Here is a 144,179-nt window from a genome sequence, read left to right as displayed (position 1 = left end):
AAGGGAAGGCTTTTAAGGAGATAAGGCCTATCCATCATAGTCCATACTTCAGAACCTATACCCAAAAGAATCTTCCAATGCCAAGCCATAATCAAAAATGTGTTGGCACAGACTTCGTACATGCTTCTTCTGTAAGAGCAATTCCATCTCTTGTGTTTCCTTTCTTCCTTCCATCCCTGCCTTTCTTCCTCTTGTTCCTTCCTTTTTTCCTTCTTTCCTTTCTTTCTTCCTACCCCATGTTATTGCCATTCGGGTAATGGAAATGGTCCCTAAAGCGCAACCCAGAAATTTGACAGACAGAATAAAATGTACCCACATGGAATTTGTGTGGGAACAAAATAAACAAGTAAACACAAAATGCAAAAGAAACAAACACATTTTGTATTTTTTTTTGTTTTTACTCTTTCTAATTAAAGATTTTAATTGGAGTGGTGGTGGAGATATGTATCTACCAAAAGAGGTAGACGTATCTACATAGGAGAAGGTGGTGGATAGTTGTATAAGCAGCTGGTGCGTAACACAAGTCCTGGTTATTCGACTACTGTTGCTAGGATAGAACATAGAACATAGAAAATCTACAGTATATTACAAGCCATTTGGCCCACAATGTTGTGCTGACCATGTAACCTACTCTAGAATCTGCCTAGAATTTCCCTACCACATAGCCCTCTGTTTTTCTAAGCTCCATGTACCTATCTAAGAGTCTCTTAAAAGACCCTATTGTATGAAAATCGCCGTAGAGTATTGATACCTATCTTGTAAAGACACTGTCTAGAAGAAGGCAACAGCAAACCACTTCTCTGGAAAAATTTGCCAGGAACAATCCTGGTCAAAAACTATGATCGGCCATATCATATGATCCAACACGTAATGATGATGATGAAGAATTAAGGTTTGGATATGACATGACTGCATCAATTGACAGTCCCTCATCTGCCATGCCCACTCTAGTACAAGGACAAGTGAACTGATATCTTAGTGTGCAGCACTGCCCAGCTCTTCATCCGTGAGACATTTTTTCTGACATGCCTCTCCTCAAAGCAACGCCTCGGCCTTTACTCCACTTGTTTTAAGAGACTGCGCTTTAACCCATTACACCCCACACCAAAACTCCTTCACACTAGCTTTCCTCGTGAAGCTCTATCCTCAAGTCTCATCCATATGGAATTGAATGGAATTGGTTTATTATTGTCACATTTACTGAAGTACAATGAAAAGCTTGCATACCATTCATTCCCATCAATTCACTACACATTGCATTGAGGTAGAACAAGGTAAACCAATCAAAGATGCAGAATACAGTGTAACAGCTACAGAGGAAGTGCAGTGTAGGTAAACAATGAGGTACAAGATCATAACAAGGTAGAGTGTGAAGTCAAGAGTCCATCATTTTGTACTAGGGAAACATTCTATATAACAACAGTATAAAAGTTTTTCTTGAGTTTTCAGACTTCTGTATCTTCTGCCTGATGAGAGGGGCGAAATGTGCGAATGTATGGGGTAGGTGTTGTCTTTGATTATGCTAGGGAATTACTGAAGTAGCAAGAAGTGTAGACAGAATCCATGGAGGAAATACTGGTTTCTGCAATGTACTGAGCTGTGTCCACAACTCTGTACAGTTTCTTGCGGCCATGGGAAGAGCAGTTGACATACAAAGCAATGGCACATCCAGATAGGATGCTTTCTATTGTGTATCACTAAAACTTGGCGAAGGGACATATCAAGTTTCTTTAGCCTCTTGAGGAAATAAAAGTATTGGCCATGGCTCCTACGTGGTTGGTCCAGGACAGGCTATTAATGACACTCGCTCCTTGGAACATGAAGTTCTCAACATTCACAGCCTAAACACCTTTCTTTACCAATTGTGATCCATTGGCCAGAAAGTCAAGGATGCAGTTGCAGGGGAAGGTTCTGATTTAAAGATCTTGAGTTGGTGATTAGTTTACTTGGAATTATAGTATTGAAAGCTGAACTGTAACAGCCTAATGTTGTCATCTTTACTAACATCCCAGCTATCACCACTTTCTGTGTCCTTTCCTAATCCATAGCCTTTCTCCAACCCAGGTTGAATGTTGTCCTCAGCTGTTAAATAATGGTGGTGGATCACTTTGTCATTGCCGATAAAATAGTTTAAAACAAGAGGCAGGTACTTGGAAGGAACACATCTCTGCTTATTATGAGGAGTTACATAGGAAAAGGAAGTTCATTTGACAGTGACACAAACACTTTTATAGGAATTCTTGTCTTAATGCATGGAACATCTGTGTTTATATGGTGTTCCTTCTAACACACCGCTCATGTACTTTTCTACGCATACTACGTACACTAACCATAATACGAGGCAATACAACTTTTAATGGCATTCCACTCCCTTGATTTACAATATCCTGAATTAGCACTAATCATAAATAGAACAGGGAATTAAGCAGTATTTACTCTTAGATATTGTGCGTACTAGGGCTGATATCTAGTCAGAACAGAATAGCAAAAATGCAGATGTTGAAAATTTGGAGGTGTGCCAAGTTCTCAAGAGAACCTAGACATGCAGGTGGTAAATTTCTGACACATGAAGTACTGTACAATGAACAAAATTGTATTTCATTTCAGTAAGATTATATGCTACATAGTACATCTTTCAAAACAAATACAATTTGAGATGAACCTGGATGATGTGCTTAGCACAATTTTGATATAAGTTAGCTCTGCAGTTAATAAAGCATATGGATTCTTGTGATAAGGAATGGAAACCCTGAAAAGCTTTGCAGCACCAGTCAGAAATTGTAGTAAGACACACAGAGTTAATTTTTCAGCATGATGTCCTTTCATTGGAAGTGAGGAAAATTAAAGATAAAACATGTTTTTAAGATGCAGGGAAAGGGTATTGGAGAGCACAGGGGAAAGTCAGTGATAAAATGCTCGAAGTGAATTAGAGTGGATTGCTCAGCTTTAGAAAGAGAGGCTTAGATGACTACAGACAAAAACTTTTATCTAAACCCATATTAAACACTCTTCCCTCACAGGAGTATCATGTCCACTCTGAAGATAATCTTTAGAAAAATTATGAAAGCTTTAGAAACTTACCAGATTGGTTCTAATGATGCAGGAATACGCTTGCCTTAATACTTTGGAGGCAAGCTGGGGGGTATTTCTCCTTAGAGTATAATAGTGAATTAATAGACTCATTTAAGGTATGTACCTGGATAGAAGAAATAAAGGTTAACTATTTCCAGTGGCTGAAATGACTAAACTAGATTTAGAAATAATGATAAAAGAACCAGAGGCAATTTACGAAAATCTTTTTAATGTACTGAGTATTTAGGAATTGGAATACAACCTTAAGGGTTTATGAATATCAATTCTGTAGCTGGCTTCAAAAAATAGTTCAATGAATGTGCAAGGAAAAACATTGCACGGATATGATGAAATGACAGTGGAATAACACTAATATCTAATTTGGTCCTTTTATTTCTTTTATCTGTAAAATTAGTCTTAATCATTTTACAAAACTAAACTCCAATTTTCATTTTTATTTATTATAGTAAAATACTTCACGGAACTTCACAGAACGGGACTACACACAGAAAATCCACAGCCATTTCTGTGGCACGAGGGTCACGTGGCATGTGTGGCAGGGCATCCAAGCCTTAACAGACTATAAGACCACCCTGTGCAACGACGACAGTGACAGCTCTCTTCCTGACAGGCTGAACATTGTTTTGACGCACCAAATGTTGTGCCAGTGAGAAAGACCCCTCTTCCAACCCAGCAGAAGGCACTCTGTCTGGCCACAGCTTCTGTGAGGAAGCCATTAGCCAGGGTCAACCTACACAAAGCTGCAGGACCTGATAACAGACCTAGCCGTGTGCTCACAGACTGTGCAGCCCAGCAAGCAGGTGAGCTCACTGACAACTTCAACATCTTTATGGATCTCACCATTGTCCCCAAAGGCTTCCAGACCAGCACCATCATTGAGTTGCCCAAGAAGCTGACTGTATCCAGCCTCACTGATGACCATCCCGTGGCACTGACCTCACTAATAATAAAGTACTCTGAGTGGCTGGTCATGAACTACATTAAATCCAACCTTCCCACCACCTTGGACCCATTTCTAGTTTGCATGTCACCCAAAGCAATCTAGCAATGATCCCATAAACTCTGACTTTTACACAGTCCTGTCCCACCTGGACAATGGTGTCACCAATGTCAGAATGCTGCTCGTTGACTTCAGTTCATCTTTCAATACAATCACTCCGCAGAAGCTGGTGGGAAAACTGTCCATGATGGGTCTCACCACCTCCCTCTGTAACTGGGTCCTGGACTTCATGCCAATGTGACCACAAAGTCAGTATTGGCAGCAACATCTCTGGCTGATCACCAGCTCTCCCCCAGGGCTGCGTGCCCCACCACTGCTGTTCATATTGCTAAAGTATGATTGGATATATAAATCCAGTACTAACCACATCGTTAAGTGCATTGATGACACGACTGTAGCTGGCCTCATCATTGACAATGATGTAACAGCATACAAGGAGCGGGTAGAACAGCCTATGGAATGGTGCAAACAAACAACCTGAGTTTCAATGTGGACAAGACTAAAGAGAAGATTGTGCACTTCAGGACGCTGCAGTCTGATCACTCCCTGCTGCACATCAATCACTTCTCTGCGAAGGGAGTCAGGAGTTTAAAGTTTCTTGGCGCGCACGTTACTGATGATCTCACTTGGTCCCTCAACACCACCTAATTAGCTAAAAGAGTCAGCAGTGTCTCCACTTCCTAAGGAGACTGAGGCAAGCAAGGACCCACCCCAACCCTCCGCACCCATTCTCACCACAATCTACTGGAGCACCATCGAGAGTGTCCTGGCCACCTGTATCACTGTCCGGTATGGGAATTGCAATGCATCAGATCACAAGTCCCTGCAACAGATAGTGAGGACTGTTGTGAACATGATTGGGGTCTCTCTCCCTCTCCCCCCACCCCATTCAGGACATATGCAGAAGCACTGCACACGTAGTGCCGCCAGCATTGTCAGAGACCCCTCCCGTCTTCCCCACAACAGCTTTGACTTCCTGCTGTCAGGCAGAAGGTATCACAGCATTAGAACCAGAACTGTCAGAACTGTAAGGCAGTCCTTCACCGAGGTTAGACTTTTTAACTCTCTACTGTTTCACCCAGCCAGCTGTAAGCCCTGTTTGAATGCCCCACCACACATTCCCCACACCCCCCGCCCCACCACCCAACTCCCACTCCCAAATCACAGACCACTCTCATCCTGAACTGGTCCCTCTTCATCTTTTATTGCTACAGTTTCACATGTATATGACTGATTGTTTTATTATAATAGCTGTAGCAAGATTATAATCTCTTACATAAACATACACCTTGCACTTTATGTCAATCTGCCAATCTTCAGGCCATGCCACTCAGAGACTTGTGCTAATATTATCTTGTGACTGTGTGTGCTGGATCATAACTGTACGTGCTGTGTCTGACTATATGTACTGAGCTTTGCAGCTTAGCTGGCCCCAGAGGAATGGTGTTTTCCTTAGCTGTGTACATATATACGGTTCAATGACAATAAACTTGAACTTGAAAATCTTATTATAAGAGACAAAACATACAAAATTAAAGTTCCAAGACTCCAAATCATAATAAAAATATTCATATTTTTCCTATCTCTCTCATGTTCTGTAAATATTTTACATGATATTAAAATTCACCAAAAAATAAAACATTAACAGTTGCACAAACAAAAGTTAATTTCTGACAAAATGTTTTAGACCCAAAACTCTATTTTCCTTTCATAGATGCTGCCTGACCTACTAAGTATCTCTAGCAATTATTTTTGTTTTCATTTTAGGATTCCATCATCTGTAGTTTATTTTTATTTTCAAAATGTCATCAAGCCACATAAAGAGATGTTAGCAGAGACAACCTATAACTTGATCAAATATGAACGGAATTAGAGGAGGAGGTACAATCAAGAACAGAGACTGGTCTGGAGCAGTGAATCCAAATTTTAATTCGAGGGAGGTGAAAGATGGCTGTCAAAGTATGAACAAATAAAATCAGGCATATAGTGTTACCAACAGCCAAAGTCCACATATGATGTTGCAGATATAGCAACCATTAATAGAAATAACCATCAGATTTCATTAACCATTTCAAAACTGATTATTGATTGTAGTAAACAACAGGAATTCTGCAGATGCTGGAAATTCAAGCAACATACATCAAAGTTGCTGGTGAACGCAGCAGGCCAGGCAGCATCTGTAGGAAGAGGTGCAGTCGACGTTTCAGGCCGAGACCCTTCGTCAGGACTAACTGAAGGAAGAGTGAGTAAGGGATTTGAAAGTTGGAAGGGGAGGGGAAGATCCAAAATGATAGGAGAAGACAGGAGGGGGAGGGATAGAGCCAAGAGCTGGACAGATGATTGGCAAAAGGGGATATGAGAGGATCATGGGACAGGAGGTCCGGGAAGAAAGACAAGGGGGTGGGACCCAGAGGATGGGCAAGAGGTATATTCAGAGGGACAGAGGGAGAAAAAGGAGAGTGAGAGAAAGAATGTGTGCATAAAAATAAATAACAGATGGGGTACGAGGGGGAGGTGGGGCATTAGCGGAAGTTAGAGAAGTCGATGTTCATGCCATCAGGTTGGAGGCTACCCAGATGGAATATAAGGTGTTCTTCCTCCAACCTGAGTGTGGCTTCATCTTTACAGTAGAGGAGGCCGTGGATAGACATGTCAGAATGGGAATGGGATGTGGAATTAAAACGTGTGGCCACTGGGAGATCCTGCTTTCTCTGGCGGACAGAGCATAGATGTTCAGCAAAGCGGTCTCCCAGTCTGCGTCGGGTCTCCCCAATATATAAAAGGCCACATCGGGAGCACCGGACGCAGTATATCACCCCAGTCTCGCCAATATATAAAAGGCCACATTGGGAGCCTTTCCCTTCTCGCAATTCCTCCGTCTCCGCCGCATCTGCTCTCAGGATGAGGCTTTTCATTCTAGGACGAGGGAGATGTCTTCCTTTTTTAAAGAAAGGGGCTTCCCTTCCTCCACTATCAACTCTGCTCTTAAACGCATCTCCCCCATTTCACGTACATCTGCTCTCACTCCATCCTCCTGCCACCCCACTAGGAATAGGGTTCCCCTGATCCTCACCTACCACCCCACCAACCTCTGGGTCCAACATATTATTCTCCGTAACTTCTGCCACCTCCAATGGGATCCCACCACTAAGCACATCTTTCCCTCTCCCCCCTCTCTCTGCATTCTGCAGGGATCGCTCCCTACGCATCTCCCTTGTCCATTCGTCCCCCCCATCCCGCCCCACTGATCTCCCTCCTGGCACTTATCCGTGTAAGCGGAACAAGTGCTACACATGCCCTTACACTTCCTCCCTTACCACCATTCAGGGCCCCAGACAGTCCTTCCAGGTGAGGCAACACTTCACCTGTGAGTCGACTGGGGTGATATACTGCGTCCAGTGCTCCCGATGTGGCCTTTATATATTGGCGAGACCCGACGCAGACTGGGAGACCGCTTTGCTGAACATCTACGCTCTGTCCGCCAGAGAAAGCAGGATCTCCCAGTGGCCACACATTTTAATTCCACATCCCATTCCCATTCTGACATATCTATCCACGGTCTCCTCTACTGTAAAGATGAAGCCACACTCAGGTTGGAGGAAGAACACCTTATATTCCATCTGGGTAGCCTCCAACCTGACGGCATGAACATCGACTTCTCTAACTTCCGCTAGGCCCCACCTCCCCCTCGTACCCCATCTGTTATTTTTATGCACACATTCTTTCTCTCACTCTCCTTTTTCTCCCTCTGTCCCTCTGAATATACCTCTTGCCCATCCTCTGGGTCCCCCCCCCCTTGTCTTTCTTCCCGGACCTCCTGTCCCATGATCCTCTCATATCCCCTTTTGCCTATCACCTGTCCAGCTCTCGGCTCTATCCCTCCCCCTCCTGTCTTCTCCTATCATTTTGGATCTTCCCCTCTCCCTCCAACTTTCAAATCCCTTACTCACTCTTCCTTCAGTTAGTCCTGACGAAGGGTCTCGGCCTGAAAGGTCGACTGCACCTCTTCCTACAGATGCTGCCTGGCCTGCTGCGTTCACCAGCAACTTTTATGTGTATTGATTGTAGTAAACTCTACAACAAAACCTGAGGGGATGCCTTTGAATTAAGATCCTCAAAGTCATTTAGATATGAACTACCCCAAATCATCCTGCAGAACCTATCAACAAACTTGTGGTTAATCTAACCCAACGATCCCTCTATCAGGGCAAACAGCAGAGATAATTACCTGTGATCCTCAATCTGAATTGAATTAAGTCATCCAGCTGGTGCCTCTTGCCCACACATCAACAACTGACAGCCAGGTCTGTTACTCTAAAGCTACATTGAGTCGAAATGGCCAGATATAAGAATGTGAGATAAGAGTGCAATGTATGTGCAGGGGGCCGCTGAAGAGAAGGGAGTGAAGTGCTGGGAATCACATAGCTGCAACAGGATGAGGGAAAGCCCATTCCCTAACATTTATCCATAGAATGGTGTCTGAAATTACCAAGAAGGTGGAAATGTCCAGGAAGGTCTCTAAGAGGAAGGGGTGAAACACCTGGAGCACCATATTAGCACAATCAATGTTAGAGTCAATTTACTTCTCATATTATTGGAGATGGTTTGGGATATTAGATGATGAAGATTTAAGTCCACAGAGGGGCACATTTTCTAGGAGCCCAGGGGTTTAGTGAGCCATCTGCGGTAAATGGCCTTTGCAGTGCCATTTAACCTAAACCTTCCTGGTGCTTGAGCTGTCAAAACCAGAGTCAGGTTTATTGTCACAGACTTATTGTCTTATGGCAGCAAGACATAAAAAAATACAACAAGATACAATAAGAAGTAAAATAAATAGTGAAAAAGAGGAATACTGAGTTATTGTTCATCGGTTCAAAGATCATTCTGAAGTCTGATGGTGGAGGGAAAAATAATGTTCCTAAAGTTTAAAGTGTTAGATATAGTATTCGTTAATACAACTAAAAATGCAGTCTTCATAAGTTATTTCAAAAGTAAAATCCAAGCAATATTCTGGTTCTTATTTGTATTAAAGGCAATTAATATCAGCATAATTGTTCTCTGTAAGGTGTTTGTACATTCTCCCAGTGATTGGGTGAATTTTCTCTGGGTGCTTCTCCATTTGAAAATCATACAGACTAGGGTTAGTAAGTTGTGTGCATGCTACGTGATGAAAGAAGTATTGAGACATTCGTAGGATGCCTTCAGCACATCCACAGACTCTATTTGCCGTTGATACAAACAACACATTCATTGTACATTTGACAAATAAAACTAATCTTTATCTCTCTTTATCTTACTTTTAACAAACTTAATACCTTCATGACTGCTAATGCTCCTTAACAACAGGACCCAGAAGTAGAGTTGTGCATCTCTCCTGGAATGCCTTTTTTCTATAACTACTTACATGCTAGATCTATTGAAAATAATCTATTCCTACCAATGAACTGGCTAAAAGTGGTTCATACTCCCTCTGTTGACATTATGATACATTGCACTGGAGTTCATTATAATTAATCCTATGTCCCTACTTGGGCTAAAAGACCAATAAATCCAAAACACCAAGAATGCTTCTGGTTATGTGCATTAATGCACATTTGCTCAGTGATGTTTGGTATGACTGTAGAGTTTCCAACATTCTTCCTGAAAAGATTACAATAACTGAGTGAACAGCCCTTCAGAAATTCCCAGCATTGGTATCCTGACCAGGAAAAGGTTACCAAAATCTCTAGCTGCTCATTTCATACTCACATGTCAAGACTCTTTCTCACACCCAATTTCAGAGGGCTAGAAGGACTGAAGGATACTCAAGCAAAGATGTTTCTCCAATCCTTTATGAAGGATCAAATAAATTCTTCGAGACTTCCAGAACCCTAAATTATTATTCGAAATTATCTTCTCCGAACTGCTGATGATCAATTTTGCTTCTGGATCCTTGTTCTAAGCCCCATCGCAACACAGGGCTCCCTAATAAATCTGAGTTTTTGCTTCTTTTGTCTTTATGGTTGGCATCAATTGGTGCTTTATTTTCTGAAATGTATTCCCCAGAAGCCTGAATTCTAAGTGCCCATTTATAGCATCCCTAATGATGTTTTCTATCATGTCCCTCATTTTGATTTGAGTAGATTTTAATGATCTGCTGAACAAAGGGACTGGAAATTTTCTTCAGTCTTCCCGCTCTCTGTGGGCCATGGAAATGGATGCAACTGCAAAAAATGAAACTTTGTTGCAAAGAACCAGTATATCCACCAATAGGAAACAAAGCTTTTCTTATAACTAAGGATTCACTGAGAAACAAGCAGTGTATTTTCATGATAGTTTCAAGCAATTACTGCTTTAAATATGCCTCTGACTTTGCTGTTTTATTACGTACTTGTCTTTTAAATCCAAGACTGTTTCATGTCCTAAATGCTACAGGAAAATCTATATCGTAATCTTCTGTAGCTTTCCAGTGATATAATGGATGGTCACTATCTCAGCTCTTGAACAAAATTGACAAGTCAATGTTATTTTAATTGGAATTGTCATCATAAAGCACATTGTAAAATTAGGTTACCTTTTCTTTAGGTGTGTCAGTTAAATGCATTACCTGGAAACCTCGACGCAATTTTGATCATTTTCTCCTTTGTGACATGCAAACATGTACACAATATTAATCTTGTACCAAAAATGTTGGATTTTAACGGATGAATGAATGGGGGCTAATTTTCCACAGATTGAGAAATAGATAAGTATTAACGAGGAGACCTTATAGTGGATTTTACACATTGGTGTCTATGGACCATTTAATAAGATTTTCAATAAATGGGGAGCTGAAATATATAAATCAAGCTGTTACACATAAACACAAGGTACAAATAGGCCCTTTTTACAGTTCACTCATTTTTATCCAGTGCTGAGTAGCTAGGGCAGCTGCTACATCTGAGCTCCAGTGACCCTGATTGAAAACTGACTCCAGGGCTGTCTGTGTGGAGTTCGCACATTCTCAAGTGAAGTCAAGTTTATTGAAATGTGTACAAGTACATAAAAACTTAATTGCAGCAGCAAGACAGGTGCGTAGGTATAGATAACAACTCAGAATACAAATTATACCTAAGTTAGACATGAAAATTGTACCATAGATTGAACTAAAAGACTGGGTGAAAGCAAGACCTTGGTGCACCAAAAAAAGGCATATTTGAAGTCCTGTCCATTGTCATGAGAAGGTGGTTTATGGTGTTCCATTGCTGATGTAGGGGTTAAGACTGTACAGGTAGGCTTATGAACCTGATGATTATAGGAAAGTAGCTGTTCCTAATCTTTGTGGTTTGGAACTTCCAGCTTCTGTACCTGATGCCCATTGATGGCAATAAGCAAAGGATCTCTGATGATACATATCACATTACAAATGCTTGGATCTCCTCTTCTTGGTTTCTCCCACATTCCATACATGTGCTGGTAGGTTGCTTTATTGAACAATGTATACTCGTGTTAGTATATAGGTGAATAGTAGAACCTAGAGTAAGTTGATGGGAGTAGAGTGAGAATAGGTTATGACGAAAATTTGAGGCTGAATGCATTTTCTCTGTGATTTAAATGAAATAGCATTCTTCTATGTCTCATGGAAATCTGGGTTAGCCTTGAGGCCTTTAAATGCAAATCTTCTTATGTTTTTTTTTATCATTTTGATAAGCTAAGATGGAGCTGACTCTCACGCTCCCAGACCAATGAGTTGCAGTAAGAATTCCATTTAGTATTATGTTGACTGCGCCTGAAAGCAACTTGAGCATTCTAACACACACCAATGGTTGTCAGTGTCCAAATGCTACACCCTCCCTGTTGAGGACTCCAAGTGGGGTATTGTAGTAGGGTTCCTGCTGTAGAAAGGTTCCATTGCTCATTAACAGCACACTTGTCTTTTTTCCAGTAGTCTATTTAAGCTTCAGTCATCACAAACCTATTTCGATCTGTGTTGGATCTGTGGTGTGGATGGGGTGAGTGTGATGAGATATTTCAGTTGTGCCTCTATTTTTGAATTTTGTGTGTGTGTGTGTGTGTGTGTGTGTGTGTGTGTGTGTTGGGTGGAGGAGGGGAGGGCAGGTGCAAGTGGGCCACAATCAGTATTTTACATATTGTTGTTAGGGAAGCAGCGGTATAAATATGACGGGGATAGGGGAAAGTTAGGGAAGAGTAAAATGTACTGGGTGCAAGCACTCAGCCTGGAAGTGTCGGTTCAGGATCTGGGACATGTTTAGTTATGGAGCAGTCTATCAGGATCAAAAATGGATGGAGATGAGTATTTCACTTACCTGCCAGGCAAGCCCAACAATGGGCACTGTGGGGAAAGCATGGTCTAAGGTATCCCATCATGCTCTAAAAGTAATGTTGCATGGGGAATATCATCAACCATGCACTTCCAAAATGGAATTACACAAGGGTGAATCAAGACCAGCAGTGGTTAATGGAACTTCTGGGGTGTCATGAAATGATCAGGAAGTACTTCCAGAAGAAGGTTTCTTAATGGGATAATAATGAAATGAGCCCATTTTACATAATTGACTTTCCAGATAAGCATATTTTAAATTGTTTGAAGTAATGTTGAAAATGGTGATTTCTCGGGGTTGTCAATCATCTCAACATAACATATAAACAAGTCAGTTAATATTTTAGCAATTGCTGCTGCTTCATGGGTCCCTGTATACCCTTCACAAAGCTTTAGGTATTAGAATAAAGGGGGTTTTATTGCTTGAAGTTCAGAGAGCCCTTAGTCAGATAAGTGTTTGGCATAATGAATCCAGCGTGTGAATGGAGATAGAGAAATGTAGGTGAATGTTATTATGTGTTTTAGGTTACTGGAGAGATGTGATTCAATTAGCCTGAGAACCTTTGCTGATCCTATGTTTTAATTGTATTATTGTCCTTATGAGAAGCTTGCAGGATAGCTCTACATGAAGTAATCTTCTCATCATGAAGAATTTGACATTTGGCATCCCAGTTATTCTTCTAAAATAATATCATCAGTCTGGTCTCAGAGCTTCATAATACATATTTCTTCCTTATTTAAATTTGCATTTTTCAATTGGGTTCCTTTTAAATTTTTTTTACCGCATCTGAAGTTCCTTCCTGCCACGTCTTAGAAGTTGAACAGGAATATATGTTCCCTTGTTGTTCATAAACTGAGTAGGCTTTAGAGGTTGGTCAATCACATTAGCGAGTCTAGAGTCACATGTAGACCAGAATGGGTAAGGGTTAAGTTTGCTCCTCCAAAGGACATTAGTAAACTAATTTTTTTTAAATCAGATTAAAAACTGATAGATTAATGCTTACTGTTACTGAAACCAACTATTTTTTAATTACAGATTTAATGAGTTGGTTGATTTTAAATTTCCCATCTGCCTTAGTGGGAATCAAATTCTCTTTGATGGTTCAATTCTCCCAAAAGATGAAACAAATACTGTCAGCAATAATAATTGCTAAAATGGGGTGTAATGAGAATTACTCCAGAAATTTCATGGGCATATGGAAATCGGTCAGGTATAGAATGTTTGAACATCTTCAAGAATATGAAGAGAATTGAGTCAATGTGCTATACAGTATATGCTACAAGGAACGATAATTAGAGGAAACATAGGCCACTGAGCTATTCACTGACATAGCACATCGTGGGATCAGATACCCACAACTAAAACTGTTATCTCATAGTTGTAGACTACCACTCTTGGTTCTCACTCATTAGAAAAATGAAAGACTTGAGAACCACAGCAACACCATTCAATTCTTTGGCGATCTTTTGTTACAAGGTGTAACATGTGATTTTAGAGTCTATCAGTTCTGAGGAAGAGTCCTGGAGCAAAATCTTCAATTGGTTTCTCTTTGCACGGAAGCTGCTTGACTGCCTGAGTTCTTCCTGCACGTCTGATTTTTGTCGCAGATAGCATCTTATAACCATATAACCATATAACAATTACAGCACGGAAACAGACCATCTCGGCCATTCTAGTCCATGCCGAACTCTTACTCTCACCTAGTCCCACTGACCTGCACTTAGCCCATAACCCTCTATTCCTTTCCTGTCCATATAGCTGTCCAATTTAACTTTAAATGACAACATCGAACCTGCCTCAACCACTTCTGCTGGAAGCTCGTTCCACACAGCTACCACTCTCTGAGTAAAGAAGTTCCCTCTCATGTTACCCCTAAACTTTTGCCCTTAAATCTCAACTCATGTCCTCTTGTTTGAATCTCCCTCACTCTCAATGGAAAAAGCCTATCCACGTCAACTCTATCTATCCCTCTCATAATTTTAAATACCTCTATCAAGGCCCCCCTCAAGCTTCAATGTTCCAAAGAACAAAAGGCCCAACTTGTTCAACCTTCCTCTGTAACTTCGGTGATGAAATCCAGGTAGCACTCTAGTAAATCTTCCCGGTACTCTCTCTATTTTGTTGACATCTTTCCTATAATTCTGTGACCAAAACTGTACACAATACTCTGAATTTGGCCTCACCAATGCCTTGTACAATTTCAACATTACATCCCAACTCCTATACTCAATGCTCTGATTTATAAAGGCCAGCATACCAAAAGCTTTCTTCAGCAACCTATCCACATGAGATTCCACCTTCAGGGAACTATACACCATTATTCCTAGATCTCTCTGTTCTACTGCATTCTTCAATGCCCTACCATTTACCATGTTTGTCCTATTTTGATTAGTTTTACCGAAATGTAGCACCTCATATTTATCAGCATTAAACTCCACCTGCCATCTTTCAGCCCACTTTTCTAACTGGCCTAAATCTCTCTGCAAGCTTTGAAAACCTACTTCATTATCCACAACTCCACCTATCTTAGTATCATCTGCATACTTACTCATCCAATTTACCAGCCCATCATCCAGATCATTAATGTATCTGACAAATAACATTGGACCCAGTACAGATCCTTGAGGCACACCACTAGTCACCGGCCTCCAATCTGACAAACAGTTATCCACCACCACTCTCTGGTGTCTCCCATCTAGCGACTGCTGAATCCATTTTACTTCTTCAATGTTAAAACCTAATGATTGAACCTTGCTAACCAACCTTCCGTGTGGAACCTTGTCAAAGGCCTTACAGAAGTCCATATAGACAACATCCACCGCTTTACCCTCATCAACTTTCCTGGTAACCTCTTCAAAAAATTCAATAAGGTTTGTCAAACGTGACCTTCCATGCACAAATCCATGTTGACTATTACTAATCAGACCCGGTCTATCCAGATAATTACTTATACCATCTCTAAGAGTACTTTCTATCAATTTACCCACCACTGACGTCAAACTCACAGGCCAATAATTGCTAGGTTTACTCTTAGAACCCTTTTTAAACAATGGAACAGCATGAGCAATATGCCAATCTTCTGGCACCATCCCCGTTTCTAATGACAAATATCTTGTTTGCAAAATAAAAGATTCCCTGAAAAAAAGGAATCAGTTCATCTGCAACAACTTTAGAGAGATCGAAGAGAGATGTTAATTTACAGTAATGACCTCATCTCCACTCTGTGTAAGAGCATGTAGTTTCAGAGAGAGAGAGATGTCCGAACAGCCAAGTAGACCTTTATCAAATGCTGTGAGCAATGTAAGGCTCCAACCTTGCCTTATTGGTCACGAGGGTGATTGATAAGTTCGTGGCCTAAGGTAGAAGGAGTCAATTTTAGAAAACCTAGCACATTTATTTTTCCTACATTTACACACTTAGTCCAGAGGTTGTGGAGCATACAGATCCCTTCTTTGGAGAAGTTGGTGTCTTGGACCTCCAGAAAGTGGTCCACAGCAGGGGTGATTGATAAGTTTGTGGCCTAAGGTAGAAGGAGAAGAGCTATTAACTTCAAACTTTATGCATTTTCACTCAAAGAGTTGAACTGCACGTGCACTTAAAGAGAGCTGTATAACTGATCTCCTTCTACCTTAGGCCACGAACTTATCAATCACCCCTGCTGTGGTCCACTTCTACAAAAAAGGGATCCGTATGCTCCACAACCACTGGACTAAGTGTGTACATGTAGGAGGGGACTATTTTGAAAAATAAATGTGCTAGGTTTTCTAAAATTGACTCCTTCTACCTTGGGCCATGAACTTATCAATCACCTCTCGTATAGTATATAGGTTTCAGTATGCTATGTTTATTTATCGTCCCGCATCATTCATGTCTTAGCAGCTCATGACTTCTTGTCTGTAAATAAACATAACGTAAGCCACAGGTTTGAGCCTTAAAATATAATGAAGAAAACAAAGTACCAGGAACATGAAGACTTAACATTGTAATCTCTTCCAACCCCACATTACTTTAAAATATTTGCATTCCTCCAGTTGTAGACTCCAGAACAAGGGGTTCACAACCTGGGGTAACCATGGACCCCTCGGTTAATGGTAGGGGTCCATGGCATAAAGAAGGTTGGGAACCCCTGTCTAGAACATCCCGATCTGAAATGTTCCACCATTAGCACACACAAAATTAGCTTTGAAGGACCTATGATCAATAATTCCTTCTCTAAACCTGTTCTCTTTACCTCCACCTCACATCTCCCCTTTTAAAACATAGTAGATCTTCCCCAGTCCAGTGACAATCTTTGTTTGGTAATGCTGCCAGGAAACACTTTTGTACGCTTTACGACATTAAAGATACTAAAGATCTTGTATGATGCCAGTCATTGATGTTGACAGGGGAAATATTTTCTCGATATACACAACGCCTGTCAAGCCTACTTAGTTTAAGAGATGAAGTATAGAGTTTAAACTTGACGAAATGTTAGGTTATAAATAACGACAAGTAGGACAGGACTAAAAATCTATTTAATGCTCCAACCACCATGAGGAGCAGACTGATCTATTATTTAAATCCATTTCAATTGAAATTGAACTGAATAATTCAGTTAGATGCGAAAGTAAATAGTGATTTCTGTTAATATTATTCTTCTGTTTATAGACCTAGAATGGGTTATGCATGAATCATGTTGGAATAAAATTAGAATACAAAAGGTCAATTCTGCCACTCATTTTTAAACTCTTAAACTGCTTTTAAATCTATTGGAGATATGCGAAATGTACTTTGAATTATATTTGAGAAGCTTTCCAACAAATATTACAATAAGGCATGCGGCTGCCTGAAAGATATGTATTGAGAAACTGATAAGGAGCAGAAAGTGTCTGTTATAACAATCAAATGCTAGCTAAAGTTATTCTGTATAGTTTACATTCTGTACAGAAAAGAGCTCAGGATAAGATTCCAGAAGGTAGCCAAAGTATCATTTCGTGTTCTGCAGTGTGCTCTTTAATAGCTGATGAAATTGACACTCTTAATGTTTAGTCATAGAACATGCAGCATATCCTCAAGATATCCTTGAGTGGGAGATCATGGTTTTCAGGAGTAGCTCCTCTGTTGACATCTAAATGCAACAGTCACAATGAAAAGTTGTCACACAATAAGAGATACCTTAATGATTTTTTAAGTTATTTTTCATGTTATGTCCGAGTCATCCTTATGGATATTTATTTATTTTATTCTGTTTCTAAGCTGAGTTTGAAGCAGCCATTTGAATTCTGCAGGAACATAATTACAGTTCTCAGTTCAATTCATAATTCCTCAAACTGAAGATTGTTCCTCAGCAGCAAACAGATTTCAAACTTGTTCTGTTGAGTAGTGAAATGTACATGCATCACACCTACATTTCACTCTTCAACTTAGAATAATACAGCACAGGAACAGACACCTGACCTACAACATCTGCTAAATTAAATTAAATCACTTCTGCCTGTACACAATCCATATTTCTTACATATCCAACTCCCTCTTAAATACAATTATCATATTATAGTCAATGACTATTTTCATCAGGTGATAATCACCTTGTTTTCATATTAGTGCTACCAAATTTTCTACGTTAACATCCAATGGGTCATCAAGACCCAGAACATACTGGGTAAGCTATATAAACTCTATGACTAAGCAGCAAGGAGGCTGCATATGCAGTAGTGAGTGAATCACCTCCTGACCCCCCCATTATCTTTTAAACATCGACAAGGCATAAGTTAAGGAACTGCGTGCTCTCCAGTCTTTTCAATTAATGCAGATCCAACAAGAAGCTCAACAGCATCAAGGACCAAGTAACACATTTTATTGATTATCAGTCCATCTGTTACTGGCTGCAGTTAGTACCAAGTGCCTTATATTGGATCACTGCAACAAGGCTTTTTCACAACAATTTCCAAATCCATGACCTTTATCTTTTAGATGACAAGGCAGCAAGCCCATGGGAACATGTCATCATCAAGCTTCTCCATATCACACATTTTAATTTGGAGATGTATGGTTGTTCCTGCCCCTTTGGTAGATCAAAACCCTGGAACTCCCGCTGTGGGGGATCTTTCACCGTACGGACTACTGAGATTCAAGAAGACCACTAACTACTAGTCAATATCAGTTCAGAGGATGGCAATCTCAGTGAAGGAAACATACCATGAGTAGGTAAATAAAATTAATTCTTGCTATGAAGTCAGCTCCAAGCTATCAAAAGAACATAAAAGCTATCCTCCAGAATTGCAGCTGATTTCTTGTAACTAATATTTTGGCCACAATAGCAATATCTCCATTTCAGACTATCAAAAGTTCAGTGGCTTTTTTTTAAGAATTTTAGCATTAGATGGTTCCATTTTAATATCAGAGAATGTATACAGAATACATTAGAGATCTCATCCTGACCCTCTCTATTTAAATCAGATTACTTCTAGTCCTTGTTGTGGTCTATATACAGTATGTTGAACAAATTTCTCTAATCTAAAGCCAACTGTCGGAAATGGCAACTTCTTCACAGTAAGCTACATGACGAAATTTGTAGCAGAGAGGTAATTTTATTGACTGTCTAAAGCAAGGATAGCTTTGGGAATTCTGCAGGATGCATCTGTATTAAATTTTAAAAAATCTTTAATCTGTATACTGCACAGAATAGCTGAACCTGTGCACAACCTGAAAGATATGCATTATCAGCTATAATGAAGATGATGTGTTAAGTTGCAAAATAGGTGGTATGGAACCTCCCTTGATCTCCATTGTAATGATGCAAAATCTCTTGACTAAAAATATTTGATGGCTGTTTTGACACAGGCCAATTATCTCTAGTGTCTGCAGGTTTGGCTGGTACATACCAGAATGTCTCATGATCACGTCAGTCACTTAAGCGGCATCTTGCTATGAACTGGTGCTTTGTTCTCTTCAAGATACACTATTTGTTTTCAGGGTTCATTCCTGCTTGTTAGATCTGAAGATATGTTGAAGACTGGTTCTCATTTGCATTAAAGATTACTACCCTATACCTTCTAATTATAGCTGTTTTTCCTTAACAGAGCCAAAAATGTTTAGCTGCCAGTAATGCTCTGCGCCAAAAGTGTATTAGAATACAGTAGTCCATCCATCCCAAATATGCTCCACATGGACGTCCTCTTATCTTTCTTCTTCCAAACCACGGAGATATCCTCCATTCTTTTCTCATTCATTTTTTACTTAGCATCTTAAATGCATCAATGCCATTCACATCAACTGGTCCTATTAATAGCTCATTCTAATCACTCTCTGGTAAGAATATTTCTCCTGGTTTTATATTGCATTTTCCATGTTATACTTATAGTCCCTATATTTGCTTTACATTTATCCTATCAAACTCCCTCATTTTCTTATAGTCCTCTCATCACACCATCATTCAATTATCCATTTTCTAGTCCTGTGCAAGCTTTCCTACTTGGTAAAATTTCTCAGTTCTACAATTGTGCAATTAAATCTTTATGCTGCTTTTCAGATGCCTCCATTCTTTTGAACCAAAGCCCACTGAATTTATCCAGAGAGATCTTATCCAACTTCAATACATATTAATGCAAGATCCCTGCTTTCCAGTTCTATTCCTCTTGACATGAACTCTGGTGTTCTGATGTTCTTGTGGCTTTATTAAACTCTGTGTCACCATATGGTGATTTGCATATCTGTATCCCTAAACCCTATGTTTCTCAACCCCATGGAGATGCTTTGCTTCCCAAGAAATACATGGGTTCCTCGTTTTCCTCCCAAAATTTAACACTTCATTTATTCCTAAAGATGAATTGCCAAATAGAAATTTTTTTTTTGCAAGAAAATTCAGGTCTTTTGGCCCAGACCTCTTTAGTATTAGCTAATTTAACCATATAACAATTACAGCACGGAAACAGGCCATCTTGGCCTTTCTAGTCCGTGCCGAACTCTTACCCTCTCCTAGTCCCACAGACCTGCACTCAGCCCATAACCCTCCATTCCGTTCCTGTCCATATATCTATCGAATTTAACTTTAAATGACAACATTGAACTTGCCTCAACCACTTCTGCTGGAAGCTCATTCCACACAGCTACCACTCCCTGAGTAAAGAAGTTCCCCCTCATGTTACCCCTAAACTTTTGTCCTCTAACTCTCAACTTGTATCCTCTTGTTTGAATCTTCCCCGCTCTCAATGGAAAAACCCTATCCACATCAACTCTATCAATCCTCCTCATAATTTTAAACACCTCTATCAAGTCCCCTCTCAACCTTCTACGCTTCAAAGAATAAAGACCTAACTTGTTCAACCTTTCTCTGTAACTTAGGAGTTTAAACCCAGGCAACATTTTAGTAAACCTCCTCTGTACTCTCCCAATTTTATTGACATCTTTCCTATAATTTGGTGACCAGAACTGTACACAATACTCCCGATTTGGCCTTACCAATGCCTTATACAAGTTCAACATTACATCCCAACTCCTATACTCAATGCTCTGATTAATAAAGGCCAGCAAACCAAAAGCTTTCTTCACCACCCTATCCATATGAGATTCCATCTTCAGGGAACTATGCACCATTATTCCTAGATCCCTCTGTTCTACTGCATTCTTCAATGCCCTACCATTTACCATGTATGTCCTATTTTGATTAGTTCTACCAAAATGTAACACCTCACATTTTTCAGCATTAAACTCCATCTGCCATCTTTCAGCCCACTCTTCTAACTTTCCTAAATCTCTCTGCAAGTTTTGAAAACCTACCTCATCATCCACAACACCACCTACCTTAGTATCATCTGCATACTTACTAATCCAATTTACCACCCCATCATCCAGAAGATTAATATATATTACAAACAACATTGGACCCAGTACATTTAATGCCAGCAGAAAGTTAAGATTATACAACTGATTTCTCAACCCAATTTTTTTCTGTTAATGGCGAATAACAGTGGCTCTAGGATCAGTTCTTAGAAACAACAGTCTGAGTAGCTACCATCTTTAACACTCCCTCTTTATTCTGCTTTGGACCCTATGAGTTTCTCCCATGATTTTCTCAGTTTTGAAGTGACTGTGGTATCTTTCTCAAAGACTATTTCATAATCCAAATATATTATATCAGTAGCATTATTCGTTATCTACTCTCATTTTCACTTTGCAGAGATCTCAGAGATTGAACACGGAGCACGGAACTCAGAAATTTACAGCACATTTCAGGCCCTTCGGCCCACAATGTTGTGTCGACTATGCAACCTACTCTAGAGACTGCCTACAATTTCCCTAGTGCATAGCCCTCTATTTTTCTAAGCTTCATGTACCTATCTAGGAGTCTCTTAAAAGACCTTATTGTATCCGCTTCCACCACTACTCTCTGTGTGAAAAACTTACCCCTGACCTCACCTCAATACCTATTTCCAAGCACTTTAAAACTATGCTCCCTCGTGTTAGCCATTTCAGCCCTGGGAAAAAAGCCTTTGGCTATCCACACGATCAATGCCTCTCATCATCTTGTACACCTCTATCAGGTCACCTCTCATCATCTGTCGCTCCAAGGAGAAAAGGCCAAGTACACTCAACCAATTGTCATAAGGTACGCCCCCCAGTCCAGGCAACATCCTTGTAAATCTCCTCTGCACTCTCTCTATAGTATCCACATCCTTCCTGTAGTAGGGTGACCAGTACTGAAGACAGTACTCCAAGTGGGGTCTGACCAAAGTCAGACCATGAGCTGTACATTACCTCATGGCTCTTGAACTCAATCCCTCGGTTGATGAATGCCAACGCACCATACACCTTCTTAACAACACTGCCAACCTGCACAGCAGCTTTGTGTCCTACTAACATAGACTCTAAGACCTCTCAGATCATCCACACTGCCAAGAGTCTTACCATTTATTGCTGTCAATTTTCTATTGAAGTCACAGAGAGCGATCTCAACGATCCCCAAATAGATTCCACTGTTGTGTTTTTTCAAGGAGCGGCCCATAGATTTCAAGACTGATTTCAAAGATTTTCACAACAGCAGCTATAAAACCTGTCTACCTCTAGACTACAGGTACTTGTGCAGACTCTGTCTTAAATAACAAAGGTATGTTGGCCTTTCATAAATCTTTGCAACTCTATTACAAATTTATCATGTGCTCAAAACTAACAAAGCATCCTTGATTATGGTCTTTGCCTTCTGTAGGATTTGATATGCAATTGTAACAAACTGGATCTTGGCCAATTTTTAAGAGCATTATATGCGAAATTACAATGTACACTGACATTTTAAACTGGTTGCATTACCATAAGTTTCAGTTTGATTTTCTGAGCGGTTAAGATAATGTCACACTGTGCAGTGAGAACATGCAAATGCCACACAGATACATCAAGTCTAAACAACAATGGAGAAAGTAGAGTACCTTGGCTGGTTTCTTCAGAATAGGTCAACATTTTCATCTCAATACTACTGAAAATATTGTGTACTTTACAATGATACTTTGTTTATATTTATTTAGTAACCTGCAAACGTCTTTACATTCTTGGAGAGAGCTCAAGTAAAGTTCAGTGATGGCATTTTAATATGACTGCTCTGTATTGATCAGCCTCCATTACCTCTGAATAATGAAAAACATTGTCTTCCCACAAACAAAGCAGAGGGCAAAAGTTCCAAGGAAAAACTTCAGCTACCAAACCTTGCCACAATTCCAGAGGAACTCTGGATAATGCAATGAAATTTTTAAAAAATTGTTGCTGAAATTTTAATGACGAGACATAGAATGCTGTTGGATTTTGCTATCAGTTAGACATGAGATGAAAGGTACTTATAACGAAAGCCTGTAAACCATCTTAAATCTTTTACTTGGAACAAGCTTGCACCTTGGTCATCTCTGAGGCTGAAGTATGCAGGTGTTTCCAACGAGTGGACAGCCGTGAGGCTGCGGGACCGGATGGCATCCCAGGGCGGGTACTCAGAATGTGTGGGCACAACTGTCTGGTGTGTTTGCAGACATTTTTAATCTTTGCCTCTCCCAGTGTAGAGTGCCCTCCTGCTTCAAAACATCCACCATTGTCCCTGTATCTAAAAAGACCAAGATAACATGTCTAAACAACTGGCGTTCTGTCGCACTCACCTCAATAAAAAGCAAATGGTTTGAGAGGCTGGTCAAGGGCAACACGTGCAGCATGCTACCACCCATATTGGACCCCCTACAATTCACCTACCGACACAACTCATCGACAGATGACGCAATAGTCGCAGCTCTACACACAGTCCTTACACATCTGGAGAAGAAGGATGCTTACGTGAGAATGCCGTTCTTGGACTATAGTTCAGCATTCAACACCATAATTCCCTTCAGGCTTGACAAGAAGCTCAGAGACCTCGACCTTCACCCTGCCTTGTGCAGCTGGATCCAGTACTTCCTGTCAGATCACTGGCAGGTGATAAGAGTGAGCCTTCATCTCTGCCCCTCTGACTCTCAACACAGGAGCCCCCCAAGGCTGTGTCCTAAGCCCCCTCTGTTACTTTATGTACACCCATGACTGTGTTGCCACTCATAGCTCCAATCTGCTCATTAATTTTGTGGATGATTCTACACTGATTGGCCTTAACTCAAATAACAACGAGGTAGCCTACAGAGAAGAAGTCATCACCCTGACACACTGGTGTCAAGAAAACAACCTCTCCCTCAATGTTGCAAAAACAATGGAGCTAGTTGTGGATTACAGGAGGAACGGAGACAGGCTCACTCCTATTGACATCAATTGATCTGGGGTTGAGAGAGTGAACAGCTATAGGTTCCTTGATATACACATCACCGAGGGTCTCACTTGGTCTGTACATACTGGCTATGTGGTGAAAAAGGCACAACAGCACCTCCTTCACCTCAGACAGTTGAAGTTGGGCATGAGTCCCCAAACCCTAAGGACTTTCTTCTTCTTCTTCTTCTACCCTTAACTCCTGGTGGAGTAGTTGGGGCGCCATCCTGACAAACTTTGTACCAGCTTTTTGGTGTGCTCATCATGCGGCGTGTCTTAGGCATCTGAAACCTGGCGGAGCCCATCCCTCTCCAGGTTTGACCACAGCCGATTTCCTACAACTAGGTGGCTTGCCTTGGTCGTGAACACGTGGCCGTTATAGTTCATCTGAGAACCTTTCCGTCCCGGCCGGTGACTTCATCATGGAAGTCATTCGCCCAGTGGTGCCGTGTTAACACCACCCTCTCACATGGTTTAGCCCCCCAGCTGAAGCGGTTTACCAGGGTATGGCGCTTGGAGCCAACACGTGAGAGATTTAGGAGATGGATGAGGACTGGTGATGCCCGTCCTCCCTGTCTAGTAGAGAGCAACATGCCAGACATCAAAGGTATTACCTCTATCCAGAGCCCCCTATACCCCAAGGACTTTCTACAGGGGCACAATTGAGAGGATCCTGACTGGATCTATCACTGCCTGGTATGGGAACTGTACTCCCCTCAGTCGCAGGTCTCAGCAGAGAGTGGTGTGGACAGCCCAGCGCATCTGTGGATATGAACATCCCACTATTCAGGACATTTACAGCAGCAGGTGTGTAAAAAGAGCCTGAAGAATCATTAGGGACCCGAGTCACCACAGCCAAAATTTGTTCCAGCTGCTACCAGCTGGGAAATGGTACTGCAGCATTAAATCGGGACTAACAGACTCTGGGACAGCTTCTTCCATCAGGCCATCAGGCTGATTAATTCTCACTGACACAATTGTATTTCTAAGCTATATTGACTGTTATGTTATATATCATAATGTACATACTATTTATGATAAATTACTATAATTCGCACATTGCACATTCAGAGGGAAACATAACGTTAAGATTTTTCCTCCTCAAGTATGTGAAGGGTGTAAGAAATAAAGTCAATTCAATTCAATTCAAGGTATATTAATGTACTAATGTATATAATTTTTCCCACTGGGTGGGTTAGCTCAAAATAAGACTCTGAGAGTGTTAATCTGACCTAACATAATGATAGATGATGGAAAAAATTGATCTTCTTTGCAGGATTTGCAGCCCAGATTTTGCACTAAATATTTGTCCTGGATTTCCTTGAAGTACTTAGCACTATTTTGATACTTCCCAAGCATCTGCAAATCCAATAGAGGGAATAGTAAGAAAACTTTCTATCTCCAATGATATGATAATGGTTATTATTTTGGCACTATAATTATATAGCATATCCTGCAACAATGCCATTAATGAGAAAGGCACTGGGAGACAGAAAGAAGAAGCAACTGATATTCTTACTAAATCTCGTTTGATTCACTCAGACTATAAGTTGCTAATTTAATTAGAATTTACTTTTCACAGATTGGTTATTCATTCTACAGAGGAAGGGAAGTATTCCCTCAACAGGAAATTAAGAAAATAAAAGACATAATTCCCAACCATGAGGAGATTCAAAATTAAACAAAAGTTAATACAGAACTCTCAATTATCCTGTATTACTGTACATGGAATTTTCATGCAACCAGCCACGATTTCTAATATTAAGCAATTTCATAAACATTTTTTCAAAAATGTAAATTTGAATTTTGCATAACAGGTTCTGATGTAATACATTTCACATGGTCCTGCTACCAGCAATCCCCTTCCCTCAATATCACATTTGTTAATGTGGTGTTTAACTTCATCTGATTCATAAACTGTCTACTCTGTTGGGTAAAAATGCTCTTATCAAATAGGTACAAAGTAGAAATGTGTTCTCTTATATTAAAATAGAATTGAAATAGAGAATGAAATTATGTAAAAGATTAGTAAAGGTGAAAATCATAATGCTGTTGTGAAGAAATTCAACATTACTGGCTCAATGATTTATGATATTAAATCACAAAATGTAAAGCTTAAAGAGCTCTTCGTGAACTTAGAAAGTGACAGAAGCATTTAAAATGCTGTACATTTGAGATATACATAATTCAAACATATATTTAAAGGCTAATGCATAGGACAAGGGTGTGTGATGCACTCTAACGTTTTCTTTGGAGAAATTCTAGTGCAACTGTCATATCCATGCCACCAGGAACCCCAATCCCAGCTAAATAACCAGGAGTACACTGTAGATGTTATTTTCCGAAGTATGGTACTTTGATACTTAAGGGGTCAACGTTCACTAAGTCTAAATTATATTTTGTAATATGATTTATAGCAATTATAACAGCCTGAAGGTATGAATATATTCCCAAATATTACAGTTTATCTCATATTAAACAACCATTCCAGAAGATTTAGATGTTTAATGTCAAAGCATTATCACGAAAGTTAAAATAAATAACCCCAGGGCCAGAAGAGCACTTTCCTTTTCCTTTATGTATTGGGAAAATCAAGGAGTAATACCTGCAAATATAACTGAGTTAATTCAATTTGCAACAACCATAAAGAATAGATCAATGAACAAGTCTTAACAGCCCTCATTTGTGTAATTTCATGCAAAAATGCTGGCCTGGGGGAATGTTCGGATCAGAAATATTAATAATGCATTTTATTTATTGAATGACTTAGCTCACTGAAGACAGGTTGCGAACTCTGACAATGAGAAATGCTAGACTCCCTTATAAATAGTTGGATTATGCTGCAATATTTTCATTTATCACACATCCCAGTCATATTTAGCAGCAGTATTTAAAATGAATGATAGAAAATATTGCTTTGAAAGACCTTCACACAATAGTAGACCCTATAGTCATCAGAGAAATAAGGTGCTGGGTGCATTTATCTGCTAGTTTTAATAAGTGCAGTACCTTGATAGATTGCGTATGAAAGCAGGAAACCCGCTCTGAGAGTTGGTGGCATTGGCACGACGGGAAAGACGCCTTGCTAGTGAAACACAATGACCTTGACAATGAGGGTAAGATGGTGTAAACAACCAATGAAGACAACCCACAGCAAAGAGTTCCATCAGTAGTGGATATCTTGCAATAAGTATTGGGAATGTTGACCTTGACGAAGGCCATTATCATTTATACAATGATTCAGACTATCATTTTGGTCTATCATTCCGATTTTCAGTGGGCAAGATGACAGTGACAAGGTAATACTTATCTGAAAATAATATACAAGTTTCAGCTTCATCTGAATATTTCCAGTGTCACTATGTCAAGCTGTATAAATGAGCATGTCTACCAGATACAATAAAATCTGTTGAAACTGTACTGGACATCGTCACAAAATGATCTCTATGACTAAAAAGTTGTTGAAACTCAGAAAGTGAATTTTGAGTTGTGTTCATTCTGGATTTATTCATGGTGAAAAGCATGTCAACATGTACTTATTCAATGCCCTGTCATTGATATTTGCAAACAATAGAATTAGGCTGATAAATAAAATGATTATTTAATTTTCACTAAAATTGAATAATGAGCTTAATAAGAGTCAAAAGATTTGTGCTAAACAGTTCTATTTTCTCATTAACACACACCAAATGTTTCCTACCAAAGAGTTTCAGCCCGAAACATCAATTGCACTTTTTCCCATAGATGTTGCCTGGCCTGCTGAGTTCCTCCAGAGTTTTGTGTGTGTTGTTTTGGATTACCATCATCTGCAGATTTCCTCTTGTTTCTATTTTCTCATCTTATACTTTCAAGTCTTAGTACCCCCTTTCAACACAAATGTTCTTTTTCCATTCTATACAGTTCTGTATTAATACTGTCATGGTCATACATTCATGCTAGTTATTTCTGTTAAAATAATCGAATGACTTAACTTTAATAATAAATGTTTCCATTTCTATTCTATCCATATATTCAAGACAGTTGATTCTTAGATGTAAGTGCAGGAAAATAGCTCTGAGGTAGGTTAGCCATGATCTTACTGAATGATGAAGCAAGCAAGAGGGGTTACACAGTTTATTCCTGTTTCTGATTCATCAATCCTTGCTTTTATAGTTTTTCTAATGCATTTTAAAATAGCAGAGAAGAAGAAAGAAATGTTTCTGTGCCATAGTGCTCTATGACTCAATATCATGACTCTAATGAAGATCCCTTTGACCTATTTAAGACAACACTAAGATACATCCTGGATACTGGGAGGAAATGGACTCCATCAGAAAGAACCAAGCAAGCACAGGCAGCACTCAAGCACAGGGATATCGTGGGCCGAGTGCAGCAAGGGAGGAGCGGTCTTGGCCTTGGGGACAGTACACCAGCCTGGAACAAGGATGCTCCATCTCAGAGACCCAGGCTTGTGACGCAGGAGATAGGTCGGCAGGAGGAGGCGGCAAGGTGCGCAAAGGCCGTTGCTCAGGCAAGGCAAGGGCAATGGATGAGATGGGAGGGACTGGAGAAAAGAAAGATCTCCTGGAAAGAGCAGAGCGAGCTTCACCATCAGGGCTGCCTTCGATATCTTGCCATCTCCCATGAATCTGAGCCAGTGGTATGGAGAGGACCTCACATGCTCTCTCTGCCCGACTTCAGCAACACGAAAACACATTCTGGTGGGCTGAGAGACCAGCCTTACTCAAGGCCAATACATCTGGCGGCAGGTGCTATGGTGTTTTGCAGCAGTGCTGGAAAGTTGGCAGATGAGCGTCAATGCTCTCCTTCCCCCTTCATCCCGCTGGCCGTTAACAGCATTTGTCCGGGAAGGTGAGGGTCAAGCCAGACTCGACACATCCAGATCAGACACCGAGTGGCTAGGTGGGGCACGTGATTGGAAGATGGTGGCAGACTTAGGCCAGAGGCTCTGCTTCCCAACTGAAATTGCGGAAACCAACCTCAGACCAGACCTTGTACTATGGTCGGCCTCACTGCATCTCGTTTACATCACTGAGCTTACAGTTCCCTGGGAGGATGCAGTGGAGGAGGCCTACGAGCGCAAGAAGCTGAGGTATGCTGAGCTTTCAGCTGATGTGCAACAACGTGGCTGGAAAGCAAGGGTCCGACCGGTCGAAGTAGGCAACAGAGGATTTGTAGCCACATCAACAGCAAGGTTGTTAGAGTGAATTTTTGGGTAGATGATTCATTTACACTTAAATGGCTCTGGCCACCAGTCTTCTGTTTGACAAAGTACTACGGATTGATTTCACAACAATGCATTTCCTAAAAGCTATGAATATCGGAAAACTAGCCAGATGCTGCGGATGGAAGTTTGAAGTTTACAGGTACAAACCCCATTTCCAGAAAAGTTGGGATATTTTCCAAAATGCAATAAAAACAAAAATCTGTGATATGTTAATTCACATGAACCTTTATTTAACTGACAAAAGTACAAAGAAAAGATTTTCAATAGTTTTACTGACCAATTTAATTGTATTTTGTAAACATACACAAATTTAGAATTTGATGGCTGCAACACACTCAACAAAAGTTGGAACAGAGGCATGTCTACCACTGTGTTACTTCATCTTTCCTTTTAATAACACTTTTTAATCATTTTGGAACTGAGGATACCAATTCTAGAAGATTTGCAATTGGAAATTTTGTCCATTCTTGCTTGATATAAGACTTCAGCTGCTCAACAGTCCGTGGTCTCCGTTGCCTGATTCTCCTCTTCATGATGCGCCATACATTTTCAATAGGAGACAGATCTGGACTGGCAGCAGGCCAGTCAAGCACACGCACTCTGTGTCTACAAAGCCACGCTGTTGTAGCCCGTGCAGAATGTGGTCTGGCATTGTCCTGCTGAAATAAGCATGGACGTCCCGGGAAGAGACGTTGCCGTGATGGCAACATATGTCTCTTTAAAATCGTAATATATGCCTCAGAGTCAATGGTACCTTCACATACATGCAACTCACCCATGCCGTGGGCACTGATGCACCCCCATACCACACAGATGTTGGCTTTTGCACCTTTCGCTGAAGACAATCTGGATGGTCGTTTTCATCTTTGGCACGGAGAACTCGACGCCCGTTTTTTCCGAAAACTAGCTGAAATGTGGACTCATCTGACCACAGCACACGGTTCCACAGTCTTTCGGTCCATCTGAGATGAGCTCGGGCCCAGAGAACTCACCGGTGTTTCTGCATAGTGTTGATGTATGGCTTCCTCATTGTGTAATACAGTTTCAAGTTGCATTTCTGGATGCAGCGACGGACTGTGTTGAGTGACAATGGTTTTCCGAAGTACTCCCGAGCCCAGGTGGCTATAATTGTCACAGTAGCATGACTTTTCTGTGCACTTTTCAATCTTATTTTAACTCTGTTCCAACTTTTGTTGAGTGTGTTGCAGCCATCAAATTCTAAATTTGTGTGTATTTACAAAATACAATTAAGTTGGTCAGTAAAATTATTGAAAATCTTTTCTTTGTACTTTGTCAGTTAAATAAAGGTTCATGTGAATTAACATATCACAGATTTTTGTTGTTATTGCATTTTGGAAAATATCTCAACTTTTCTCGTAATGTGGTTTGTAGTTTCGAAGATAGCGTATCTATACTATATAAATATTAATTGTCCTCGATGTTAGCACGTAAAATACCAAATAAATGCATTGGGGATTTGACTTGCGCTCCTAAAGACTGTGAGTACCAACCCAGACATGTTGGCGTCGGGAGGAAAAGATGAAGTCAGAAGGTGTGATGCTTTGTATGTAGCTTCAAAAGGAAGCATTGTCTATGCATTGTCTATAATTTTGTAAATAGCGATTGCCCTTTGTATTTAGCATATAAATATTGAGCCCACATTGGGCTAGCAGACCTTTCCACCGAAAGCGTCTCTGTCCGTATGATGCCTGCTGTACCTTGTTGTGTTGAATAAAGAAGCTGCTTTGTATCTACCAGTAACTCTGTCTTTCTGGTGATTTCATCCACCACACAACATTTGGTGTCAGGAATGGGATACTTTGTGACCCGTCGTGTGACCAGCGTTCCTAGCAGTCTAAGTTTGTGAGTATTTTTCTAAAATAACACTCATACTTGGATCTGTTCGGTCGGTGGTACACAGGAACAGGAGGTATCACGAACGCGGAGAGCTGAGCTGGTAGATATAAAAGTAGTGTTTGCGTGTGCATGTGTGTTTATGTAAGTGAGGAATCTTTGCATGTTAACTTGGTTAACTTGGAGCACCAGTTGCAAAAGGTGGTAACCAACGGTACTGTTCGAGATGCCAGAGTAGGGGCGTGTATACTCGTTCGGGAAGCTGCATTTTAGTGTATGTGTTTGCAAGTGCGATGCAAAGGAATACAGTAGGCATCATGAGTTCAGGTACTCAAAAGTGGCAGATTGCGGAATACATACTCTGCGGTTTTAAGTATGTACTGTTTAACTGCTACCCGTCTTTGATATTTTACGTAGTGTGGGAATTAGTATGGAGATATCTCAGGGAGAGGTTTTACCCAGATAGATCTACCAGGATGGCACCTATTGAGGTCAGGCAACGTCAGGCTGAGAACCCTGATGATCCGAGCCAGCCCTTGACAATGATTATGACCATTCATAAGCCCTTCACCCCCGGGGAGAAACAGAGTATTTTGTCTGAGTTGCTCTCACTTAAATTTGCCTGTGGGAATTCAGAATTCTGGCACAAGCTCGAGGAAGTGGTTGAAATTCACCAGATGCACCCTAAAGATATACACGTGTTAGTGAAAGCGAAATGCCCGAGGAATACGTGGGACAGGATGGCCCAGACGGTGCGGGATGGTGCATGGGCAACAACCAGGAGTGCCAGTATGAAGAAAGATAACACTCTTTTAAAGGGGAAGTGAGGCAGCGGCTGGGGGCAGGCAAGAGTAGCTGGGGAACGATAATGGCAGTGATTAAAAAGTAGATGAGACAGCCTTGGATTATGCAGAACATAAATATCGAGTGTTCACCGGACAGTTCGGAAGCGGGTGCCACTGAGGACAGTCCCTCCTCTTGGCCCCCCTGGACAAAAAGTAAATTTGTACCAGCAAAGGCCAACCTAGGAGGATCTGCTCAAATAGGGCAGCAAAAATGCCCTGTCTTGAAATTCCCCCCAATTTTATGTACCTCGATATCTATCCTAGCATTCCCTAATCGCTACCTACCAAATGTTAAGCAGAGAGGCTTTTCCAAGCCTTTAGGGAAATGCAGCTCCTTTTGTGTGCCTGTCAGCTCTTTCCCTGCAGGCTGACTGCAGCTTAATCACATTCCTTTGTCTTCAGCCCTTTATCCTCTGGTCGCTGAAACTCACCTTCCAGGAGCACCTATCTTGGCCATAGACTTGATTTACTTTATCCATTGATTCACATTGAAAATTAAATCCACCATGGATAGTCCCAAGCCTAACTGCAAAAAGAAGAGGGTTGGGCATGGGGCTAGCAACCTCATCCCATAAAATCGCAGAGCTACAGAAATGCCAACAGAAACTCCAAAGACCTTATCCCTGGGTGAGGAAGGATCTTTGAAGATGGGCTACACCTGGGAACCTGCAAAGACTGGCCCAGGACAGAAGGCTCCAGCGAGCTGCTGTCAGAGGCCTATGTCTAAGTAGGGGGTGATGGGCTTAAGTAAGTAACTAAATTACACTCCAAAGTAGCAATTGTGTAAAATTGTTGTAAGCAAAAGGCTCATTTCACCTTTGATCTGTTTTACTGTAAGTACTGGAATGCATGCACCATTCTTCATGTAAAACAACTACATTAGATCATAAGATGATAAGACAAAGGAACAAAATTAGGTCATTCAGCCCAGATTATTCTCTCTCAACTCCATTCTCCTACCTTCTTTCCATGACTTATGATACCACTATTAATCAAGAACCCATCATTCACTGCTTGAATGTACCTAATGACTTGGCCTTCACCACCATTGTAATTGAACTTGCACATTTAAATTTACTTTTGGATTCTGGATCCATGCCATTTATTTCCATGACATGTAATGAGATTTCCAGTTGAGTGGTGCTCTCCTTACTAGTTATTAATGACTCATCACATGCAGCTAACAGGTAAGATTGGTACTCAAAAACAGAATCATGTAGTAAATGCAGTATTATTTTCATAACATACCACACTGTAGGTGCCACTGTGTTTGGATAGGGCCCAAGTGCGGTGCGAGAGACGCTGAAGCGGGTAATTAGTTCACAGACTTTAACGCGAACAGAGTTAGAGGGAAAAGAAAACAATAAACATTAGGCCAAACAGGGCCATGAGCTAAAAACTCTCAAATGGAAAACAAGGCCAACACTGCATTTAGCCAACATAACTAAATATAAAACGAATACCGCTAGTCTTCAGAGTCAGTTGACTCAACAGTCCAATTTCTCAGGCAAGGATGAATGCACACAGGCAGTGAAATGATGCTGTGCTTTTCTCAAGTCTCGACAACCACTAAGATGAAAAGAATGGAGTTAGGTTTCATCACAGTGAAGTAATAATAGGCTGACATGTTCATATTCACAAGCGCAATTTCCATATCTGTTGCGCTGCCAAATCCGTGGTTGTGACAGTGGGCACATGTCAGGCACAGGTATGGCACATTATTTTGCAGTGCAGAGAAAGGGTAAGTTTGTTCTTTTTTGCCAGATATTCCACACTAACCAAATTCCTCTTTAACTTACACTAGTATAAGAATAGTCCAATTGTATAAACTCTTCTCAGGCTTCCAGGTATCAATTTTAACTAACGTTTCAGTGACAAACTCTGCCAGATTCATCAGGGATGATGCTTGGGCGTGTCTGGTCCGGTGGTATAAATCCTCCCCTCCTGATTGGTTAGTCCTCATCCATTCAGATCTCTGCTGTCCCGACTTGTTTACAATCAAATTCTAGTTCTTACTAGCAAGATCTTAGTCTTTCCAGTAAGAACTGAAATGTGATTGTAAACACGGTGGGACAGTGGAAAACTAACTGGAGAGGACTGTCCAATCAGGAGGAATGGATGTCAGGGTATAAATACCAGCAGACTAGTCATGCCCAGGCATCATCCCTGATGAAGATGATGGTGTTTGTCATCAAAACATTAAAATCTATACCTGTACTCAGCTGGAAGCCTGAGAAGAGTTCATTTGTCATATACATCAGAAAAGCACTAGATCCTTTCTCAGTCCATTTGTAGTCTCGAAGCTCATCTCGTAGAACAAAAGGAAAGATAACCAAAAGTAGGAGGAAAAGTTACTACAACTCTTAGAATTTTTTTTATGTTATATTGGTCTTGACAATTGCATAGGTTCTGCTCTTTAGTCCTGAGAATAAAGGGCAGAAAAGGGAAAACTAAAGTAGTGCAGTAAAGTCAAAAATTGAAAAAAAAAATGACAATTTGTACATCAACCTAAAACTTTTACATATTCATCTTTACAATCACCAATTTGCAATAAATGTGAGCATGCAAGTTAGGAGTTGCCAGTGGATTAGGGCTCCTCTGAAGGCTTTTCTTATCACAGCTGGCACTCCGGGAACATACCGCATAACACCGGTAACACTTCTGTGAATGAATGCTCATGGGCAATGTAACAGATCATAAAATTAACTGCTAATTGGCAGCAGATTGGAACTGTGTTCAATTACTATGTAGTCAGCTAAACCTTAATAGTACATTTCGCTAGCCCTTATTCTCCAAGTTAAATTAATTAAGATGCATAAATTATTGTCATTTCTAAGTGCTCGCATGTAATGCACTCCATTAAGTTTATTTATAATGTAAAAAAATCACTCAGGCACATTGCCAGTTCTGGAAGGAAGTACTCCTGCCTACGTAATGTTTTATGTAATTTGGTCAAGGACCAAATTTCCAGTAAAGGTAGGTACAGGAAATGTCACAGCAGTAGCTTCAATTGTACTTCCATTATTTTATGGATGCCCTTTTGCTGCTCTTGCTCTCTGAGGCAATATACAATTACTGCTTTTCTCTTCTAACTAATCCCCATCTTGCATTTTGAGACAGTTCACGATCTCCTATTAGTTCTATCATCGCCACTACCCAAACTACACTGAGGCTGAAAACAAGATACTTAAATTGGGACATTCATTTCTTTTCTTTCTTTTACAACCATTGAGTTTCTGAACCACCGACTTGACATCAGTTCATAATCCTTCCCAGGATCAAGATCCAGGATGTTTCTGATCGGGTCCACGATATCCTGAAGTGGGAAGGAGAACAGCCAGAGGTTGTGGTACATATTGGTACCAACGACATAGGGAGGAAAAAGGGGGAGGTCCTGAAAACAGACTACAGGGAGTTAGGAAAGAAGCTGAGAAGCAGAACCTCTAAGGTAGTAATCTTGGGATTGCTGCTTGTACAATGTGACAGTGAGTATAGGAATAGAGTGAGGTGGAGGATAAATGCGTGGCTGAAGGATTGGAGTAGGGGGCAGGGATTCAGATTTCTGGATCATTGGGACCTCTTTTGGGGCAGGCGTGACCTGTACAATAAGGTAGGTTGCACTTGAATCTGAGGAGGACCAATATCCTGGCAGGGAGGTTTGCTAAGGCTATAGGGCAGAGTTTAAACTAGAATTGCTGAGGGGTGGGGCCGAACTGAAAAGAGGGAGGAAGGGGAGGTTGGCTCACAAATAGAGAAAGCTTGTAGGCAGTGTGAGAGGGAGGATAGGCAGGTGATAGAGAAGGGATGCACTCAGACTGATGGTTTGACATGCATCTATTTTAATGCAAGGAGTTTCCTAAAAAAAGTGGATGAGCTTAGAGCGTGGATCAGTATTTGGAGCTATGATGCTGTGGCCAATACAGAGACTTGGATGACTCAGGGGTAGGAATGGCTACTTGGAGTACCAAGCTTTAGATGTTTCAGAAAGGACAGGGAGGGAGGCCAGAGAGGTGGGGGCGTGGCACTGCTGATCAGAGATAGTGTCATGGCTGCAGAAAAGTGGGAAGTAATGGAAGGATTGTCTACTGAATCTCTGTGGGTGAAGTTAGAAACAGGAAGGATTTAATAACTCTACCAGGTGTTTTTTATGGACCACCCAATAGTAAAAGGGACATCGAGGAGCAGATAGGGAGACAGATTCTGGAACTGTGCAATAATAAGAGGGTTGTCTTCTTGGGAGATTTTAATTTCCCCAACATTGATTGTCTTCTCCCAAGAGCAAGGATTTTAGATGGGGTGGAGTTTGTTAGGTGTGTTCAGGAGGGTTTTCTGACACAATATGTAGATAAGCCTACAAGAGGAGAGGCTGTACTTCATCTGGTATTGGAAATGAACCTGGTCAGGTGTCAGGTCTCTCAGTGGGAGAGCATTTTGGAGACAATGATCACAATTCTATCTCATTTACCATAGCATAGGAGAGGGATAGGAACAGACAAGTCAGGAAAACATTTAATTAGAGTAAAGGGAAATATGAAGCTATCAGGCAGGTACTTGGAAGCATATACTGGGAGCAAATGTTCTCAGGGAAATGTACAGCAGAAATGTGGCAAATATTCAGGAGATACTTACGTGACGTTCTGCGTGGGTACATTGCAATGAGGCAGGGAAAGGATGGTACGGTACAAGAACCATGGTGTACAAAGGCTGCAGAAAACCTAGTCAAGAAGAAAAGAAGAGCTTACAAAAGGTTCAAAAAACTAGGTAATGATATAAATCAAGAAAATTATAAGGCTAGCAGGAAGGAGTATAAGAATGAAATTAGGAGAGGCAAAAGGGGCCATGAGAGGGCCTTGGTGAGCAAGATTAAGGAAAACCTCAAGGCATTCTTCAAGTATGTGAAGAGCATGAGAATGGGACCAAACAAGTGTGACAGTGGAAAAGTGTGTATGGAACTGGAAGAGGTAGCAGGGGTAGTGAGAGAATACTTTGCTTCAGTATTCACTACAGAAAAGGACCTTGGCGATTGTAGGGATGACTTACAGCAGACTAACAAGCTTGAACATAAAGACATTAAGAAAGAGGATGAGCTGGAGCTTTTGGAAAGCATAAGTCAGTGGGACTGGACAAGATACACCCCAGGCTACCGTGGGAGGCATGGGAGGAAATTGCTGAGCCTCTGGCAATGATCTTTGCATCATCAATGGGGATGGGAGAAGTTCTGGAGGATTGGAGGGTTGCAGATGTTGTTCCCTTATTCAAGAAAGGGAGTAGAGATAGCCCAGGAAATTATAGACCAGTGAGTCCTACTTCATTGGTTGGTAAGTTGATGGAGAAGATCCTGAGAGGCAGGATTTATGAACATTTGGAGAGGCATAATATGATTGGGAATAGTCAGCATGGCTTTGTCAAGAGCAGGTTGTGCCTTACCAGCCTGATTGAATTTTTTTAGGATGTGACTAAACACATTGATGAAGGCAGAGCAGTAGATGTAGTGTGAATGGATTTCAGCAAGGCATTTGATAAGGTACCCCTTGCAAGGCTTGTTGAAAAAGTAAGGAGGCATGGTATCCAAGGGGACCTTGCTTTGTGGATCCAGAACTGGTTTGCCCACAGAAGACAAAGAGTGGTTGTAGACGGGTCATATTCTCTATGGACGTCGGTGACTTGTGGTGTGCCCCAGGGATCTGTTCTGGGACCCTTACTCTTCGTGATTTTTATAAATGACCTTGATGAGGAAGTGGAGGGATGGGTTAGTAAATTTGCTGATGACACAAAGGTTGTGGGGTGTTGTGGATAGTGTAGAGGGCTGTCAGAAGTTATAGCAGGATATCGATAGGATGCAAAATTGGGCTGAGAAGTGGCAGATGGAGTTCAACCTAGATAAATGTGAGGTGGTTTATTTTGGTAGGTCAAATATGATGGCAGAATATAGCATTAATGCTAAAACTCTTGGCAGTGTACAGGATCAGAGGGATCTTGGAGTCCAAGTCCATAGGACACTCAAAGCCGCTGTGCAGGTTGACTGTGTGATGAAGAAGGCATACGGTGTATTGGCCTTCATCAACCGTGGAATTGAGTTCAAGAGTCGAGAGGTAATGTTACATCTACATAGGACCCTGGTCAGATCCCACTAGGAGTACTGTGATCAGTTCTGGTCACCTCACTACAGGAAGGATGTGGAAACTATAGAAAGAGTGCAGAGGAGATTTATAAGGATGTTGCCTGGATTGGGGAGCATGCCTTATGAGAATAGGTTGAGTGGACTTGGCCTTTTCTCCTTGGAGCAATGGAGGATGAGAGGTAACCAGATAGAGGTGTATAAGGTGATGAGAGGCATTGATTGCGTAGATAGTCAGCGGCTTTTTCCTCAAGGCTAAAATGGCTAAAATGAGAGGGCACAGTTTTAAGGTGCTTGGAAGTAGGTACAGAGGAGATGGTCAAGGGTAAGTTCTTTTAAGCAGAGAGTGGTGAGTCCATGGAATGGGCTGCCAGAGACGGAGGTGGAGGCAGTACGATTGGGTCTTTTAAGAAACTCCTGGATAAGTACTTGGAGCTTAGAAAAATACAGGGCTATGGGTAACCTAGGTAATTTCTAAAGTAAGTACGTGTTCAGCAAAACATTGTGAGCCGAAGGGCCTCTATTGTGCTCTAGATTTTCTATGTTTCTATATTTCCATTACTATACTTTTCCATTTTTTTATTTTTTATAAACTCTGTAGTCCTACTTCACAAGTGGTAGTCAAAAATAGTCATTCCCTGAGCACAGCTATGATTATTAATCTTTTGCTTAAGGATGCTTACATATTTGCTGGCATGCCACTAAAGTATATTCAAAATACTGAAGAATGAATCGGGGTAAAAATCTGTCCATAGTGGTATTAATTTGATTACCCTGTTCTGCTTATAATCCAAAAACTGGAGTTGGCTTATCACAACGATGGCTCTAGAGTTTAAATTCAGTTAATACTCTGGAATTTGAAATAACCACAACTTTTAGTAACAATGACGATAAAAAGATTCAAAGATTCATTTTATTATCAAGGTACGTATGCAGAATACAACTTTGCGATTTGTCTTCTCCAGATACCCATGAGATATAGAACAACGATGGAAGTCATTGAAAGAAGAGACGTCAACTCACCCTCCCAAAAAAGAAACAAAAACTTGCAAATTCCAAACCCCCCAAACCCTCCCACACACAAAAACTAACAGATCACACACCTGGAAAACAGCAGCTAGAACATCAAACCCCAAACCCCCAAATGCCTCCCTCACAAAAAAACAAAAATATTGCCCACAAGGAATGAAAAAAAAAGTGACAATAACATTAAACACCCAACCCTCTCTCTTACATACAAAAAACTAACAGATTCCCCCACCAAGAAAAACACCAAGAACATCAGACCCCAGATTCCCAACCCCTCCCTCGCACAAAAACTAACATATCTCCCACAAGGACATCAAACCCCAAAACCCCAAATTCCCAACCTACCAATCGGCAGCAGGAAAGAAAACACAGAAAACTGAGGACCAGTATAAACTACAGTCCACACAAATAATCACATAAATCCCAGAATTTCGTAAACATTCTCTGTCAGCACCAAGGAGAGCGACCGCTTGAACTCAGTCCTTCCATGTAGAGTGACAGCTGACTCGTAACCTCTCAACCACCATCCTGCAGAAAGCTAGATGATACAATTGCACTTGAAACTGTAAGACAATAATTCCAACAGGTTGTTATTAAAAAACTCACTTGGTTCACTTTTGTTCTCATTGCAGGAAACCTGCTGTCCTTAGCAGACTGGCCTACATGTGACTCCAATTCCATCACATTTGGTTGGCTCTGAAATATCTAACAAGCCACTCAGCTGCAGGTGAGTCATGAGGAATGAGCAACGTTATGAACGTCCTAGCGATGTTCAGATCCTGAAAAGGCATCACCTGAGTAGCCATCTAGTCAGGCTAGATCCGATATGATTTAGAACTCATCCCATTTTCATGCACAGAATCTATTCCTTTCCAAATATTATGAAAAGAAATACACTTACAGCATTGTTCACCCTTTGGATGTTATGTAAATCTGTACATCTCTCCTGGTATTACAACTGAGTGACACTGAAACTTGCAATGTACATTGAATGGTCAGCATACTTACACATTTAGGAGCACTGTAGTATTTTTTTGGCTTTACTCCTTTGAAGAGTTATCATGTGTTCAGTCTGAAAGCTTGCAACATAAATAATTCCTTATTCATTTAGGGAACATATGCCTAAACAAGGCTAGTTTATTTTACTGGCTTTGTACCATATGTTATAAGATATATGTATGATTAAAACATCACTTGCAACATGGAGAAATACTAACTACAGATTCAGGTGCTTAAATGTATTGGTACATCAAACATTAATATAATATTAATACCCATTTTGATTTGAAGCTTATCAGGATGCAGACTGATATGACCTTTGGTACTGAAGATGAATTCAATGGTATGTGATTATTAATAGGAGGAGTCAGTGATTCAGTTTTATGGAGGGGAAGTATTTGATTCAAAATTAAAAACTAAAGATAAGCTTTATTTGTCACGTGTACAGTGCATCAAAACATATAGTGAAATGTGTTCTTAGTGTTAGCAATCAACACAGTCCAAGTATGTTCTGGGAGCAGCCGACAAGAGTTACCATGCCAACACAGCATGTCCATAACTTGCTAACCCTAACTCATATGTGAGAGAAACCCAGCACACCTACATGGTACTGTACCACCAGTGAACAATACTTAGGAATCAAAGGATGATATTATCAAGCTTCTGTCGGTGTTTAGCAGTCAGTATTTTGTTAGAAGTGCTTTTGGTGGCAATATAGAATGGATTCTTTCCAGCACACAGGAAATATTATTTCTTCTGGACAATGCTTAATGAGTACTCCAAGTCAATTTTATATTTTTATACTTCATTTGTCTTAATGGCACAGCAGGAGGTTGTTTTGCTCTTCAAAGTTACGCCAGCTTACAGAACAAGCCTATTCCATACTAATTTTCTCCATAACTTATTCACCACACAGTCGTACAACTTCTTCCCATGGCTTCCACTCATTTACATACCAATAGCCATTTGCCATGGCCCAGTAGCCTACTAATGTGCTCACCTTTAGAATATGGTGATAAACTGGAACACTTCAAGGAACCTCTGGACCTTTAATCTGGTAAGATATCAGTATTTCTGAATTTCTGTTCTGTTTGAGAACACCTGTATTCAATAAGGTCAATAAGTCTATCGCTGCTTTAAGCTATCTAGGCCCAAAGCTCTTGAATTCCCTCCCAAAATAAAACTTCTTTATTTGTCTACTTCTATTTTGTCCCTGAAGATGTTTTTTTATTTGCCTCAGTATTCACTCAAGTAAATTAGTGGCATATTTTTTATTTGATAACATTCCTGTTAAAAGCCATTGGTGTTGCTGTTATATTGTAGTTACTATATTAATGGGAAAATAAAAACAAAAATTCTGGAAAGATTCAGTGGAGGAGGCCCTATCTTTGCCAAAGTTATAACAGTTAACTTTTCAGGTTGATTTGCAGTATTTATACTTTGATTTCATTTTCTACATTAATTGTAGTTGTTCTTATAATTTATTTCTAATTGAACCAATATATTCTAAGGTAGTTACACCGGGGCCTTGGGAGACAAATAACTGGGTAACGGTCAGAAGAGGGAAGGGCAAGAAGCAAGTGCTAGACAGTACCCCAGTTGTTGTCCCCCTGAACAATAAGTACTCCTGTTTGAGTACTGTTGGGGGTGACGGCCTCCCTGGGGGAAGCAATAGTGGCCATACCTCTGGCACAGAGTCTGGCCCTGTGGCTCAAAAAGGTAGGGAAAGGAAGAGGATGGCAGCAGTGATAGGGGACTCTGTAGTTAGGGGGTTAGACAGGCAATTCTGTGGGTGCAGGAAAGAAATACAGATGGTAGTTTACCTCCCAGGTGCCAGGGTCCGAGATGTTTCTGATCACGTCCACGATACCCTGAAGTGGGAATAAGAACAGCCAGAGGTCATGGTAAATATTAGTACGAATGACATAGGTAGGAAAAAGGAGGAGGTACTGAAAACAGACTACAGGGAGTTAGGAAGGAATTTGAGAAGCAGGACCAGAAAGGTAGTAATCTCGGGATTACTGCCTGTGCCACGTGACAGTGAGTATAGGAATAGAAGAAGGTGGAGGATAAATGCGTAGCTGAGGGATTGGGACAGGGGGCAGGGGTTCATATTTCTGGATCATTGGGACCTCTTTTGGGGCAGGAGTGACCTGTACAAAAAGGATGGGTTGCATTTGAATCTTAGGGGGACCGATATCTTGGTGGGGAAGTTTGCTAAGGCTATTGGGAGAGTTTAAACAAGAATTGCTGGGCGGTGGGAACCGAACTGAAGAGATGGAGGAAGAGGCAGTTGGCTCACAAATAGAGAAAGCTTGGAGGCAGTGCGTGAGGGAGGATAGGCAGGTGATATAGAAGGGACGTGCTCAGACCGATGGTTTCAGGTGTGTTTATTTTAATGCAAGAAGTATTAGGAACAACAGTCCTGGGTATGACTCTAAACTGCAACCGGTGATGAGGCTGTGATTGGGGACTTTCAGAGCTTTGGAGAAAATGGAGTTACCCCTTAGTCATTCATTGCTCCCAGGGCCGCTCTGACCTGGAACGGTAGCACCTGCAAGGGTTCCTGCTCAGGATACCAGCGAAGGCCACAGCAGCCACGGCAGATCCGACAGGTTCAGTAACTGAACTTATGACGGAGAAGGCGGATGAGCCAAGACCTCAAATGTCAACGGCTATAGTACAGGTGGATGAACAGGTAGATGAAGCTTTGGGAAGAGAAATGGTGATTTCTTTAGTTCGCCCAATGGAAGGCAATAGCAAACCACTGTTGCTAGATACTAGGTTTCCTAGAATTTATTTGCTAAGAAAACCATGGTCAAACTCAAAAAATGTATCACACAACAACAGGGTTAAGAGGATCTTCAAGACAATTCTGAAGATGCTTCGCTTGGTAGGGCTGATTCTGAGCAGCAGGGGATCCCCCACCATCATCTTGCTACTGCTCATAAAATTCAAGTAACACAAAAGAAAATTATTGCCACTTGGAATGTAAGAACCCTATATCAAGCATGAAGATTGGACAATGTGATAAATGAAATGGAAAGACTAAAGATTAACATCATAGGAGTTAGTGAAGTTCATTGGATAGGTGCTGGAACATGTCAGGATAGAAATAAAACACTAATTTATTCTTGTGGAACATCCCATACTAATGGAGTAGGAATGCTTATGGATGAAAACATGGCAAAAAATGTTTTAGGACATTGGGCAATATCAGAAAGAGTGCTCCTTCTTAGATTCAGAGGACAACCATTTGATTTAGCAATTATACAGGTATAAGCACCAACAACAGATGGAACAAATGAGGATATAGATAAATTCTATAAAGAGCTTGAACAAGCTAAGAATGGATGCAAATCTCAAGATATTGTTTTTGTCATGGGAGATCTAAATGCTAAAGTAGGACAAGGTGCTGATGGAAATACTATAGGAAAATTTGGAGGAGGGGGAAGAAATGAAAGAGTTGAGAAATGGGTAGAATGGTGCAAGATGAATAATTAGGTTATTATGAATACCTACTTTAAAAACCATCCAAGACGCTTGTGGACCTGGAAAAGTCCAGGTGATAACACCAGAAATCAAGTTGACTTTATTACTATAAACCACAGATTTAGAAACTCAGTGACTCAATGCAAAACTTATCCAGCTGCAGTCTGTAATAGTGACCATAACCCAGTAGTATGTCATGTCAAAGTAAATTTTAAAAAACTAAAGAAGCAAAAACATAAACAATCCCTTGACTACTTGCAATTAACTGAAGAAGAAAACTTAAGACAAAACTTTACAATTGAAATAAGGAATAGATTTCAAAGTCTAGATATAGAATCTGTTGAAGATGATAGCAATCATGTAGAAATGAAATTTACCTCTCTAAAGGATGCCTTGGTGGAATCAGCAAAGTCAGTGATTCCTAAAAAGGAAAATAAGCACAAAGAATAAATGGATGACAGATGAAATCAAAAATCTAATGGAAGAAAGGATACAGAAAAAAGCAAATCCTATAGAATATAAATCCTTAGATAAAAAAAGTTAAAAGTTTATGTCAAAAAGCCAAAGAAGAATGGTTAAACCAGGAATGTGAGCAAATAGAAAGAATCCCTATTACTGATCCAAAAAGGTTACATCAACAAATCAAGAAGATCACTGGTAAAAAGCCCCTCTGTTCTTCAGGTGGATGTTTGAAAGCAAAGGACGGTACTATTATCATGGAAAAAGATGAGATTATGAACAGATGGACTGAGTATATTCAGGAATTGTTTGAAGACGATCGAGGCAAAAAACCAGAAATTAAGAAAAACATTGAAGGTCCAAGTATTTTAAAATCTGAAGTTCGTAATGCAATAAATAAGATGAAGAAAGGAAAGGCAGCAGGTCCTGAAGAATTAGTAATAGAACAAATTATCGCCCTTGAAGATTATGGAATTGAAAAAATTACTGATTTAATCAATGATATTTATGAGACTGGTATAATACCAGAAGAGATGAAAAAATCAGTATTTATCACTCTTCCTAAGAAACCTGGAGCAATAGAATGTGAATTAGATAGGACCATAAGTTTAATGAGTCATATCACCAAGATACTTCGAGGAATTTTGATGATAAGAGCTAAAAGTAAGATACAAGCTGAATTAAGGTAAAGAACAATGTGGTTTTGTGAAAGACAAAGGTACAAGAAACGCAATATTGATGTTAAGGATGCTATCAGAACGATCTACTCAAGTGAAGAAAGATCTGTTTGTTTGTTTTATCGACTACACAAAAGCAGTTGATAAAGTGAAGCACAATAAGTTATTTGAAATATTACAGAAAATTCTAGATCTAGATTTGAAAGACCTCCACCTAATCAGAAATCTGTACTGGGAACAAACTGCCGCTGTAAGAATAGATGGAGAAGTGAGTCAGTTTATGAAAATCAAGAGAGGCATTCGACAAGGGTGTGTTTTTTCCCCTGATTTATTTAATGTGTACAGTGAAACAATATTACAAAAAGTAAGCGACATCTTGGGAATCAAAGTTGGCGATGAAAAATCAATAATTTCAGATATGTGGATGATACTGTGTTAATTGCAAGTATGGAGGAAGAACTACAAAACTTAATTGATATAACTGTTGAAAAAAGTGCAAAAAAAGGGTCTATCTATCAATTGCAAAAAGACAGAATGTATGGTGATATCCAAAAGAAGGAGAATCCTATCTGCAGGCTGAGAATAAATGGGGAAGACATAAAACGGGTACAGAAATTTTGCTACTTAGGAAACTGGGTGACATCAGATGGCAGGTGCGACAAGGACATCAAAAGAAGAATAGGGATGGCAAAGAACACCTTTATGAGAATGAAGAGTATACTGACCAATACTAAGCTAGGCATGACAATCTGCCTCAGTGTACTGAAATGTTACGTTTATCCAGTTATGTTATATGGCTCAGAATGTTGGACAATATCTAGTAACATGAAGAAATGAATTGAAGCAGCAGAAATGTGGTTTTTGAGGAGGATGTAAAGAATATCATGGATGAAACGAATATCTGACAAGGATGTCATGAACAGAGCAAACACAAAAAGAGAAATAACGTATGAGATCATGAAAAGGCAACATAACTTCATTGGACATGTGATTAGGAAAGAGGAGTTAGAATGAACGGTAATTATGGGAAAGGTTGAAGGGAAGAAAGCAAGAGGAAGACAAAGACAAATGGTGATGGAGACAGCAGCCAGAGAACTGGAAAGGAATACCAATGAATTGATCCACTTGACCTGAAACAGGAGTGTGTGGGCCATGGCAGTCAAAGCTCAAACTGGGCACGGTACCTGATGATGATGATGATGATTATTATGAACAAAGTGGATGAGCTTAGAGTGTGGATCAGTACTTGGAGCTATGATGTTGTGGCCATTACAGAGACATGGATGGCTCAGGGCAGGAGTGGTTACTTTGAATGCCAGGCTTTAGATGTTTCAGAAAGGAGAGGGAGGGAGGCAAAAGAGGTGGGGGCGTGACACTGTTGATCAGAGATAGTGTCACGGCTGCAGAAAAGGAGGAAGTCATAGAAGGATTGTCTACTGAGTCTCTCTGGGAGGAAGTTAGAAACAGGAAGGGGTCAATAACTCCACTGGGTGTTATTTATAGACCACCCAATAGTAACAGGGACATCAAGGAGCAGACAGGGGACAGATTCTGGAAAGGTGTAATAATTACAGGGTCGTTGTGGTGGGAGATGTTAATTTTCCAAATATCGATTGGCATCTCCCTAGTTTGTTAGTATTTTGGTTTAAGAGATTTTAACATGTAATTTTTTAGGTGTGTTCAGGAAGGTTTCTTGACAGAGTATGTAGATAAGCCTTCAAGAGGAGAAGCTGTACTTGATCTGGTATTGGGAAATGAACCTTGTCAGGTGTCAGGTCTCTCAGTGGGAGAGCATTTTGGAAACAGTGATCACAGTTCTATTTCCTTTACCATAGCTTTGGAGAGGGAAAGGAACAGACAAGTTAGGAAAGCGTTTAATTGGAGTAAGGGGAAATATGAAGCTATCAGGCAGGAACTTGGAAGCATAAATTGGGAACAGACGTTCTCAGGGAAATGTACGGCAGAAATGTGGCAAATATTCAGGAGATATTTGTGTGGGGTTCTGCATAGGTACGTTCCAATAAGACAGGGAAAGGATGGTAGGGTACAGGAGTCATGGTGTACAAAGGCTGTTGAAAATCTAGTCAAGAAGAAAAGCAAAGCTTACAAAATGTTCAAAAAATTAGATAATGACAGAGATCTAGAGAACTCTAAGGCTAGCAGGAAGGAGCTTAAGAATGAAATTAGGAGAGCCAGAAGAGGCCATGAGAAGGCCTTGGCGGTCAAGATTAAGGAAAACCCCAAGGCATTCTCCAAGTGTGTGAAGAGTAAGAGGATAACATGTAACTCCAGCATGTAACTCCTGGTCATTGTCTTTAAAAGAAGACTGAAAATGGAAAATAGAGATATTAACGATGGAAATAGAGCTCTTTTCGAGGATGCAAGCAAAGGAGTTGCCGTTGGAAGTGCTATTAACCCTCCTAAGCTCCGCCTTCACTTTGTGTGCGTTCACCAAGATTTCCAGTATCCGAAGAAGCTTTTGTGTTTATAAACTCCCAAATTCTTTATTTAATTCCTGACAGATGAAGGCTGTGTGATAGAAGCCTTTTTCATTCTGCTGTCCACCATGGAGTCCACTTCCGTGTGAAATCAAAAAATAATAGTTCAAAGCACTGGATTTGGTAAAGAATAAAGAACCAGATAACACTTTGGCAGTTTTTTTTTGCATTCTAGAACAACCTATATAAATCACCATGACCTTACCATTTAGTTGCAGGATTGCTATCTACTTGACAATATAGAAAAATTCTCACTAAAGCCTGTTCACAAAAAAATCAATTTTATCTTGTTGAAGTGAATTAATTCTGCTTAAAACATGATATAACGAGAAAAAAGGATTCTAAACTTAATGTGAAATTATTTTAATTAATTGTGTTTTAAATGCTTTTCATTTTTTTTAAAAAAAGGAAACCACCAAGATGGGTAGAAGATTTGTTTTTAAATTGTGTGATAGTAACAATAAACCAACAAATAAAATTACATGTTAAAATTTCTTAAACCAAAATACTCAGGGGAAATGTTTTGTTGGTGGCAAAAATTGATTGATTAAAGCAGTCAATTTTCTGAGAAATTATTCTTTAGATGTTAGTCTCAAATGCAGTGCATGTTTCTTTGTTTTGTGGCTGTCTGTGAGAAGAAGAATCTCAGGGATGTCTACAGCATACATATCTTGATAATAAATATAATTTGAAATTTGAACTTAATCAACTCACAGGTGATGGGATAGAATTTTCACCTGAGTTACTGAATTTTCTGCCATAATTTTGAGGAGTTTCAGTGAAAATAGTGATGGACATTCTGCAAATCTTTTACTCGTCTTCATGCTGAAACTCACTCTACCTCAGACACGGTTCAGGACCTCCTCTTGATGACTGGTGCATTTCCATTTGGGAATGTAGGCTGTGAAACACCTGAGAAATGGGTGTACAGAATATTTTGTGAAAGAGCAAGAATCACTGTCAACGACTTTTAGCTTTCCATTTCTAGTGATTGGAATGCAGAACCAGGATGCTAACTGTTATTGTATCTTTGAAATTTTAGTCCATTATGAAAGATGCTGGAAACTATAAATTATGATCTTTGAAAATGTTATGATAAATTTGATCTATGGAAAGCTATGCTTATCAAACAGTTTGATATGCATTTGAACTGTTCAATGGTAAAAGGAAAGTTTGCCATTGTGTTATGCCTCTCACAACTTCAGATCATTCTAAAGCACAATTACTGTAATACTGTTTGGTTTACATTTATCTTGGAGGTGTAGGAAATTATAAATTTATAAAACTAGCCATGGTGAGCCATGAGCTTATTTTAAATCCCTTTTAGCTTTGTTTATTTTTATGCCATCTTCGGCAAAAGGTCTGCCTGCACATGGACCAGGTTGTTCCATGTTCTTCATGCTCACATGTCAGTCTAAAACCCTCTTGAATGTTGCTATCTTATCTGCAACTATTGTTTCTCCTGGCAGTGCAATGTAGACCTATACTATTTTCTCTGTGGAAAAAAAAATTGCCTTATAAATGTCCTTTAACATTTTCCCTACCATCCATCCCCATCTAAGAACTGTTTTCTTAATTTTGTTTCTCTTAACATGGGTGCTGTAATCCCTGCTGAGCACTTACAGCATTTTATGACAATTTTCAGCATTTGAGCTGTAGTTCATTTCTATCCTATGAAAAAGTTCAAATTGGTCCATTGCCCATTATTAGCATAATTGCTAAATATAGGTAACAAAGTAAATTGGTGTGGAGAAGAAAAGTATTGTCAGTTTCCTTTTCTGGTCCAAGACTATCAGCAAAGTTAGAAGGCATAAGACAAATTTTAACCTTCCTGCCGTATATACTTCTATAAATTTTCTTAAAGTTACAACTTTTCAAGTGTTCACCGATCACAATATCTTACCATGATTGCAGCATCCATTCTCAATGCTCTGCCAGTGCCATTTGTAATTTCCACTAGGACCCAGGCAAACTGATTTTATAATGAAACATCTATTGAAACCAAAAGCAACCAGCAAATGGTTTGAGTTAAAATGATGAGGGTGTAAGGATTGCCAGTAAATTCTCTTGATTTAACATGGCATTCTTCCTGTAATCCTGTAATCTAAAGCAAGAAAAATCCACTGTTTTTAGGATTTTGCTTCAGACATGAGGTGACACAAGAGACGGCAAATGCTGGAATCTGGAGCAATTGTGGATTGAGCACCATTTGGGTGGGCGGGGAGCAGGGAGGAGGAGCTGCCGACGTCTAGAAAAATGGTTTTGACCCAAAATATGGTCAATTCCTTTCCTCTCGACAGACGCTGCTCAGCTGATGAGTTCTTCCAGCAAATTATCTGTTTCTCTAAAATCTGAACGATGCGATTTCATCAAATGACCTCACTGCCTGCCTGGAATAATACACAGTTAAAACCAGGAGCCATTTTAATTTTGCTGACATCGAAGTATGTCGAGATTTTCATTGCTTGTTCATATTATGAACAAGCGCCGGTCGTGCATGCAGCCTGGTACAGCCGTTCCGATCAATTCTTACTTTCTTCTTCTTACTTTTTAATTTATGTTATTTTTTGTATTTTTTTTTCTCTCACGGTAACACGTCGAAGCTGCACCCTCTCTAACATGCTGGTAGAGAGAGTTTTATTTGGGTTTTCTTTAGCACTGGAAATGGTTACATCCTGACACGCAGGACAGAAGCAAGATCACATTGTGTATTCCATGGACCAGCAAATACAGGCCGGTTTAGCGAGCAGAGCGGCGGACACCCCTGCTGAAAGCCGGAGGAAAACACGCAGAAGATGCAGAGAGGGATCACAAAGCCGAGGAAAGAGGACCAGGACAAGACAACAGAGACTTCTGGAGAAAAGGAGTTCGGTGGGTAATACCGTTCCGGCTGACCGGAAGTGCACTGAGAGCAGTAAACGTAAAGGAGTTGGGTACTTACTGATCTGGTTAACAACAGATGGCGCAATCCAGGGCATATTATGATCGAGGAACATGTTTGCAGACTGGATATTGAACTTTTAACTGTTGGACTTCGGACACATTCCACCGTGATACAACACTTGGCGGCACGGGAGGTTGTTCCTGTCTGTGGCCATCGAACGTGCAGCTCCTCCCATGGATGGTCAGACACCCTGAGCTAATAGACTGGCCCTGGACTTACTTTCCATCTGGCATAGTTTGCATTTTGTTGTTTGATTGTTGGGGTTTTTGTATTGCTATACTTACGCTCTATTCTTGGTTGGTGCAGCTGTAACTAAACCAAATTTTCCTCGCTATTAATAAAGTATATCTATCTATCTATTTATATTAAGAATTATTAAGAACTGGGTAGATTTTGCCGAAGTTCATACATCTATTGTTGACAAATTATAGTGTACACTCAAATATCTAATCAACCAATCATGTGTCAGCAACTCAAAACATAAATGCATGCAGACATAGTCAAAAGGACAGTTATTTTACGGACCAAATATCAGAATGTGGGAGAAATGTGATCTAAGTGACTTTGACCGTGGATTGATTGTTGGTGCCAGACGGTATGATTTGATTATCTTAGAAATTACTGATCTCCTGGGATTTTCACACACTAGAGTCTCTAGAGTTTACAGAAAACGGTGCAAAAAGATGAAAAAAAATAACATCCAGTGAGTGTTACTTCTGTGGACGAAAATGCCTTGTTAATGAGAGAGGTCAGAAGAAAATGGCAGATTGGATCAAGCTGAAGTAACTCAAATAAACACGTTACAACAGTGGTGTGCAGAAGAGCATCTCTGAATGCACAGCATATTGAGCCTTGAAGTGGATAGGCTACAGACCACAAACATACACTCAGTGCCTACTTTATTAGGTACAGGAGGTAAATAACATAGCCGCTGAGTGAATTGTTCACATTCTTTCTCATTGGAGCTTGTTGTGTACAAATTTGGGACAATACTTTCTTCATTGCAATAGTGAATGCACCTCATTGACAGTAGAGCTCTTTGGGATGCTTGAAAGAGGTATTAAAAAATCTTCTGTTCTCTTCAATGAGTCCCTGTGTTTTAGAAACCAGATATTAATTGAAGCCATTGGTGAATAAGCATTTTTTCAGCTATTTGAGGCTTTTAAAGATCCAACTACTGTACCTATGGGAGAGTCAGAATTCCCTATGTAAAGGAATCCAGAAGGGAAGAAAAATATATTAAATTTGGCACCTGACTCCGTGGTTTTCTCCCATATTGTGTCTTCTAAACCACTCATTAAAGAGAAATATCACTGATCATTTTAGTTTCTTAGTTGTGTCTTACAGAGCAAAGGTGCCGATCTATTGAACATGAAGTTGTAGACAAAGGGTTACACATCAAAATCCCTAAATCACAGAATAATGCCACAGTTCATTCCTTCAAATGTTCAATTTATGGTAGCAAGAAAACAACAAATTCAGCCTCCTTGCACTGCTATTCTGTTACAGTACTTCAGATTATTTTTGAACACTAACAGCATGTCGATCTTCACTTGAACTACTCAAGAATGAGTTTCCAATTGCGAAAGTGCCCACAGATGCATTTGATATTTTCTCAGGGATGAGCACTGATAAACTCCAATGGAAAGAGCACAGAAGTCCACAGGCCCATCACATCCAGAAACGGATGTAATCAGTTCTAAATCAAAAGCACACATTGACTTGTACCAACCTCAGGCTGCACTTAATTGGCCTGGATACAGAAAAGATACAAAACAGGCAATGTAACATACCTAATAAGCAGTTTGAACAATTCACCTTCCAAATCAATGTTGCTTAACCTTTTTGTAAAATTTCACATTTTCATGTTCTTACCCCATTTGAATCTTGAATTGCCAACCATGCCAATCAAATCAGACACACTGGCAGTGAGGTTTTGAAGGTATGATATCCTTCAAGATATTTTCATAATTGGGTAAAAAGTCAAGTTAGATTCAGGTACTGATGTTATATGCCATGGCAGTGTGAATGAGAGAGCACAAGAAATAGGTACCTGTAGAAACCTCAGCTTCTATATTTAGACTTCAATCAAACAAATTGTTAATTGGCTTATTAATGTCACATGTACTGAGACGTAGTGAAAAAATTCTGTTTGCATGCCTACTAAACAAATCAGAATCAGAATCAGTCTCAGGTTTATTATCACCGGCAAGTGACGTGAAATTTGTTAACTTAGCAGCAGCAGTTCAATGCAATACATAATATAGAAGAGAAAGCAATAATAATAAATAAAATAAAATAATAATAATAAATAAGTAAATCAATTACAGTATACTGTATAGATTTCAAAACGTGCAAATACAGAAATACCGTATATTAAAAAAGTGAGGTAGTGTCCAAGTGTTCAATGTCCATTTAGGATTCCGATGGCAGAGGGAAAGAATCTGTTCCTGAATCACTGAGTGTGTGCCTTCAGGCTTCTGTACCTCCTACTTGATGGAAACAGTGAGAAAAGGGCATGCCCTGGGGTGCTGGAGGTCCTTAATATCTGACACTGCCTTTCTGAGACACCACTCCCTGAAGATGTCCTGGGTACATAGCAGACTAGTACCTAAGATGGAGCTGACTAGATTTACAACCCTCTGCAGCTTCTCTCTGTCCTGGGCAGTGGCCGGCCCATACCAGACAGTGATGCAGCCTGTCAGAGTGCTCTTCATGGTACAACTATGGAAATTTTTGAATGTATTTATTTACATGCCAAATCTCTTCAAACTCCGAATGAAATAAAGCCACTGGTGTCTCTCCTTTATAGCTGCATCAATATGTTGGAACTAGGTTAGATCCTCAGAGATCTTGACACCCAGGAACTTGAAACTGCTCACTCTCTCCACTCCTGATCCCTCTATGAGGATTGGTATGTGTTCCTTCGTCTTACCCTTCCTGAAGTCCACAATCAGCTCTTTCGTCTTACTGACAGTGAGTGCCAGGTTGTTGCTGTGACATCACTTCATTAGTTGGCATATCTCACTCCTGTACGCCCTCTTGTCACCACCTGAGATTCTACCAACGATGGTTGTATCATTAGCAAACTTATAGCTGGTATTTGAGCTATGCCTAGTAACACAGTCATGTGTATATAGAGAGTAGAACAGTGGGCTAAGCACACACCCCTGAGGTGTGCCAGTGTTGATCGTCATTGAGGAGGATATGTTATCACCGATACACTCAGATTGTGGTCTTCTGATTAGGAAGTCAAGGATCCAATTGCAGAGGGAGCTCCAGAGGCCCAGGTTCTACAACTTCTCAGTCAGAATTGTGGGAATGACGGTATTAAATGCTGAGCTATAGTTGATGAACAGCGTCCTGACATAGGTGTTTGTGTTGTCCAGCTGGTCTAAAGCTGTGTGGAGAGCCATTGAGATTGCGTCTGCCATTGACCTATTGTGGCGATAGGCAAATTGCAATGCGTCCAGATCCTTGCTGAGACAGGAATTCAGTCTAGTCATGACCAACCTCTCAAAGCATTTCATCACTGTCAATGTGAGTGCTACCAGGCGATAGTCATTAAGGCAGCTCACGTTATCCTTCTCAGGCACTGGTATAATTGTTACCTTTTTGAAGCAATTAGGAACTCCCTCCTGTAGTAGTGAGAAGTTGAAAATGACCTTGAATACTCCCGCTAGTTGGTTGACACAGGTTTTCAGAGCCTTATCAGGTATTGCCCTCCATCGGGATCTTCCACCTTGCAAGGGTTCACTCTCTTTAAAGACAGTCTAACATCAGCCTCTGAGACAGAGATCACAGGGTCATCAGGTGCTGCAGGGATCTTCACAGCTGTAGTTCTATTCTCCCTTTCAAAATGGCATTGAATGAGTTGAGTTCATAAATAAATTGATATAAATAAATAAAATATATAAATTGATACAAAACAATGGGGAAATAAGAACAGATTGCAGAATCTGTGTTATTGTTATCAAGAAAGTGGAGTGCATGTGGGCAGATCAGGTGCAAGGATCACGTTGAGCTCGACAGTGAGATGAAGAGCTCGTCGTCATCATCATTATTTATGGACTCCATAAATCCATTCAGGGATCTTATGATAGTAGGAAACAAGCTGTCCTTAAGCCCAGTGACATGAGTTCTACAAAGTGGTCACTTCAGTACCTCACTGAGGCAGAACTGCATTGTCAGAGTTGAGACAATTGGATTAAGATACTAAACCACCTTCCTGTTTGGTCTCTTGTGGTGGATGAGGAAGATCCCAAGGCAAATTTTCAAAAAAAAAATCAATGAATTTACCTTCAGTCCAGGACACATTTTACAGTGGCTCATTTCTTCATCGCCACTGTGGCTTCCTTTGCAATAAATTAAGTCTCTGTTGGCTCTATATTCTGTCATTCCTTCTGATGTGATTCCCTTCTTCACATCCTCCAGTCTAAGAAGCATTAACATAGGCCTACCTGCACAAATCAATCCAGTAATCAACTGTCAGGACACAGACAGATAACATGCACACTCAGACAGATAGGTCTGTCACTTTGGAGGAGGACATCTTTCTTGTTCTTTGTAACTGTGGAGATTAGCTATTTACCTTTAACCATTTTGATAACCAAAGATAAACTCCTTGATTATTTTCTGCCATAGATTCCTGAAATTCCTGGGCCAACCCTTCCCTGTATCACTAGCAACAAAAGTGAGGATTTCATGATTTCCTCACCCCCAAAGATAAAGGATATACATTCAGGTGCCTCCACTCACTTTCCCTTTTACCAGTCACCAAACAATTAGAGTCATAGAGCCATGGAGTAATACGAGCTACAAGAGACAGAAACAGGCCTTTTGATCCACTTTGTTCACCTCAAACAAGGCCAGCTCATATCCTTCTAAGCCTTTACAATCTATGTAATGTACTTGTCAATATGTCTTTTAAATGTTCTAATTATATCCATCTCCACATGTTCCATATTCTCACCGCCCTCTATATGCAAAACTTGCCCCTCAAATCCCATTTAATTCTTTCCCTTCTCACCTTAAACTTACACTCTTTAGATTTAGATACCCTTACCCTGGGAAAAAGACTGTAATTATTCAACGCAAATACAAGGAAATCTGCAGATGCTGGAATTTCAAGCAACAGACATAAAAGTTGCTGGTGAACACAGCAGGCCAGGCAGCATCTCTAGGAAGAGGTACAGTCGATGTTTCGGGCTGAGACCCTTCATCAGGAATAACTAAAAGTAGAGCTAGTAAGAGATTTGAAAGTGGGAGGGGGAGGGGGAGATCTGAAATGATAGGAGAAGACAGGAGGGGGAGGAATGGAGCCAAGAGCTGGACAGGTGATTGGCAAAAGGGACATGAGAGGATCATGGGACAGGAGACCTAGGGAGAAAGAAAAGAGGGAGGGGGGAAAAACCCAGAGGATGGGCAAGGGGTATAGTGAGAGGGACAGAAGGAGAAAAAGGAGAGAGAGAAACAGAATGTGTGTATATAAATAAATAAATAATGGATGGGGTACGAGGGGGAGGTGGGGCATTAGCGGAAGTTTGAGAAGTCAATGTTCATGCCATCAGGTTGGAGGCTACCCAGACAGAATATAAGGTATTGTTCCTCCAACCTGAGTGTGGCTTCATCTTTACAGTAGAGCAGGCCATGGATAGACATACCAGAATGGGAATGGGACGTGGAATTAAAATGTGTGGCCACTGGGAGATCCTGCTTTCTCTGGTGGACAGAGCGTAGGTGTTCAGCGAAACGATCTCCCAGTCTGCATTGGGTCTTGCCAATATATAGAAGGCTGCATCGGGAGCGCCAGACGCAGTATATCAACCCAGCCAACTCACAGGTGAAGTGTCGCCTCACCTGGAAGGACTGTCTAGGGCCCTGAATGGTGGTGAGGGAGAAAGTGTAAGGGCACGTGTAGCACTTGTTCCGCTTACAAGGATAAATGCCAGGAGGGAGATCGGTGGGGAGGGATGGAGGGGGACGAATGGACAAGGGAGTTGCGTAGAGAGCGATCTCTGCGGAAAGCGGGGGGGGGGAGGGAAAGATGTGCTTAGTGGTGGGATCCTGTTGGAGGTGGTGGAAGTTACGGAGAATAATATGTTGGACCCAGAGGCTGGTGGGGTGGTAGGTGAGGACAAGGGGAACCCTATTCCTAGTGGGGTGGCGGGAGGATGGAGTGAGAGCAGAAGTGCATGAAATGGGGGAGATGCATTTGAGAGCAGAGTTGATGGTGGAGGAAGGGAAGCCCCTTTCTTTAAAAAAGGAGGACATCTCCCTCGTCCTGGAATGAAAAGCCTCATCCTGAGAGCAGATGCGGAGGAGACGAAGGAATTGCAAGAAGGGGATGGCATTTTTGCAAGAGACAGGGTGAAAAGAAGAATAGTCCAGATAGCTGTGAGAGTCAGTAGGCTTACAATAGACATCAGTAGATAAGCTGTCTCCAGAGATAGAGACAGAAAGATCTAGAAAGGGGAGGGAGGTGTCGGAGTTGGACCAGGTAAACTTGAGGGCAGGGTGAAAGTTGGAGGCAAAGTTAATGAAGTCAACGAGCTCAGCATGCGTGCAGGAAGCAGCGCCAATGCAGTCATCGATGTAGCGAAGGAAAAGTGGGGGACAGATACCAGAATAGGTTTGGAAAATAGATTGTTCCACAAAGCCAACAAAAAGGCAGGTATAGCTAGGACCCATACGAGTGCCCATAGCTACACCTTCAGTTTGGAGGAAGTGGGAGGAGCCAAAGGAGAAATTATTAAGAGTAAGGTCTAATTCCGCTAGATGGAGCAGAGTGGTGGTAGAGGGGAACTGGTTAGGTCTGGAATCCAAAAAGAAGCGGAAAGCTTTGAGACCTTCCTGATGGGGAGATGGAAGTATATAGGGACTGGACATCCATGGTGAAAATAAAGCAGTGGGGGCCAGGGAACTTAAAATCATCAAAAAGTTTCAGAGCGTGAAACTTTTCCCATTCCCATTCTGATAGGTCTATTCACGGCCTCCTCTACTGTAAAGATGAAGCCACACTCGGGTTGGAGGAACAACACCTTATATTCCGTCTAGGTAGCATCCAACCTGATGGCATGAACATTGACTTCTCAAACTTCCGCTAATGCCTCACCTCCCCCTCGTACCCCATCTTTTATTTATTTATATACACACATTCTTTCTCTCTCTCTCCTTTTTCTCCTTCTGTCCCTCTGACTATACCTCTTGCCCATCCTCTGGGTTTTCTCTCCCCACCTTTTCTTTCTCCCCAGGCCTCCTGTCCCATGATCCTCCCATATCCCTTTAGCCAATCACCTGTCCAGCTCTTGGCTCCATCCCGCCCCCTCCTGTCTTCTCCTATCATTTTGGATCTCCCCCTCCCCCTCCCACTTTCAAATCTCTTACTAGCTCTTCTTTCAGTTAGTCCTGATGAAGGGTCTTGGCCCGAAACTTTGACTGTACTTTTTCCTAGAGATGCTGCCTGGCCTGTTGCGTTCACCAGCAACTTTTATGTGTGTTGCCTGTAATTATTCAACTTATCCAAAGCCCTCATGATTTTACAGACCTGTGGAAAGCCAACGGTCAACCTCCTAGCTCGAGAAGAAACAGACCCAGCCTGTCCAGCCTCTCTTTATAACTCAAACCATGTTGTCCCAACTAGATCTTTGTGAATTTATTCTGTACCCTTTTCAGCTTAATGACATCCACTGTAATGGATGGAATACAATGGAAACCACTGACAAGAAACATAGCTAGATACAATGAACTACATGCAATACACTAAATGTCAGAATGCGAATCAGGTTTAATATCACAGGCATATGTCAAGAAATTTGATGTCTTTGAGGCAGCAGTACAATGCAATACATAATAATAGAGAAAAAACTGTGAATTACATTAATAATATATATATTAAATAGTTAAATTAAATAAGCAGTGCAAAAATTAAAATTAAAATGTAGTGAGGTCATGTTCATGGGTTCAATGTCCATTCAGAAATCAGATGACAGAGGGAAAAAGCTGTTCCTGAATCATTAAATGCGTGCCTTCAGGCTCCAGTATCTACTTCTTGATGCAGCAATTACAACAGGGCATGTCCTGGGTGACAAGGGTACTTAATGATAGATGCCGCCTTTTTGACACATTGCTCCTTGAAGATGTCCTGAATTCCACAGAATCTAGTGCCCGTGATGGAGCTGACGAAGTTTACAACTCTCTGTAGCTCATTTTTCATCCTGTGTAGTACCCACCCGCCCCCCATTCCAGATTGTAATGCAGCCAGTTAGAATGTCCTCCACGGTATATCTGTAGAAATTTGTGAGTGTCTTTGGTGACATACCAAATCTCTTCAAACTCTTAAGGAAATATAACTGCTGTCATGGCTTCTTTGTAGCTGCAATAATATGCTGGCCCAGGACAGCTCCTCAGAGATAATGTGGTCTCACCAATATCTTAAACAGCTGTATCGCAATGTTCTAAAGCTTGTACTCATATACATGAGGTCCCAAATCTTGAAATCTTGATGATGATTTCTCATCTTTCTGAAAGCTTTGCTCTCCAATAATCTTTTTGATCAATCATCCAAACTCTTCCTAAACTTAGCATTTACATTATTTCCTTGAAGTGACATTTTCTGCATTGCAGATGCTGTTTCAGCTGTATATAATTTTTCATTTTTAAATAGATGAAGAGCTTAGGAAATGGGAATGGATCCATCAATTCTTGTCCATTGTGCTACCCTAGAAGGTCCCAGCTGATATACTGCCTTGACTTCATCTCACACACCATCATCAATTCATCTGCTATCCTTAGAATCCAAAAATCCGTCCATCCTTGTTTTGAGAGAGTGATCGAGTGCACTGACCTTAGATAATGCATAACCTTAATGAGTAGTTAAATTCCTCCTTCTTTCAGCAGTAAATGGGCAAATACTTTAGGAGTATGACTGACTCTTTATTTAGTTGAATATTGTCCCAGCACCTAACCCATCAATCCCTTTGAAGACACTATATGTGCCAGTGGAGTTATTTTGCCTTTTATATTAGGAACTAAAGGCCCAGACTCCTCAATATCTCTTCCTGATATGTGTATGCTAGAAATCAATGTAGTGAGGCTTTTTTGAATTCCTTCAAGAGTTTCTTATATATAGAAGGACAAACCCACTGACTGTGTTCCAGCATAATCTTACAGAAACAATTATTTCTGCTCATGCTGTGATATCGTTGCAATAAAGTCTAAGAGACCATTGGCTTTTCTAAATGGTCATTAAACCTTCATACAGTCCTTTTAGAGATCATTAACAATAACATCCAGGTCCCTCCGAAATCAATTATTTTTCTCACTTTTTGAAGCATTATCATGCTTTTAATTTTTTTCTTCTTAAATTGAATAATTTTACATTGCTATACATTAGATTTAATTTCACATAGTCTTCTTTACTCCGACTTTCCAATAATTGGTATCATCTATCTGGTCTACAATCACTTACTTTTCTTCTCCATCCTTTCTTGAACAGCGTGAATATAGAGTCATGGAGTTATACAGCACAGAAAAGGACCACTTAATTCCATATCGATGCCAAACTTTTAGCCCATCTACACTAATTGCCTTTGCCCATATTAGAACCATATTATTCTATGCATTTCCTACTTAAGTGACTGTCCAAATACATCTAGTAATTGCATCAAATTCCACCAGTTTCTTAAAACCATGATACCTTGTTCTTAGTAACAGTGGACAAAGATATCTCAGAATCTTATATACTTCTATCAGGTCACCTCTCCACCTCCGTCATTCCATGGAAACCAAGCCAGCCTTACCAATATCTCCCCATAACTTATGTTTTCTAATCTAAACAACATTCTGTTGAAACTTCTCTACGCTTATTTCTTGGCAAGATGAAATGCTTCATTCTTTAACTTCATATTATTTTTAACTTCCCTTGCTAGTTACTGATGGATCACTTTTCACATGAAGTATTTGTTTTGTTTAAAGGAATATACAGTACATTTATTGTGTATGTTCCTTAAGAAAAGAAGCATTACTGGCTGAGCAACACACATCAAAGTTGCTGGCGAATGCAGCAGGCCAGGCAGCATCTCTAGGAAGAGGTACAGTCAACGTTTCAGGCCGAGACCCTTCGTCAGGACTAACTGAAGGAAGAGCTAGTAAGAGATTTGAAAGTGGGAGGGGGAGGGGGAGGTCCAAAATGGTAGGAGAAGACAGGAGGGGGAGGGATGGAGCCAAGAGCTGGACAGGTGATTGGCAAAAGGGATATGAGAGGATCATGAGGATCCCAGGGAGAAGGAAAACGGGGAGGGGAGAAAAACCCAGAGGATGGGCAAGGGGTATAGTCAGTGGGACAGAGGGAGAAAAAGGAGAGAGAGAGAGAGAGAAAGAATGTGTGTATATAAATAAATAACGGATGGGGTATGAGGTGGAGGTGGGGCATTAGCGGAAGTTAGAGAAGTCAATGTTCATGCCATCAGGTTGGATGCTACCCAGACAGAATATAAGGCGTTGTTCCTCCAACCTGAGTGTGGCTTCATCTTTACAGTAGAGGAGGCCGTGGACAGGCATATCAGAATGGGAATGGGACATAGGTGTACGCTCTGTCCGCCAGAGAAAGCAGGATCTCCCAGTGGCCACACAGTTTAATTGCACGTCCCATTCCCATTCTGTTAATCTACATAATCATCAGAAAGCAAAATATGAACATGATGGAAATATTGAAACAGAATCAGAAAATACTAGAAAAGTTCACTAAGCCAAACAATGTATGTAGAGAGAGAAACAAACTTAATACTTCAGGTGATGACCTATCATCATGACCAGACAATGAGCGTGATTCTGATCACAGATACTCTTTAATCTTCCTGGATGAAGTTTCAAAATGGACTTGCGGTGATTTCATTCAGTTTGGGCTGCAGAAATTATGAAAAGAAAATGATTCTGAATCTTAGCTCTGGGCAAACTGAGTTGCATTGTGCACTAAATCTGACCAGAAGGGTCCACCGACATTCTTGATGCCCAGAATCAATTAAAGTCATAACACCTGATATTTATACATCCAATTACTCCAATCTGTCCAGTACTGAGGACTATAGGTTATCGAGATACTGGTAGATTTCAAAGATAAGGAAATTAACTTCACATTATTTTTTGCTGTAACTTTAAATGGCTGTGAGCATTACAGCAATTTTTATCACTTACTGCATTACTTTGGTTTAGAAGCTTCCTGTTTTGCTGTCTTACTTGCTAATACTGCCTCTAATATCACACAAGGAAGACCAGGACCATTATGCATAAATATGTATACGTTGGGGAAGAAAGTGTGATTAAGAATCAACGATGCAAAGGGAACTTGCTTAATAGGTAGGAAAGGGGACAGGGGCACATGACCCCACTTTCAAGTAGCTTTGTAAATTGCATTGCCACTCTAAGACAAAGCTGCCTTCACGTGAACAACAAACACTGGGTCTGAATGATACAGGGTGTGAGGAGAGTCAAAATAAAAGTAAAATTTATTATCAAAGTACATATTCCTGACATGGCCTCGGGCTTGAGTTCAGCGGGGGCGGCGGCGAGCAATGCCAAGGCGGCCAGCGAGAACAAACTGGAAGAGAGGCTGTACTCGGTTCTGTCGCAAGATCGAAGAAGATGGAGGTGCATAGCCGCCAACCCCGGATTTGGGACGGCACCCACTGACCGACTGACTGACGTATTCTCTATCTTACCATATACTACCTTGAGATGCATTTTCTTGTAGGCATTTACTGAAAAATAAAGAAATACAGTAGAATTTATGAAAAAATGACACATAAAAAAGACTGACAATCAATGTGCAAAAGAAAAACTAACAAAAAAACAAAATGCAACAAAAGGGGAATCACATTGGGAATTCCTTAATTTCTTCTGCTCATCCTTATTAGTGAATGGAATTTCAATATGTCATCATGGAAATCTACTTCTGCCTATCCATGAGCACTTGGTTTTAGTGATGATAGAGTACACTCAGTGTATGGTCATGGTCTTCTGTTGCTGCAGCTCATCCACTTCAAGGTTCAACATGTTGTGTACTGACAGATGCTCTTCTGCACACCACTGTTGTGATGTGTGGCTGCTGAGTTACCGATACCTTCCTGTCAGCTTGAACCAGTCAGGTCATTCTCCTCTGACCTCTCTTATTAACAAGGCATTTTCACTCACGTAGCTTCTACTCACCGGATTTATTTTTGCTTTTAGCACCATTTTCTGCAAACTCTGGAGAATGTGCATGAAAATCCTGAGAGACTGGCAGCTTCTGAGATACTCAAACTACCCTGTTTGACACCAACAATCATTCCATTGTCAAAGTCACTTAGATCACATTTCTTCCCCATTCTGATATATGGTCTAAAAAAAAACAACTAAACCTCTTGACATTCGCCTCATAGAATATAGACGAATACAGCAAAGTACAGGCCCTTCAGCCCATGATGTTATGCCAACTTATATAAACCTACTACACAATCACTCTAACCCTTCCCTTCTATACAGCCCATAATTCTCCATTCTTCTTACATATTGTACATTTGCCTATCTTAGAGTATCCTAAATGTTCCAATTATATCAGACTCTAGCACCATCCCAGGCAGTGCATTACAGGCATTCGCCATTTTCTGTGTAAAAAAACCATTCTCGGTCATTTCCCCTAAACTTTCCTCCACTCACCTTAAACAGATGTCCACTGGTATTAGCCATTGCTGGGAAAAAGTTGCTTGCTGTCCACTCGGTCTATGTCCCTTATTATTTTCCTCTGTCAAGTTTTTCCTTTTTAACAGATATCAGTTAAGAAATATATATAATGACTAAAACGCTAGTGGGAACATCAATTCTTTGAATTATGTCGTGCATTTTTAAATTTCATGTTAAGGCAGACAGGGCTTGGTCAAAAGAATGTCATTTTTTTAAATTTAAAAGAGGTACCAGTGGTGAATCACAACTTTGGTGCTGTACTGTCAGCGTTAGATTACCTGCATTACTCCCTGGTGTGAAACTCAAATCCACTACCCTCTGGCACAGAAGCAGATGTTACAGAGTGGACAGTGGCTGTCAATAATTATACAAAATCGAACACTGTGAAAAAATGCTAAGATGTAATCTGGTAAAGTGTCGGTAATCATGCTTTCTGAGATTCATCCATGGATTATAAAGTCACTTCCATTATCTGTAACTAAAATGATATACAAAAGTGTACATTGAATGAACTGAAATACAACTGGTACTTCCAGCAGTTTTTAAAAACTTGGATAGAGCTGAATATGATGAAGAAAATTAATAATACAACCAGCAAAAAGAGTAATTTAAGGTAATTAAATAAATTGAAAGTAGTTAATTGAACTAAGATCTGAAGGATATGATCATTAACACCTAATGACAAGAAAATATTATCATGGAAAGTAATGACTCATTTAAAGTAATGAATTCTATCACTTGTTAACAAAGTGGAAGATTGTTGTCCAGCCTTTCATTTGTTATATCTTAAACCTGCCTTTAAATTAAGGAAGTGTTGAAACTTCTGCACGTGAGACAAATTATTCCCTACAGTCCTTATCACTCTACAGAAACTAGCTGCCTTTGTCATTCTTTCTGCTTGTCTTAATGAGTTGGTTCTTCTTCCTCTAAAAAATATTTTAGGAACTGCAATCTTTCAGTTTACAGACAGCACTCATTCATCAAGTAGGCGCCAAACTATCAGATATGCAGATGCCAATTTTTGTAAGAAAAATCAGCTATAAATTTCTACACTCTAGAAACATTAAGATGAACAAACTAGGCTCAGCAAGTTCATCTGAATGATTCACTGAGCCATTGTAACAGCAGGCCCTTCAAAGGTAATGCATTTTATGAAGTATGCTCAGACATTTCAGCAAGAAAAGCCATGTATATAATATTAATCAGACTGGGAAGATTGCCTGTTCAAAACCAGGTCAGTTTTGATCTAGCAAAATAGCTAAGCATGGAGAGAGAGAGTTTGAGAGTGAAGTTTGAGACTATTTCAATTAAAATACATCACCTTTAAAGCTGAGCATCAGTCTCTGGACTGCAATTCACAACTTTAATGTGCCCTTTTGTTTTCTCCTTTTAGTTGCCCCCATTGATTGATAAACCAGAGAGCTTCATGAACACTGGAGTCACTAATGTAACCCTGGTGTCTTCCTATCAGAGATATTCCCTGCATCATATCCATTGTTCCCCTACCCAGTAATTTAAACAGGTCTATGGAGTTAGAGTTATAGAAAAGTCCCATTGACCTGCACCCAGACCATAGCTATCCATACCCCTGCCATCCATTGATCTATCCAAATGTCTCAGACATTGAAATCGGAGCTCACATACTCCATTTGTGCTGGTAGCATGTTCCACACCCCCATGATCCTCTGAGTGAAGAAGCTTTCCCTCATGTTTTCCTTAAACTTTTCATCTTTCACCTGTAGCCTATGACTTCTAGTTGTAGTTCCACCCAACATCAGTGGTAAAAACCTGCTTGCATTTACCTGAGCTATACCCCTCATAATTGCGTATAACTCTATCAAATCTCCCCTCAGTCTTCTGCATTTCAAGAAGTAGAATCCTAACCTATCCAATCTTTCCCTATTACTCAGTTCCTCCAGTCCTAGTGAAATCTTTCTACATTTTCTCTGTCCTCTTTCAAACTTACTTACATACTTCCTGCAGATAGGCAACCTAAACTGCACATTATACTCCAATTTAGGCATCACCAGAGTTTTAAGCAACTACTGCATAACATCTCATCTCCTGTATTCAATACTTGATTGGATACTAATGTGCCAAGAGCTTGCATTATGACCCTATATACCTGTGCTGCCACTCTCGATGAATTATGGACCTATACTCCCAGATCCCATTGTTCTACTGTACTCCTTAGTGCCCTACAATTCACTGTGCAAGACCTACCCTGGTTGGTCCTACCAAAGAACAATACCTCCTACTTGTCTGCATTAAGTTTCATCTGCCATTTTTCAGCTAATTTTTCCAGCTGCTCCAGATCCCATGATAACCTTCCCCACTATCCACTACAGTCCCATTCCTGTTGTCATCTCTAAAATTGTTGTTCCAGTTAACCACATTATCATCTGGATCATTGACATAGATGATAAACAACAGCAGACCCAGCACCAATCCCAGTGGCACTCCACTAGTCACAGGCCTCCAGTCAGAGAGGCAGGCATCTACTACCACTCTCTTGCTTCTCCCACAAAGCCAATATCTAATCCAATCAATTACCTCATCCTGAATGCTGAGTTTTGAACCTTCCTGACCAACCTACCATGCAGGACCTCACCAAATACCTTGCTAGAGACCACCTAGACAACATCTGCTATCTTACATTCATCAACTTTCCTGGTAACTTCCTTGAAAAACTCTAAGATTGGTTAGACATGACCTACCATGAACAAAGCCATGCTGACTATCCCTAATTAGTCCCCGTCTATCCAAATACTCATATATCCTGTCCTCCAAAATACATTCCAATAATTTTCCCACTGCTGATGTCAGGTATATCCCTTTATAATTTCCTGGTTTATTTTTAAGAGCCTTCCTTAAACAATGGAACAATATCAGCTATCTTCCAATCCTCTGTTACCATACCTGTAGCTAAGGATGATTTAGATATCTCTGCTAGGGTCTCGCAATTTTTGCAAACACAAAATAATCTGCAGATACTGGGGTCAAAGCAACACTCACAACATGCAGGAGAAACTCAGCAGGTCGGGCAGCATCCGTGGAAAAGATCGGTCGACGTTTCGGGCTGGAACCCTTCGTCAGGACTGAAGAGCGAAGGGGCAGAGGCCCTATAAAGAAGGTGGGGGGAGGGTGGGAAGGAGAAAGCTGGTAGGTTCCAGGTGAAGAACCAGTAAGGGGAAAGATAAAGGGGTGGGGGAAGGGAGGCAGGGAGGTGATAGGCAGGAAAGGTGAAGAAAGAATAGGGGAAAACACAATGGGTAGTAGAAGGAGGCGGAACCAAGAGGGAGGTGATAGGCAGCTAGGGGAGGGGCAGAGTGACATAGGGATAGGGGAAGGGAGGGGGAGGGAATTACCAGAAGTTGGAGAATTCTATGTTCATACCAAGGGGCTGGAGACTACCTAGACGGTATATGAGGTGCTGCGCCTCCAGCCTGAGTTTAGCCTCATCATGGCAGTAGAGGAGGCCATGTATGGACATATCTGAATGGGAGTGGGAAGCAGAGTAGAAGTGGGTGGCTACTGGGAGATCCTGTCTGTATTGGCGGACTGAGCGGAGATGCTCGACGAAGCGGTCCCCTAATCTGCGTCGGGTTTCACCGATGTAGAGGAGGCTGCATCGGGAGCACCGGATGCAATAGATGACCCCAACAGACTCACAAGTGAAGTGTTGCCTCTCTTGGAAGGACTGTTTGGGGCCCTGAATGGTGGCAAGAGAGGAGGTGTAGGGACAGGTGTAGCACTTGCGCTTACAGAGATCAGTGCCAGGTGGGAGATCCGTGGGGAGGGACGTGTGGACCAGGGAGTCGCGGAGGGACCGATCCCTGCGGAAGGCGGAGAGGGGTGGAGAGGGAAAGATGTGTTTAGTGGTGGGGTCCTGTTGAAGGTGGCGGAAGTTGCGGAGGGTAATGTGTTGGATCCGGAGGCTAGTAGGGTGATAGGTGAGGACAAGGGGAACTCTGTCCCTGTTGTGGTGACGGAGGATGGGGTGAGGGCCGAAGTGCGGGAAATGGACGAGATGCGGGTGAGGGCATCGTTGATGACAGCAGAAGGGAAACCACGATCCTTAAAGAAAGAGGACATTTGAGATGACCTGGAATGGAAAACCCCATCCTCAGTTGCACTTGCCTCCCAAAGAGTCTGAGGGAACACCTTGTCAGGTCTAAGGATTTATCCACCCTAATTTGCCTCAAGACTGTAAGAAGCTCCTCCTCTGTAATCTGTATAGGGTCCATGACCTCACTAGTGCCTTGCCTCACTTCTATAAACTGAATGTCCATCTCCTGTGTAAATAGAAATGCAAAAAATTCAAATTAAGATCTCCCCATCTCTTTTGGTTATATGCATAGATTAGCATTCTGAACTTGCAAAGGACGAATTTTGACCATTGCTCTTAACATATCTGTAAAATCCCTTAGGCTTCTTCTTCACCTTTTCTACTAAGGCAGCCTCATGCCTTCCTTTTACCCTTGTGATTTCTTTCTGAAGTGTTCTCTTGCATTTCTTAGAAAAAAGAAATGATATTTGTCTTCAAGAAAGGAAGAAATCCCTACTATTCATAAATGATGAAGTAGTGGGAAAGGTCTCCAGTTTCAGGTTTTTGGAGATGAATATCACTGAAGAGCTCTCTTGGGCCATCAACAAAACCTCGATAGTAAGAAAGGTCCAACAGTGACAATACTACCTGAGGTGCTTAAGGAGAGCTAACCTGTCTCAAAAAAAGATGGCCAACTTTTATCAATGTGTGATAGATAGCATATTTTAATAAGGAATGTCATTTGGTACTCTAGCTGCAGTAAAGCAGATCTCAAAGCATTCCAGTGGGTGATTAGGACAGCTCAGCACATCATTGGGACTCAACTACTTGACTTGGAGACAATCTACAACTTTCAATGCCTACAACATGCTCACAACATCATTAAAGACCAATCCCATCCTGGACACTGTCTGTTCAACCTCCCGCCATCTGGTAGGAGATACAGAAACATCTTAGCCAAGACAGAAAGACTGATCAACAGGTTCTTTCCGAGGGCTATTGGGGAGCTGTATAATGTCGCACCCAGCCCTTTGAGCGTAATGGACTATTGAAGTCATTTGTTGCATATAAATATGGGATTATTTATTCATTTATTTTAATTAAGCCATACTGTATCCATCGTAAATATCTGTTTTGCACAGACTGGAGTAGCATCACAATCTCTACGTCTTGAACAATGACCATGAAGTTCTATTCTATTCCAAAAGTAACTCATTTGTCCCTACCTGCCTATACCTATGATGCACCTCTTTTTTTCTCAACCAGGGCCTCGACATCTCTCGAAAACCAATCTTCCCTAAACCCTTTATTTTTACCTTTTATTCTGACAAACAAGCTTTGCACCCTCAAAATTTCACTTTTGAAGGCCTCCCACTTACCAAGTACACTTCTGCCAGTAAACAGCCTGTCCCATTTCACACCTGCCAGATCCTTTCTGATACCATCAAAATTGATCTTTCTCCCACTTAAGAACACCAAGATCTCAATTTGAGATGGCCTAGATCCTGGCACCCAGGTGGCAACGTACCATCCAGGATTCTCATTCTTGTCCACAGAACTTCCTTTCTGTTCCCCTACCTAACTAATCCCTTATCACCACAACTCGCCTCTTCTCACCCCTTCCCTTCTGAGCCACAGAGACCTGGTTGCTGTGACTTTGTCTGCTAGGTCATCCTCGCCTCAACAGTATCTACAGTGGTACCTGTTGTTGAGGGTGATGGACACAGTGGTGATCTGCACAGGCTATTTACCTGTTTCACCCTCCTGACTGTCACTCAGTTTCCTGTGTCCTGGACCTTGAGTGTAACTACCACTCTATCACCCCGTCAGCCTCCCAAATGATCCAAGTTTCATCCACTTCCAGCTCCAACTCCTTAATTTGGAGTGCTAGAAGCTGCAGCTTGATGCACTTCTCACAGGAGCAGACATCAGAGACACTGGAGGTCTTCTAGCCTTTCCACATCCTCCAAAAGGTGCTTTCAACTATCCTGCCTAGTATCCCTAACTGTTCTAACTGTGCAAATATAAGGAAGGAAGCAATAAATGAACTCAGAAAAAATTGACCTTCAGCTTTTTCTCCTTCTCTCACTCAATCATTTTTGCTTTCTTTCACTCAAGCCTCTGTTCGCTAAAGCCGCAAAGAGCTAGAGCATCAAATAACAGCTCTACTCCAACAAAGGCTTCTCACTGTCCCAATTAGGATGAAGGATGCAAAACACTTACTCTGCTGCACCTTCCACTAATGCTGTCTGACTTGCCAGGCATTTCTAGTTAGACTTCTGGCATCTGGAAATTTTGACCTCAAAATATACTGACTAATGAGGTCCCCACCTATTTCATGTAGGTAATAGAAGGTCCAAATTAAACAAAAATGGATTGGAGGCTGTTTGGCGACTTAGAACATACAACATAAGTATTAATATAGGACTCAATCAAAGTCAATATTTATCCACGTGAATATTCTCTATGAGAAAGTTATACTTAACTTTTGCCAGTGATATGAAAGAGAATCATCATTGAAATGGTATTCTCCTCCAAAGCAACACACACAAAATACTGGAGGAACACAGCAGGTCAGGCAGCATCCATGAAAATGAACAGTCAATGTTTTGGATTGAGATCTTTCTCTTCTCCTGAAGAATGGCCTCAGCTGACATGTTAACTGTTTGTTTATTTCCATGGATGCTGCCTGACCTGCTGTGTTCCTCCTGCGTTTTGTGTGTGTTGTGTTGGATTTCTAGTATCTGCAGAATCTCTTGTGTCTTTGTATATTCTTTCTCTGTATTTTGAACTAGAACAAGTAATGGCACTCTAAAACAGGCTTCAAATTATTTAATGTATGTTTTTGAAAAAGGGTTTAAATCCTTCATTCCCTCCTCATAAAAGAATTTCAGAAATTATCTCTATCTCTCTGTAGTTCACAGGTTGGCTATATTGCAAGAAAACATGGGTTTGGAAGGACATAAGTTCTAAAACAAAAGTTTATCTCTTAGTAGCTGTTAGTCAGAGAGAAAACTACATGAAAAAATTAATTTGGTTCATTATTGTCACATGTACAGTGAAAGACTTTTTATGCATAATTTCCATACAAATCATTTCATCACGTCAGTACAATGAGATAGCATAAAGGTAAAACAACAGCAAAATGCAGAATATAGTGTTAGAGTTATAGAGAAAGTGCAGTGCAAGTATTTAACAGGTATATGGCCACAAAGAGGTAGATTGTGAGGACGAAAGTCTTATAACAGCCTTACAAAAGCTGTCCTTGAACCCAGTGGTACTTGCTTTCAGGCTTTTGTACCTTTTGCCCAATGGGAGAGAGGAGAAGGGAGAATATCTGGCATGGGTGAGGTATTTGATTATGCTGGCTACTTTACTTAGGCAGCAAGAAGTATAGACAGAGGAGGGGAGCATAGCTTCCACGATGTGCTGAGCTGCATCCACACCTCTCTGCAGTTTTTTGTTGCAGTCTTGGGCAGAGTAGTTGCCAAACCAAGCTGTAATGCATCCAGGTGGAATGCATTCTATGGTATTGGTCCAAGTATTGTCTTATTATTGTCACATGTACAAGATACAGTGAAAAGCTGGTCTCGCATGTCATTCATACAGATCAAATTATTACATGATACATTGAGCTAGAATAAGGTAAAAGAATAACAATGCAGAATACAGTGCAAAAGTTTCGAAAGGAATTCAGTACAGGTAAACAATAAAGTGCAAGATCATGACAAGGTAGATTGTGAGGCCAAAAATCTTATTGTACAAGCTCTTGTATCTCCTGCTCAAAGGAAGAGGGGAAGAGGGAGAATATCCAGGGTGGATGGGGTCTATGATTATGCTGACTGCTTTACTAAAGTTGCAAGAAGTGTAGACAGAGTCCATAGAGCAGAGAGCTGTGTTCACAATTTGCAGCAGTATTTTTTTTTGCAGTTATGTGCAAAGCAGTTGCCATACCAATCTGTCAAGCATCCAAATGGTAGGCTTTCTATGATGCCTATTAATAAAAATTAATAGGAGTCAGTGCTGGCACGTTGCCAAGTGGTTAAAGCATTTGTCTAGTGATTCGAAGGTCGCTAGTTCTAGCCTTGGCTCAGGCAGTGTGTGTGTCCTTGAGCAAGGCACTTAACCATACATTGCTCTGCGACGACACCCGTGCCAAGCTGTATGGGTCCTAATGCCCTTCCCTTGGACAACATCGGTGGCGTGGAGAAGGGAGACTTGCTGCATGGGCAACTGCTGGTCTTCCATACAACCTTGCCCAGGCCTGTGCCCTGGAAACCTTCCAAGGCGCAAATCTATGGTCTCACGAGACTAACGGATGCCTAGAAAATAGGAGTCAATAGGGATATGATAAATTCCTTTAGTCTCTTGAGAAAATAAAGGGGCTTGTACATTTCCTTGGCTGTGGCGTTCATATATTTGGGCCAACACAGGCTACTGGAGATGTCTACTTCTAGTAACTCGAAGCTCTCACCCATCTGGACTTTAGCATCACTGATGTATACAGGAGTGTGTGGACTACCCATTTCTTAAAGTCAATGACCAGCAATTTTGTTTTGCTGACATTGAGAGAGAGGTTATTGTCGTGACACCATGTCACCAGGCTCTCTATTTCCTTCCCGCATTCTACCTCATTGTTATTTGAGATATAGCCCACTGACATGGATACTATCTGGCCTGTTGAGTGTTTTCATCACTTCGTTTTTATTTCAGATTTCTAACATATCCAATTTTAGCAACAGTCATTTCTTGTTTTAATGAACAAGTGCTAATTTTGACAATATACAGATACACTCAGCAGGCACTTTACTTGGTGCACCTGTACACCTACTTTTTAAATGCAAATATGTCATCAGCCAATCCTGTGAAAACAAAGTGCATAAGAGTATACAGACATGTCAAGAGCTTCAGTTGTTGTTCAGACCAAATATCAGAATGGGGAAGACATGTAACCTAAATGACTTTGACTGTGGAATGATTGTTGGTAACATTTGGGGTGGTTTAAGTATGTCAGAAACTCTGATCTCCTGGATTTTTTTTAGGCACAATAGTCTTTAACAAAATGCTTGTTAATGAAAGGGGTCAGAGGAAACTGGGTGGAATGGTTCAGGTTGACAGGAAGGTATGAGTAATTCAAGTAACTACATGTTACAACATAAGTGTGCAGAATGCACAACCCATTGAACCTTGAAGTGGATGGACTACAGCAGCAGATGATAACGATATTATGCTCAGTGGCCACCTTTTTAATGTATAGGAGCAACCTAATAAAATGGCCACTGAGTGTACGATGATTTTACATCCAACAGTTGCTTTTGTTACAAAAGGCATATCATGTATGGTAATTCTTAGCAAAGGGCTAAAGCAGGGGTTTCTAACCTGGGGTCCACAGACCCCTTGGCTAATGGTAAGGTTCCATGGCATAAACAAGTTTGGGAACCTCTGGGCTAGCGAATAAAATTTCAAGAGATTGCACTGTCTATTTCCTCCGTGAAATCAGTTTATCTAATCATTGGGAGGAAATAATGAAAAGTGATTTTTAAAAATTCAATCAAGAAAATTGACAGAGACCTATAATCAAACTGAATAATTCCAGCATTGCGCTGTGTGCTGATTCGTGTAGGTAAAGGGGAGAAAAATCTAACTTTTATCAAACCGGTCACATTCAAGTGTGTTATTCGCAGACAGATACAGTAGTGACTTTTTTAATAGAATTCATATTTCTGAGCTTTGTTTGTTTCTTCAATTTCAAGAACTCTCACTGTTTATGAGATGCATATGTGTCTTTATTTATAGTGGAGTAGATTTTATGACAGAATTTTTGCAATAATGTATAAAATAGAAGTTCAGCCATGGATTCCTGCTATATTAATTTGGTGACCACTTAAATTTTCATGCATTCAAGTAAGTGATCATGCAAATTACAAATCAGGAAAAATTATCCTTATGCTGACCTACGAAGTTACTATCTTAGGTTTATCTAATTTAAGTATTTAAGTGCTTATGTATGCTGATGGGCTCATATCCCTCCAAGGAAGATTAACAATAGAACACAAATTTAAGATGATTTGCAGTTAAAATAAAGCAGGGATGGATGGTCAGAGGAAACACTTCTTTGTGTAGTAAGTATGTAAGATCTGAACTTACTGTCTGAAAGGGAAGGACTACAGTATACAGTTCTTCTGCTACTGGAGACGGAGGGAGCTCCTCAATTACTACAGTAGTGTATAACCAGAGGGGGCCACTTGAGTAGGAACAGTCCTAATGGTTTTACAGTATGTAGCAGAATAGTATTGAAAGCATTGTCTATGAATCTCTGAATGAAAAGTTATTGCATGGTTGATTTTTGTAAATATTTTCAATTATGAATAAAATTTATTTGAATACAAATATACCATTTCAATGGGTGATGAAAGCAGATACAGTTGCAGCTTTCATGAGGGAAGTGGATCAGCAATGGAAAAAGAATAAAGTTGCCAGGCAATGGGAAAAGTAGTGAGGGATAAAAATGTCTCGGTTGTTGATCCAAGAACTTTGCAGGTTCGGTGCTCTAAGTAGTCTTTGTATTTTTATGATTCTTTGAATAGCATTCAGCCATTCCAAATTGTGAAGAATCATTCCCATTTAGCTGAAAATTAATTAATAATATGCAGGAAACACTGTACATGCACTGCACTTGGCAACAAAGCAGGTACGGCACCTATAAGCAGATGAAGGTTCATCGCCATTGTTGGAAGCGAGGCAGGAGGGGCAACTCCAAGCCAGTCTGAAACACAGGGAGATGAAGCCTCCTCTACTCAGCATCTTGTTCACATACGTGCAGTCGCTGGAGAACAAAACTGAGGACCTGGGGGCAAGATTGCTGCATCAGAGGGAAATGAGAGATTTTTATGTTCAATGAGCAAAACATGGCTTTCTCCTAAAACGTCCGATACAGCAGTCAGACTTCTTGATCTACTGAATGGACCAAACTGCTGATTCAGAAAAGGCAATAAGTGGAGGTGAGTGCTTCATGATATACTCGCTGTGGTGCTGCAATGTGGTAGTTTTGTTAAACTCATGCTCTCCCAACCTTGAACACCAAACTGTCAAATGCTATCAATCCTATTTACCCGGGGAGTTCCCACCTATAATCCTGTTTACATACCACCACCAGCTGACTATAATCAAGTGCTTGAGATACTGCATGATATCATCTTGAAACGGGAAACAGTTCATCCTGATGCATTTTAAATCATAATTGGGGACTTCAGTCAGGCTTGTTTGGAGAAAACCCTGCCCAATTACCATCAGCATATAACCTGTAGCACCAGAAGTCCCAACATTAGATTAGATTAGATTATGAGGACATGCAGTCCTTGTTTATTGTCATGAGTAATGCATGCATTAAGAAATGATATGATGTTCCTCCTGTATGATAGCACAGAAACACAAGACAGACCGAGACTAAAAAACTGACAAAAAACACATAATTATAACATATAGTTACAACAGTGCAAAGCAATACCGTAATTTGATAAAGAACAGACCATGGGCATGGTAAAAAAGTCTCAAAGTCTTGAAAGTCCCATCATCTCACGCAGACGGTAGAAGGAAGAAAACTCTCCCTGCCATGAACCTCCAGCGCCGCAAACTTGCCGATGCAGCACCCTGGAAGCACCCGACCACAGCCGACTCTGAGTCCGACCAAAAACTTCGAGCCTCCGACCAGCCATCCGACACCGAGCACCGAGCACCATCTCTGCCGAGCGCTTTGACCCTGCCCCAGCTGCTAAGCAACAGGCAAACCCGAGGATTCGGGGCCTTCCCCTCCGGAGATTCTCGATCGCACAGTAGCAGCAGCAACGAAGCGGGCATTTCAGAAGTTTCTCCAGGTGTTCCTCCGTGCTTCTCATGTCTGTCTCCATCAAATCAGGATTGTGCACGGCGTCCTACTTGACAAATACAGATATCATTCACCGGAGAGGCCATGCGCGCTGCGTCGCGCTGCCATCTTCTCCTCTCCAGATCACTGTTATACTAAGATAAGGAATGCTTATGGTTCTATGCCCAAACTGCATTTCAGTAAATCTGATCACTTGGCTGTCCTTCTCCTAACTGCATACAGACAGAGGCTAAAGAGCAAAGCTCCAGAGTTTAGGACAACACAGGTGGTTGTTGGAGGTAGAGGAATGGATCAGAGGCATTCAAGTCTCGTGATCAAGAAAGTTACAAAAGGTCCAGGTACGATCCCTGGAAAGCCATCTCGCGGACAAAGTGGCAATTCTGGACTAAAGTTGGATCAACGATAAATGTTTGACAGTTGTGGCAGGGCTTGAATACTATCACCTCTTACGTTATATCAAGTGACACAGGCAGATGGGCTCAATGACTTCTATCCTCACTTTGACTGTCAAATCATGGAGGAGCTATCACAAACTTGCACAGCCCCAATGATCCCGTGATTTCATTCTCTGAGGCTGATATGCGAGCAGCCTTCAGGAGGGCAAAACTATGAAAAGCATCCATCCCAGACAAGCTACCTAGGCAAGTACTAAAAACTTGTGCTGATCATCTGGCTGGAGTGTTCACTGATATCTTTAACCTCTCACTTTGGTAATCTAAAGTACCCATCAGCTTCAGGCAGGCTTCAATTATACCAGTGCCTAAGAAGAATGTGGTGATCTGCCTCAGTGATTATCATCCAATAGCACTTACATCCACAGCGATGATGTGTTTTCTAAGGTTGCTGATGAAATATATTTCATATTATGACACAACTGTTGTAGGGCAAATTCAGAGTTGTGATGAATTGGCATATAGGAGGGAGATTAAAAATCTGGCTGAGTGGTGCCAAAGCAACAATTTCTTACTCAATGTCAGCAAACCAAGAAACTGGTTATTGACTTTGGGAGAAGGAAACCAGACGTCCATGAGCCAGTCTTCATTGGCAGATCAAAAGTAGATTAGATCAGCAATTTTACATTTCTCAGTGTTACTATTTTGGAGGCCTTGCCCTGGGCCCAGCACGCAAGCGCAATCACGAAGAAAGCATTGCAGTGCCTTTACTCCATGGGGTTTTGCAGTTTCAGCATGACATCCAAAACTTCGACAAACTTCTATAGATGTGTAGTGGAGAGTATACTGACTGGCTGCATCACAGCCTGGTAAGGAAACACCAATGCCCTTGAATGGGAACTCCCACAAAAAGTGGTGGATATAGCCCAGTCCATCACAGGTAAAGCCCTCCCAACCACTGACCTTATCTACACAAACTGCCATCACCAGAAAGTAGCATCTATCATCAGGAACCCCCGCCGCTTTGAACATGCTCTCTTCTCACTGCTGCCATCAGGAGAAGGTACAGGAGCCTCAGGACTCACACCATCAGGTTCAGGAACTGTTATATTCCTCAACCGCCAGGCACTTCAACCAAATGAGATAAGTTCACTCAACTTCACTTACCCCATCATTGAAATGTTCCCACAAATTATGGACTCACTTTCAACAACTCCTCATCTCATATTCTTGATATTTATTTATTATTATTATTTCTTTTCTTTGTGTTGGCACAGTTTGTTTTCTTTTGAACAGTGGTTGAACATCCAAGAAGTCTATCATTGATTCTATTATGGTTATTATTCTAGTCTGAATTTATTGAGTATGCCCACAAGAAAATGAATCTCAGCATTTTATATGGTGACATACACGTGCTTTGATAATAAATTCACTTTGAACTTTCAACATGTAATAGTACAGAGTGAACCACACTAACTATAAACTGCTATTTATTAATGGAGTCATAACATCAAATTGTATTCTGAGGCCCATATTTTCTTTGAAAATATCTTGAATCATGACTTCAAAATTCAGCAAGAAAGTCCCAAATCACCTGTCTGATTCTTTATCCATTAATGGTGCAGGAAATTGCATACAGTTTTGATTTATGAATAATATCACTTTTTTAAATAAGACACGAAGAAAGTTTCTGATACAAAAGATATATAGTAATAAAAAGAGGTAGAATAAGAGAAAAGTGAGAGCAGTGAGATAGGAAGGAAGAGAGAAATTTTAATTCTGGTTAACATAAAATTAGACTGTAAACATATCACATAATACCAAACTTCACTGACCTCCCTGGGGTTTGAAGATAAGGTAATGCCTTGAAATAACCTGAGGCAAAAGAAAAACTATTGATTCCTGTCTCCTACTCTTACATAACAATGCAGAATCGTACAGAACAAGAGGCTGTTTTATTGGCTAGGTTCAAGGTTTATTGAAATAACTCAAAATAACTAAAGGAAAAAATTCTGACATGCTTCCTAATTAATGTGACTAGCACAGAGACATAAAATATTGTCGTGAATATGAATTTTAAACTGTTAACATACCATTATAGCAAAAACATATATTAATTTACTTATCCTAAAGCAGTCATCATTTAAAAAAATAAATCCAAGCTCCAAGATGTATGGCCAAAAATGCAGGGAACATAATGAGTCATGGTGAGACAGATATGACAAAGAGCCATTGATTGGATTCCACTCTACCCCTGAAGGTACACATTGAAACTCTAGTCTACAACACACTGGTGAGGTCAGGTTCAGAGGGGTAACAGATAAAATGGTCAGGTATTAGGACCAGCATGCATATTACATAAAGATATCAGATATATGAAGTGTAAAAGTGTAAAAGACAGGCAAGAGTGGATATCAGATCACTGGAAAATGATGCTGGAGAAGTAGCAATGGGGTACAACAAAATGGTGAATGAACTGAATAAGTATTTTGTATCAGTGTTCACATGTGCTGTATGGTGAAGGTTCCGGGTGTCAATGACATCAAGTGTGTGAAGTTTCCATAACTGAAGAGAAGGTTCTTGGGAAACTGAAAGGTTTGAAGGTAGATAAGTTACCTGGACCAGATGCTGTACACTCAGAGTTCTGAAAGATGTGGCTGAGGAGATTGTGGAGGGATTAATAATGATCTTTCAAGAATCACTAGATTCTGGAACGGTTCCAGAGGACTGGAAAATTGCAAATGTCACTCCACTCTTCAAGCAGGGAGAGTGGAAGAAGAAAAGAAACTATAGGCCAGTTCCTCTAAACTCAGTGGTTGGGAAGATGTTGAAGTTGATTATCAAGAATGAGGGCTCAGGGTACTTGGAGGGTCATGGTAAAATAGGTCATAGCCAACATGGTTTCCTCAAGGGAAAACCTTGCCTGACAAAAATGTTGGAATTCTTTGAAGAAATAAAATGAAGGAAACACAAAGGATAATTGGTTGATGTTGTGTACTTGGATTTTCGGAAGGCCCTTGACAAGGTGCCACATGTGCGGCTGCTTAACAAGTTGAGAGCCCATGATATTACAGGAAAAATTCTAGCATGGATAAAGCAATGGCTGATTGGCAGGAGACAAAAAAGTGGGACTAAAGGGAAACTTTCCTGGTTGGCTGCCAGTGACTATAGGTGTTCCACAGGGGTCTGTGTTGGGACCGATACTTTTTACATTACATCTCAATGATTTGGATGATGGAATTCATGGCATTATTTCAACGTTTGCAGAAGATGTGAAGATAGGTGGAGGGACAGGTAGTTCTGAGGAAGTAGAAAGGCGACAGAATGACTTAGACAGATTAAGAGAATGGACAAAGAAATGGCAGATGAAATACAGTGTATGGTCATGCATTTTGGTAGAAGAAATTAAAGGGTTGACTATTTTCTAAAAGGAGAGAAAATATAAAAAAAAACTGAGATTGTGCAAAGGGACTTCGAGTCCTTGTGCAGGATTTCCTAAAGGTTAATTTGCAGGTTGAGTCTGTGGTGAGGAAGCCAAATGCAATGTTAGCATTCATTTCAAGGGGACTAGAATATAAAAGCAAGGATGATACAAAGCACTGGTGAGGCCTTACATCCAGTATTATGAACAGGTTTGGGCCCCTTATCTTAGAAAGAACGTGCTGAAATTGGAGAGGGTTCAAAGAAAGTTCACGAAAATGATTCCAGAATTTAACGGCTTGTCATATGAAGAATATTTGATGGCTTTGGGCCTGTATTTACTATAATTCAGAAGAATGAGGGGTGATCTCATTAAAGCCTATTGAATAATGAATGGTCTTGATGAGTGGATATGGAGAGGATGATTCCTAAACTGTCATGTGGTGGAAAAGTATAGTGATTATACTCACATTTATACGGATGGTGCGAAGGAACCTGAAACAGGAGTGACAGGGTTTGGGGTGGTAATACCAGCAAAAGAAATTGGAATCAGCAGAAGAACATTTACTAAGTTAGGGGTGTTTACAGTGGAGATGCTGGCAGTGTTGGTTGCGTTGCAATGGGTGCAGAAAGCCAGACAAGCCAAAGCATTGATATGTTCAGATTCATCCTCAGTTCTAGCAAGTTTAAGGTCTTTTCACACAAACAGTCAGCAAGATGTACTTTATGAAGTCCTTCAGTTAGTTACAAGAATTGCAAATCAGGGAGATCAGGTAAAATTTCTATGGGTTCCAGCACATGTAGGGGTGAAGGGGAATGAGAGGGTGGATGAGTTGGCAAAGAGGGCGTTAAAGAAAGAAAATGTGGAAATGCACATTAGTATCAGTAAAGCAGAGGTTAAGTGTGTAATCTGGGAAAAGTCAAGAAAGATGGGACAGGGAGGGGAAAGGGATGCATTTATATCAAATACAAAAGAGTGTTGCAGTTACTAGGGTAGGTAATGGAAACAGAAGAGAGGAAATTGTGTGGACTAGGTTAAGGCTGGGGCATTGTGCATTAAACAAAACATTGAAAATGATAGGGAAACACCGGACAGGATTGTGTGAGGAATGTCAGGAAGAGGAGTCAGTAGAACATGTAGTTCTGAGTTGCAGGAAGTATGGGATACAGAGAGAGATGATGAGAAATAAATTAAGGGAGTTGAGGATGCAGGAATTCACACTAAAAGGGTTGCTGGGCATGGGTGAGAGAGCACAAGTCCGGGTATTTTTAGCGTTTTTAAGGGGTACAGGGGTTTTTTATAGAATATGACGAATAAACAGGAATAGGATACTAGGATGGTCAAAGATGGGAGGGTGAAGTGTAGGTTTGTGTGTGTGTGTGTGTGTGATTGGGTGAAGGGATTTAGAATGTATGTCTAGTGCACATTCTGGAGCAGAGGGTGGAGGTAATGCACTATTAAGCTGGATGCCAACCGCCGTAAAACAAGATACAGACAGGCAGGATGATTCCTATGGTGGGAGAGTCTAAGACCAGAGGACACAGCCTCTGAATAGAAGTGTGTCCTTTTAGAACGGAGATGAGGAGGAATTTCTTTAGCCAGGGAATGGTGAACCTGTGGAATTATTTCCCACAAGTAGCTGCGGAGGCCAATTCTTTATATATATTTAAGGCAGAGGTTGACAGATTCTTGATTGGTCAGGGCCTGAAGGAATGCAAGGATAAGGCAGGAGAGGGCTGAGAGGAAAATTGGATCAGCCATGATGAAATGGCAGAGCAGATTTGATGAGCGAAATGACCTAATTCTACTCCCATATCCTTTGGTCGGATAGTCTTAATGAAACACAAGAATACAAGAGCAGAGCATACCTAAGTACATGAAATGTCTGGATGAGCACTTGACCCATGAAGACATAGAAAGCAATGAACCAAGTACTGGAAAATAGAATTAGTACAGACAGATACCCAATGGATAGCTTGGATATGATGAACTGCACAGCCTGATTCTGTGACTCCATGGGAAGAAAATAGGAGCAGGAGTAGGCCAGCTGGCCCATCAACTCTGTCCTATCATTCAATACATTTATCATAGGCCTGAACTCTTCTGTGCAACTTCCCCTGGACCTTAGGTCCCTGGTTGTTTAAAAAATTACATATAACCCCTATAGATATTCTATTGATGTAACCTCCACAGTCCCCTGTGGTACAGAATTTCAGAGGTTCACCAGAATTTGCAAAAGAAATTTCCATAGACCTTAGTTTTAAAGAATTACTTCCTTATCTTGTAACTATTGTATGCCCCTCATTCAGCTCCTCATATGCCCTGCCTTGCCCTTTAGGGCCTTATATAGTCAGAAAGTTCCCCTCAATTTTCTAAACTCTAATATAAATTAATTCTGTCACAACTTTATATCTCAGATCATGGGAGTCCTCAAAAAAAAATCTGCCCATCAACCACACCAAGAATAAACAGACATGTATTATCTTGTCACACTAACTTTGTGCTTGAGGGATTTGCTTGTGTTCAATCTAACTTCCGCTTTTTCTACTCTGCTGCTGTCAGCACAGATTGTAGATTTTCCTTCGCCATAAAGTTCCTCTGAGGATTCTGAGGTCAGAAAGGGTAACAAATAGCTCATAGCCATTTTCCTTGCATTGAACAAGGGTTTAAGAACTTTATCATTCATCACCCCTGCCACATCCAAGCCTCTAAATGGCAGAAGAAATTGAATTACACGCATCCACAATGCATTCCTTCTTAGAACTTTGCAATCAGTGATAATCAAAAAAAGCTGCAACAAGTGTGTGATCCCTCATGGTGAAACTAATCACTCCTTGCCTGTGTTGCAAAGGTACAATTAAAACTCAAAGCCACCAGCACTGTAATCATGGAGATATCTTGGATACTGTAACATTGTGTGAATCACATTGACTTGAACATAGAACATAAAACAGTACAGCACAGTACAGGCCCTTCTGCCCACAGTGTTGCGCCGACCCTCAAACCCTGCATCCCATATAAACCCCCGCCTTAAATTCCTCAATATACCTGTCTAGTAGTCTCTTAAATTTCACTAGTGTATCTGCCTCCACCACTGACTCAGGCAGTGCATTCCACGCACCAACCACTCTCTGAGTAAAAAACGTTCCTCTAATATCCCCCTTGAACTTCCCACCCCTTACCTTAAAGCCATGTCCTCTTGTATTGAGCAGTGGTGCCCTGGGGAAGAGGCGCTGGCTCTATCTATTCCTCTTAATATCCTGTACACTTCCATCATGTCTCCTCGTATCCTCCTTCTCTCCAAAGAGTAAAGCCCTAGCTCCCTTAATACTTGTTAATACTGATCTCCACCCCTGGGAAAGTCTATGCAGTGGGCAATTTGGTATCTACTAGTCAGGTCTGAGCTAGATTAATTTATAGCTAGAAACAAAAGATGGAGACAAACACACTACAGACACAAGATGGAGCGACACCCCAGATGTAGGAGGAACTCAGAAGGTCAGTCAGATTCTAAGGAGTGAACTAGACAGATGATGTTTCAAGTCCCAAAATGTCAACTATCCATTTCTTGTCATAGATGCTGCCTGACCTGCTGAGTTTCTCTAGCATTTTTTGTGTTACTCTAGAACCACAATGTGCTCATTTAAGGGTCTAACTGAATTTCATTCAGGTAGCAAATATTTAACTTTATAATTCTTTTTCAGGTAAGGAATGAAGGCTTGAAGTTCTATGTCATTTTTTCTTTCAACTTTCATATGATCAAAGCAATTGAATATCGTATTTTTTGGATAGTACCAGGATTCTTAGGTTAGGTCAAAGCTGGCCCAAGTAAGGACTTAAACTATGAGAATACATCTCATCAAATGTCTTAAGAATTATCATCCACCATTCCTCAGAGACGTTCTTACACTTCCCATTTCAACCATCCATCCATTATTTAATTATAAATGATATTGTTAAAGAGGGACAGGCTATAGAGAATTAAAGACAATATAGTGATACTGAACTGAGTCCACTGGGACCATGTTATAACTGATTTTGTTCTTGTCCCTTGTGCTGGTAAAATTCAATGAGAGAAGAATTATCAAGGTGTAGAATTTGAATATTTAGTTCAATACCTTTATCCGATCCAATCAAGTTTTAGTTCAGTGAATTTGTTACATTAAAGTTAATGCAGTTTTACTAATTCACTTTAATGGATGAAGAAATGTTGATTAAAAATTAAATATCCTTTCAAAAATTGATACTCTGTAATGAGTATTATACAAGTTAAGAGAACACTGCACCTAAAGGGCTATCTTAGAAAATTGCAAAGGTTTATTGCCTTTATAATGAGTATACAGAGAACTGGAAGGTGGATCAATGAGGCAACAAAGTGAAGGCCACAAGTCAAGTAAGCAAATTTGTAATTTGTAATCTTCTATTTAACTGAATCCTTTTTAACAACCAACCACTGAGTTGGACCATGGAATTTATCACAGATAATTGTCCAGATAGCCTGGCATAGCTTTTGGCTTGTTGTGTTACCACTAAATTAAAAAAAAGGAAACCTCATTTGCATATCTTTATGAAATCTATATTAAAAATTTGAGCAGCACAGTTCCAGAGATTATAAAGTGCATTGATCATTTACAGTCCCAATTGCATGTCTAATGCAGCAATTATTTGATTATGGAAATAAAACAAAGGACCAAACTCTGAATGCAGCAGGCAATCAATTTGAAATGTGAAAAAGTAAGGAGGAGGCAATGAAAGTAATTGAAGCATTTTCTACAGAGATTCTTCATTTTGTTTTGTTGTTTCTCCTACTTTAAGTGGTTGCACAGTGATCTCCATGGAAAAGCATTCTGGCCAAAGGCAAAGAGGGTTAAATTGGATTGTCTCTTTTTCTTAAGCCGCCCTCAGAATTGAGGATGACTTGTTTCCCTATGGGTTCTGAGGCTGCTTATCAGGTCAATTGAATATTTTGGCTGTTGTACCTGCAAATTCATGACTTTTTTCCCCTCCCTATTACAAGTTTACAATTTCCTTCAGCTTGTTTCAGATTTCAGAGAAGTGCATCAGGCTGATTCTCTCAATTAGTCGTAACTTACATTAACTAAATCCAGATTATAATCATAAATTGTTTCTGGATTAATTTCAATATTCTGCTTTAAATGGTTACTGCATAAGTAGCAAATAAACATGTGGTTTGCAACTGAATATAATAGTTTTCTCTTAAACCTATCACAAGGTTCTCTGGCATCAATACGATTGCAATCAAGAAATGTCTCTGAACATACTTCCCCCTGCAATCCTCATAAAGCAGTCTTTCACCAATTCTATTCATTCCATGGTAAAACAAGAAGTGGCAAAAAGTACTAGACATAGTAATGACTATGGCACGAGGCAATACTACAGCTGTAATACTGAAGATATGTACTCCAGAACTAGCTACAACTCTATCCAAGTTATTCCTGTACATTGCTGGTATCCTCAAAGTTCAATACATCATATCAGCTTTAGTTTTAGATTAGATTATGAGGATACTCAGTCCTCGTTCATTGTCATTTAGAAATGCATGCATTACAAAATGATACGATGTTCCTCCAGAAAGATATCACAGAAACACAGGACAAACAAAGACTAAAACTGACAAAACCACATAATTATAACATATAGTTACAACAGTGCAAAGCAATACTGTAATTTGATATAGAGCAGACCATGGGCATGGTAAAAAAAAAGTCTCAAAGTCCCGATAGCCCCATCATCTCACGCAGATGGTAGAAGGGAGAAACTCTCCCTGTCATGAACCTCCAAGCGCCGCGAACTTGCCGATGCATTGGAAGCATTGGAGGGAACTAAACAGGTCACAGAGCATCTATGGAGGGAAATGAAGGGTCAACATTTCAAGCCAAAACCCTTCATCGGGACCTGAAAAGAAGTGGGCAGAAGCAAGAATTTAAGGAGTGGAGGAGGAGAAGGGCAAAAGCTGGTGGGTGATAGATAAATCCAGGTTGAGGGGAAGGAAAGTAGGTGGGTGAAGGGTGGATTATGGAAATAATTTGAGAAGCAGTAAACAAGAGGAAGGCAAGGGAAATCCTTCATGGACTCTGTGTACACTTCTTGCTGCCACAGTGAAGCTGCCAGTATAATCAAAGATCTCAAGAAGACATTCTCTCTTTTCACCACTCCCATTAAGCATCAGATACAAAAGCCTGAGAGTACCTACCACCAAGTTCAAGGACAGCTTCTATCCCACTGTTGTAAGACTATTGAGCGATTACCTAGAAAGATAAGATGAACTCTTGACATCACAATCTATCGCATTAGGTGTTGTTCCCCTCCGTGCCTTGTGGCACATCCGATGTTGCTGTTTTTATAGCATTTGTCTGTTTTTTGTTTACAAGGCTGAGCTGCTAGCTCAGCACTCAATGAAGCCCAGATGGAAAGCATGCGAGCACTCAGCCAGATTCGAACCCAGGACCATTCGCCTTGAAGTCTGGTGCTGATGCTGAATCACCATTATGAACTCGCACCTTATTATCTGCTTGCACTGCACTTTCTCCTTAACTGTAGCATTTCAATTCTTATTGTTTTACCTTGTACTACCTCAATGCACTGTTGTAATCAGTTGTTCTGTATGGATAGTATGCAAGACATTTTTTTCACTGTACCTCGATACATGGGACAATAATAAACCAATATACTAGTCTCACATTTCTAATGTATTTTCTCTTGTCTTTGTTCTTATTCATCTCTTCTATTTACATCTCCAGATTAGCTGTGATTATTAGTGCTTTACCAGCCCCTCTCAGCCAGCATCACTGATTTAAACATTAATCTTTTTGCATTATAGTTAGCTAAGTTATTTATTAATAAAATAGCACATAAACAAATAGACACTAACTGAGGAAAATAACTTTATTTCTACTCCTTTAAATTGTCTTCATTGATTATCCTGTCTGTATTTCCAATAAGCATGTTATTAATTTGGACAAACTCATTTTACTCACACAAAATAATCACTTGTCAACAATTCTACCCAAATAATGAAATACTGTCTGAAAGCAAAATTTAATGTTTTTGAGTTTTAATTTTGCCATTAAAAATTTGCTGCAAATAATATTGGCCTATATTCAAAAGCGCACTGAGTCTTGTAGTGTAATATTTCATTGTCAATTAGTTCCACTATGGGTTCAATACCGGATCTAATCCATATTAACGCCAGAGATGGAACATGAGGAAATAGCAGATCGATACAGAAGTGCTACTTAATAGCTGCAATTTATAGACGTTGGTTGTTTAAGTATATATTGTATTACTTCATTTTGTTTTACTTTACATTGCTTTGCTCAGAGTTCATATTACAACTGCCTTTAGCACATCCTTATTTGATGCAATTAAACTAAATATTGTGCTGTAGGTCTTCTATGTTTCTATGTATTCTCTAGAGTTCAGGAGAATGGGGGGCAAGGGAGAATCTCATAGAAACATTCTGAATGTCAAAAGTTAAATGTTAAACATTCTGAACAGATTAGATACGGCAAAGTTATTTCCCATGTAGGGGAGTCTAGGACAAGAGGGCATGACTTCAGGATTGAAGGATGTCCATTTAGAACAGAGATACAAAGAAATTATTTTAGTCAGAGGGTGGTAAGCTGTAGAATTTGTTGCCACGAGCAGCTGTGGAGGCCATGTCATTGGGTGCATTTAAGGCAGAAATAGTTCAGAGATAGTTTGTGTGAGCACGTGGTCAAGTGGTTAAGGCATTGGACTAGCTACCTGAAGGTCGTGAGTTTGAGCCCCAGCCGAGGGAATGTGTTGTGTCCGTGAGCAAGGCACTTAATCACACATTGCTCTGTGACTACACTGGTGCCAAGCTGTATGGGTCCTAATGCCCTTCCCTTGGACAACATTGGTTTTGTGGAGAAGGGAGACTTGCAACATGGGCAACTGCTGGTCTTCCATACAACCTTGCCCAGGCCTGCGTCTTGGAGAGTGAAGACTTTCCAGGTGCAGATCCATGGTCTCACAAGACTAATGGATGCCTTTGTTTAGTTCGGTTCTTGATTAGCCAGGGCATCAAAGGGTATGGGGAGAAGGTAGGGGAGTGGGGCTGACTGGAAGAATTGGATCAGCCCATAATTGAATGGCGGAGCAGACTCGATGGGCCGAAAGGCCTACTCCTGCTCATGTCTCTTATGGTTTTATGGATCCTAAATTGCCTCGGCAATAAGAGACAGAGAGTGAAAGTGCTTTTGTAATTGGATACCTGTAACTAGCAGGGTCCCACCATGAACAGGACTGGAACCCTTGCTGTTTGTATTAAATGTAGATGGCTGGTTGCAGATGAGGGAGACATGATCAGAAAGTTTGCAGATGACATAAATATTGATGAAGTTGTTGGTCTAGTGGAAGGCAATTTTTAGGTTGAAGAAACCTATTGATGCTTTGGTGAAATAACTGAAAATGTCAAATGAAGTTTAATCCCGACAAATATGAGGTGATGAATTTTGGAAGTATTTATAAAGCCTTGGCAGGAATACTTCATACCCTTCCTGTCACCACACTATAGGAAGAACACTATAGACCCTTTTAATAAAGGCATCAACAATATTTCTTTACGTAAACTGTTTAACAAGGTATCTTATAGCTATCAAGTATCTACAAGATGCACTGCAACAACACACCAAAGTTCCCAAGGCAGCACCTTCCAGACCCACACCCACTACCATCTAGAAGGACGAGAACAGCAGATACCTAGGAACACCACCACTTGGAAATCCCCCTCCAAGTCACTCACCATCCTGACTTGGAAACATATCAACATTCCTTCATTATTGCTGGGTCAAAATCATGGAGTTCCCTCCCCAAGAGTACTGTGGGTGTACCTGCCTCTCAGGGACTGCAGTGGTTCAAGAAGGCAGCTCATCACGACCTTCTCAAGGGCAACTAGGGATGGCAATAAATAATGGCTTAGCTGGCGACACCCACATCTTATACATGAATAATTTGAAATAATAAATAAATAAATACAATTCATTACTGACCCACTAAACTGAGGAGACTTAACTGGTGGTAAAAAATGATGTTCTTAAAGAATAAGGGAGGGCATGCTAGGAAGATTGGCAAGTATTGTGAGGAAATTCTAGGAGGTACAGCTGGAGCGTGTTCAGAGGAGATTCACCAGGATTTTTCTGAGGTTCAGTTATGAGGGGAGGATAGAGAAGTTAGGTCTGCTCTTCATGGAGTAGAAGCAGTTAAGAGGGAACATGACTGAGATATATAAAATTATGTGGTTTATAGCATATTAGAGGTGGATAAAACCAGAGGACATGGATTTAGAATAAGCAGTAAGAAACATAAAGGGGAAAGAGGAAACTTTTCTTCATGCAGCAAGTGGGAAGTACCTGGAATGCACTTCCTGAGAGAGTGGTTGAATATGGGTCATTGACAATATTTAAGAAGTTTCTAAATGAGCACTTTAGACAGAAGAAGCTCAGTGATCACTGAGGATGTTAGGTCAAATAACTTATTTCCATGCTGTTCAATTGTATGACTCAATGACTTTATAACTAACAGAAAAGGCCACAGGAAAAGAAGAACTAAAATAGACAAACATAAACTCTCTAATCTATTCTGCTCTGACTGTTCCGCCTCAGGCTTTAGCTACTGAGCATTCCCATTATAAATCTCTGAGAGAAACTCTTAAAGCTACTCTGCACTTGTTTACGTCAGATTCCTAGTTTTAGGGGCACAAAATGCTGAACTACCTGTTGAACCTTTCTAAACAGCCGTGAATAACATTTATTTTTGTAAACTATTTTTTTTTAAATTACTGAAGTCATTCTATTCAGCAGTTATCAAAAAAATTATCATTGAGCCAGCAAAGGAAATACTGGATCTGGTGATTAAAGGCAACTTTCAAAGTATGTCTATAGAACAAGAGATGGTGTGCTGAGGAGGGTGGCGAGTATCAGGAGGTACAGCTGGAGGGAAGATCATGATTCGTGGAATAATTAAAAATGGTGACAATTCTGTTCCTTTCTGGTTTCTGTACCCAAGATCAGCACCTGCAGATTGTAGTCATTGCTTTTAACTTCATTTTAAAACCATAAGCATAACTCAGTCCTTCAGACTCTATGTGAAGAAATGAATCCTAATGTGTAACATACTTCCATCTGCTCTGAAGTGTCTTTCACCAGTATTATCCAGAGTCTCTACAAGTTAAAGATTGTTTCCTGAAAGCTGCTGAAAAGTCTGGGGGAATATTCACATGGGTCCTAAAAGAGGATTTTTTTCATTATTTTTAATACTTTTCTTAATTCCATACAAATGTTGGAGATTGAAAAACAAATGATTTGACTGGACACTTGGTGCTCATGCTATGAAGGGTTTGGAAACACATTCAAACAAGCAATCTTACTTACATTGGATAGGTCCCTTGCTTATGAAATTTATTCCATTTACATGGCTGGAACTTCTGATGCCCTCACTTACTAGTAAATGTATATGTTTTAATTTCAAAACGCCATTTAGATTTCTTCAGCAGCATTTAATTGTCCATCATACATCAAGCATCACATCAAGCCTGGAGCAGTTCACTAGTGCAGGTTCTCGTGGGTACCCAGAGATGGACAATAAGAACAGCTTAGACCATAAGACTATAAGATATAGAAGCAGAATTAGGACACATGGCCTATTGAGTATGCTCCACCATTCCATCGTTACTAATTTATTATCCTTCTCAACTACATTCTTCTGCCTTCCTCCCTGTAACCTTTGATGACCTGAATAATCAAAAACCTATCAAACTCCATAGAAAACCATAGAAACTACAGCACAGAAACAGGCCTTTTGGCCCTTCTTGGCTGTGCCGAACCATTTTCTGCCTAGTCCCACTGACCTGCACACGGACCATATCCCTCCATACACCTCCCATCCATGTATCTGTCCAATTTATTCTTAAATGTTAAAAAAGAACCCACATTTACCACCTCGTCTGGCAGCTCATTCCATACTCCCACCACTCTCTGTGTGAAGAAGCCCCCCATAATGTTCCCTTTAATCTTTTCCCCCCCTCACCCTAAACCCATGTCCTCTGGTTTTTTTCTCCCCTTGCCTCAGTGGAAAAAGCCTGCTTGCATTCACTCTATCTATACCCATCATAATTTTATATACCTCTATCAAATCTCTCCTCATTCTTCTACACTCCAGGAAATAAAGTCCCAACCTATTCAACCTTTCTCTGTAACTGAGTTTCTCAAGTCCCGGCAACATCCTTGTAAACCTTCTCTGCACTCTTTCAACCTTATTTATATCCTTCCTGTAATTTGGTGACCACAACTGAACACAATACTCCAGATTTGGCCTCACCAATGCCATATACAACCTCATCATAACATTCCAGCTCTTATACTCAATACTTTGATTAATAAAGGCCAATGTACCAAAAGCTCTCTTTACAACCCTATCTACCTGTGACGCCACTTTTAGGGAATTTTGTATCTGTATTCCCAGATCCCTCTGTTCCACTGCACTCCTCAGTGCCTTACCATTAACCCTGTATGTTCTACGTTGGTTTGTCCTTCCAACGTGCAATACCTCACACTTGTCAGTATTAAACTCCATCTGCCATTTTTTAGCCCATTTTTCCAGCTGGTTCAAGTCCCTCTGCAGGCTCTGAAAACCTTCCTCACTGTCTACTACACCTCCAATCTTTGTATCATCAGCAAACTTGCTGATCCAATTTACCACATTATCATCCAGATCATTGATATAGATAACAAATAACAATGGACCCAGCACTGATCCCTGTGGCACACCACTAGTCACAGGCCTCCACTCAGAGAAGCAATTCTCTACCACCACTCTCTGGCTTCTTCCATCGAGCCAATGTCTAATCCAATTTACCACCTCTCCATGTATACCTAGTGACTGAATTTTCCTAACTAACCTCCCATGCGGGACCTTGTCAAAGGCCTTACTGAAGTCCGTGTAGACAATATCCACTGCCTTCCCTTCATCCACTTTCCTGGTAACCTCCTCAAAAAACTCCAATAGCTTGGTCAAACATGACCTACCACGCACAAAGCCATGTTGACTCTCCCTAATAAGTCCCAGTCTATCCAAATGCTTGTAGATTCTGTCTCTTAGTACTCCCTCCAATAACTTACCTACTACCGACGTTAAACTTACTGGCCTATAATTTCCCGGATTACTTTTCGATCCTTTTTTAAACAATGAAACAACATGAGCCACTCTCCAATCCTCCGGCACCTCACCTGTAGACAGCGACATTTTAAATATTTCTGCAGGGCCCCTGCAATTTCAACGCTAGTCTCCTTCAAGGTCCGAGGGAACACCCTGTCAGGTCCCGGGGATTTATCCACTTTAATTTTCCTCAAGACAGCAAGGACCTCCTCCTTTTCGATCTGTACAGTTTCCATGATCTCACTACTTGTTTCCCTTAATTCCATAGACTTCATGTGAGTTTCCTTAGTAAACACAGACGCAAAAAACCTATTTAAGATCTCCCCCATTCCCTTTGGTTCCACACATAGCCAACCACTCCGATCTTCAAGAGGACCAATTTTATCCCTTACAATCCTTTTGCTCTTAATGTACCTGTAAAAGCTCTTTGGATTATCCTTCACTTTGACTGCCAAGGCAACCTCATGTCTTCTTTTAGCCCTCCTGATTTCTTTCTTCAGTATTTTCTTGCACTTCTTATACTCCTCAAGTACCTTATTTACTCCCTGCTTCCTATACACGTCATACAACTCCCTCTTCTTCTTTATCGGAGTTGCAATATCCCTTGAGAACCAAGGTTCCTTATTCCTATTCACCTTGCCTTTAATCCTGACAGGAACATACAAATTCTGCACTCTCAAAATTTCTGCTTTGAAGGCTTCCCACCTACCAATCACATCCATGCCAGAGAACAACCTGTCCCAATCCACGCTTTTTAGATTCTTTCTCATTTCTTCAAATTTGGCCTTCTTCCAGTTAAGAACCTCAACCCTAGGACCAGATCTATCCTTGTCCATGATCAAGTTGAACTAATGGTGTTATGATCACTGGAACCAAAGTGCTCCCCTACACAGACTTCTGTCACTTGTCCTAACTCGTTTCCTAACAGGAGATCCAATATTGCATCCCCTCTAGTTGGTCCCTCTATATATTGATTTAGAAAACTTTCCTGAACACATTTTACAAACTCTAAAGCATCTAGACCACTAACAGTATGGGAGACCCAATCAATATATGGAAAATTAAAATCCCCTACCACCACAACTTTATGTTTCCTGCAGTTGTCTGCTATCTCTCTGCAGATTTGCACTTCCAGTTCTCTTTGACTATTGGGTGGTCTGTAATACAATCCCACTAATGTGGCCATACCTTTCCTGTTTCTCAGCTCCACCCACAAGGACTCAGTAGACAAGCCCTCTAGTCTGTCCTGCCTGAGCACTGCTGTAATATTTTCCCTAACAAGCAATGCCACTCCCCCACCTTTCATTCCTCTGCCTCGATCACATCTGAAACATCGGAACCCTGGAATATTAAGCTGCCAGTCCTGCCCCTCCTGTAGCCAAGTTTCACTAATTGCTACAACGTCATAATTCCATGTGTCAATCCACGCCCTCAACTAATCCGCCTTCCCCGCAATACTCCTAGCATTGAGATATATACACCTCAGAAGATTTTTACCACTTCGAATATACTCAATGACTTGGCTTCCACAGCAATCTGTCATGCCCTGATGAAGGGTTTCGGCCTGAAATATCAACTGTTTACTCTTTTTCCTAGATGCTGCCTGGCCTGCTGAGTCCCTCCAGAATTTTGTGTGTGATCCTTGCTCTTACATTCTAGTCCTCTTGAAATAAATCCTAACATTGCATTTGTTTTCTTTACTACTGACTGAACCTGTAACTCAACCTGCACGAGGACTTCTTAGTTTGTTTGCACCTCTGATTTTTGAATTTTCTCCCTATTTAGAAAACTTACACCTTTATTCCTTCTACTAAAGTGCATGAACATACATTACCTTACACTATATTTCATCTGCCACTTCTTTAATGTTCTCCCATTCTGTCTAAGTCCTTCTGCAAGCTCCCTGCTTCCTTAACACTACCAGCCCCTCCACCGATCTTCGTATCATCTGCAAACTTGGCCACAATGCCTTCAATTCTGTCATCAAAATCATTGATATACAACATGAAAAGAAACGATCACAATTTAGACTTTTGTGGAACACCACTACTTACCAGCAGCCTACCAGAAAAGGCCTCCTTTATTCCCGCAACAACACATGGATATAAAAACTGTAAAGTCACGTATTCAAATATTAATTTCAATACATGACTTTACAGTTATAAAACATAAGCATTTTGATACTGACTGACCGTCTGAATGTTTCCAGCTCTTCCTCACTGGAATTCGGAAGGATGACAGGGGAATCTCATTGAAACCTTTTGACTGTTGAAAGGTCTAGACAGAGTACATGTGGATAGGATGTTTCCCATGGTGGTAGAACAAGAGGGCGTAGCCTCAGGATAGAGAGGTGCCCTTTCAAAAAAGAGATGCAGAGAAATTTTGTTAGCCAAACGGTGGTGAATTTGTGGAATTTTTGCCACACGTAGCTGTGGAGGCAGGTCATTTGGTGTATTTAAAGCAGACGTTGATAGGGTCTTGATTGGACATGGCATCAAAGGTTACAGGAAGAAGGCCAGAAACTGGGGTTGAGGAGGAGATGGAAAGAAAGGATCAGCCATGATTGAATGGCGGAGCAGACTCGACAGGTCAGATAGCCTAATTCTGCTCCTATGTCTTATGATCTTATGGCCTCATTTTAACTGATTTTGAGTATCCAATGTCATTTGTTCTTGAAATCCAATTTTTAGTTTAAGATGCTACAGTTCAGCCCCACATTAATACGCTATACCATATTCTTTTTACCCAATTAATTTGATAAAATATATGGTGGTGAACATCATCACACCCACCATTATTTATGAATGTTCCCAGTCTCGAACAACATGTGTAAAATATATTTTGAATGAACAAGGGAATCATGGAAGGGATGATCCCTGCAGAAAATGGAGAGTGGGGAGGGGGAAAAAGATACATTTTGTTGTCGGAGACATAGAAGATAGCAGAAGTTATGGAGAATGATGTGCTAGATGTGGAGGCTTGCAGAGTGGTAGGTAAGGACAAGGGGAACTCTATCCCTGTCATGATGGCAGGAAGGTGGGCTGAGGATGGATGTCCAGCAAATGGAGGAGATGCAGGTGAAGGCAGTATCTATGGTAGAGAAAAAGAAACCCCATTCTTTGAAGAAGAAATGCATGTCAAGTGTTCTGGAATGAAAGCTGAGAACAGTACTGACCATACTTTTTCCCACCTTATGATGTAAAAATGCTCAGTCCCTCCACCTCTGTCACATTGTACGTGGCTTGAGCTACTGAGAGAGGAACTGCACATGAATCTCTGGGCCTCAAAGCAATCCCGAGGAAGATCAGGTTATAGAGAAAATGGGAACACTTGTTGGTCAAAGGTTTGAACTTTATGTTATGAGGAAGCATTGATGTAGGAAAGAGTCTCTCTTAGTTATTCCCTACAACCTTCTTATCTCTCTTCTTGATCATTTCCACTTCTTCCCATCCTCTGCAATGAGCAATGATTTTGCTTCATGTTGGAGAAGACGGAGTAATTGACAACAAAGCATATGTTCATCACTGCTTTCAACTGCAGGGTGCTTCTGAAATGCTCCAGACAGTGCAATCACAGTTTGAAAATTTCAAAGGGAGTTTCCATAAATTTCCTTATGACCTCGGCCGCAGAACATTTATGATTTATTTTATTTAGAGATACAGCATGGAAGTAGGACATTCAGGCTCAATGAGCCCTCACCACCCAGTTGCATCCATGTGGGAAATTAAACTACCAACCCGCACATCTTTGGTATGTACGAGGAAACCGGAGCACTCAGAGGAAACCCTTGTGGTCACAAGGAGAACATACAGACTCCTTACAGACGGATTTGGAATTGAACCCTGGTCACTGGCGCTATGATAATGTTATGCTTACCGCTATGCTACTGCTTGGTTGTATGCGGGGAAAGAGATCCCAGTATATTTTGAGGAGAAAGGTCATCCTCATCAGAACCCCTCTTCTCTTCCTCCTTCTCTGCTCTTTAAGAGGGTTCTTAAATCAAGGAACCATTAGAAAGGGTCAAAAATTAACAGATGTCCAACAAGACTGAGTAAAGCATCTGTACTTTAAATAAGACAAATAACGCTTCATTTCTGCAAAATATTCCCAAATTTTGTCTTAATTTGTAACCTTGCCTAACCTTAAAGCAGAATGGTGATGAAATAATAACCAATCAGCAGCGAGAAAAAGTCTGTTTGATAAGCTACGATGAAACAAAGGCCTGAGGTAGTTACAAAGAACAATTAAATACATAACCTGCTCCAATAAGTAGGACATTAGCTGCAGTACCTCAAGGGCAGGAATATTGTTTCACTGTTTTGTGCAGTTGTGCATAGAAAATTAAAGAAAATATCATTGTGTAAAGAATGAATTGTAAAGTACTGATCCAGTGGTTGTGCCAATGCACATTATTATCAAAAGAAGGGATAATTTGTTGTGTATTTGATATTTCAATTGCATTTGAGTAATCTTGTAATTATATTGTTTGATTAAACATTCACATTTATTTAAATAACTAATTACGGAGTATATTAAAAATATGTTATTGCCTATATCATCAGCTTACTATGTGATATGTGCGCACCTCGCTTAAAGTAAAACTGAAGTTACACCCGCATCCCAGGCTCCCAATCTTACTTGAATTAGTTTAATGTTTTGAAGTTACAAACATAACGTGATTTTCGTGGGGGTCCTTCATTGAGCTCAGATGACACTATTTGCAAAACCCAGACCTTCAGAAATGTTTTTCTACTACTATCAATGATTTGGTACTTTTGTGTAAAAGCTCTTATAACAAATGATAGAGAAGGCTTTTCAATCTAATTTGACCCCAAATATGAGGAAACCGTCTCACAATGAAAACAAGTTGTCAGTGCTATTTGTGCCTGGTGTTACGTACCCCGTAACTGGGTTGCCAAACCAGCAGAAATGGACCACTTAGTTGGAGTCTGGATTACTGGAACTAAGGAAGTTTTATTAAAGAAATAAGCAACACAGTACTCTAATCATAAGGATATAAATGCAACAGGTTAGCAATGATAAAACACACATGTACACAGAACTAGGATAATAGGATCAATCAAGCTCTATCGCAGTCTAGGGGTAAAATGATCAGTCTCAAGTGACGCAGAGTTCAGTTCAGTTTAGTTCAGTTCGCAGTAATCGCTGTTGTGCCGTTGGGGGGAGAGAGAGAGCGTGTGATGATATTCAAATCGGATTCAAACAGACCTTTTGATATTCCTCGCAGTTAGCTTTCGGGCGAACCCTTAGTAATGACTTCCGAGGTCACCGACTGTGACCCCTCCGTTCCGGATACGATCGTTCTTCTGTGGTGAACCCGGCACCCAGGCAAGGGCAGACACACACACCAGGTTCCCGCCGATCATACCTTTCCACCTTGTGCGTCCCGCGACCAGACCTCCAAAACCTCCACCAACATGTGGGGGGGCACAACGCACTTCAAGGGTCTCGTTATCTCGTGGTGTCGTGGTGTGTCGCTTGCCTTAGTGAACCTGTTCCTTTTATCCCCCTGCTGGGGTATCGCCTGTCCATCAAACTTCAAACAGTTCAGGTTCAAAGCAACCGGTCTGACAATACTCGGAACTGTGTCTCTTTTCGTTAATCTCGCTCGTCTCTCATATTAGCATTTTAAATTTTTCCCCATTGTCTCTCTCTCTTATCTCTCTTATCGGCATCAATCTTCTGATAACTTGGTCTTTTGTCACACTGGGAAGTCACAGAGTGGCTACGGAGCATCCCGAAGAGGATGGGTGAGCAGCTAATGGTTTTGGTGCATATCAGTACTATCAACATACAGTAGGCAATAAAGAGATAGCAAGATGTATTTGAGGAATTAGCATATACTCTGAAAGACAGGAACTTACAGATAGCAATCCTAGAATTACACCCAGTAGCACATCCTATTGGTATAAGAACAAGACAACAGATCAAATTAATGCATGGCTAGAGAGATATTGCAGAAGGGAAGGATTTAGGTTACTGGATCATTGGAACCAGTTCCAGAGAAGGTACAATCTGTGCATATGGGATGGTTATATGCATACATGCATATGGTTGTATTCAAAGGATTGGGAATGTGTTTGTTAGATTTATGGGGAAGAATTTAAGCTATAATAACAAAGTGCTGGGAACAAACTGGTGATCACTTTCCAATATCCGTTGGACTCTGGATCAGTTCCTATATACTGAAAGGTAGCAACAGTAATTCCACTGCTTAAAAAGGAAAGAGAGAGAATTGTGTACATACTGGGAGTCTGAACAAAGGAACAAAATAACAAGCTTTGAACTTTCAGGGGAATAAAATACATTATCTCTGAATAAACTAGTAACATTAAAGACTGAAAACTGACATCAGATTTCAAAAGATAATCATTATCTAGTTGGGAACAAAGTGTCTTTCTTCCAGTCCCAATAAATAGAAGCAACCAATACTTCAGTTTAATTATTTATTTAAGAAGATGTTCAGTGATGCATGACATTTTTCTTTTACAATTATTATTTTGAAATACATTTCATTCCTGCTAATTTCCTTTGGGTAGAGGCACAAAGCAATTAGACAGGAGTTGAGAATCTGAATTGTAAGAAAAGGAAGTAGGAAGCTAATGCTTATAGACAGTTAAGTGAGAAACCCTTTTGCAATGTCTTCATGGTCTTCAGTGCAATTAAGTATGGAACCATGAAAGGGCAAATGCTTTCATTAATGGTTCAAGTAATGTCCTTAGTTCATTAGAAATGGATAGTGTATACAGTGTGTGTGTGAGAGTGAGAGAGAGAGAGAGTGAGTGAGAGTGAGAGAGAGAGTGTGTGTGTGTGTGTGTGTGTGTGCTATTGTGGAGGGGAATGGAAGTGGAAAAGCTGAGCAAAGGGAGAGTAGCAGAGATCAGATAAGGAATCAGGAAAATCTTTATTAAGAGCAAACATAACATGGTGTCAGAAGTTAACACGGAGGAGAAATGAATACTGTTCTGTGGCTAAGAAAGAGACAAAAGTGATGGAGAAAAGCTGGCCAACGAGGCCAGAAACCATGTTGCTCCCACATACACCAAGAGAAATTTAGGTGAGGGGCCAAGAGGTCCCAGCACGGATAAGCTAACCCTCCCACACCTATGCAGTTTACTGGTGATCTAATGGATAACGGAAAATCCTTCAAACAGCAATTCAACATAGATTTTGCGGTTAGCAGAATGGGAGGGGCAGATGAAAAATTAAAAGTGTCTATTTTTCTACGTGTAATTGCTGAAAATGCTTTGGACGCCTACAACAGCTTTTATATTGGACACCCTGATGACAAAATTTGAGGAGTATTTTACCCCAAGTAAAAACATGAGGTTTGAGAGATACAAATGCTCTTCCTGAGATCAGAAACCAGGAGTTAGCTTTGACCAATATTTGTTGAACTTCACGTACTGAATAATGCCTGTATGTTTGGAGATTTGAGAGACTCAGTATTAGAGACAAACGACCTTGCAGAATCCCAAATGATGGGAGTTAAAGCTATCTCGAGCATGTGTGCTTTTAATTTAATTTAAATTATTTATTTTAAGTAATTTAATTTATTTTATTTCATTTTATCGATATATAGTTATGCACAGATGAATATGAATCTGAATGTCAGAAAATATTACGGACTACATTGACAGTTATGACATGATTAAGGGATGAAACAGCAAGAGTTAAACAGCACGAGGAAGCTGAAGAACCCATGAGTAACAATGAAAGACGTGCTGAATTTAAAGTGACAATAATGTGGTGATAGCTTTAGTCAGGAAAGTTGAAGAATTTCATAGTACTAATGAAGGCTGGGAGCCTTGAATCAAGAAAGTTGAACTGTATTGTAATGCTAACAACATGGAGAAGCAAATAAAAAGCCCCTATGCTTCATAGCTTAATGGGCCCAAGAACGCACAGTCTCTTACAAATCTTAGTAACTCCTGAAAAGCCAGCAAGCAAGACATTAGATGAAATTGTTGGAATTCTACAGATCATTTGAGATTTAAACCACTGGTAATAGCTGAGAGATTTAGATTTTACAAAATGAACCAGTCAAAAGATGAAAACCTTTCTGAATACTTTGCAGAACTGTGCAAACTTTCCCAGTATTGTGGCTCTAGAGATCAATTGACTTTCTGATACATTAAGGGGGCAGGTTTGTATGTGGCATGCATAGTCAAAGTACTAAAATGAGGCTACTAGCAGAAAGAGATCCAAGTTTAGAATGGGCATCGACCAATGCAATATCATTAGAGACTGTAGCAAAGGATGCAGCAGAACTATAGAAAAGGAGGTTAGAATGTGAAATGCACAAAATGTCCCTGAATGGTGCAAAAAGCCAAAGATGTTATCAGTGTGTCAAAACCTCCCATGATGTAAATGACTGTTGGTTCAAAGAAAAAGTCTGCAGAGTGTCACAGACAAGGTCACAGACAGAATGTGCAAGGCAGATAAAAACACAGCTGAGTGAAAAGCCTGAAATACAAAACTAAGAAAATGCATAAAGTTACCTAATGTAAAATAGAATCAGACAGCTTAGAGTCTGACAAAGGTGAACTGTCATGCCTAGGACTGCATAGTATTACTGAAACAGATTGCAATATAATATGAATCACAATAGATGTGTCTGGTGTAAAACTGAAAATGGAGCTGGATACAAGGTTAGCTTTGTCTATAATTCCAGATGCTGACTACAACAGTGTTTTCTAAGATTCCATTCCAAGAAGACCTCAGAAATGCTAAAGACCTACACGGGTGAAAAAGTGTCTCAGATGAAAAAAGGCAAACTGTAAATAAATGTGATGTGTGGAGACCAATCACAACAGTTAGAGCTTTATGTGTTGAAACGTGGAGGGCCAGCACTTTTTGGAAGTGAATGTTTGGGAATAATCCAGCTAGACTGGTACTCAATCAAACCTCTCAATGTGAAATCAACAGACAGACAGTGGCAGCCCAAATGGTAGCGCTAACTTGAGACTGGTACTGCTGCTTAATGCTACTGAGAAGGTGTTTGAGAACAGGATTGGTAAACTCAAAGGCAGGAAGGCCAGAATTGAACTGAATGGAAGAGGAACAACAAGATTCCATAAAGTGCATCCAGCACCTCATTCACCATGTTCTAAAATGGATGCTGAGCTCCAGAGCTTGGAGGCATCTGGAATCCTCTCCAAGGTTGGGTGGAGCGACTGGGCCATGCCCATTGTCTCGGTGAGCAAGAAGGGGAAGGCCAGAGCCGTTCACATATGTGGGGATCTCAAGGTGAACATCAACCCAGTGCTGAGTACTGTGCAGTATCCCCTGCCATGAAGGGAAGATATTTTTGGGAGAGGTTTTCAAAGAGTGACTTGTCACAAACCCTATCTGCAAATGGAAATTGAGGAGTAAAGCAAGACGTTTTTCACAAGGGACTGTTTCAATATAATCATTTCATCTTTGGCGTTGCATCAACTCTGGCAATTTCACAAAGAGAAATGGGCCGCGTGCTCCAAGATATCCCAGGAACTCAATGTTATCTTGATGACATCATTGTGACTGGCAACAATTATGAAGAGCAACTCCAGAACCTTCGTAAAATGCTTACCAGACTGAGTGAGTATGGTCTGTGCGCAAAGAGAGAGAAATGTGAGAATTTCAGGAATAAAATCTCATATTGTGGACAGGACATTGACAAGCGTGGCTTACGTAAGTCACAAGAGAAGAATGAAGCAATGCTACAGGCACCCAAACCGGAAAATATGTCACAACTCAGGTCATACTTGGGTCTTGTAAAGCACCAGTTTCTCCCAAACATTGATACAGTGTTGCATCCATTGAATGCACTGTTATAGACAGGAGCAAAGTGGGAATGGTCAGAAAGATAGGAATAAGCATTCAAGGAAACAAAGAGACTAATAACCTCAGATGAACTGCTCACCCATTATGACCCATCCCTGCCCATAAGACTGGCATGCGATGCATCCCCTTATGGCATTGGAGCTATTTTGTCACATGTTATGAAAGATGGATCTGAATGCCCGCTTGCATTTGCTTCAAGATCTCTGACAAACACAGAACACAACTACGCACAGATGAACTGAGAGGCCTTTAGTCTAGTATGGGGAATAAAGAAGTTTCATCATTACCCCTATGAACAAAGTTTACTTAAGTGACAGATCAACAGCCCCTTGTGTCCATTTTCAATCCCAGGGCGGAATTCCAGTAATGACTGCTACCCGGTTACAACGTTGGGCACTATTCCCAGGAGCCCACTCTTATGACATTGAGTTCATGGGCACCAAACAACACAGCAATGCTGATGGCTTGTCACGTCTTCCACTACTGGCAACTGAAGAAGAGAGGTCTTCATACTGTGACCCAGCAGAAGTGTTCCACACCACATTGTGGACCAGTTGCCGGTAACAAATTCCAAAATACAAGGGGGAAACGAGGAATGACCTGACATTTTCAGAAGTCTATGACATCACCATGCAAGGATGGCCAGCTCAAGGTAACCCTATGTTTCCAGAGTTCTCAGTGAGACAAGATGAACTGTCAGTAAGTTAACGAACGCTGAGGTATGGATCTTGTGTTGTGATTCCCTCTAAACTACCCACCAGAGTGTTAGAAAATCTGTATGAAAAACAGCAAGATGCAGGCAAGATGAAGGATCTCGCCCAGAGCTACATGTGGTAGCCGGGAATAGATGAACAGATTGAAAACTTGGCCAAAAAAGCTGTTTAAGATGCCAAGAAGTTCCAAATGCACCCCCACACGCACTGTTACACCTGTGGGATTGGCTGTTGTCACCATGGCAAAGAGTACATATTGACTTTGCTGGGCTGTTCATGAACTCCATGATTGTGATTGCTGTGGATGTTCATTCAAAGTCGACAGGGGTTATAACAATGAAGTCAACCAGCTCAGCAAATACTGCCTCCAATCTGAGGACTACCTTTGACCTTTGCCAGGAATGGCTTACCAGAACAAATTGTGAGAGACAACAGACCCCAATACACGTCAGCAGAACTTTGACCGTTAATGAAGAAAAATGGCATCAGACATTTCAAGTCAGCTCCTCACAACCCGGCAATGAATGGGTTAGCTGAATGGCTTATCCAAACCTTCAAGAAATCCATGAAAGCAATGAGCAAGGAGGACATTTCTATACAGCACAAGATAGACAACTTCCTTTTTGTGTATAGGAAATCTGTTCATGCGACAACAAATCAAACTCCTACAATGCTGTTCATGAACGGGAATCTGAGATCTTGCATAGACCTCCTGAAACCAGACCTCTGGAGGGAAGTGCAGAGTAAACAGGTCAGCCTGTTGTCAAGTGAAGCAGCAAGGAGTTTCGAGGTTGAACAGGAAATCCTACCATGTGATTACTGAGAAGGCAAGTGGACACCCGGTCAGATAGCTAAAGAACTGGACCACTGATGTACACAGTGGATGTTGGAGATCAAACATTGAGACGTCATGTGGACCAGGTACTGGATGTTCAACTGAAGAACAACACTGAGTCAACTGCATACAACAGAATGGACACATTACAGTCACCAGACTTGCCTCTTTGTGATGATCATGTCACTGACAGCAACATGACATGGGAAACTGAAATTGTTCTCTTAGACAAGACGCCTAGCAAAATCAATGCCACTCTACAGGTCTAGAGGAGCTATCCTAAAGGAAACAGAGCACCACCCAAAAGACTGAATCTGAATTGTAAAGTTAGTTATGTAGTTATGTAGTTATGGACTGTTATTGTAAAAGTGTGTTTATTTGGCATAAGGGGTTATGAAAGGGAAATTGAATGTTTTGTACATACACAGCTTATGTTGCATTAACCTAAAGGGGGAGGAAGTGTAATGTATAGATCTATTTCTTTTAGATCAATGACCTTTCCCACCTCTCAGTAGTACATATTGATCTGTTGTCTGTGCATGTGTTGTTATCTATGCATGTGCATTGTTCTCTCTCTCTCTCACTGCAATGTGAATATACCAGTTAAAGCCATCTCCTGCATACAGTATATATGTAGTTATGCACAGACACAACAATGAGCTCAGAGAAAGATTGCTCCATGAAAAAGATCTGATGCTGGAAAAGGCTGTGAATATGTGTAGGGAAGTGGAGACCACACAAGCACAAGTTAAAGAGCTGCACAGGGCTGATACAACAGAGCATGCTATGAAAACAGAGGGTCAGAGCAAAAGGTGTTTCCCAGAACAACAGCAAAGCAGAAAGGATAGCTCAAACATCAAATGCAGCAAATGTGGAGGCAGGCACATTCCAAAAATGTGTCCTGTTGATGGAAAGTTCTGCAGTAATTTTGGGAAGAAGAATCATTTTGCGAAGTGCTGCAAAGCTGGGGCAACCAAGAGAAAAGTGTACATAGTAGCTGAGGAAATGGAGGAAGTCTTTATAGATTCCTTACAGACTGCTGACACTGGTAAAACAGAATGGATTGTTCCAGTGACTGTGACTGAGACAGTAATCTCATTCAAGTTTTTGTAGTGGCTTCACAGACCAGAGATGACCATGCAACACTCATGGAAGAGTACACGGTCCCCAAAGTCAGAACAATAACACCACCTCAACACAAACCAACATGGGGAATTGTTATCTATGAAACACAGTCAGAGGGATCTCTGTGAATTAAGACAGATCACTTGGAACTTATGAAATGAGTCACTGATCACATGAATGCAGTCCAGGGCTCCATTATGGAGAACATGGAGTGAACTATGGTCACACAACAAGGACAAGAAAAGAGACAAACAGATAGGATCTTGGCAAAAATATGTGGAAGAAATGAACATGCTGATCAGAGTTCTCAGAAAGACACTAATAATATTTTAGCAAATGAAAACAATAAATCTGTGGAAACAAATAGCAGACTGAAAAGGATCATCAAACCACATCAGAGACTGATCAAAAGTTGGTGAGTAAATAGGGGACTGTATTTGCTTATTACAAATTTAGTTAATATGAAACCAGGTGAGGAGAAAGGTGGGTAGGTGGGGGAGGGAGGTGTGGATGAAGGAAGAAGCTGCGAGGTGGAGGTGAAAGAGATAAAGGACTGCAGAAGAAAGAAACTGATGAGAGAGAATAGTGAGTCATAGGAGAGAGGGAAGGAGAAGAGTCACTAGAGGGAAGAACTGGTTAGGTGAAAAGAAGAGAAGAGTAATAGGGGAGCCATAATGAGGAATGGAAAAGAGAGAAGGGTTGAATCAGAATTCCAGAAGTTGAGGCTCTTTGACTGGATCCCCAGGATTATGAATCTTTGCTAGTCCACTGGAGTAGTCGAAGACACAATGCCTGCATTTCTACCACCAAATCTGTGTCCCAATCCAAGTGTGCTGGAGCCTGGTGAATGAAGAAAACAAATTATCTTGGGGTGAGAATACTGTGTATGTGTGGGGTTGGTTGGGAGGGTTGCTTGCTTTGCAGTTTTTGTTTGTTTGTTTGTTGTTTCCTGCCAAGCTTTGTAGGCATACTATGTTGGCATCAGAATATGTGGCGATGTTTGCGGGCTGCCCCCAGCACACCTCTGGTTGTGTTGGCTGTTAGGGTAAATGACACATTTCACAGTATGTTTTGACATACACGTGATAAATAAACTTGAAACTTAAATTGTGAGTGTTGAATCAGGGTAGCTCATTGCTACTGGCAGTGCTGACTCTGCTGCCATAGCGACCAGATGCCAGGTTTGTTTCAATGGCAGCTCACACCTTTGGATCAGGAAAACAGTGAACTGGAAGTGCAGCCCAGAGCCTAAGGCAGTAATTTAATGTGACAAAACTAAGGGAATATCATAAGATAAAGGCCATTTTTCAGCTGATACGGTAAACCATCTGTTTGGGTTGTATGTAAAGAATACAGTAAACAAACTTAATACATTTGGCTAACTTTATGCCCCAAATAATACACTAAAGCAGATTTCTTTATTATTATCTCATTGCCATCTTATGGAATTTGCATTCAGTAAATTAGCTACAGCACCTCACTATTATAGCCTAACAAGGCCATTCAGTTGTTTTGAGATTTTTTTTAATACAACAACAGAATTTTTCCTCTTCCTCTTTCAATAATCTTCCATGGATGATTCTGGATTAGAAGAAATGTAGATTTGGATGTGTGACAAGCTATCTCGATGTGGATATCAATAAAGTTCAAGTGGTGAGAGGAGAGATTGTATAGTGTATCAGAACATCAGATAAAGAAAAAGTGACTGTGAACATAAGCACATTGAAGGTGCAATGATCCTCATTTTCCCATGGCTATTGAGTCACTTTTGAACCATGTGACAGCCATCAGTGCATATCTACTGACAAAGTGTAGAAAGAATTTGTTGCAGTTCCACCGCTAAATTAGAATCTCAGACCAGGCCTGATCTTAAAGTTATTTCAGTAGAGTCTATTTGAATTGATCTGCATGAATCCCCTTGAATGTAACAAAATTAATTAGGGATTAGCTTCAGTTGTTTTACAAAAATGTAGCAAAGTCAAGGTGTTTTATCAGGAGTGATTTGTATTGCTTTTCTGTTGCATGCTTTGATGCTGGTTAAAGCTTATTAGCTGCCCACAGGGTGTAGATGTCAACATAATCAGCCATTCTTTTTGTCACAATACAAACTTCAAATATTCATTCAATTCCTGTAGAGAGGTTTGACAAAGATATTCCCTGGAAACTTATTGCAGTTCATGTTAAAAATTCCTGTGATAAAAGAGCTATAATCTGTTTCTGCACAGTATGCAGCTCTTCTATCTTGGGCATCAGATATTCATGACTATCCTCCCTTTGGATATTTTGAATTTTAGGTAACATTAGCCACATTCTTCAGTCAGCAGCACAAAGGAAAATGTTAGCAACTGCTTAGTAGTCCCTATAAGATACTGCACAAACTAGAATCAATGCATTCACTTTAATACTTCAAATAATGCTTCCAGGGAATTATCTCTGTCAAACCTCTCTACAGGGACTGAATTTCATCAGCTGGTTCTTTATTTAATAATGGATGTCACTGAGTAAAGAACACAGAAACAAGCCCTTTGACCCAACTGTTTCATGCCGACCAAGATACCCATCTAAGCTAGTCCCATTAGCACTAGTTTAGTCCATAAACGTCCCTACTCCATCTACTAGATGTTCTTCCTTAACCTCCACCTGATCCTCTCCCCCACCCACCCACCCGGCATCTCCTCCACTCCCTACCACACTCTGCCCTGCCCAGCCCACCCATCCTCCTGCCTTTCTGAACATTAAATACCGAGGGATATTCATCCCTCAGCCCTGGTCTCCCATTTGGGGAAAAGCAGCTGCATCCCTTTCCTGACACTGCAGAAAGAGAGTAGAGCAGGACACCGTGATCCATGGGTGGCACCAGGGTGAACACTGTTTTTGATTTCTTTATCCTGGGAAAAAGACTGCATGTTTTCTTCCCATCTATACCCCTCGTGATTTTATACTCCTTTATAAGTCAGAATCAGAATCAGGTTTTATTATCACCAGCATGTGTCGTAGAATTTGTTAGCTTATCAGCAGCAGTTCAATACAATACATAATACAGAAGAAGAAGAACATAAAATAATAATAATAAATAAGTAAATCAATTCACAGTATACGTATGTTGAATAGATTAAAATCATGCAAAAACAGAAATAATGTATCTTAAAATGGTGGTTCAATATCCATTTAGGAAATGGATGGCAGAGGGGAAGAAGCTGTTCCTGAATCACTGAGTGTGTGCCTTCAGGCTTCTGTACCTCCTACCTGACGACGACAGTGAGAAAAGGGCATGCCCTGGGTGCCGAAGGTCCTTAGTAATGGACACTGCCTTTCTGAGACACCGTTCCTTGAAGATGTCCTGGATACTTTGTAGGCTAGTGCCCAAGATGGAGTCGACTAAATTTACAACCCTCTGCAACTTCTTTCGGTCCAGTGCAGTAGCCCCCCACCCCCACCCCGCCATACCAGACAGTGATGTAGCCTGTCAGAATGCTCTCCACAGTACATCTATAAAAGTTCTTGAGTGTATTTGTTGACATACCAGATCTCTTCAGACTCCTAATGAAGTATAGTCACTGTCATGCCTTCTTTATAACTGTATTGATATTTTGGGACCAGGTTAGAGATCTTGACACCCAGGAACTTGAACCATCTTACTCTCTCCACTTCTGATCCCTCTGTGAGCATTGGTGTGTGTTCCTTTGTCTTACCCTTCCTGAAGTCCACAATCAGTTCTCTCGTCTTACTGACGTTGAGTGCAAGCTTATTGCTGTAAAACCACTCCACTTGTTGGCATATCTTGCTCCTGTAAGCCCTCTCATCTCCATCTGAGATTCGACCAACAATGATTGTATCATCAGCAAGTTTGTAGATGGTATTTGAGCTATGCCTAGCCACACAGGCATGGATATAGAGAGAGTAGAGCAGTGGGCTAAACACACACCCCTGAGGTATGCGAGTGTTAATTGTCAGTGAGGAGGATGTGTTATCACCAATCCGCACAGATTGTGGTCTTCCAGTTAGAAAGTCAAGGATCCAATTGCAGAGGGAGGTACATAGGCCCAGGTTCTCCAACTTCTCAGTCAGGATTGTGGGAATGATGATGTTAAACGATGGGCTCAAAGTTCAGCCCCGTGTCCAATTTTCCAAGGAATAAAGTCATAGCTTCTCCAAACTTTTTTTTTAAACGCATGACTTGGGACAATTTCGTAATCTTCTTTGCACTCTTACCAGTTTATTCATGCCTTTCCAATAACTGGATAAACAAAACTGTACATAATGCTCCTGGCGTGGCCTCACATAAACATCACTATTCTTTACAATTCATTCAAAATGTCTTCAAAAATACTGCAAAAAATCCAAAATACACCATTCTGAATTGTTTTGTGCACAACGGCACACTACGAGACATAGTGGTATGGCAGAGTTTCAGCAACCCAGGTTCAATCCTGACCTTCAGTTCTAGCTGCACAGAGTTTACATGTTGACTTGTATTTGAGTACGTTTCCACAAGGGGTTCCAGCTTGTTCCTACATCCAAAGATATGGTGACAGATGAATTTGTTCTTGTAAGTAGGTGGCAAGAGAATCCGGGAGGAATAGGTGGGGACATAAGAGAGAAAGGGTTTACATGTAAATAAAAGTGGAAGAATGAGACTTGTGGAATTACTCTGAGAACTGAGACAGACTTCATTTGCCAAATTGTCTTCTTCTGTGTCATAGGATTTCCAATGTTCTATTCATCATTCTAATACAAATGACATGTGCATTTAAATGATGGCATATGCATCTTCTCTATATTTAGAAAAGATGGCGCCGGTAACTGGCGACTTTGCGCGTGCTCTCCCGAGCAAACTGCCCTCTCCACTATCCTACACCCGAGAAAACCTTCTAAACCTCAAATCTAGCAAGATCAAGATCAACAACACCCTGGCGAAGCTACTGACCCAGCTGGAGACCACCGCGCCAGAACTGCTTCTTAAACTCCGGACCACACCTGGACCCGACCAACGAGGCCAAACACGTTCCTGGAGACCCGCGGTCTGCGACCGTGCCGGAGCGCTTGGAGACGCGGCCCATTTCGACCAGCACCTCGCCAGAGCAGACGACCACACAGAAGTGATGGTGGAGATTTCAAGGTGCCCCAGACGCTTCCCTGGAGCAACCACCGTAAAGCCCCATTGGTGGCCATCCACAGCTACCGGAAGTGAGGCCTCGGCCACCGACCTCGGAAATCGAGCCCGAGGCTCTGCTGGAGCGGAGGCTTCCGCAACCATGACTCGGCTTAAGGACTTGATTAAACCAGGAGTCCGGCCCTCCGGGATTAAGTCGGCTTCGGGGCCTGACCCAATCGACAGCCCGGGCCTCTGGCAGCAGAGCCTCCCCTGTTACTTGGCCCGACCCGGAGCATCCAACGACGCGACCAGCCGATCGATCACCGCGGGACGCATCCACCAACCTCAAAGAGCTGCCAACACACTGCATTGATGGAAACCTGGAAAGATGCACTATTTACCGAGGAAGCGTGGGAAAAGAGCTGGGCTGCTGGTCAGATTGAAGCTGAGGGGCTTCATGGTCCCTATGCCCACCATCCTACTAGCTAGTGTGCAAGCCATAGAGAACAAGGTGGATGATCTTAAAGGGAGACTCACATACTGCAGGGAGATGCAGAACTGCTTTGTATTCTGTTTCACCGAGACCTGGCTCTCCCCTGCCACCTCTGACTGTGCCATCCGAACGGAGGGATTTACAATCCATCAGATGGACCACACGGCGTCTTCAGGCAAGACGAGGGGAGGTGGTGTCTGTCTACTAATCAACACTGTGTGGTGCTCGGACACAGTGGCACTGACAAGCTCCTGCAGCCTGGACCTGGAACACCTGTCAGTGAAGTGCCGGCCCTACTATCTGCCACAGGAATTTACCTCGGTCATACCGACAGCGGTCTACATTCACACCCAGGCGGACGTGGAGTGTGCTCTGAACATACTGTATGCCAACATCAGTGAACTTGAGACCAGGTACCCGAAGGCTTTGCTCATTACAGCTGGGGACATTAACCAGACCAACCTCAGAAAGGCGCAGCCAAAGTTATACCAACATGTCTCCTGCCCCACTAGAGGCCCGAGTATACTTGACCACTGCTACACAGCAGTCAAAGATGCCTACCGTTCCGTCCCACGACCTCACTTCAGAAAATCAGACCATCAGGCCGTACTCCTCCTCCCGGCTTACAAACAGAAACTGAAGTGGGAGTTCATGGTGTCAAAAGTAGTGTCTCGTTGGATGGAGGAAAGGGATGAGGTCCTCCATGACTGCTTTGAGTCGGTGGACTGGTTAGTATTCAAGGACTTGACAACTAACCTCGGTGAGTATGCCTCAGCTGTCACGGACTTTATTTGGAAATGCACGGAGGACTGTGTGTCTCGCAAGACAATTCGGATATTCCCTAACCAGAAACCTTGGATGAATTATGAGGTCAAGTCCCTTTTAATGGCTAGAGCTGTGGTTTTTAGGTCCAGGAATACCAGTTGCTACATGGAATCCCAGTGTGAACTCCAGAAAACCATTAATGGTGCCAAGAAGCAATATTGAGCCAAGTTGGAAGGCCAGGCTAACGAGAGGGATGCCAGTAGACTATGGCAGGGTCTAAACGAGATCACTGGGTGCAAAGAAAAGGCTGGGAATATCAATAACTGTTGTGCTTCCGTTCCTGACGAACATAACGTATTCTACGCAAGATTTGAAAAGAAGAGGAGCATCTCGCTCCCTCTGGATGAACCAGACCTGGTGGCAGCGAGATTCATCGTCACCGAGGAGGACGTTAGAGGGGCCTTCCTGAAGATAAATCCAAGGAAGGCGACGGGCCCAGATGGCATCCCGGGATGGGTTCTTCAGGCTTGTGCAAGCGAGATAGCTGGAGTGTTTGCTGACATCAACTGCTCCTTGCTTCAGTCTAAGATCCCCTCGTGTTTTAAGAAGGCAACGATAATCCCAGTGCTGAAGAAGAGCAAGGTGGCATGCCTGAATGACTATTGACCTGTGCCTCTGACATCAATTCTATGAAGTGCTTCCAGAGATTGTTTATGGCACACATCAACCACAGTCTACCGGTCAACCTCAATGCTTTGCAATTCGCCTACCGGAGCAATAGGTCAACAGCAGATGCCATCTCTCTGGCCCTACATTCCTCCTTAGAACACCAGGAGAATAAAGACACATACGTAAGGCTATTTTTCATTGGCTACAACTCTGCCTTTAATACCATCATTCCAAATAAACTGATCCCTAAGCTCCGGAACCTGGGCCTTAGCACTCAGATCTGCAGCTGGATCTTCAACTTCCTCACAGACAGGACTCAGGCTGTAAAAATAGGGGAAAAGCTCTCCTCTACAATCACTCTGAGCACCGGTGCTCCACAAGGCTGTGTACTCAGTCCCCTGTTTTACTCACTGTACAACCATGATTGTGTAGCCAAGTTTCCATCAAACTCAATATATAAGTTTGCTGATGACACAACAATTGTAGGCCGTATCTCGGGTAATGATGAGTTTGAGTACAGAGAGGAAATTAAGAACCTGGTGGCATGGTGCGAAGACAATAACCTATCCCTCAACGTCAGCAAGACGAAGGAATTGGTTGTTGACTTCAGAAGGAGTAGCAGACCGCACGACCCAATTTACATCAGTGGTGCGCAAGTGGAACAGGTCAAAAGCTTTAAGTTCCTTGGGGTCAATATCACAAATGACCTGACTTGGTCCAACCAAGCAGAGTTCACTGCCAATAAAGCCCACCAGCGCATTTACTTCCTGAGAAAACTAAAGAAATTTGGCCTGTCCCCTAAAACCCTCACTAATTTTTATAGATGCACCGTAGAAAGCATTCTTCTAGGGTGCATCACAACCTGGTATGGAAGTTGTCCTGTCCAAGACTGAAAGAAGCTGCAGAAGATCGTGAACATGGCGAAGCACATCACACAAACCAATCTTCCATCCTTGGACTCACTTTACAACGCATGCTGTCGGAGCAGTGCTGCCAGGATAATTAAGGACACGACCCACCCAGCAAATGCACTTTTCATCCCTCTTCCCTTCGGGAGAAGGTTCAGGAGCTTGAAGGCTCGTACGGCCAGATTTTGGAACAGCTTCTTTCCAACTGTGATAAGACTGCTGAACGGATCCTGACCCGGATCTGCGCTGTACCCTCCAAACATTCGGACCTGCCTCTTGGTTTTTTTTTGCTGTACCTTACTTTCCATTTTTCTATTTTCTATTTATGATTTATAATTTAAATTTTTAATATTTACTAATTTTTACTACTTTTAATATTTAATATTTGTAATCCAGGGAGCAGGAAGCGCAGAATCAAATATCGCTGTGATGATTGTACGTTCTAGTATGAATTGTTTGGTGACAATACAGTATAAAGTATAAAGTATGATGGTTCTGCAAGACTGGAAAATTGCAAATATCACTCCACTGCTCAATAAGGGAGAGAGGAAATTATAGGGCAGTTAGTCTGACATTGGTGGTTGGGAACATTGTTAAGGATGTTGTTTTGGGGTAGTTGGAGATAAATAATAGAACAGGCCCAAGTCAGCATGATTTCCTTAAGGAAAAATATTGTCTGACAGATCTGTTGGATCATGCAGGATGTATCTGATGACAAGCAGGATAGACAAAGAAGAATTGGTGAATGTTTTGTACTTGGATTTTCAGAAGGCCTTTGATAAGATGCCGTAAATGATGCTGCTTAGCAAGTTAAGCATCCATGGTATTACAGGAAGGGTATTAGCATGGATAGAACATTGGCTGATTAACAGGAGGCAAAGAGTTAGAATAAAGAGGTCTGTGTTGGGACTTCTTCTTTTTATGCTATATGTCAGTGATCTGGGTGATAGAATTAATGGGTTTGTGGCCATGTTTGTGGACAATACGAAGATAGGTGGAGGGGTAGGCAGTGTTGAGGAAGTAGAAAGGCTACAGATTGAATTAGACAGATTAAGAGAATAGGCAAAGAGGTGGCAGGTGGAATGGTGGCAGTGTCTATATGGTCATGCATTTTGGTGAAAGAAATAAAGGTGTAGAATATTTTTTAAATGGGGAGAAAATTTGCAAGTCTGAGGTCCTAATGCATTTGGGAGTCCTCATGCAGGAATCCCTAAAGGTTCACTTTCAGGTTGAGTTGCTAGTGAGGAAGGCAAATGCAATGTTAGCATTCATTTCAAAAGGACTGGAATATAAAAGCAAGGATGTAATGTCAAACTTTTTAGGGCACAGGTAAGGCCTCACTTGGAGTCTTGTGAGGAGTGTTGGTCTCCTTATCTAAGAACGGATGTGTTGACATTAGAATGGTTTCAAAGAAGCTTCATGAAAAGGATTCCAGGATTGAAACACTTATCCTAAGAGGATCATCTGAAGGGTTCTTGGCCTGTACTCACTGGAATTCAGAAGAATGAGGGGGGTTGATTTTGAAACCTATCAGATGTTGAAAGGCCTCGATAGAATGGATGTGGAGAAGATGTTTCCTATGCAGGTGGAGTCTAAGATCAGAGGACACAGCTTCGGAATGGAGGGACATCCAATTAGAATAATGATGAGAAGCAATTTCTTTAGCAAGAGGGTGGTAAATCTGTGGAATTCATTGCCACAAGCAGCTGTGGAGGCCAAGTCATTGGATATATTTAAGGCAGAGGTTGATAGATTCTTGATTAGTCAGGCCACAAAGAGATACAGGGAGAAGGCAGGAGATTGGGGCAGAGAGGGAAGTGGATCAGAAATGGCGGAGCACCCTCGATGGGCCAAATGGCTTAATTCTGCTCCAAAATCTTATCGTCTTAGGGAATAACTTTAGTAGAAAATAAAATGAATGTTAACTTGTGCATTTAGCCAAAATTGTGTCAAAATTTGCATTTGTACCAAGAGGGAGGTCTTTCCAGCCTCTTCTCCACTGGAACAATCCAATATTCTGCATGAGCAGGAAAGGAAAATTACTGTAAATATAAAAGAATTATTCATTTGACATTTAAAACTAAACCTTGCAAGTGCTAGCAGTCTGAAAGAAAACAGAAAATACAGAAATCAGCAATTCAGTCAGGATCTGAGGAGAGAGAGAGTTAATGTTTCAGATCAATGACATTTCATTGGGAGGGATTTCACCAAGGTTAATTTCATATTTCCTTGGCTGACGTGATGAATCAAATGGACTCCTTCTGTGTGGTGAATTTTGAAGGATATTTACAATGATGTTTTTGCCCCCAGGAGTACAGCTAGTCTATAATTATGAGCTTGAATTCCAGTGGTGGAGTTTCAGAACCAATCTGCTGTTGCAAAAACAACTCCTAAATGCTTCTCTTGAAACAAGCTGATGCTAAAATTGAACGAGAAGACACATTTAAAATTTTCACTCATGAGCAGAAAACATGAAACAAACAAAGTATTGAATAATAATATAAAGATAGTCAACTACAATTTGGAGTCTGTTTATCTACTCTGTACAGATGTCAGTCAGATGAGGACTGCATCCAGTTTGGTTATCAACATGCTATGACACCTTCTAGCTTTAATGTGCTGTTTAAAAGGAAAGCCATTTATATGAAAATTGGTTGCAGAAGCTAGGTTGAAAGCAACTTACATCTTACAAAAAAAATAGAAGAGATAAAGTTTGACCTAGAAATATAGGAACTGAGACGGCCATGCATCCCCTTTAGTGTGTGCTGGTTAGACTGTAGATGTTCAATATTTCAGCACTATTTAACCATCTTTGATCAGATGTTACAATTGTGATTACATTTCTAAAAAGTTCTTTTTAGGAACATCATAATATCAAGCATCCTGAAACCATAAAAGTTGTTATACTAGTGCAGTCCTTTTCTTTTCACCCCCCTCTGATGATCTGAATCAGTTATACTTAGAGCAGAATTTTATTTACTTTATTTTATTGATATACAGAATGGAATAGGTCCTTCTAGCTTTTTGAACCATGCCACCCAGCAACCCCTGATTTAACCCTAGCCTAATCATGGGACAATTTATTATGACCAAGCAGTGAATCTTTGGACTGTGGGAGAAAACCAGAGCACCCGGAGAAAACCTACACGTTCCACAGGGAGAACATACAATACTCCTTACAGATGATGTCGAAGTTGAACTCTGAACTCTGACACCCCAAGAATTCACAGCTTGGAAAGACTGTTAAAATGCTTCCACTATCTGCTCTGTAGTGGACTTCATTGCATGCCCCCAGATCCCTGCTTCAATAAGAGGTCATCTGATATTATAGACAAAGAGTACAGTAAACTAAAACTTAGTCCAGGTGTGGCTTATTCAAACTCTATTTAATCATTCACTCATTGTAAGCCACGATATTACTGTTTCATTTCTCTTCTGGTTCATGTAAAGTTGGCATTCTCACATCAGGATTTGTAGAGATTTAGCTGCTAATCTGATTTTATTTCATGCATAACCTCTGTGGTTCTAGGTTCTCCATCAAGTGAAGTATCTTCTCCTCATATATCGTATTGACAAGCAATTAAGGCAGATTGGTAAACACAATTTATAAGGCTTGTAAGGATCTTAACAAGGACCCACCAGATGGGCCAGAAAGTTAAGGCACAAGATATCAAGAATTGACAGACTGGATCTAAATTGGGCTTTGTGTGAAAGGAGGCAAAAGATTGTGGTGGATGATTCATTAAGGTTCAAAGTACATTTATTATCTATACATTATACAGCCTTGAGATTCATCTCCTAACAGGCAGTCACGAAACAAAGAAACGCAAAGAACCCATTAAAAAAGAAAGAAGACCGTAGAACACCCAATGTGCAGAGAGAAAACAAAAACATGCAAACAATAACTGCAAGCAAATAGCGTACTGAACTGAAGTCCAAAAAGACAGTTTGAGACCCAAAGTTCAGCACAGAGCTGAGTAAATGATGTGGAGCAGCAAACTGAATCTGTCTGTCCATCACCTCGGACCCTGACACCCTGAACTTTTCATTGTGGCCCGGCGTCTAAATCAACATCCAAACATCAGGTTTAATAAGCACGATACTCTGGGAACTAGACCCTGCGACCTCAATTCAGCCTGTTCCCAACTACTCCGATTTGGCAAGGCACTTTAATTGATCGAACCTCGGGTCCTCCTTACTCTCGGTGACTGGCTCGCTGCCTCACCTCGCTTCAGTTCCACCATATCAAGTTGCTTCCAAGCCCAAAGGAAAGTTAGTCTATCTCTTGCAGCGATCGTTTGCCAGAAAAAGTGTGATTTACAAATTATTTAGTTGATTTCCTTGTTTAGTTAGTAGTGAGCCAGAAGTCGCTGAGATTCACTAGCACCATCTTAAAGCGGAATCTGTAGTAAGTGGAATTACTGCTGGGAAATTTATTATTTATATAATATATGACTTGGATGAGAATGTTGATGATTTGTTTAGTAAGTTTCCAGATGACACCAAAATAGTGGAGTCAAAGATGACAAAGAAGTTGAACTCAAAGTAGAGTAAGACCTAGATAATTTAAAACATTCGATGGAGTGGCCATAGATGTAATTTAATCCAGGCAAGTGTGAGGTAACACACATCAAAGTTGCTGGTGAACGCAGCAGGCCAGGCAGCATCTATAGGAAGAGGCGCAGTCGACGTTTCAGGCCGAGACCCTTCGTCAGGACTAACTGAAGGAAGAGTGAGTAAGGGATTTGAAAGCTGGAGGGGGAGGGGGAGATGCAAAATGATAGGAGAAGACAGGAGGGGGAGGGATAGAGCCGAGAGCTGGACAGGTGATAGGGAAAAGGGGATACGAGAGGATCATGGGACAGGAGGTCCGGGAAGAAAGACGGGGGAGGGGTGACCCAGAGGATGGGCAAGAGGTATATTCAGAGGGACAGAGGGAGAAAAAGGAGAGTGAGAGAAAGAATGTGTGCATAAAAATGAGTAACAGCTGGGGTACGAGGGGGAGGTGGGGCCTAGCGGAAGTTAGAGAAGTCAATGTTCATGCCATCAGGTTGGAGGCTACCCAGACGGAATATAAGGTGTTGTTCCTCCAACCTGATGGCATGAACATTGACTTCTCTAACTTCCACTAGGCCCCACCTCCCCCTCGTACCCCAGCTATTACTCATTTTTATGCACACATTCTTTCTCTCACTCTCCTTTTTCTCCCTCTGTCCCTCTGAATATACCTCTTGCCCATACTCTGGGTCACCCCCCCCCCCACCTGTCTTTCTTCCCGGACCTCCTGTCCCATGATCCTCTCGTATCCCCTTTTGCCTATCACCTGTCCAGCTCTCGGCTCTATCCCTCCCCCTCCTGTCTTCTCCTATCATTTTGCATCTCCCCCTCCCCCTCCAGCTTTCAAATCCCTTACTCACTCTTCCTTCAGTTAGTCCTGACGAAGGGTCTCGGCCTGAAACGTCGACTGCGCCTCTTCCTATAGATGCTGCCTGGCCTGCTGCGTTCACCAGCAACTTTGATGTGTGTTGCTTGAATTTCCAGCATCTGCAGAATTCCTGAAGTGTGAGGTAATGTACTTTGTGTTATACTATACATTCATTCATATTTTGACCCTTACAGTTTGTTGTCAAACTTCCCTATGTGTTATGTACTGAACATAATGAGAGAGAGCATTCTGGGTAGATGACTTACAAATAAAATTAAAAGCAGCACCGTTTTGTTCCTCTCTTCTCTGTCTCTTGTGTGTATTATTCATGGCCACCCGGCTTCCCAGTACCACAAACATAACAAGGTGTCAAGTTTTCATGCAACATTTTTGTTTTGTTAATATTGGCAAGAAAAGTTCATGTGCAATGCTGTTGGTATATCACAGTGCAACGTGGCTGCAGGAAGCAAGGTGACAGAAAGATCCTAGGGGACAAATGAGAACAGGACAATTAAATAAAAGAAATAAGAGAGGGGGAGAGAGATGGATGTAATGAGAGAAACAGAGATGGTAGAGGAACTGAATGCATATTTTGCATCAGTCTTCACAGTGGAAGACATCTGTAGTATACCAGACATTCAAGAGGGTCAGGGAAGTGAAGTATGTGCAGTGAAAATTATGACTGAGTTGGTGCTCGGAAAGCTTAATGGTCTGAGGGTGGATAAACCTCCTGGACCCGATGGAATACACCCTTGGATTCTGAAAGAAGTAGCTGGAGAGATTGCAGAGACATTAACAATGATCTTCCAAGAATCTGACATTGTACCGGATGACTGGAAAATTGCAAATGTTATTCCGCTATTTAAGAAGGGTGGGAGACAGCAGAAAGGAAACTATAGACCTGTTAGCCTGACATCAGTGGTTGGGAAGTTGTTGGAATCAATTGTTAGGGATGAGATTATGCAGTACCTGGAGGCACATGACAAGATAGGCCAAAGCCAGCATGGTTTTCTGAAAGGAAATTCCTGCCTGACTAACCTACTAAAATTTTTTGAGGAAATTACAGGCAGGATAGACAAATGAGATGCAGTAGATGTGCTGTACTTGGATTTTCAGAAGGCCTCTGACAAGGTGCCTCACGTGAGGCTGCTTAGCAAGATAACAGCCCATGGAACTACCTAAAGATTAACCTCCAGGCTGAGTCAGTGGTGAAGAAGGCGAATGCAATGTTGGCACTATAAGGCACATGTGAGACCACACTTGGAGTATTGTGTGCAGTTTTGGGGTTCTTATTTTCGAAAGGACGTATTGACATTGGAGAGGGTTCAGAGAAGATTCACGAGAATGATTCCAGGAATGAAAAGATTACCCTATGTGGAACGTCTGGCAGCTTATGGGCTATATTCCCTGCAGTTCAGGAGAATGAGGGGGGATCTCATAGAAACATTCCGAATGTTAAAAGGCCTGAACAGATTAGATATGGCAAAGTTATTTCCCATGGTAGGAGAGTCTTGGACAAGAGGGCACGACTTCAGGATTGAAGGACGTCCATTTGGAACAGAGATACGGAGAAATTACTTTAGTCAGATAGTGGTAAATCTGTGGACTTTGTTGCTACGAGTTGCTGTGGAGACCAAGTCATTGGGTGCATTTAAGGCAGAGATAGATAATTTCTTGATTAGCCAGGGCATCAAAGGGTATGGGGAGAAGGCAGGGGATTGGGGATGATTGGAAGAATTGGATCAGCCCATGATTGAATGGCGGAGCAGACTTGATTGGCCGAATGGCCTACTACTGCTCCTGTATCTTATGGTCATATGGATAAGACTAGTTAACTTTTCTGGAACGTGATTGTGTTTGAAAATGGTGACAGTTTTCTGAAGTATGGGGCCATATGTCAAAACAACAGAACAATGGATTTCAAATGCTGCAAAGTTTGAATATTTTGCACTAGCAAATCAAATTTCTGATTATGCCTATGTTCCAACTTTTCTGACTCTGATAGGTGCAAGAATGTTTAATTTATTATGCAATATAATAGAACCTGCTAAGAAAAAAATTAGTTTTGGAAAAACACAAAGAAACATGTAAACAAGATGGAGCATACTGAGGATGAACTGAGTGACTCTCACTCTGAGGTTGAAGATGCTTTGCATAGTTAATTTGATTCAGGATGTAACAACGGATATTCAATGATCCTATGGTTGGATGGCACCACAGTGAGGACTCAGGACTACAGTATCCCTGGTGTCAGAAATGGTTTTAGGAGAAATTGCAGCTTCTTACCCCAGAAGGAGCAAGGTTGGCTTTAAAGACTTACACTGGCGAGGTTGTTTCAATGAGGGGAGCGGTACACGTTACAGTGGGACTAACAAACAGAGATAGAAACTTCCAATGTTATAGCTTGTTATCCAGCACTTCTGGGCTGCTCGTGGTTGGAGCAGCTCAAAATCAATTCGGACATGGTGCACTTGATTGATGAGAGCACCGGTCTACAAGAGGTATTGAAGAAACATGTAGAAGTATTCAGCGGAGAACTGGACAGTATAAAAGGGATGACTGTTAAACTGGCTGTTAAGCCTGACACAATACCCAAATGCTTGAAGACAAAACTGATTCCATATGACCCCAAACCAAAGGTAGATGCTGAATTGGAAAGACTTGTTCAGGAGTAAGGTATTGGAACCATTGTGTGTAAGTAAATGGGCAATTCCAATGGTTCTTTTCCTAGAAAGGGATGGGTCTTTAAGGCTTTATGGAGACTTCAAAGTAACCACTAATACAGTTCTTACATCTGAACAATACTCTCTTACCCTCATTGATGACGTTTTTGCAGGATTGGCCAGAGGACAGATATTTAGCAAGGTTGACTTGTGTCAAACGTACTTGCAGATGCATGTGGAGCCAGAGTCACAGGAACTACTGAACATAGTGACTCACAATGGAATGTTGAGATACCAGAGGCTTCTGTTCAGCATCACCTCAGATCCTGCTCTTTTTCAGCAATTGATGGAGCAGATCCTGAGCAGATTGACGGGGTGCAAGTCTATTTGAATGACTAACTCATGACTTGGAAAAGACCATCAGGCACAGGAGCAGCATGAGGGCCACTTAGCCCATTGAGTCTGCTTCGCCATTGACTCATGGCTGATCCCTTTTTTCTCATCCTCAGCCTCACTCCCCAGCTTTCTCCCTGTAACCTTTGATGCCATGTCCAATCAAGAATCTATTAAGCTTGTCTTAAATACACCCAGAGTCCTGACCTCCATAGCTGCCTGTGGTAATAAATTCAACAAATTCAACACCCTCTGGGTAAAGAAATTTCTCCAGATCTCTGTTGTAAATGGATGCCACTATCTTGAGGCTGTGCCCTCTTGTCCTAGACTCACCCACATGGGAAACATCCTTTCCACATCTACTCTGTCTAGGCCTTTAAACATTTGAAAGGTTTCAATGAGATCCCCCACCCACCACCCATCCTTCTAAATTCCAGCGGGTGGAGACTCAGAGCCAACAAACATTCCCTATGTGATAACCCTTTCATTCCCGGGATCATCCCTGTGAACCTCCTCTGAACCCTCTCTAATGCCAATACATATTTTCTTCAATGAGGAGCCCAAAACTGCTCACAATACTCAGGGTGAGTCCTCACCAGTACCTTATAAAGCCTCAGCATCATATCCTTGCTCTTGTATACTGTGAATGAGCATGACCACCTACAAAACTTGCATGCCACACTGCAATGACTCAAGCAATACATGGACAAAGACTCCCGAAGGATAAATGTGAGCTCCTTTGACCTTTGATTGAATATTTGGGTTATGTGATTGATAAAACGGGGATTCACAAGGCACCAAAGGTGAAGGCAGGTGAGGAGGCTCCATCACCACAGAATGCAATTCAAATAAGATCTTTCTTAGGACTAAAATAAACACATTACGCAAAATTTGTTCCTGATCTAGTGTGACAGAGGTACTCAATAAATGCACTCCTTACACACACATACATTTACGTACACAAACATTGCCTTGTCATTCTGCTGTTGCTGTGCTGAGTGTATGGACTTAATGTCTCCCCCAATATATTCTCATAATGGGTCCGAAACCAAGCTGATGCACTCGGATCCACTTCCTGCTGCCTTTCTTGCCACAAACGGCAGAATATTCCATTGTTTAGTAATGGGGATGTGTAAATGTGTATATGTTGTTTCTATACTGTACAGGTAACATTTTTTGTAATATAATTGTAACTACATTGTAGGATGTGTTATATTGTAATTCAGGTGTGATCTTAAGTTAACTCTGTGGGTAATTAAAGACAGTATGTCCTGGTGCCTAATGAACAGGCTTCTTCACTGTCAGTGGGAGAGAGAGATAGTGGCTGCCAGGAGTTTACACTGATTAACTCCTTCCACACTGGATGCAGCGATTCAGATTGATGGGTTTACTATACACCATCAGGTATATCAGTTGAGTCTCTCAGAAGCAGAGGAGGTAGTGTATGCCTCATGATCAACAAATGTATCAGTGTTGTCCCAATTCTGCTCTCTAGACCTGGAATATCTCACAGTGAAGTATCATCCATTTTACCTGTTGCGGGAGATTTCAGCAACTATTTTGGTATTGGTGAAAATTCCACCTCAGGCCAATGTCAAACAGGCTCTGGACGATCTGAGCAATGTAATCAAGAGGCATGAAACAGCACACTCTAATACCTTCCCCATTATTCTGCGGGATTTTAACCAGGCAAGCTTGATAAAGTCACCAAATAACTACCATCAACAAATTCCTTATAGTACCAGAGGAAACAACACACTGGACCACTGTTACACCAAGATCAAGAGTGCTTACCGCACAATTCCACGTCCTCACTTCAGGAAGTCTAATCACCTGGCTGTACTTCTACTCCTTGAGTACAGGCAGAGACTGAAGACTGCAGCACCAGTAATGAGGAGCAAGAGGGTATGGACAAGGGAAGCACAGGAGCGCTTACAGGACTACTTTGAATGGTGGACTGGACTGTGTTCAGGGAGTCATCTGCGAGTCTGGATGAGTATGAAGCAGTTGTTACCGACTTCCTTAAAACCTGTGTGGATGAGTGTGTACCTACAAAGACTTGTACATTCCCAAACCAAAAGCCATGGATGAACCAAGAAGCGCATCGTCTGCTGAGGGCTGGTGTTACAATGGGGTGTAGGGAGCGGACCCAAGGGCAGGGCACAGACAGGTAAGTAGCATTAACAGAAGTGTGTTTAATAATAGTTGCCAGGAAATCTGGGGAGCGAGGATAGAATGCTTACATGGACGAGGATGCGGGACAACAACCAGGAGGAGCTTGGACACAGAGCCTGTACTTGGACTTGGACCCAGCACCTGGACTTGGACTTGAACTTGGACCCGGAGCCTGGACTTGGACTCGAGACTGGACTTGGACACAGAGAAACAGAATACCCAACTCGGAGTAGCGGCAAGCAGCCAGACCTACTCTGCTGGAAATGAGGCGACCAAACCAAACAACAGACAATCCATATCTTGACACTGGGTAGCTCATGAAGCAGCAAACAGCCGGCAATCACTCAGCTGGACACGAAGAGACAGATTTCCCAACTTGGAGCAGTGGCAAATGGCCGGGCCTACTCAACTGGAAATGTGACGGCTAAACCAACCAATGACTGACAATACAAATGTTGACACGGACTAGCTCATGAAGTGGCAAACGGCCAGCAATCACTTAGTTGGACACAAAGAGACAGAATTCCCAACTCGGAGTAGCAGCAAATGGCCAGACCTACTCAGCTGGAAACGAGATAACAAAAACCGAACAATGACAGTCCATTTGTATCTTGGCTCAGAGTGGTGGCAATCAGACAGCAAAACTCAGCCGGACATGAAAATGACAGAATTCGCATCTTTACTCGGAGTAATGGCAAAACAGCCAGCAACTCAGCTGGACACGGAAAGGACTGAATTCACTAAGCAGCCACGGGCATTGAAGCAACTTAGAGTCCACGATTCTCGGCAGCTCTGGGACGAGTATAACCACACTGGCTATGGTGACGAAGCAGCAGCGAGTAGATGTAAGCCAGAGTTTTTATACTGCCCTAATCAAGAAGCCCAGTGGAACACGGGGAAAAGGAAATTAACTGAAATGAGGAGTCAACGGATCGGACTGTGACAACTAAATCTGCAACACTTCATTAACTTCGGTGACCCAGGTCTGTACAAGAAAACCAGGTATGACTTGCAAAGGGCTATTTTAAGAGTGAAGAAACAATTCCGAATGAGGTTGGAGGCAACATCGGATGCACTTCAACTCTGGCAGGGTTTGCAGGCTGTTACTTCCTTCAAAGCGAAACCCAACATCATGAACTGCAGTAATGCTTCACTACCGGATGAACTCAACACCCGCTATGCCTGCTTTGTGAGGGAGAACATAACCACAGCTGTGATGATCCCTGCTAAATCTGGTGACTCTGTGACTTCTGTCTCAAAGGCCGATGTTAGCCTATCTTTCAAGTGGGTGAACACTCACAAGGCAGCAAGACCCAATGGAATATCTGGTAAGGCTCTAAAAATTGTGTCAACCAACTGGCAAGAGTATTCAAAGACATTTTTAGCCTCTCACTGCTACATTTGGAAGTTCCCCCCTGTTTCAAAGGGGCAACAATTATACTAGTGCCCAAGAAGAGTATTGTGATCCTCCTTCATGACTGTCATCCAGTAGCACTCACATCTATGGTAATGAAATACTTTGAGAGGTTGGTCATGGCTAAAATTGACTCCTGTCTCAGCAGGGAGCTAGACCCACTGCAATAGGTCTATGGCAGATGCAATCTCAATGGCTCTTCAAGTAGCCTTAGGTCACCTGGACAATACAAACACCTCTGACAGGATACTGTTCATTGACTATAGCTCAGCATTTAACACCATCATTCCTATAGTCCTGATCAAAAAGATACAGAAGCCGGGCCTCTGTACCTCTCTCTGCAACTGGACTGTCAACTTCCTGACCAGAAGGCCACAATCTGTGCGGATTGGTGATAACATCTCCTTCTCACTGACAATCAACACTGGTGCACCTCAGGGGTGTGTGCTTAGGCCACTGCTCTACTCTCTCTGTACCCATGACTTTATGGCTAGACATCACTTAAGTGACATCTATAAATTTGCTGGTGATACGACCATTGTTGGCAGATTCTCAGGTGGAGATGAAAGGGCGTATTGGAGTGAGATATAGCAGCTAGTTGAGTGGTGTGGTAGTAACAACTTTGCCCTCAACTTCAGGAAGAATAAAGAGCTGATTATGGAATTCAGAAAGGGCAAGATGAGAAAACACAAACCTATAATCATAGAGGGATTAGAAGTGGAGACAGCGAACAGCTTCAAGTTCCTAGATGTCAACATCTCTGAGGATCTAACCTGGTCCCAACACACCAATGCAGCTATAAAGAAGGCAAGACAGTGGCTATATTTTGTCAGGAGTTTGAGGACATTTGGTTTGTCACCTAAGACACTCGATAACATCTACACATGTACCATGGGCAGCATTTTGACAGGCTGCATCAGGCTGGTATGGTGGGGGGGGGGGGCGGGGGAGGGGGGGAATGCTACATTACAGGATCAAAAGAAGCTGCAGAAAAGTGTAAAATTAGTCAGTGTAAAATTGTTTACTTGCCTCAATAGTATCCAAGACATCTTCAAGCAACAGAGGCTCAGAAAGGTGGTGTCCATTATTAAGGACCTCCATCACCCAGGACATGCCCTCTTCTCATTGTTACCATCAGGGAGGTGGTACAGAAGCCTGAAGGCACACATTTAGCGGTTCAGGAACAGCTTCCTCCCGTCTGCCATCCAATTTCTGCATGGAGATTGAACCCTTGGACACTAGCTCATTTTATTTTTAATTTCTGATTTTCCACCACTATTCTTAATTTAATTATTTAATATACACACATATATATATAATTTACTGCAATTCATGTATTTATTTTTCTATTTATCATGTATATTGAACTGCTGCTGCTAAGTTAACAAATTTCATGATATATGCCAGTGATATTAACCCTGATTCTGATCCTGGACAAAAATAGTAGAAAGTTATTACTGTGTTTTCTGATAGATATCCTTTTTGTAAATATTGGAAGTTTTCTTTTGCTATTTTTGCAAATTTTCATAAGTTTGATTTTTGATGTATGTAGTAAACACCTTTGCACTAAAGTGCTAAGCTCCACTAGACATTTCTTTTCTTTGGTCATAACCCACGTACCTAACACTTAGCTAGCATGCTGAAACCACTTCATGAGCTTTTAAATAAATCAACACCCTGGCAGTGGACAGATCACTGTGAAGAGGCTTTTAAAAAGGCCATTAAAGCTTTGTCACAATCTGAAGCACTCACACATTTCAACCTGCCATTGCGCATATAGTTAGCCCACGATGCATCAATCTGTGGTGCGGGGGCAATTATCTGACACATAATGCGGTCGGGTGAACGGTAACCAACCACATCAAGGATATTAAGCATGGCAGAAAGTCGCTATGCCTAGTTCGAGCGGGAAGCACTCGCAATTGTCTTTGGAGTTAAAAATTCCATCAATTCCTCTTTGGTCGACGATTTATACTCTTGACAAATCATCAACCCTTAACATCAATGTTTGGTCCACATATGAGCATTCATTCCCTGTCTGCATCGTTGGGATCTGTTACTATTGCACATAAAGTACAGGAGGTCCGAGCACCATTCGGATATTGATGCACTATCCGGACTTCCCATAGCTGTTACAGCTCTAGAACCATCCCAAAAGAGACCTTTTACTTCAAGGAAACACCTGAAGCTCTAACAACTGCGGCACAACTCTGGAAGCACACATGTACTGACCCTGTTCTATGTAAAGTAGTGGACATGGTAACTCATGAATGGAAAGGAGAGCCAACTATAGAATTAAAACCATACCAGGCCCGATGGGAGGAGCTCACAGTCCTAGCAGGATGTTTACTATGGGGCTACTGTGTAAGAAAGCACGTGCTTAACAAGCTACATGCAAGACACTAGTGTGGTGTTCATGAAGGAAATCGCATGGAGCTACTTGTTGGGGCCAGGACTGGATGTAGCCATTGAAGAGAAGGCCAAAGCATGCCCACATTGTCAGCAAGTGAGAAATGTTCCTCAGCTTGCTTCTTTGCATCCATGGGAATGGCCTGAAGAACGCTGACAGAGGATTCACATAGATTTTGCAGAACCCGTAGGAGGCCATGTACACCGAATGGAATCCTCCATTGATAACTAATAGGAACTAATACACAGTTTTATAGTACTGTAGTAATTTTGGTAGTGTTCTAACTTATTCTGTGTTTCATTTAAATGCATTATCTGTAACTCAGTTAGATGATAGTTTGTCTTTTTTAACTCATTTTAACTATTTCCATCAAACTTCTGTTAAATGGGGTAGCCACTTAATTGGACCAAAGTGTACAAGTCTCAGAGTCCACTGTATTATAATGTCAATCTTTATCAATTCTTTCCCAATGTACACCTAGAAATGGTCAACTGACATTCTGGCTGAGAATTAATCTCGCTTCCATTTTATAGAAAGTGATGGCATTTTATAGTAATGTACAACACAAGAACAGGCCCTTCAGCCCACAAAATCTGTGCCAAACACCAAGGTACAATTAAGCTAATTCTCTTCTGGCTGTACATGATCCATATTCCTCTCTTCCATGCATATTTTTATGGCCATCTAATAGCCTCTTAACCTTTTAGGTTGTATGTGGGATTTCTCATTGCTGACTGAATGTGAACTCTAATGGTTTGAAGAATTAGTCTATCAATGCATCTCCTCACTCATTATGATCTAAAGATCATGATGTGCATTCCTTTCAGTTCTATTAGCTGTAATTTTGAAATAGTAACATTGATGTTGCATAACAGATCAAAGTGTTCCAGCTCTCAACCTCAACTTATGATTGCAGTGTGGAGATTCTCACGTAAATCATGCAGAATTAGAGTTCTTTAGGGAAGTGCAACTCATCAGGGAATATAGAATTTTTGCTGCAAAGCATTTCAGTAATAGGAACCAGGATTCACACGTTAGTAGAGGTGGATACACAAAGCAGAGTGCAAAGGATTGCCATGTAAGATGTCCTGCTTGATTATATATATTTTAAGAGTTGGTATGACTAGAGTGTAGAGAGCATCACTTTGTTTGAAATGGAGCAAAATGTTTTTCAAGCTAGTTATGAAAAGACTCTGTGTATTTGGGAGTCTCTTATAAACTGTGTGGAGAAAGGCAAACTTGTCAACTTAGCTAGGAGATGATGATCTGAATACTAAGCATGGACAATCTTCAAGTTTTTCCTGCTCCAAATGCTCTGCAGATTTTCATTCTTGGTCTTCAACATCTAAACCTCTTTGCTGCTTTTCCTCTGGCACCAGCTGCTGCCTTTCAAATGGCTAGGTTCAGTGTAAGGAAAAATGAAGAAATTTCTACATCTGCCTGGTGTTATTTTATGTTTCTACCAGAATGATGCAGACATCAAAACCTTACCAGTGCCAAACCTTGTAACTTGGTGGTTCATTCTATTTGAGCTCGTTTACTGTATTCAAAGATTAAATTTATGTGATAAGTTGCCCTATCTCCTAAAATCAATGATGCATTCTATAGAATGCATATTCCAATGTATGCAATGCATATTCAAGTTCTAAAATTGTTAACATTGCTTCTTTCCATTTCTTTTGTGTGTCCAATATGACATCATGTTCACTCAATATACATGACCATCTGTTTTGTCCTTCTGTTGTTCATTTCTCAGTCTTTCAACCTCTATGATTGAAGAAAAAGCCTTTTGGTTGTCTTATTCACACAACTCACTGATGCATGACACTAAAGAAACTAAACAGTCAAAGGTTAGTCTTGCTCTCAGGAATACTATTAGATGAGACTCTGCTGACCAGTAATATAGATTCATAAATTTATGAGGAAAGTGATACCGATTAAGTTAATTAAAGCAAGTAGGTTTGGTGGGGATAAATGGACTACAGAAAAGTTGAATGGGTTAATTAGAGATTCGTGAGAATGAACTGAAGGGGTCCTGCCATATTGGGAATATTAATTACTGAGGATTAATTAATATCACTTAGCAATATTAATTAATCAGGAACTAAGCCCATTATTGACAGATTTAAACAAATTGGAACATGTTGTTTAATTAATTGGTTAGACTGGTAGACTTATGGGGAGACTAAAGAGGGAGGGACTTTATAAAAGTCAGTGCCTGAGAAACACTTCCAGATACAACTGGAGGACCATGAACAATCCTGGGGAATACAATCAAAGCAACATGAAAAATTCTCAGGGAATACTCACTGAACTGTTCCAGGGACACAGGATTTCAGCTATCCGGATAGATCAGAGCATCAGGATTGTCATGCTTGAAACAGAGAAAGTTGAAACTGGACATGAGAGAAGAAATCAAAACCATGAAAGGCCTGGACATGATAAAGAGAAACGGACCTCACTGTAAGGGTCAAGAAATCATAGATGATTGATAAATGTTCTCATGCAAGAGAATGACTATCTCCTTCAAGTGAGAGTTTAATCACCTATTTTTGACATTCCCTACATCCTGGAGCTTATCATTGCCAACAGTGGCCTAGACACTGAATATTCTTGATAAATAACTTCTCTCCATGAACTCAAATCTTTACACCAGGTACAAGGAGCATGATAGAATATTCTCTTCTTGCAAATACCATCCAGAACAAGACAGACCATTTTAATAGTTTCTTATTCACCAACACTGAGCCCGCCGAGGAGAGCTGCCGACGCGACCTGCACCTTCGTCTTCTTTGAGGCATTTCCAACGAGTGGACAGCCGCGAGGCTGTGGGACCGGACGGCATCCCAGGGTGGGTACTCAGAATATGTGTGGCACAACTGGCAGGTGTGTTTACAGACATATTTAATCTCTCCCTCTCCCAGTGTAGAGTGCCCTCCTGCTTCAAAACACCCACCATTGTCCCTGAACCTAAAGAGAATAAGATAACATGTCTGAATGACTGATGTCTTGTCACACTCACCTCAATAATAAGCAAATGCTTTGAGAGGCTGGTCAAGGATTACATCTGCAGCATGCTACCACCCACACTGGACCCCTACAATTTGCCTAACGACACAACCATTCTTGGACTACAGCTCAGCATTCAGAACTATAATTCCCTCCAGGCTCGATAAGAAACTCAGAGACATCGGCCTTTACATTTCCTTGAGCAGCTAGATCGTGGACTGCAGGTAGTAATAGTGGGCTCCCTCATCTCTGACCCTCAACACAGGTGCCCGTCAGGGCTGTGTCCTAAGCCCCCTCTTTTACTCTCTGTATACCCATGTCTGTGTCTCCACCCACAGCTCCAATCAGGTAATTAAATTTGCTGATGACACTACACTGATAATAATGAGGCAGCCTACAGAGAAGAAGTCATCACCCTGACACAGTGGTGTCAGGAAAACAACCTCTCCCTCAATATCACAAAAACAAAGGAGCTGGTCATGGACTACAGGAGGAATGAAGACAGGCTAACCCCTATTGACATCAATGGATCTGGGGTTGAGAAGGTAAACAGCTTTAAGTTCCTTGTCATACACATCACTGAGGACCTCATGTGGTCTGTACCTACCGGCTGTGTGGTGAAAAAAGCACAACAGCACCTCTTTCACCTCAGACAATTGAAGCAGTTTAGGATGGGCCCCTAAATCCTAAGGACTTTCTACAGGGGCACAATTGAGAGCATCCTGACTGGCTGCATCACAGCCTGGTATGGGAACTGTACTTCCCTCAGTCGCAGGACTCTGCAGAGAGTGGTGCGGACAGCCAGTGCATCTGTAGAAAGGAGTTTCCCACTATTCAGGACATTTACAAAGACAGGTGTGTAAAAAGGGCCTGCAGGATCATTGGGGACCTGAGTCACCCCAACCACAAACTGCTCCAGCTGTTACCATCCGGGATACGGTACTGCAGCATAAAAACCAAGACCTATAGACTCCGGGACAGCTTCTTCCACCAGGCCATCAGACTGATTAATTCACGCTGATACAATTGTATTTCTACGTTATATTGTCTGTCCTGTTGTACATACTATTCATTACAAATTACTATAACTTGCACATTGCACATTTAGACGGAGAGATAACATAAAGATTTTTACTCCTTATATTTATGAAGAATGTGATAAAGTCAATCCAATTATTCACCACTCTGAACTGTTATCCCATGTTTTGCTTTTGATTTCTTCTCTCACATCCAGTTTCAACTTTCACTGTTCCAAGAATGGCTACTCTGTTTCTCTGATACACCCAGTTAACTGAAATCCTGTAGCCCTGGAACACTACAGTGAGTATTCCCTAAGAATCTTTCATGTTGCTTTGATTATATTCCCCAGAATTAGTCACGGTACTCCAGCTGTAGCTAAAAGAGTTTTTCATGCACTTTGACTATCATAAAGTCCCACTTCACTTTTTCCATCAGTCTTCTAGTCCAATCAATTAATTAAATGAACATGTTCCAATTTGTTTAAATCTCTCACGATTGGGCTTGGTTTAAATTAATTAATATTGCTAAGTGAAGCTTAAATCTTGGTTGCAGTGTGCTGTATAGACAAAAAGAATTGCACATTATTCAATCAGGTTACTCTAGGTTAGTAAGTGTGTCAAATGTTACGGGGAGAAGTAGGAAAATAGGGTAGAGAGAGACAATAAATCAGCCATAATGGAATGGCAGAGAAGATTCAATGGGCCAAATGGCCTAATTCTGCTCCTATGTGTTATGGTCTTAATGTCTCCCAGCATGAGGACGAGGACAACAAGTGGTTGAGGACATTACCCCATATATCTCATCCTTCATTGAAGTATCTCTAAGCCTTCACTGTGTCTATGCCTGAAGTGTTCAAAGTTTTCCCTGGCAGGACCTTCACCAGAAATGCCCCGGTGGCCACCTATTTCAATTCTACTTCCCATTCCCATTCCAACATGCAAGTTCATGGTCACCTCTACCGTCACAATGAGACCACACTCAGTTTGGAGGAGCAGCTCCTTATATTCCAACTGAGTAGCCTCTAAACTGATGTATAAACATTGATCTCTCAAACCTCTGGTAATTGTCCCCCCCCCATTTCACCAATCCCCATATCCATTTCCTTCTCTCACATTATCTCCTTACCAGCCTATCACCTCCCACTGGCGCTCCCCCCTTCCCTTTCTTCCATGGGGTTCTGTCTTCTCCGATCAGATTCCCCCTTCACCAGTCCTTCATCCCTTTCACTAACTGATTACCCAGCTCTTTACTTCAACATCCCTCTCTCCCAGTTTTACCTATCACCTACTACCTTGTTCCCCCACCTTCTTACTCTGGCATGTTCCCCCATCCTTTCCAGTCCCGATGAAGGATCTCGGCCTGAAATATCGACTGTTTGCTCTTTTCTAGAGATGCTGCCTGCCCTGCTGTGATCCTCCACAATTTTGCGTGTATTGCTTGGATTTCCAGCATCTGCAGATTTTCTTTTAGACCAGAGACCATAAGATAGGAACCGAATTTGACCATTTGGCCCATTGAGTCTGCTCCACCAATTCCTCATGGCTGATCCAATTTTCCTCTCAGCCCCAATGTCCTCCCTTCTCCTTGTATCCCTTCATGCTCTGACCAATCAAGAATATTTCAAATTGTGCCTTAAAGATACAGAAAGACTTGGTCTCTACAGCTGTGTGTGGCAGGAATTGTCCAGATTCACCATTCTTTGTCTAAAGGAATTCCTCCTCATCTCCATTCTAAAAAGACACCGTGCTATTCTGAAGTTGTGTCCTCTGGTCTTAGACTCTCCCACCATAGGAAACATCCTCTCCACATCCACAATATCAAGGCCTTTCACCACTTGATAGGTTTCAATGAGGTTGCCTCTTATTCTTCTGAACTCTAATGAATACAGACCCAGAAACATCAGACCCTTTTTATATAATAAGCTATTCAATCCTGGAATCATTTTCGTGAACGTCCTTTGAACCCTCTCCAGTTTCAGCACATCCTTTCTGAGATAAGGGGCTCAACTCAGCTCACAATACCACAACTGAGGCCTCACCACTGCTTTATAAAGTTTCAACATTACATCCTTGCTTCTATATTCTAGTCCTCTCGAAATAAATGCCATCATTGCATTTGCCTTCCTCACCACAGACTCAACCAACAAATTAACCTTTAAGGAATCCTGCACAAAGACTCCCAAGTCCCTTTGCACCTCCTTTTTTTTGTATTTTCTCCCCATTTAGAAAATAGTCAACCCTTTCATTTCTTCCACCAAAGTGTATGACCACACACTTCCTGACACTATATTCCATCTGCCACTTCTTTACCCATTCTCCTAATCTGTCTGTCCTTCTGTAGCCTCTCTACTTCCTCGAAACTACTTGACCCTCCACCTATCTTCATATCATCAGCAAACTTTGCAATAAAGCCATCAATTCCATCATCCAAATCCTTGACATATAACATAAAAGGAATCGGTCCCAGCACAGACCCCTATGGAATATCACTAATCTCTGGCTATTAGTCAGAAAAGATGCCCTTTATTCCCACTCTTTGCCTCCTGCAAATCAGTCACTGCTTTATCCATGCAAGAATCCTTCCTGTAGTACGATGGGCTTGTTAAGTAGTCTCATGTGTGGCACCTTGTCAAAGGCCTTCTGAAAATCCAAGTACACAATTCTCCTTTGTCTATCCTGCTTGTTACTTCTTCAAAGAATTCCAACAGATTTATCAGGCAAAATTTTCCCTTGAGGAAACAATGCTGACTATGGCCTATTTTATCATGTGCCTCCAAGTACCCTGAGACCTCATCCTTAATAATCGACTCCAGCATCTGCCCAACCACCGAGAGCAGACTAGCTGACCTATAATTTCCTTTCTTCTGCTTCTTTCCCTTCTTGAAGAGTGGAATGACATTTGCAATTTTCAGTCTTCTGGAACCATTCCAGAATCTAGTGATTCTTGAAAGATCATTTCTAATGCTTCCAGTCTTTCAGCCACCTCTTTCAGAACTCTGGGGTGTATACCCCAGCGTTTGTCCTTCAGCAATTAATGCTGATTATCTCTTTGCCTCCACAGATGCTGCTTGACCCATGAAGTAGGTTTTTTTAGTTCTAGATTCTAATATCTGTGGTTTCTTGGATCTGTTTTGATAAATGCTAGGACACTAGAAGAGAGATGAAAATGGAAAAAAAGGATCTTCTTTTCACAGTATAAAATATGGAGAGCAAAATGGCAAATTAAGTAAGTATCAGTTCTATCTGTTCACTTTAGTTAGCCTCACAGTGAAATGGCATCCATGTGAACAGGAAATAACCCTCTTGACTGGGCAGATTAGCATTTCTAAGTGCATTGACTTACTTGTAAAGCTGTAGGGACACAGTCAGTGTACTTCTCCTTTTGGAGCCTGAATATAACAGTGAAATGGATGTGGACTGGAAATAAAATAATTGTGATGAAAATCCAACGTGGTGTTGGTGACATTGTATGAGAATAATCATACACTTGCCGCTCAGTGTGGCCTAATGATGTGAGCCTTCAACAACTACATCAGAGCATACACATTACAATGTGACAGAGTGGATATCACCAGCTTTAGTCACTGAATATCCTGTCAGGATTCTTGATATAGGACCTATGAATAAAAAAAATAACAGAATGCACCTATTTTCATAATATATAGATAGACTGAAACTGAAATGACACTTAGAATGACAAGGATTTATTATAATTTCCATCTTTGTAATCCAACACTTCATCCAAGTGTCATTCTTCAAGTGTGAGCCCAGACAGTGAGTACAGACTTAGGATTTGCCTCTGCTGATTGCAAACTCCTGAGAAGAATATGTAAAACAAAATAATAGCAACAATATTCATCTAACAAAATGTCATAAGTGAGTAGATGCCAATTAGTTTGGGCTGATCCAAAGTCTTGGGTGAACAGTGTCTTGTTAACAAGGCATTAGAGTCAGAATATTCTTCACTCTACCCTCAGGTGGAACCACTTTAAAAGCACACATGGAGTTGAGGATAAACCCTTGCTGTTGTTGATCTGGAAGGTTCAGCGGAACATAATATATTTTTACAATCTCACTGGAGAGCCCCTTCAACTTAAAAATGTAAAATATTTTAATTTTTTTGGTTATAATTACTGCATAAACATAAGACCATTATAGAACACTATATACCTATCAAAATGTAAAGGGTGTAACTCTCTAGCTGTTACCTTAAAATAGAATTACATCAAACTCCCCAAAAGTGCTTGCTTTACAATGCATTTGATAAATTTTATACCCTTATGTGTTTTGTCCCAGATAGAAATAAAGGGATTAACAATAAGTATCAACCCAAGCAACTACCGTATATTTAACATGGAATGTACCAAATCTACTCTATTATGTTACAAAATGGCTTTGACATTTTATATATGAGACAATAAACTGTGTGTTAGACACATTCAGATTCTTTTCATTCATAGTGTAATAATGAGTTAGCATGTTATATCTTGAACTTGCATAATCAGAATTAATGAGAAGAATTGATTTAGGATTATTTCTTGTTGATCTCATTACTTATTCCTGTAATATATTGCTTGGAACTGGAATGCTGAATGTATTACTGAAGCTTCACATTTATCACCAAATCATTTAATGTTCTACACAAAGTAAACTGCATTATAATTAGCAATGATGTGAAACTCATATTAGATCAATATTTCAGACATTCAAAGTTACTGTACATGCAGTAACTCTTAGCTCTATGTTACATAAAACCAGAACATAGTGAAAGAATTATTACAAGTCTAAGAAAGGTGGCAAGGAATGCTTTGAAAATGTAAATGTGTGCCAGAAATGAACTTAGCTAAAGTAGGTCCAACACTGTCATTTTTTTTAGTTTACTCTTTATGAATCTTCTCTTCAATAGATAAAGTATATCACTGCAGGGAAGTAGGATGATTCTATTCCAGTCCCCTGAAATCATTATATAGCATCCCACCTGTTAGTGGAGTTAACAATGAGAAAGCTGCCTTCCCATCTGTTTCAACAACTTGCTTCACCTAAGTATGACTGGTGATAGTATTTGGAAATAGAATTCTCTCCCTTGGAGGTCAGTCAGGGCTCAGAAAATTTCACAGCAAAAAGGAGGAGAAATGATCAAAAAGGGAATAAAATGGTCTGGAGTCTTAAAATTGATAAACTATGCTTTAAAGATGAAATAAATGTCATGTCAAAATGAAACAAGATACTTTGTGTTGTTTGACAGGCAATTAAGAATTGAAGGCTTCACATGCAATAATGTGACCAAAACAAGCTGATGATTATTAAGTAGAAAATAATGATTGTGTACTATTTATCCTGCTTTATTTTTAATAGGGAAAGCAAATTCAATGTGCAACATTTTAAAATTAAGGCTTATCACACTTCTGAATATCATATTTCCTCTGAAGTACACTGGGCAGTAATTTTCATCATACAGTGTATTTCATCAACAGAAAGGCAGAGCTACTCATTAATAGCAGATCATTTACTAGAAGTTCCACTTACCACATCATAGCAGTCTTACTTGATTTGTTCAAAAATATTTCAATAGACAATATTCAAACAATTTTTTATTTCTGAAAAGCATCAAGCTGACCAGAGTTACCTCTATCACAGATTCATTGGTAGCGTTCTCACCATTCATTTCTCAAACTAGGAAACAGTGTACAGTGCCTTGCACAATTTCCTGCTTATTTGATGCCTATTAGTTCTACAAAATGATTAATTTATAATATTTTCCATGTCCCATTTTCACATAGAAATTAACTGCATTATTACAAGAGCACTTCTAGCTTTTTTTAGTCTGTAAAGCACATAAGGACTTTATGACTCAACATAAACTTTCTTTCAATCACTTTCAAGTGATTTTCACTGACGGGTGAAATAGAAACAGACGGCTGAAAAACAAGAGGACACAGAATTTTCAAAGCTATGGAACAAGTGTTGTATGCTTAAAATATTTTGGAAAATATTTTAGTGGAAGAATAAACTTCTAATGTTTTACTCTAAACAAGGCTGAGTCTAATGGTCATCTGGAGAAAATGTGTAAAATAGTGGAGAGCCTACTCAAGTAAGTCTTCAGTGTTAAGCTTTTCATTTTACTTATTTTGTGATTCTTTTATTCAACAGCAAAAAAGATGTCCTCTATTCGAGAATAGTATATCTTGAAATTAAAATGATGGAATCATTGCTGAGTAATCCCATACCTAATTGGGATTACCTGTGAGATATCATCCTTCTACCCTGCCGTAACTATTTGCTGCACATCAGTCTGAGGTGGCGATATCACAAAGTAGATTTTTGACCCCTTGAGGGCAGTCAGTACTCAAAAAAAATCCTCAGCAAGAAGAGGTTGAGTAAAGATCAAAAAGAAAATAAAATGTTTTTGATCTTTTAAAAATTGTTATGTATTATTTTTAAATCAAAATAAAGTTCATATTAAAATAAGTGAACAAAAATTCTTTGAGATACAATAAGTGAAAAGTAAAGACATTTATTGGATTTTTAAAAAAAAATCTTCTTTAACTGTGATGACAATTAAATAGGAAATCATCCTTCTTATCCTGCAATACACTTAAATATCCAAGTTACTTTATGTATGAGGCAATTTCAAGTTTGTTCAGCTGTAGCTGCATTGTTGAGAGTTATCTGTGTTCTATTGTTGTACAACTCAATTCTATTTGTGTTGCATAACAGTAGGAAAGTGACTTACCTAAAATTGACTTTGGATGTAGCAGCTCCACTCCACCTGCCAGAAGCAGAACTTTCCGGTGGTCAAACATTTTTAACCTGTTCCCATTCCAACACATCAGTACATGGCCTCCTTTTGTGGCAAAGTGAGGTCACCCACAGAGTCGAAGAGCAACATCTTACATTCTGTCTGGGTAGCCTTGAACCCGATGGCATGAATATTGATTTCTCCTTCCAGTAAAAATAACTTCTTCACCTTTTTCTCTATTCCCCACTCTGACCTTTTCACCTTACCTTTAACACTTCCCCCTGTGTCCTCTCCTCTTTCCCTTTCTCTATGATCCACGCTTCTCTCCTATGAGATTCCTTCTTCAGCCCTTGACCTTCACCTTCCAGCTAGCCTCTTTCCCCTCCCTCCACCTTTTTATTTTGGCTTCTCCACCTCCTCCATTCCTTCTCAGTCCTGATGAAGGGTCTCAGCCCAAAACATTGACTGTTTATTCATTTCCATAGATGCTGCCTGATCTGCTGAGTTCCTCCAGTATTTTGTGTGAGTTATTTCCTTCTAATACAGTTCATTGTGAATCTCCAAACACTAGCAAAGTACGAAGCTCCACAAACTACTTACTAATGAAAACGCACTGAAAGGTAATTCAAAAATAGAATAGTATTAGTACCAATACTATTTGACAAGTCTGGCTCTTTGTTTCTTACCATTGAATCCAATAGTCATGGCCTTAAATCCCACTACAGTGGTATGTCACCGAGCATCGACTACCTCTTCAACTGAGTAAAAAGGAATGCTTTCTTGATGAAGATTTTATCATACAGAATCTCTTCAATTACTAGAAAAGTGATAGACTTACCAGGCTACTGACCCAAGTACCTGGACTTTTGTTCTGTTGAGAAGCTAGAGCCAGCTGTGAGGAGAGAGTGTGGCTTAATTTGTTTCCTTTAAGGTAGCAAAAGATGTGATCAAGAAGAGGTTTCGGGGGGAGTGCTGAATCTGATTGTGTTATAAAATATAAGGGGCATAGAAAGAGGGACTTTTCTCCACAGTAGAAGTGTGTAAAACCAAAGGGTACAGTTGCAAGTTGAAAGGAAGAAGGTTTAGAGGAGATTTGAGAAAGAATTTGCTGGTACTCACTGCCTGGTTTTGGGGGAGATACTCTCACAACATATAAGTTGTATTTAAATGAGTGCCCGAAATGCCAAGACATAGAAAACTATGGGCCACGTCCTGGAAAATGGGATTAGGATAGATCAGCACTTCACAGAAAAAGCTGGAGGAACTCAGAAGACCAGGCAGCATCTAGGAGAAGAGTACAGTCAACATTTTGGGCCGAAACCCTTTGGCAGGACTGAAAGGTTGATTGTACTCTGTTCTTAGATGCTACCTGGCCTGCTGAGTTCTTCCAGCATGTTGTGTGTCTTGCTTGGATTTCCAGCATCTGCAGATTTTCTCTTGTCTGTGATACATCAGCACTTGATGGCTATGTTCAAGCAGTGTCTGAACAGATAGAAAATCCATTAGAATCACAAGGCAGCTGGAGAATTCCAAATTAAACACAACAAACAAATTTTCTCAAATGGTTGAATTTGATATTGAGTCCTGAAAGTTGTAACATGCCCAAATGGAAGATGAAGTGCTGCACCTTGAGCTTACATAGTGCTATTGGAACAATGTAGAAGGCCATAGACAGGTTTGCCAGTGTGAAAGCAGGATGGAGAATTAAAGTTGAAAGAGAAAATTATTTATTTAAGACTGAACACAGGTGCAATAATCAGTAAACTAATTTTCATTTGGTTCATCCAATGTTGTGGAGACTATGTTGTGAAAACTGAATCCAGGGCAATGTGGTTATAGGTCAATGGGACTAGGCAGTTCAAATGGTTCAGTATGGACTAGATGGGCCAAAAGGCCACTTTCTGTGCTGTAGTTTTCTACGACTCTATGCCTCTATTAGAACAAATTGGAAGAACTTAATGATATGTAATGCACTTTTTATAAGCTTGAAGAACAGAAAATCAAAATGTGACTCAGAAGGGAAGTGGGGAGAAGAGGCATGCTGTGGTGATATGGGATTCGTTAGTTAGGGGAATGAGCAGGAGGTTCTGTCGGTGAGAACGAGATTCCTAGGTGATTGATTGCCTCCCGGATGTCAGGGTCCAGGATATCTCAGACTGAGACCTCAGCATTCTTAAGTGGGAGAGTGAACAGCTAGAGGTCAAGGTCTTCGCAGGTACCAATGACATAGGTAGGAAGAGTGACGAGGTTCTGCAAAGGGAGTTCTGGAAGTTAGTTGCTAAGTTAAAACATAGGACCTCCAGGGATGTGATCTCAGGATTGTTACCTGCGCCATGTGCTGGTGAGGCAAGAACTAGGAATATTATACAATTTAATAGGTGACTAAGGAGCAGGTGTAGGAGGGAAGGCATCAGATTTTTGGAGACTGGGCTCTCTTCCTGGGAAGGTAGCATCTGTACAGAAAGGACAGTTTGCACCTGAACTAGAGGGGGACTAATATCCTAGCGGGAAGGTTTGTTAATGCTGCCTGGTGGGGTCAAACTAGTGTTGCAGGGAAATGGGAACCAGAGCGCCAGAACAGTTAATAGAGAGGTTGCAGAAGCAAATGTTGGTAAGACCTCAGACAAACTTAGAAATCAGAAGGTTGAGCATGGTGTGACTGGTGTCCTGAGCTGCCTATATTTCAATGCATGAAGTATTGTAGGAAAGGCAGATAATGTTGTTGAAGCTGAGATAGCTGGTTGACAAAAAGAGGCAATGTGTAGTGAGGAGAGACCATTGATAGGGAAAATTTGCAGTCAACAAGGTGAGTTGCAACATAAAAGGCAGACAAAAATATCATAAAATTGGATTTGAATATGTGCAGTATATGGAATAAGGCAGATGAGCTTGCAGCACAGTTGCGGATTAGCAAGTACAATGCTGTAGGCATCACTGAATCATGGCTGAAAGAAGATTATAGCTGGGAACTTAATATCCAAGGATACACCTTGTATTGAAAGACAGAGAGGGTGGCGTTGCGCTGTTGGTAAAAAATGAAATCAAATCATCAGAAAGAGGTGACATAGGGTCGGAAAGTGTTGAGTCATTGTGGATAAAGCTAAAAGGCTGCAAAGGTAAAAAGACCCCAGTGGGAGTTGTATACAGACCACCAAACAGTAGCAAGGATGTGGCCCACAAATTACAACATGAGATAGAAAATGCATGCCAAAACAGTAATACTACGATCATCATGGAGCATTTCAATATACAGCTAGATTGGGAAAATCAGGTTGGTGGTTGATTCCAGGAGGGGGAGTTTCTAGAGTGCCGATGAGATGGCTTTTTAGGCAGATCGTGGTTGATATCACTAGAGGATCGTCCATTCTGAATAGTGTGTTGTGCAATGAACCAGAATTGTTTAGAGAGCTTAAGGTAAAACAACACTTAGGAAAACACCCTGGAATTTGAGAAGGAGAAGGTAAAGTCAGAGGGATTGGTATTACAGTGGAGTAAAGGGAATTACAGAGGCATGAGAGTGTAGTTGGCCAGAACTGATTGGAAAACAACACTGGCAGGGATGAAGGCTGAGCTGCATTGGTTGGAATTTCTGGAAGCAATTCAGAAGGCACAGGATATATACATTCCAAAGATGAAGAATCATTCTAAAGGAAAGACAACACAGCTCTGGCTAAGGAGAGAAGTCAAAGTTTGCAGATGATATGAAGATAGATGGAGGGGCAGATAGTTTTAAGGAAGTAGAGGGGCTACAGAAGGACTTAAACAGATTAAAAGAATGGGCAAAGAAATGGCAGATGGATTACATTGTCAGGAAGTGTATGATCATGCACTTTTGTAAAAGAAATGAAAGGTTTGACTCTTTTATCAATAGAGAGAAAATACAAAAAAAAGTGCAAAGAGACTTGGGAGTCTTTGTGCAGGATTCCTTAAAGGTTAATTTGCAGGTTGAGTCTGTGGTGAGGAAGACAAATGCAATGTTAGCATTCATTTCAGGAGGACGAGAATATAAAAACAAGGATGTTATCTTGAAACTTTATAAAGCACTGGAGAGGCCTCACTTGGAGTATTGTGAACTGGGTTGGATGCCTTATCTTAGAAAGGATGTGCTGAAACTGGAGAATTCAAAGGAGCTCCACAAAAATGATTCCAGGATTGAATAGCTTGTCACATGAAGAGTGTTTAATGGCTCTGGGTATATATTCACTAGAATGAAGAGATAACTTCATTGCAACCTATGGAATGCTGAAAGGGCTTGACAGAGTGGACGTAGAGAGGCTATTTCCTGTGGTGGGAGAATCTAAGACCAGAGGACACAGTTTCAGAATAGAGAGGTGTCCTTTTAGAATAGAAAACAGAGAGAATTTCTTTAGCCATTGAGAGGTGAATCTGTAGAATTCTTTGCCACAGGCAGCTATGAAGGCCAAGCCTTTCTGTTTTTTTAAGGCAGAGGTCGATAGATTTTTGATTAGTCAGGGCATGAAGAGATATGGGGAGAAGACTAGAGATTGGGATTGGGATTGAAAGGAAAATTGGATCAGCCATGATGAAATGGCAGAGCAGGCTTGATGGCGTAATTTTGTTCCTATATCTTATGGTCATCTCCCTCATGGTTCTGCTGTAAGGTCACCTACCTGTATTATTACAGGATTATCTTCCTGCATTTTTTCTGTATTTTCTATTTGACTTTGTGTTCTGGCATCAGCTCTGTTCTGCATTTCACGGCTTTAACTGTTTAATTTCCCTCTCTCCAACTGCACACATTAGTCTATTTACCAGAAAACTCTGTACAGATTGGGTAAGACTTTGGCTGCTTCAATGATTCCAATGAAAGATACTTCTTTTATCTTATCCATTTGCTCCCCTTCCTCACTACAGTTTAGAACCTTTCTCACTTTTATAGAACAAGTGAACAGTTATTTTTGGAATAACTGAAGTGTGAACCATGTTTCACTTTCCACCAATGCTATCCTAACTTCTGAAGTTTGTTAATCTGTTTATTAAAAAGAACAAATTATTGGTTTATTTATGGAATTATTGCTTATGCCTTCTTGCTGCACAAAAATTGGTAATATGTGATTAAAATTTAGTCGTGCCTATCTTGCTGTGAAATCATTTGTAACATCCTAAGATCGTGAGAAACCACATAAGTGCAATTTCTATCTTTCCTCTGACAACCAAAGCACCATGCATATGATTTTACGAGATTTTAATAAGTGAAGTTGCAATAAGACAAGTAGAAATATAGCTTTTCAACTGATTTCCGGAACTATCTTAATCTTTAACATTGCTAGTAACAAGTAATCTTATAATTATAAGGCTGGCACATTGCTGCAGAATTAATGCTGTTTCTACACATCTCAAGTGACGTGGGTTTAATATTGACCTCAGAAGTTGTGTGGAGCTTCCATGATTGTCTTGTGACCATGTGACCTTCTCCTACAGTTTCATCTCACATCAAGTGAAGTCAAATCAAGTTGAGTTTATCGTCAAGTGCACAAGTACGTTGAGGTACAGGGATGGAGCAGTGGGCTAGCACTGGGAAATACTATTAAAATGCCACTAAGTGCTGAGATCCCTGAAAACTACAGGTCTGCTAAACAGAAGTATGGGACCGATTTGTATAAAAGCAAACTCCTTTATCATATTTTGAATGTAATTTATCAATCATATTCATATCATTCTTTTCTGTTTCAATCTTTTTATTAGTTTCGTAAAGATACAAACATAACATGATAGTAGTACAAAGTTATTGGGAATACATTGTTATAATTAACATGAGTGATTATAAAGCCAGATAATACCTAAATGATAAAACTCCCAATAATATAGGACGCAAATGAATAATATAAAACAGAGAAAAATATCAAAAAATATCGTGAAAAAGGGAAAAAAAAATAATAACCCCGCCCCCCCAAAAAAACTAATCTAAACAGAGTTAATCAACTAAACTAAAAAAAAAGACCTGGGCTGTTTTATAACATTGTAAAAAATGAGAGAAAAGAAAACCTTAGTGTCGACGACTCCGTTCCTCTCAACCAACAATAAAGAGAAGTAAAATAAGTTTGGAAATGGGCAAATTACATCATATGAAAGTACTGAATAAATGGCCTCCAAGTCTTTTCAAATTTAATGGAGGCATCGTAAACAGCACTTCTAATTTTTTCCAAATTTAAACACAACATAGTTTGTGAAAACCAGTGGAATATGGTAGGAGGATTACTCTCTTTCCAATTCAGCAAAATGGATCTTCTAGCCATTAAAGTAAGAAGTGCAATCATCCAACGAGCTGAAGAGGTTAATTGATTTGATTCTATCATTCGTAACCCAAAAATAGCAGTAATTGGGTGAGGTTGTAAGTCTATATTCAAAACCGTTGAAATAATATCAAAAACATCTTTCCAATATTTTTTCAACAAAGGACATGACCAAAACATATGAGTTAAAGAAACTATCTCGGAATGACATCTATCACATACAGGATTTATATAACAGTAATAACGAGATCATTTATCTTTGGACATGTGAGCCCTGTGCACTACTTTAAACTGTATCAACGCATGTTTAGCACATATAGAGGATGAATTAACTAATTGAAGAATTTTTTCCCATTTTTCAATCAGTACAGTAATCTTAAGTTCTCTTTCCCAATCAGTTTTAATTCTATTAGATACATCAGGACATAAATTCATAATCATGTTATAAATAATTGCTACAACACCTTCCTAAGAAAGATTTAAATCTAAAATTTTTTTCCAAAATATCCATTGGATATAAGTGTGGAAAATTAGGAAAAACAGTAATTTAAAAGTTTCTAACCTGTAGATATCTAAAATAGTGAGATCAAGGTAAATTATATTTATTAGATAGTTGATCAAAGGACATAAAACAATTATCCAAAAATAAATCACGAAATCGTACTATATCTTTGATTCTCCAATCTAAATAAGCTTGATCCATAGTGGAACGTTGAAAAAAGAAATTAGATATAATAGGACTTGCTAAAATAAATTGGTTCAACCCAAAAAATTTTCAAAATTGAAACCATATACGTAAGGTATGCTTAACTATTGGATTATTCATTTGTTTATACAATTTAATAAGAATGAAAGGAAGCAAAGTCCCTAAAACAGAACCCAATGAAAACCCTTGTAAAGAATTACATTCAAGATTTACCCAATGTGGACTTGAAATTTCATCCAAGTCTTGTAACCAAAATTTTAAGTGTCGAGTATTAATTGCCTAATAGTAGAATCTAAAATTTGGGAGCGCTAACCCCCCTCTTTTTTAGATTTCTGTGTTGCCCCCCTGGCCACCCTCAGGGTCGCTCGGCTCGCTGTCGTCTAGGGAAACAGCCTTGGCCCCGCCAAACTGGATAATTCGTTTGTGTGGATGCTGTGTGAGGTACCCCACCCTGCCCAAATAACAGACAAAAGACCAGATACGATTAAATGATTTACAGTTTATAGATATTACTGGAACTACATAATTAAGAGAGAATAAAATATAAAAGGAAAATAAAAGGCGCCACACTTATCAAAGTTCAATTTC

This window comes from Mobula hypostoma, chromosome 1 (assembly GCF_963921235.1).
Source record: "Mobula hypostoma chromosome 1, sMobHyp1.1, whole genome shotgun sequence".
In the NCBI taxonomy this organism is placed as follows: domain Eukaryota; kingdom Metazoa; phylum Chordata; class Chondrichthyes; order Myliobatiformes; family Myliobatidae; genus Mobula; species Mobula hypostoma.
Note: the sequence above shows the minus strand (reverse complement) of the source record.